The sequence below is a fragment of the Cololabis saira genome, chromosome 24, assembly GCF_033807715.1.
Source record: "Cololabis saira isolate AMF1-May2022 chromosome 24, fColSai1.1, whole genome shotgun sequence".
In the NCBI taxonomy this organism is placed as follows: Eukaryota; Metazoa; Chordata; class Actinopteri; order Beloniformes; family Belonidae; genus Cololabis; species Cololabis saira.
The window spans coordinates 9125823-9246536 of record NC_084610.1 but is presented as its reverse complement, the minus strand read 5'-3'; the positions used below and the strand labels follow the sequence as shown (position 1 = coordinate 9246536).

The window sequence follows — 120714 nt, the reverse complement described above, 5'->3', positions numbered from 1 at the left end:
TGTGCTTATGCTATGAGTTGCTACACAGAAGCATTATTCATGTCCTCTTCTCTATTGCTAATATTTTATTAGAATGATGTTATTACAGGTGAAATTAAGGAAAAGGAAACATATTTATGCTAACAATGTCAGTGGACCGGTGTTCTGCCAAACCTTACTACCTGCCGAGAAATGCTACTTTGTGGTTCTGCGCATGCGCACAGTGGATTTTCAAAGTTTGATTGCCACGCCAATCATTTCTTGCACCATGTAAAATTGATAATATGGGATGTTAAGTATTTGATCCTTCAAAATACACGACCCATGACATGAATTGCATTACACTTTGTGAAAATTATACGATAAAGAGAAAAAAAAACAATTCTATCGCTTTATTTGATATTCATTCAGTCATTCGCCTTTATTTAACCAGACAGGTCATTAAGAACACATTCTTATTTACAATGACGGCCTGGCAAGAGACAAGGACCACTTGGGGGGAAAAGGAAGTGGGCTAGGGAGTAAAATACAGTAAAATTGTAGCTCTACAAAGGTAGAAAACCATTAGGTAGCATTTTTTGGCAAAGCAGCAGAAATTGGCAGAACACGGGCTGCATATTTATTACTAATTAATATTATAGTAGTTACAACAGCTAAACAGCTCTTGCTGACTCCTTCTTTCTTTTTACTCAACCATGATGCTCCAGACAATTTTTTGGACACGGACACCAAATCTCTGTTGATAATTCTTTTGTTCCTGGTTAAAAAATGTATCTTGCTGCGGTGGTCGACTCCCCAGGTCCCTACAGTCGACATGTGGATGTCACAGATTTCTGCTCTTATTCCTCTCGAGAAGTTGACTCATGACCTTAATCACAAATCGGACAAGTTTTGGAGGATCTGGGAACCATTGCACTCCTTCTTACAGAAGCCTTAACTCAGCTTCTGCCCCTGAAGGATGAGCACTGCCTATTCTTTCTTTCACTTATCCCATGTATGTGCTCTTCGTTTACCTGTCTCTTAATTGACCTATTTTACTTATTCATTTTATGCATACGTACTGCGCAGCGCTTACTGTTGGTTTGGGGTGGGGTTTTTTTTTTCTTTAAATTTTATTTTTATGTTTTGTTGTATCTGATTTTGTTCTGTTCTGATGTTTGTACCCAGAAAATTGAAAAACCAATAAAAAGAGTATTTAAAAAAAAAAAAAAAAAAAAAAAAAAAAAAAAAAAAATATATATATATATATATATATATATATATATATATATATACACAGTATTTTCTGGACTATAAGCCGCACCTGCATATAAGCCGCACCCGCTCTGTTTTAAAAAAAATAATTTAAAAAAGATATACAAGCCGCATCCGCTCTATTAAAAAAAAAAGATATGCAGGCCGCAGATATTTATGTTGTTAGATTAGATATTTACTACATGTACAGAAGGATTTTGAACTGTAAATGATGTACATGTTTGTACCTAAATAGATCCTTTCCTAACAGTGTCTTTTAACATGGCAGCAACTTTGCTGATTAAAACGGGACAGAACCAAGAGAAAATAACCAGTATTTATTTATCTATTTATCTGTTTGAAATCTGCTTCTACCTACTTCTATCTGCCAAAGAAGAAATAGCGTATTCTTCTTTGCATTTATTTTGTCTTAGTTTTGATTCTAATTCCGGTTAGAGCGCCCCGAGCGATGGAAGAAAAATCCACAACATATATATATATGTATGTATATATGTATGTATATATATATATGTATGTATATATATATATATATATATATATATATATATATATATATATATATATATATATATATATATATATAGTAGTAATTTTCACGGAAATGTAATGGAGCATAATTGAAAACGTATTCCAAGCCTTATTTCAGCCCATTTGTTCATTAGTACTATAGTAGGACTATTCTAGGGTTTATTTTGTGTTTAGTTTTGTGAAAGACATTTACACCAGAGCCCTGGAGGTTTGTGGGCGTGGCCTCGGTGACATCGGGGGCGGGGTTAGTTGAATATTCATTGGCGCGTGTCTGAGACACACGCGAGTGCAGCAGCGGAGTCTGAACAGCAACGACTCTTCCACAGTGAGGAGAAGGATGTGTAACTCCACAATTATAACCATTTGACACTGACAACAACAAAAAAAAAAAAGAAAAGAAAAAGAAACAGCACCAGCTGGACTCAGCCAGTCTCGCCGGGTTTTACACACAGGAGGTGTCGTTTGAAAACAAACCGGCTCATTTTAATGAACTGATTTTAGGACTTGGTCCAGAAAGCTGCTGTCCGTCTGTCTCAACACCCAGAGACAGTCATGATGGACTCTATCTTAGACAGTTTGACGGCAGAGAAACTCTATCCATCCGGGGGGACCAACCTGTTGGACCTTGAGGAACTCAGCGACGGAGATTTCCTCACTAACGTGGTGAGTCCGTGTCATTAACTTTTAATTATTGCCGCATTTAAATAATCCCGAGCTGTCCTCTCTGTTGGAAAACAAGCTGTCCTCGTGTTTAATTAAACGTACCCCCAACTCAGCTGTTCCGCCCGGAGCCGGACCTCAGGAGGGCGGTGCAGTCATTAGATCCTGACACACATCCGGGCCTTTCTGTGTGTGTGTGTGTGTGTGTGTGTGTGTGTGTGTGTGTGTGTGTGTGTGTGTGTTTTATTGTGTAAACTAATGCATGAGCATGGAAACACTGACACTAATCTGACAGGTTACTGGTTAACATTCGTGTTCACATGCCAGGTGTTACAGTGCTCAGCAACACACCTGGCTGGTAACACACTGTTATTGTCTCATCAGATGTCACATTCTCAGTTATTAAACCATTTTTTATGAATGGAAGGCCAATTATTTTTTAACATGCTGCCACCAGTGGCATCTAAAATAACTTAAAGTTCAAGTTCAGGATGTGATCATGCTAAATCATGTTTGTTAATCAATATGGTAATCAAATCCTGGTTAAGGAAGCAAAAGTGGTCAAAGGGAAAGCTCCATACCATAAAACAAAAACAAAAACCCATTATATGTTATTGATTATATATTAAAATGCATATATATGCTTTAGGTTTTTACCATACTTGGTATGAACCATTAATATATATGCAGACAAAAAAAAAGGAAAGCTCCAAACCAGTCCGTAAACAGTGATGGAAAAATACAGTTTTTTGGTAATAATGACATATATTGCAGCTGCAATCAACTTGATTGATCAAAGCACCTGGAGGATGACAGTTCAGTTGACAGCGTGCTCGGAGGATCCAGTTCAGCTCACAAGGTGCATGCCATGCTTGACTGAGCTTTGCAACCTTAATTAATAGCAACAAGCTGGAAAGACTGTGCTGCACACTGAGAGGTTAATTTATGCAGGAATGGCTCTAGTTGTCTCAGTTTTCTTTTCTCCGGCTCTCTCTTTCTCCACTTTTAGTTGTCTCGTCTTTCTTTCTTTCTTTTTTTCCCCTTTTTTAAAGGATGCAAGCTTTTTTAAGCAGACCTCTATTCTCGTCAGTGAGTCAGCCGGGTAGTCTGCTTGTGGTTGAAACCTCCCCTGTCTGTTCTAAATAAAGTAGTCCACTCTGCTGTGAAGCGGCTAGGCTGGGCCGTACCACTGAGGACATGGGAAAAGATGACTGATTATTAGTATTGCAGGATGTCAGAGTTTAAGTACAGTGAATCAGCCAATTTTTTATCTCATAGAACACAATTTTACACCGGATATCATGTAATAACTATGAATCTGTCTCTATATCTAGCTAAAAATGAAGTAATATTCATAAATCTATCATAGAAGTTTGGGCAGTGTCGGATACTTTGACCATTTCTATGTTTATTGGCATCCAGCTGTGCATCAACTTGAATTTCCATGAGACGGACCAGACAAGGACATTTAACTAGAGTATTGCACAGCTTTCTTTTAAAAACACTGACATTTACATGCAGTTTGCTTGAGCTACAGCTATAGCTCCATTGCACCGTTTAACTAGACTATTTTCTTTGTTGCAATATACTTGCAAACAAATGTAATCAATTTATTAATCAGGGTATGTCAAACTCCATCACAATAGGTGGCGATAGCACCCAATTTCAGCTGGTTAGTATGGGTCATATTTGGTTTTGCTGCCATAGCAAGTAAGAACAACGGGGAACATTGAACTTGACAGTTCTGTACATTTTGTAATTCTTCTACACTTAATTTTTGTCTTTGTATTAGCTTCTCCCAGTACTTCAGAGTCAGAAGCTAGAACGTAAACTGTGACCAGGTAGACCAGTTTCAGTCCAGTTGATTGTTTTCATGCAGCAATTAGCCCAACTTCTCAACCACGTTACTGTATGTTAGTTGGACGATGAAAAGTTTGGTTTAGTTCAATTTTAGATGCACTAAGATGTTTACATGCATTTTAAAGTTTGGTTGCACTGGAATAATGCAATAATATACTTTTTTTTTAAATACTCAAGCAACTATGCAGGCAATATTTTGAATGAAGTAGGATGATTGAAATATAACAGTTCTGAGAATAGTTGTGATGTGCCAAAATAAAATTGTGTAATGACAATGCTGCAAGCGGTTTTGTTTCTGTTGACAGTGAATAAAGTGCTTTTGGTTCTTTATTTTTTATCAGTTCTTTTAGTCTCTAGTCATTTCTCTTATTAGATTGTTGGTTGCAGACCCTCTTTGCACCGTCCTACGCACATTTTGAATTCAAATTATTTACCATAAAAGCGAAAAAAGCTCATAGATTAAAAATCTTTGACATATCATTCATAGATTTTGTTATTGTGACTTCTTTCAATGTTTTTGGGTACAATCTACAGTAAATTACATAATCTACATAAATTAAAACAAAAAAGTGAATTCTCAAAAGGTAAAGTGCTAGATATCATAAATTTAAATGGCATTCAGCCAGTGTTTTGCAAACTGTCAGTGGTTTTGTCTTGCAGATGTGACCTGCAATGAAGTTTCATAATGCATAATGCTGCATAGAAGTGGTTGACCTGGGTTAAGATCAAAATCTGCGATCTTTTTCGCAATCCTTCCAATGAATTTAACTGAAGTCGTGTTGACCTCCACGTTGAAGTCATCTATACCCATAACTGTGCATGTGGCTGACTCTATACTTTACTACGGAGCTCCTGGTTGGAGGATGTGCACAGATGGATTCTGGGTATAGTTTCCCTAGCTTCCTGTAGTTAATTTTATTGGTGTACAGCAGAATGGTTGACTCAGATCCTATGGCTGTAAAACAAGCCTGGATCGTCATCCCTCCACCACTGTGCTGGACAGTAGGCATGAGGTATTTGTACCGACATGTGTTTGGTTTTCACTAAATGTGGCGTTGAGCGTTATGGCCAGACATCTCTACTTTATACTCATCTGTCCAGAGAACATTGTTCCAGAAGTCTTGTGGTTTGTTCAGAGACAAATTGGCCAACGCTGCCATTCTGCCATGTTCTTTTTAGAGAAGGAGCTGTCTTTTGGCAGCCTCATCAAACAGGTCATAGTTGTCAAGCCTTTTTCCAGTCGTACTGCCACAAACTTTAAAATTTAACATGCTCAATGAGGCCTGTCGAGTCTGAGATGTAGCTCTTGGGTCTTTTTCTTTTGCATTGCACCATCTGACCTTAGGATGAACTTGCTGAGACATCCTCTCCTGGAATGATTAGAAATTCTGCTGAACTTTTTCCACTTTCTTACTGTATGATGATTAAGTACATTTTGGGGAAATAATAAGCCCTCTCTGATTAATGGGCAACTATAATTGCTTCTCTTATTGTGTGTACACGCACACTTAAATTCCCCACTCCTCAGCGCTGCAAAATATTTGTTAAATAAATATTGCAACAGTGAAACATGCATGTTCCGAGTCAGATTTTCAATATTGAATACCCAAAAGCTTCAAGCATATTGTTGACTTTGTTGAAATGAAATGTTAAAATTGAAATTGGTACCTCTTCCAGTACAGAGCATGCCCTCTTGATACCCAGAGGGAATAAAACTGAGCTAATTAAGGCACGTTTACAGATGGTTATTGATGAGAGAGTTGACTACAGATCGTACCTCACAAAAGGAACCAGCACTTCTTCTTGATTTCAAGGAAATAACATCGACCCAGTTCTGTAAAGGCTTTCAGAGATCCACAGCATCTCTGAATATGTGTCAGGAATCTGTCTAAAAGTTCAGCAAAAACAAAAAAAGGTTCCCCTAAGGCACATGTCAGCTTTGCTACATAAACTTCCGTTTTGAGTGAATCACATTATCAACACTAAAAACCTTTTGCGTGTGTGTGTGTGTGTGTGTGTGTGTGTGTGTGTGTGTGTGTGTGTGTGTGTGTGTGTGTGTGTGTGTGTGTGTGTGTGTGTGTGTGTGTGTGCGCATTTTGATTAGCAATTCAAATGTAAGCTTGCCTTGGCTTAAGTTAAATCTGAACAGATGCTTTGACTCCAATCGGTGAGGATTTGCACAGCTGCTGGACTGTTGAATGAATATATCATAGATTGATAGTAAAGTTTATCACCTACCGGGAGCTCATTGCATGCTGGAGCAAGCCGTGCCCTAAAGCCAGAAGGAAGTCACACTGGGACAGCTACAAGTGATTGCTTTTTTTTTTTTTTTTAAATAATGAAGTAAAATCCTGTTAACCTAGTCTATTATTCATTCAGTCTACTATAAAGCCCACCATTGAACAGATTAAATTAATGTTTGCAGCTGCAGTCAATGTAACCATGGTAACAGCAGTTTTATCTATTAACATCTCAAAATCTAGCAGCTGAAGGGGGCCAAAATCAACCATGTCTAATATGAAAAATATGGGTAAAAATGCACATTTAAAATGCTGTGCTCCATGGAAAACAGTCAGACCCCTTTCACCAGGGAAGAAAAGGTGCAACATTTGTGAAATCTTGTGAAATCTGTGTTATTTGACTAATATCTTCAGAAACTAGAGGTGTTCATAATACACTCTCTGTTCTGGAGGAAAGCAGAAGATTCTCAAAATGATAAAAGCTGGCACCTGAGAATGCTTGCTTACATTTTAACTAAAAAAATCATATGGTTCTGTGTCACTATATATCAGTTTTAAATCAGCGTCTCCTTCTTTCCTCATCTATAATCTGTTCTGTTCTATTTTATCCAGTTCTACTCTCCATTCAGACCCTGTACTCCAGTTGCGAAAGGCCACACCCATCTCATTTGCATGCCGGCCACTGATTGGCTCCACAGCTGCCAGAAAGAATGTGTGCAGGCATGCCGCAGTGTGTGTGAGAAGGAAAAATACTCTTCTGCTGTTTTATTGGGAACTATAACTCAGTTAACTTCTGTCTCCATGTCTCTCACACACAGAAACCACCTCAGCTCTCTGCTCTCAATCTAAATGCAGCTGAAGTAAAGGCAAATCCATCCAACCCACTGCACCCATATGGGGGTATATTATCCTCTTTTCTTGTGAGCAGTGTACTGCTTTGATTTGAAAGTAAACTTAGATATTGCACTGCAGTCTGTCAGATCTTTGGATGTGCACATTTTATGATTGTTGGTCATCCGGGTTGAGTAAGACATTTTCCAACATGGATCACCCAGACCACTTAATTAAGTCCACGTGTCATCATTATGGTGCTGTTTGGAACCTAAGCTGTAGTTTCAATTTGTTTTGGACTCGCTGACCACTTTCAGCTTTGATTGCGGTGTTCATTTACTGGAACATCTTTTGATAAGCTTATGCAAAGTCATAACATTCCCATCACTTGTTGCAATGATTTTCCACCAGGATCTTGTGTTGATGATGAGAGAGTCGGACCATTGCGTGAAGTCTTCTAAGAGATTCTCAGGGTGGGGTTGTGGTCTGAACTCCGCGGTGGCCAAGCCATGTGTGACAATGATGTCTCATTCTCCATGAAACACTCTTTTATCATTTAGACCTGATGAATCCTGGTATCATCAGTGCGGAAAAGTTCCATCTCATTGTGGAAGAAATTAATGTACTGATGGGAAAAACCTGGTTATTTGGTTTATTGAAGTAATCAGCTGGCCTAACCTTTTTTGTGGGGGCTACTTCGTGTTAAATCTAGCCCCAAAGCAACCCAATATTATAATCCTGCCCCACAGGTTTGCATGATAGGGACTAGCCATGAAGGTGCATCCTTTCATCCACTACTCCTCTTACCCCTCTTACACTCTGGAACATAGTAAATCTGGATTTAATAGACCACGTGACCTTTTTCCATCACTTCAGAGTTCAATCTTTATGCTCCCTGTTTACAGAAAGTACCAGTTAAGTGGAACTAATATAAAACCTAAAGAACATTAAGAACCAAATGTCCATCCGATATGTGTTTGTGTGTAATAAAAGGGCTTAAAAACAGCCTCCGTGTGGATTCATCCACAGGTTTCATATGTCCCACAGTTAATTTTCAACACCGGTTATACTTGGGTACTTGACTACTGGGTGATTTTGAGTTAACTACATGGGAGAAACGCATGTGGGCTGCCTGTGTGATGGATAACTATCAAACCAAGGAGGGTTTATGAGCAGCTAATGGCAGGTCAGTATGGAACCCATGAGCAATCTTGCACGGAGACAGTTTTTATGCTTGTTTTTATGCGTGTGTTGTCCAGAAAATGGCAAGAAAAACAAAGCTGTTGTGAAAACCACAGTAATGATGCAGCAGAACATTATCTCTGTGACAAAGCAGTCTAATACTGAAAGAAGCTCCTTCTAACATTGTTATGTAAAAATGCTGCAGGTCTTAATTCTGGGATTAATTATAAGAGCCTTTTTTGAGAGGATGATAAAAAGTTATTTTCTTTTCAGCAATCAAACCAATAATATTGACAGCAGCATAAATCTGCCGTCAACATTTGTTTGATTAATTCTAAAAGATTGCCAGTGACTGTTATAAAGGCAAAATGTGAGATTTTATTCATCTTCATTCATTAATTACATGCAGTTGGGACCATGGTCTTTGGAATCCATTTTTATTTTATCTATTTGCTTGTTCTTAAGAGAAAATGAATATTCTCCACGTCTATGACAACATGATTAATTACTGTATGGTTGTTCCCTTGCAGGAGGTGGTCCCTCTTCTTTATGAGCTGCTACCACTTACTGGTGGATAAGAACCTTTTATAATCCTGATGATCCTCATGACACCAACCGTGTCTCATCTTTTCTGCCTGTTTCACCTGAACCGGTAAAAAGGAATCCAACTGAAAGAAGAGAAGAGAGATGTGTTAAAGCTCAACACGGCTGATTACAGGCATAACACAGTCACTCTCTGCATTTCTAATTACCCCTTGCATGCATCTTTCCCAGCTCTCTTTGTGTGGTTTACATCTCAGATCCGTCCCCCATAATGACACACCAGCACAGAAATAAGCTAGAAAAACTGTCAACTGCCTTTTAACACAGTTTTTCTGCACTAATGTGAGTCCTTTCCCAGCAGAAAGGGAAGGGTTTCGTTTGATTGCAGGTCCAATTCTCACTCCTGCAGCGGTGCGCAGCATCGACCAGCCTCAAACCTCCTCGTCCTGATGTTGACAGTGCAGGCTTTTATTCTCCCTCAAACCTGCTCTACGTAATATGTAGCCAGCTAGATAACTAAACAATTACAAGGAAGACATTTAGGAGAAAATACAATCTTCCTGTAACATTTACCAGCAGTGAATGTCAGGTAGTGCAGGTGTGATGCAGATTAGCATCAGCATTGCATTCAGTCACAGAAAATAAGCTACAGAATGGTGACCTTTCGTCTGAGTAACGGTGTGGTGGGACACAAAAACATCAAATTATGTTGTCTGCATACATAATTAGTGTATTCCTGATGAATCAACTCCACATAATCTAAAGCAACTCTTAATAAGGAGTTGATAGGCTTAATAGTTTGCACAATCATTGATTTTTTAGTAGTTTAACATCAAAAGATGACCTTGTTTTTTTTTATTGTATTGAAAAAAGGCTCATCTCTGAAAATAAGAAAATAAAACTATGGTTCGGGCCATGTCACTGCACGAGTTGCACATCCAGTTACAAACGACTTCACAGAGGGACTTTGCTGCTGCTGGGCTAATTATAAGAGGCAAGGAATGTTGTGAGTCTCTGATCATTTTAATGATTGCTTTACAGCAGTGTGACCGTGCATGGTCTGGCCTCCCACAGCACAAACCGTAATGACATTTATTACCAACTCAATGCGAGATGGACTCTATTCAAGGATGTCCAAAGCAACTTCTTTTGCTTTGCTCACCACAGCAGACCATTGTCCTTCACATTTGAATGTGCCATGGGTTTAATGTTAAATGCCCTTCTTCAAACTTTGCTCCCTATTTTTCCAATCTTTAGACTACCACTATCCGTGGGTGGGGCAATGGGGGCAATGGGGGGTTCAGAGTCCTGCCTCGGGGTACTTTAGCACGTGACAGGGCTGGAGATGGATCTGGCAACCTTCCAGCTGCAGGGTAGTCGACTGGACTCAATGCACTTGAAATCCACTCCCATGTTTTAGCCAAAGCGATAAGTTATTGCAAAGTTTGGCTGCAGGTTTCTGTTTGGTTAATAATCTAAAGTAGAAATATACTTACTCCACTGAAATCTGGCACGTCAAGGCCACTGCTGCAGCTGAAAGGTCCATTTCAGGAAGATTTAAGTGGTGTGTGTATATTATTCTAACGTTAATACTGCAACTAGAGCAACACATGAGCTAATACTGGTGCAGTGTCGCGGCCTTTGAAGATAATTTCATATCCTACATAATGTGTTTCCGTTATTTCTTTGTCTATTTCCATTCCTCCCATTATGACACCAATTAGGAAATTTCTTTCACTGTGTATTTTTGAGCAGGCCAGTTTAAATATGACCTATATTCACACAGTTAAAGCGGCAGTGTCGAGGTTAGATATTGTTTGACGTTTAGTGCAGCAGGAGAACAAGGCTGCTCTGTCAGGATAAATGGACTATTCCTGCATGTGGGTGTTCTTTATAAATAAGTGAGCATTGCCTGCAGAGTGACTGAGGTTTTTTGGTGAGCCAGTTAATAGGTTTTCCAGTTTTCCAGAGTCTCATGTCTCTCTCTACAGGTGGATGCAAAAGATGGATTTCAACTCGCACTAATGTCCTGGATGTTTAGGAAAATAAAAATTCCTGCTATTTGAACTGAAAATGCACCTCGATAGACATCTAATCCCAAAACTTCCTCTTGGCTCACATGCATCATTTGCTCAGTGGTCTTTATTTGTGGTGATTTTTTTGCTTATTTTGCCAAGCATCTGCACTTATTCCCCGTGTTTGTGTGTGTGTGTTCGCGTGTGTATGTGTGTGTGTGTTCCACATGTTTCATTTCAGGCAGCTGCATGCTTCCCTGAGTTTCACCACAAACAAAATTGACCTCTCGCACTTCACTCGCAAATATGGAGGTGCACACGCTGATACGATACATGTGTGAATTCAAGTGGACTTGCCTGAACCTACACACACACCACCGGCCATTTCCATGACTCACACAGAACATATGGTCTTTTAAAATCTTAAATCTAGCCTTAGTGTGCCGTCTTTCACCAAACCTTCATCTACAGTCACTGATGCTGCTAGAAGCTCTGTTGATTTAATCCACACTAACATTAAAACGCCAAGAAAATAAAAGTCTAAAGTGGCTGTTATCATTTTTTGCATTTCAAAATAAAAGCATACGCTGAAACTTTTAAAGATTATACAGATTTACTGGCTTATATAAGGTTCGTGATGTGGGGTTGGTTAGTCAGGTCTGCTCCTGCTTTCTTGTGGAATTGAAATCCAAAATAATGAGCTAAAAGAGGCGAAAATGCAGCACAGAAGATAACTGCAGAGCTGGCTGAGAGCGCTCTATGACTTGCATGCATTCACTCCACGCGTGATTTATTGTCGATATTTTAAAAAGTGTGAATACGCTTGTATTTATTATCTCAGTCATCTTGCTTCACAACTGTCTTCTGACATTTCTGGGGTTTTCTGTGAGAAAAGTTGAAGCTAACTCCACGAGTAAATCATCTAAATTGATGAATGTACTTGTTACTAATACGATCAAGACATTTCTGTCACTGTGTTTATTCGAGGAGCCTCCAAACGAGTAGATTTGGGTTCCAACCAACTTGTCTGTGTGTGTCTGTGTGTGTGTCTGTGTCTGTGTGTGTTTTTGTTCTGCTTTCTGCATGTTTGTTGAAGAACAGAGTGACTCATATTTTTGTGTGTGTGTATGTTTATGTGTGTGTAAACCAGAGCACCGTGCTGTCCCAGGCTTCCAGAACATCGTCTCTCAGCTCTGTGACTCATTCACTGAGGCTGAGGATTAATATGTTGATTCTGTTTCCCATTGATTGACTCTTCATGCCATCAACAGACTTTAGATTGTCTAGTTTCTGGCACTGGGAGATAATTTCTAGTAGAGCTGAGACAATAGCTTGATTTTTGATACCTCCATCATTTTTTTTCTTGTCTGTTCATTTGGGTTTTTGACTTTTGGTTTGATAAAACCCAAACATTTTAGGATAATGTTATTTTATATCGCAGTTACAGCTGTCAAATACTTAAAACCCTATTTTTCAGGATCTAATGTGTAATAGGATCAAACTAGAGTTTTTGCCTGCGGTTGGTTTCAGGCATTTGTTTGTGGCTCTGTCTATTTTTAGCTTCGTCCTTATAATATGAGATCATCTGAGTTGAGGGAGATGAGATGATTGATTTAGCCATCAGTTCATCCATCCATTTAATACTGCTTATCTGAGGCTGGGGTTTGAGGTCCAGGAGCCTAAGCAGGAAAGGTTTGAGGATGTGGATATAATATCTCCAGCATATCTTGGGTCTGCCCCAGGGCCTCCTCTTGATAGGACATGCCCCAAATACCTGCCCCATCCTGGAGCAGGATGCCCGGCCCCGAACCACCTCAGCTGGCTCCTCTCCATGCTCTCCATGCTCTTTAATGACATAACTTCTCACCTTTTTTTCCCCCGGGAGAGTCCAACTCATTTCAGCTGTTTGTACCCATGATCTTGTTCTTTTGGTCACTCCAGTTCATGACCAGAGTCTTATATTTTGATGCACAGATCCACATTTTATTTAACAGTCTACATTTGGCTCATTATGTGCACCATTTGATCATTTTTGCTACATTTGGAGGATTTTTACAGAGCAGCATATCTCTGTACGCCTCAGATATCAGCCGGCTATTTTTATCAATAAATATTTGTGCCTTTTCAAGCCGTCGCCATTCTGCTTTCTTCCCTTCATCTTAGATCAGGTCCATCTTTCTTTTATCTCTCTAAAAAAAGACAGATTTAGATCTAAGCTGGTTTTCTAAGGCAAGGTCTGATTGATCTTTCTTTTTCTTGTGGTTTGGTAATGGTTTGTTGTGATGTCTCAGCATTTGTTCTTGTAAAATTTTCTCTTTACGACAAACATGGATAATGATCTACAAATGGACTGGAAATGGTTTTATTCTACCATGGTAATGATCCTGCTGTCTTCTCCAGACATCCAAGAGCCTCAACATATCTGAGGTTCCTTTAGGTGATATTATTTAACTAACCCTCACAATCACAGCACTTGATATTAACTTAATAAGCCAGGTATAGGTATGTGCATCTGCACGTAAAATAGCCTGTGTGTGTGTGTCAAATAACCAATCACAATCATGGATCTGAAGCTGCATATTTTTAACAAAAAATAAATAAAAAAGCTTGTTTTTAACTATGAAAAAAACTCACACTGAAAGACGGCTGAAAAAAAGAGTGCAGGGAAAGTGAACGTCTAAGCTGATAAGCTTATCAATATCACAGCCGCATCCTTAAAGCACTAGTAGTTATTATGATTTGCAGATGAAGCCTGGTCTTGTTTCCTTCTCCCATCAGATGAAACACTAATTTACATTCTTTCTATATTTGTAAAAACAATAAAAATGTATGAGTAGGATCAGTTCATTTGTCATCCAAGCTTTCAGGAGCTAAATAAAAAAGGTTTTCTTTGTCCGGAGATATTTGTTTCAAATAGAAGAACGTGGATATGAATATGACTGTACAAGGAACAAGGAAATCTCTACCTTTTTATTAAATAATTAACATTAGTGAAACATTTTTTATAAGTCAATAGAAACTGGAAGCAATTGGCTTTGCTTTAGACTCCATGAGCATTCCTTCTAGTTGAGATAACCTCTCATAAAGATGCTTTTCAGTAAAAGACAAACAGTGGAGGCTCTAAGAATGAAAGCTGGGGAGACTTTCCCACCATCTAAGTTTAGTGTCTTTTTTTTGTTCTTGGAGATAATTAATTGATATGAAAACAATACTTTTACAAGTGCTGATATGTTATCTTGAAACTCGACCCGCTCCAGGGCAATTCACGTTTCCAGCAGGAGTTGCTATGGCGATACACACCACTGAGAGTAAGCAGTGTTGTGACACTGAAACCCCAGAGCTGAACTTGAAGCTACATCACTAACTATTACTGTTTGGCTTCTTCCTCTTATCTTTCCAAATGTGATGGATTTCAGCTGCTTGTCGTGTCTTTTTTTTTTTTTTTAATGTGAGTATCACAGATGCTGAATCTTTATCCGTCCTTGAACGCTGAAAAGTAATGAAACTGTAATTCTGAGCACGTTGATCAATTTGTTTTCAAGTGGAAATACAATACAAGCGATAAGTGACATAATGCAAATAATTCTTACTATCTCCATTTCTTTTTGGTGTCCCAGCCTTTTTCAGGTGACCAGATGGACGATTTCAGCAGTGAGTTATTCAACAGTTTCTTTGACGACCATCTATTAGAGCGACCCCTCATGGCAGACCGGCCTGCGCTCCTACACCTCGACATGGACAGCAGCCCAGGTGGGTTCAGCTTCATCGGGAGGAGGTTATGCATGCCACACTCCACACGGCTCCTCATGAAACTGGAATATCATTTTAATACAAAGCAAATCCACCAGGGGCAGGATCATAACTCCCAGAGTTTTCCCTCACTGCATCTCATTTTTCTGTTGAAACATCGTATTTGTTTCTCTGGATAATCATCGACAGTGCTGCAGCCAGTCAGCTTTTCACTTCCAAATCCCCAATCGAAGCCCAGTGACCAACTATTACCTCTCACCGAGATCCACTCTGGCTTCTTCCACACCAGAGAGGTCAGATAATGTGATATGAGAGGCAGCCTCTTTTGCCAAGTTTATAACTTGCAAACCTTGAAATCCGAGGGGAAGGATAATTATTCCTACTCGTTTTTGGATCCGGTTGTATCTGCTCTGAAGGCTCACTCAACCTGTTCATGCTGTCGTCATCTAGCTGCACTGTGTGCCAGACTCATCACTTCAAATCAGTGTCCCTGTCAGGCGTTGCCATGGCCACAAAGACATCAAAATGACTGGAGAAAGGGATGAAAACTGTATGTTTTGCTATTATCATACACCTGAGTCACTTTTTACGTCTGAAAAGTCCTCTCGCTGGGTTGGTTGAAGTCATTTTTCCAGAACAATTGCACTTCAATGCACTGACACGAAGGCCATAGCAGGCAAGGTCAAATATGCACGGGTGGAATTTAAATGTGCATCAATTTTACCCCGTGCATATCTAAAATGATCAGCTGGATGGATGCATTTATGAATATCAAGGAACAATACTTTGTTAGCAGCTGTGTGAGTCTTAGCGAGATGAAACCATGACAGTGTCAGGTTATATTTGCTGTGCACCTGCATGAATATGTTTGGCTTTTACCAGCGATTCCAGTGAGCCAATATAAGCACAACTCCAGAGCTATGCCTGAATTAAATCTTCATTATTGCAGACAGGTGAAGCCGCCCGGCACTGTTACATTTTCCATCCTTCTGAGAAGGGCTTTTTAATCTCACAGATATTCAAGCAGAGCACAGCTACTCTTTAAGTGAAGACTCCGCCCCCGGGAGCCCAGCCCTGTCAATCAAAATGGACGAAGAGTCTGGTGGGTCACTCACTTTGATATTTTTTTCTTGGTTTTTTACCATTTTTTGGGAAAAAAAAATCTCCGGAGCCAGGTAAAACTCTGCTGCTGCTGCTGCTGCTGCTGCTATCTGTCCACTGGTTATCTGGTTGGCTCATTCTTCTCTTGGGCATAACTCTTTCTGGCTGGATCTACTTCTGTCATATCACCTGTGTGATGATAAGCTTCATCTGTTGTCTGTAATATTCCAATGCACATGCAGAAAGCGGCTCCGTTTATGAAAGCAAATCTCTGAAAAATAGACAATGGCTCATCTTTGCCTGTCTTTCTCTCTCTTTTATGACTCATCGGCCTCATTGCCTCCTGCTATCCAATCAGTCTCTGTCTCTACCCACATGTCTATCTCCCTGTCTGTCTACTTCTCCGTTTGTCCTGGGGATCCTGCTGTCTGAGCAGCAGGATCACGGTCTGAGCAGCTCTCCTCCAGCTAAGCCCTGCCCACCTAACACACACACCCTCAGATTCGCACACAGACCCACACAATGCTGTGACAAGCATATGGTTTTAAGTCTGCAGCTTTAGCCAAAGCCAGCGGAAACTCTTTCTCTCCTCTGTCAGGTTATCTCTCTCTCTGTTTCTCACTCTCTCTGTGTCTCTCCCTCTCGCTCTTCTGTTTCCTATCGCTTTGCCTCTCGGTGTCCCTTAATCACACTAAATCCACTTTATTGATGCAAGTATCAAATTCATGCTTTTCCTTAATACCCTGCTAAGCAAAAAAGTCTAGCTCTCATTGAAAAATAACGGTCTAACTTAATTATTTTTGTTGTGTGCACACTTGTCAGTACAAAACCGTGAGCTAGAATATTTACGAGATGATATTAGAATGAATAAAATTCATATGTCCTCACAAGCAGGATAGGATGAAAAATAAAATGACATTTTTAATCACCATGCATCATCACTACATATACGTAATTTAAAATAAAACTCTTTGACGTCAAAGTTGTTAATTTTATTTTTGTGTATTTTTCTTGTTCATTGCCTCAACTCTCAAATAATATATAGATGTGATTCATTTCCCTTTTTCTTTTCTTTTTTTTTAATTTAACAGCTGGCTTTGTAAAATATGCCTAAAAATTCAATATGATTTTTGTTAGTAATGGCATTTTTCAGTAGTGGTGAGGGGGAAAAAAAGGAAAAAAAACAATGGAATCATAAACCACAAAAGTTGGAAAATCCCAGTTGGTTCTCTGTTACTCTCCTCTAGCTCGTATAACAACTTTAAATCTTTGATGCATCGCTTCACGAATGAAAAAGTCTTTATCAATCAGGTTTCCACTTTTATATCTTTGTATATGTCATTGCTGTAGGCGGATTAACTTGAAGGGTTGAGATTAGTCATAGACAGTCGTTTTAAATCAGATTTAAGTTTGGTAACCTGGCCAGGCATATCCGTTCACCCTACAAAACTTCTGCTGTCGTTTGAAATGGGTCTGGTACCTCTCCCATCCACAGCCCTTTCCACAGAGTGCAGAACGTACCGGATCAATCACAACAGAGCGTGCTTTATGGATTAACTCATACAGGAGGATCCGAAGGATACTATTCAAAACAACTAAGACAACTGCAGAATTACTAACACCACCTCGGCTCAACGAGTACTTACTACAAAATAGTCAAATAAACCAGAGTTTGTTCCCCATCAGATCCTGTTTTAGATTTTTTTTTTTTTTGTTGATTCTTGTTGTTGCTCTGCCTACGTCACACGCTTAATTTCTCTGATTGGTTTTATCCCCGTCCAATGGTGTCCATGGGCAGTTTCTTCTAGAAATTAAAGTCAAATTCAGAGAAACCAAAGTAATTCTTTGTGTCAAAGAGGAAAAAATAATAGGAAAAGTGACTAAGCTAGAAATCTGGACTGTTTCCAGCAGAGATGTCTTTCCTGCAGAAAGTTTACCTAAACACTGCTTCATGATCACCAGATCTAGGTTCACTTGATGAAATGAGAGCCATGTCCAGATTTTCAGTGTAGGTGTGCAGAGATGATGATTGCCATGACGTACAGCCCCACATCATCATTGCTGTGGAAATGCTGGTTTTCTGACATCTTAATATCGTTTAATGGGCCTGAACCAAACAAATGTTCCAGCATTCAATTCCTTTCCCAATGCTGTGTTTTGCTTTGATATTCATCACTAAAATTCACTTACTCTCATCATCCATAGTCCACGATCGCCTTGCTGTAACCTTGTGTTCTTTGATTTAGGGGTTAGTGATGGTTTACATTTGATTTTCATCCCATTTCCTTCACCGATTTCTCACGCTGTGATCACAAACATTGATTCCCGTTTCTGCCCTTTTGCTTTTCATTTTATTTTCTTGTGCATTTCTAGTTTCAAGACATTTGTATTTGAGTGATCAATCCTGATGGTTTGACATTTCTCTTGATCAGCCCCCCCCACTTTCTTTTTGCATGTTTTCATAATTTTAGAAAAAGTTTTAGATGAGGCAATATCTTTTCCCACACCGCCTTAAATTAACACTTCCTATCAATCAGCCAGGTACAACAACAAATTATTCTTTAATTTACTGTACCTGCAGATGAATTTTCACATTTAGATTGATGCAGGAATTTGATAGAAATGCAAATAAATCCATATTTTTTCCATTAACTATAGCAATTTAATAGCCTCTTTCTGAAGAGTGTTTAACAAACCCAGAATGATCCCAAACAAAACAACTCATAACTGTGATTTTATTCCCCTGCAGAATTAAACGGCTGAATGAACATCAGTCCAGAGTATTGATACGTTTCCAAGGAGATGTTTATACTTGAATCATTTACACATGGTTGATATTGCAGATGAAATTAAATCAGAAACGTCTTTTTGTTTTCACCAGTTTTACATCGTGCACAGCCCGACCGTTCAGTTAAGGCTGTCGGTAATGCAGTAATGCATGGTTGGATGGACTTTAATCCCATATTGGTAAATTTAAGCATATGCAGACAGAATATTCTTTTAACTTTGACATGGTTATTTATTATTTGGTAATTATTTGTTTAGGAAAAACAGTTTTTCATGCAGCGACTGTCAGATTTGGTGCCAGTATCCAGGAGCATTAAATGTTAGTTGCAAGATTTGGGTCTTCTGCGCTCCCTCTTCCACCTCGTGAATGCAGCTTAGTGGTCTGTTGAACAGATGAACTATTTATCTGATGAAGCCATTTGCTGCATAGTTTTCATTTTCAGACTTCGGAAAATATCTGCCGTTTTGGCATCAAGCGCATGTTGCATCTGAAACGTCGTGCAGTCATACAGTATCACTGTATTAATAGCATTTCAGGGATGGTTCCATAGTTGTGTTCAGTCTTCGAAAACATACAGCATACGGTACCCAGGCTACAAGAAGTGATGCTAAAAGTCAGGAATCTCAAACATTTTGTATACAACGGATGATAAAGTAAATTCAGGTGTCTCAGTGTGTGGTTTTGTCCTCTTTGGATCTCCGGGAGGCTCGTTGCAAACCTGAGAGCAGTCAATGATCCTGGCGCATGCTGCCTTTTCACAGACCCTCTCAGCATCCAGTGATGATATAAAAGAAGGAACAGATGCTTGTTTGTCATGATAAGTCAGGGTAATTAGACACCTACAGATGTCGAGAGTTCTTGACCTTTTAGAAACCCAGACTGCTCGGAGTGAAGGGATTTGTGAATCTCATTATCTGTATTTGGACAAGAATACTCACAGCAGCTTGCGTGTGCATCAAGGATTAGTTATATATATTTATAAACATGGAAAATATTCACTAATTTTGAATTCGATGATGGCGAACAGGTAGCATCCTCTCTTCTTCTAACATCTGGGAAGTGAGGGACCAGTTGCTGGAGCTTTTGAGAGGAATTTTGTCCCATTCTTGCCTGATGCAGGATTCTAGCTGCTCAACAGTTCTGGGTCTTTGTTGCCACATTTGTTTTGTAGTTTCATGATGCTCCAAATGTTTTCTATTGGTGAAAGATCTGGACTGCAGGCAGGCCAGTTTAGCACTCACTCTTCTCCTGTGAAGCCATGCAGAGTGGTTTACTGAAGATATGCAAGGTCTTCCCCGAAAGAGGCACCGTCGGGATGGAAGCAGATGTCGATATAAAACATCGATGGTGCCTTTCCAGATGTGTAAGCTGCCCATACCGAAGACACTACTACAACCCCATACCATCAGAGATCAAAGTAGAAGTAAGCCCTGGACAAGCTGGATTGTTCCTCTCATCTGTAGTCCATGGTTTCAGGGTCAAATTTCAAATTTTGAATAATCTGATCACAGAACAGTTTTCCATTTTGGTTTAGACCAATTTAAATGAGCTTTGGCCAGGAAAAGACTGGCATTTCCAGTTTGCATGATAGCGGGATCTCTGGAGGTTTTCCTGAGTCTATACAGATTTCCATTTAAAAAACCTCCACTTTTGACCTTTGGCCTTATTCCCTGTACACAATTTTCTCCTGACTCCCTGAATCTTCACAGAGATTAGCGAACGTCTGTCCATCTCTACAGCTGAGAGGCTCTGCCTCTCGGAAAGGCTCCCTTTATATCCACTCCTGTTAATGTCTTGTTGCCAATTAACCTAATTATGTGTCAAATTCTCCTCCAGTTGTTTTTTTTCTTTGTGCCAATTACTTTTCCAGCCTGTTGTTGCCCCTGGTTCAACTCTTTGATACGTATTGCTCCTACCATATTCAAAATGAGCCAACATTCTTTTTTTAAAGGCATATTTGTTTCATTTCCAACATCTGATATGTTGTTTATGTCCTATTGAGAATACATTAAGGCTTTATGAGATTTGCTAATCATTGCATTCTGTTTTTTTTTGTTTTTTTTTACATTTTGTACAGCGTCCCCCGCTGTTTTGAATTTTCATCAAACACAACTGATACACACACACAAAGGTTCAAATTTATTACAATTTATAAGCTACTATGATAACCAAGAGTAGTAATCTGATCAAACAAGGCTTTATTTAGAGAAATGCACCAACATATAGAAAGGAACAATGGAGGAACAGGTCATAAAAGATTCGGATGGCTTGATATTTTGTATTTTTCTTTGTGAAGGGGAATGAACAAGTCATTTACACACCCTGTAGCTTTTTGTTTGTATTTTTTTTGGTTCCTGGAAGTCCTGACTACTAGTGCTTGCTCTGTTTCCTGCTGGACTTGTTCAGAATCTTTAGCCATGAAAAGTAAACACATACTGCAAAAAGCGTCATTAGTCATAGAGCTGACAGGACCACATGAAGTTTTCCAGGAGTATACAGATAATTAAGGGTTTAGATAATAACTGATGTTGTATGCGTTGTGGTCCTGTTGATATATCCTATTCTCAATAGGTGTTTGTATTTTTTTCTTAGCCTCTAATCTTCATTGTAGTTGTTCGTATCCAGTGAAAGAGAAGCTTTGTGTTGTACAGTGCTGATTCATCTAATGTTTTAATGTTTCTGCTGGCCAGCTGAGATCAAACACAGTCGCCACCTCTCCTCCATTAGCCCCCTGTGATGACGGCCTGGAGCTTTGCTCATTAACATACGTTTTCCTACCTGCGCTTGCAGCATTTTACCCACACAGGAAGACTGGTTTTTATGACCAACATCCAGCTAAATCCCATAAACTAAGAGGAAAGTGCATCAGGCTTTACTTTTATCACTCTCATTCACTTCACCTGTAACACCGGATTATGGAAATGCAGTTCAAGACACTCAGAATTAGCACATATTATGGTTTAGTGAAACTTCTCCACAACACTGGTGACACTGCTACTGTTTTGGTGAAAATGCGAGAGCGACGATGCCTCACGTGACAGGTCTCCTCTGCATCGGCTAACAGCTGAGAGCTCCTGGTATTCATTAAAAATGCTGGTGGAGGGTTTTCCAATCAGGGTCGGGCTTAACGAGAGCAGGAGCAGCAGGACTGACCTCATTAGGAGGCCTGCTCTCTGCTGGCTACATGTTGCAGCCATAGCAAAACCACATTTCTATAGTTTTCTTTCATATAAGCATTCATTTCAATTGATTATAATATCTTTTTTTCATTTACTGATTCGTCTAAAAGATTTCAGGCGTGCTGCACCAGTGACATTAGTGATGAATTAGCTGCTGAAGGGTTCAACAACGTGTGTCCATCTACGCTGTCATGATAGCGTACAGTGATAATGATGAAAAGCTAATTCTTATCATTGGCCCTTCTTTTTCTTTCAAAGATGAGTATTCTTTTGTTTCATTTTTCAAAGCCCAGCTATCACTGTGACAGTCTGTACAGTGCATTTATTGCTCTTTTCTGTGATGGGACTGCCGTTCAAGACGATGCGGTCAAGCCATTTAATTTGCAGCCTTGAAGGATGTGCAGAGAAGTGAATACATCGTATACAAATCGGCCACAACATCAAAACCACAAGCCAGTACAGACCATTTATTATGTCGAGGCAGTCACAATGGCATGTGTTGGAGGCAGGAGGAATGTGCACGCACAAGCATCAGAGCAACTTAAAGGGCAAGGTCATCCGTGTTGGAGCAGATTCTCAACGGCGTGGGGTCACCGGGGGCACCGAGGTGTCTGACGTGGATGGAGGGGAAGCTGGTCCTCGTATCCCACCGAGTGGTCACTGTAGCCACTTAAAACATCAGAAACTCTGCAGAATAAGCTTGAACTACATGACAAAGAGTTTAAAATGTTGGCCTCCAAATTCCCCAGATCCCATTCCAAAGAGCCATCTGTAGGAAGTACAGCAACAAAAAAAAAAAACAGAAAAAAACAGGGCTGGTCTGTTGCGCACCTCAGAAATTACAGGACTTAGAGGATCTGCTGCTAACATCTCAGTGCCTCATAGCACAGGAAACTATTAGAGTCCGCGCCTCTGTGGCTTGGAGCTGTTCTGGCAGCATAAGAAAGGACCGGTACAATACCGGGCAGGTGGTTTTAATGTTGTAGATGATTGGTTTATAGTAATATACTTCTTATTGATTTGGAACTTGGCTAAAATACGCATCATAGAGCAATGAATTTGGCAGCTCACGACCTGTCACATTCATGTCCGCTCGGCTCTAACTGTTGGGCCCAAAATGTACAACAGATGTGGAATTAATTGCAGCTGATAATAATAAACGGCTCAATTGACTCCAGGGCTCATCTTGCAAAATCACGTTATTTTTTTGGCACGTCCAGAGATGGTGTTTGTTTCCTGATACTGGCACCGCGCGGTGCAGCGCTCCAGAGTGCAACTATTGACTCCGAGCAGCAGAAAGGAGCCACGGGGACTTGTTTTTGAGATGGATTCGCGCCGCGCTGATCCCCGCTGTAGTGATGGACTGAATAACGAGACAATCTTCTCGCTGTCTCATGATTTTGAACCCGGCACACACACACACACGGCTTGTAAACCTACCAGCACGATGTTGCTAGGAAACCAGGATGTGATTAATATGACGTTCACTCCAAACACACACAAACGGCAATTGCTTTCTGTCGATGCACCTTGGGACCCTTTTGCTTGTGTGTGTGTGTGTGTCTTTGTGTGTGCACGAGACTAACATCAAAGTGCTTGACTTAATTAAACATACTTACTCCTTCCTCTCTACCTGGAGTTACCTTGTGCATCCTTTTTAACTTTTCAAAAGTTACGCTGCAGTTTCACTTTTAAAGGTGAACTTGAAAAGGTTTTATGTACACTGGTTTTTTGTAATGAGGTTCCTTTGGAGCAGCTCCCTTTTAAAGGCTCCTTAACTCGGAGCAGCTGCCGTTTGCCCTCAATGCTGGGAGACACATTTATTTGTCTGTCATAATAAGGAAAACGGGATGTTGTTTTGTGAATACTTAAATAATAATAATAACCATCCCATTGATCCAATTCATTCAGTCTTAAATCTGACTAAAGGACTATTCATAGGCTGAGTAATAACTTTATGTAAGCTGAAGTTTAAAAATAGATGACAAACTTAATGAGAACCTAATAGAAAGTTTAAACATCAGAGCTTAGCTGTTAAAAGAAAGCCCCCCAAGGTGTTTAACTTTGGATTATTTAACACTTTTGATTATAGCACTGATTCTCAAAAGGAGTTTAGTGCCCATGGATGGGGACACAACCAAATATGGAGCGTTTCTGTGCTGGCTAGGCATGGGACGATATGAAAATTTCATATCACGATATTAGTGGACAAAAATATCACGATTACGATATTATCACGATATTAGCGTGTCGCTTATAAAATTCTTAAAATGCAAGGAAAAAGACTAACCGTGGATCCACTGGTTCCTTCAGAACATTTATTCTCAAATCATTCTCAACACAGTGACACTTGAGGTAGAGAACAAATAGTGTACTGTAAATGTTATGCATTACAAAGTGTAAACTATAGTACCGGTACCGGTACTTCCCTGAGAGTCGAAAGAAATAAGTGACAAATAGAAATAAAGTGACAAAGTAGAGCCAAATGCACACTGATTGTATTACTCTCTGAAACTTTAACAGTGGCTGGCTGCCTGCTACTTAGTACGGCTCTCTGGAAAAATAATAAAATAAAGGCACTGCTCTGTAGTATACAAAACAAAAGCTGCTTGGCCAACACAAAGATTGAGTGAAAATAAAGTGCCACAGTAGTCAAATGCACACGGATTGTACTACTCTCTGAAAAAATATTAAATAAATAATAATAATAAATAATATTAATAACATACATGAAAAAAATAACACTGGCTTCTACCTGGCTGGTAGCCTTGTGTGACCAAAAAAAAAAGTGCTGGCCATCTTCTTTCTCTTGTAATAGCAGAGTGATTTCCTTCATTGTCAGAGTTGTGTTTGCATGATGCTCTCGCTTTGGTTAGTGTGCATTTCAGAAGAGTTTTGGTATCTCTGAAGTGTCAACAAGCCTTTCTGTATCCTCGCAGGTACACTTAAAAGCCTAAAAATACCTCCCGAAGTTCATAGTAGACTAAACAATGAAGTATCTATGAGATGCTCTCGGCATTATATCCACATTGTGTTTAGGAAGTCCTCCTTTGAACTGCTCCTCAACCTCATTGTGGGGTCACTTGATTATGCATATTTTCTACAGTGTTTAAAGGCGGCGACCGTTTTCTTTTTCTCAGGAAGGATAATGAAGACAAGTAGCTGGTTCAGCCCATCTTTTATTTCAGGATCTATACACGCTCACTCAAGACAAATTATGCACCACAGTTGCCAAAGCGATGTTGTCCAGCAGTCTGTAATAACCAGCCTAGTCAGGAAGTGCTCAAATATTCTGGGGAAGCTCTTTCAAAGTGGGATTTATAAGCTACAGGTTTTTTTTTTTTTTCTCTCATTGGCAGACCTACAGCAAAGCCTCCCTGGGAAGAACTGGGGTGGGTTTACTTAGGTTGCTCAGTGGATTGGTGGTTCTTTACACTTTTTTTGGTGAGGGCAGGAAGCTTTTCTGGGCTCAAATAGAGGTTTATGTTTTTCAGTGACTGTAGTTTTATACTTTCTTTTTTCCCATGAAGTAGCTTTACAAGTATATCTTGTAATTTTGAATAGTGATGTATAGGGCTGTCCGATTAATCGATTTTAAATCGTAATCGCGATTATGTAATTAGAACGATGTTAAAACATGAAAATCGTAAAATCGATTTTTCACTTTTTTTTTAATGTTTTTTTTTTTTTTTTCAACCTTGTCTGCACACATATTAATGATTGATGGAAATACCTCTCAATACCTGCGACAAGTGCCCCATTACACACCTCTACCTCCTTCATGGGTTGCATTATTATTTAGCATGCAAAGACCCAGTTTAGTTTAATTAGAAAATGTCTTGTTTTATTTAATTGGAAATATAACTTACTGTATGTTTGCAAGTGCTGATTTGCTGATTTTTTTTTTCAGAGATAAAACTTTATATTTTATTAATTTTTTAAAACTTTTTTTCAACTTATTTTACAGAGTTTTGCACTTTATTCATTCATTTTTGGTTTAATGAGAGCAACGTTTGCACTTAAAGCCCAATGGGGCAAATGTTCAATAAAAAAACAGCATATTTGAAATAATTTCTTTGCCTTTTGTCAATTCACAAAATAATCGTAATCGTAATCGAAAATCGGATTTTGAGAGAAAAAAATCGAGATTTTATTTTTGGGCAAAATCGAACAGCCCTAGTGATGTAACACAGTTGGAAGAAAAACTCACTTTAAGTCCTTTTAAATACTGTAAAATAAGATATTTATTGTGCTCTCTTTCTTCTTCTTCTTTAGAGTTTGAATGGAACTTCAGTCAGGACCTGTCAGCCATCCTGGTGAAACAGGAGGAGCCCGACGTTGGTCAGAGGTTAGATCCTCAGCCAATGGAAGGCCCGCCGCTCATATTAAGCCCTGCACCTCCACACAGAGGATCACCATGGAAACACACAGTAAGCATCCATCCGCCCATGTCTCACCAGCTAAATACTACAAAAGATGTTATTGATGTGACGCTGATGTCACTGTTCATGCGTATCTGTCTGTAGGAACGCAGCAGCGACGATGTGAAGCCAGTGGCCATAAAGGACGAGCCCAGAGAGATGGGCCAGTTCCTCAGCCTCCCCAGCGGTACAGACACAAACACACCCACACAATATACCCTCACCCAATTTCATTTAGCAATTCAGCTTGTACAGTTTCACAGTTTTCCTAAAATAATCAATTATTTCAAGGGCAAATCAAATCAAATCCAACACAATTCTCAAGGATAGTTGTATTTTTTAAATATAAGGGTGGTTAACCCCTGAGGAAAGGTTTATGTCCAGATCAGGAACAACTCTATGCACTATTTCTGATCCAGATTTTCTTATTAAAAGTCGGTGTGCTCTGAGGTTTTGTTCCATAAAAGACCAAACACAGGTCATGGTAAACGCCCAACTTCCTTGGCAGCTTCTGCTCGCGTGTCTGTCTTCTATCATCTTTTTGTTTTTTTTAATCTTTCCTCATAAAAAAATCTTATGTGATTCAACATTTTTAAGCAATTCACAGTTTTTTCTGTGTTTTTAGATGATGCTCTCCAGCTCCCGCCCACCCCTCCCAGCAGTAACCACGGTGACAGTGACGGCTCACTTCCACCCTCGTCCCCACATCTCCCTCTGCCACCGTCTTCCCCTCAACCACACCAGAGGCCAGGAGGTCGTGCCTCGTCCGCCTCGTCCTCCTCAGCCATCTCCTCCTCACCTCTCCTCACTGCACCACATGTGAGTTCAACACATCTGCCACATCTGCCGTCATCTCCTCGCTGACTCTCTGACTGACAAATTTCACTCAGACTCCCAAAATAAATGTACTACTTACCCCTCTTCTCATGACTGAGCAGTGCTTTCTGCACACACCTGATGATGCTGCACAGTAGGAATGGGCGATATTTTACTGTTCACGATAAACCGTCAAAAAAATTCCCCACGGTAAGAATTTGTCATCTCACGGTAAAAATGATAAATTCCCGTTGATGACGTTTTGTGTAAAGATGATTTATGGTTCTGTGTTAAATCCACGCACAACGTGAAGGAAGGAAGGAAGGAAGGAAGGAAGGAAGGAAGGAAGGAAGAAAGAAAGAAAGAAAGAAAGAAAGAAAGAAAGAAAGAAAGAAAGAAAGAAAGAAAGAAAGAAAGAAAGAAAGAAAGGAAGGAAGGAAGGAAGGAAGGAAGGAAGGAAGGAAGGAAGGAAGGAAGGAAGGAAGGAAGGAAGGAAGGAAGGAAGGAAGGAAAGAAAGAAAGAAAGAAAGAAAGAAAGAAAGAAAGAAAGAAAGAAAGAAAGAAAGGAAGGAAGGAAGGAAGGAAGGAAGGAAGGAAGGAAGGAAGGAAGGAAGGGAGGAAGGAAGGAAGGAAGGGAGGAAGGAAGAGAGGAAGGGAGGAAGAGAGGAAGGAAGAGAGGAAGGGAGGAAGAGAGGAAGGAAGGAAGGAAGAGAGGAAGGGAGGAAGAGAGGAAGAAAGAAAGAAAGAAAGAAAGAAAGAAAGAAAGAAAGAAAGAAAGAAAGAAAGAAAGAAAGAAAGAAAGAAAGAAAGAAAGAAAGAAAGAAAGAAAGAAAGAAAGAAAGAGGTGATAGATTTATCGTTAAAAAGGTGGAGTTGAATTTTTTTTTTTTTTTTAATCGTCATTTTTATCGTTATCGGGATAAATGTCAGAAATTATTGTGATAATTTTTTTAGTCCATACCGCCCATCCCTACTGCACAGAAACCCGTTTACAGCCAAGTACATTTTATGGAAGTGTGCAATTTTTTTTATTTTTTTTAAATATTATTTGTTAAAATTGCACAACAATTGCACCAATCACCACAACAAATTCCTTGTGTGTGTTAAACTACTTGGCAATAAACTTCTTTCTGATTCTGATTCTGATTAAGATATGGTGTTTGTTGCAAACTCTCTGCTGTTTTTGTGGCTTTCATCTGTCCTTGAGTTTGCTGCTGGAGCCTGCTCATTGCCGTCATATCAATTCATATCTTTTTCTGTCCGAGTGAAAACATATTTGCACTAAACCAGTGTCAGAAGTATTGTTGACTTGGTAATGACGCATCCGGACCACTAATCTGCTGAAAAGTATTGCAATCTTTCCAGGATGTAACAGAATCCTGCCTTGCCTCTGTTTTTTTTTCCTCCAATGGTAAAAGGACTATTAATCGAAGGAGAAATTCAGTTTTGAAGTTTGCATGTGCTGTCAACACGTGTGAAAACAAGCCTGTGTGGAAAAAAGAAAAGAATAGAATATAATATGATTGGAATAACAATGATTGGTACTCATTGGTGAAATGCTTTGGTTCATTGTGCAGAAGCTGCAGGGTTCAGGACCCCTCATGCTGACAGAGGAAGAGAAGAGGACTTTGGTTGCCGAGGGTTACCCCGTACCTAACAAGCTCCCCCTCACTAAGAGTGAGGAAAAGGCACTGAAGAGAGTCAGACGAAAGATTAAAAATAAGGTGCGCCTTTTACATTGTTTCTGCTGGCAGTAACTAAAGGTCAAACGGGTTGCTTTTTGGTGACAAATGGTCCAAAAACTCATAATGGTGTTTGTGCTTTTGTCCAGATCTCAGCTCAGGAGAGCCGAAGGAAGAAGAAAGAATATGTGGAATGTCTGGAGAAGAAGTAAGGCTTGGCAAAAATCTTTATCTTTCCATTCCTTTCTCACTTCTTTCTGTTTGTAGGTCACCTCTATTCTACTTTTCTTTTCTCTTTTCGGCTTTTAGTTCTCTCACTTGTAAATCCGCAGTCATTATTGTTGCAAAGACTCGATGCAGAGCTGCAAAATCGGGATTTCTGTCCATTCACACCTACAGTAACTCTATCAAAACTGAGAGCTGTTTCATGACGGTCCAGCTGCTGGAAATGCTTTTACAGCCAGTGACATATCAGCGAAACGAATACACAAGTTTTCCTCCACTGTATTTAAGAGTGTTGACTTTGGTCCAAGAAGGCAGCCTTTTTAGAGACTGAGGTTTTCCCTTAGTTGACTCTGACCAAAGGCTTTTTTTAACGTACAACTCTGTGCTTGCTTTTGACGAGGAGAGAAAAAAATCCAACTGACCAAAGAAAGATAGAGTTGTGTAATGTTGAAGTGAATTTGGCAGTAGCTGTTCAGTCAGGAGCCAGTTTTTGTATTTAGAGGTTTTCCCAACTGCCGTGGAGCTGTGTGAGGCAAAAGAGTTCTGCCGGGTATTAAACCGGAGGCAAACCCAGGTCCTCGTGGGGTCAGAAATGTCAAAAATACCCACAGGATGAAGATTTCATCCGCAGTCATCGTCTCCATGCTTCTTCTGATTCATCAAAGAACAGCAAATGTTAACAGAAACATTTTTCCTCTCCTCTTTCCTTAAACTCTGGCTGCTTTTTCTTTTCTTTTTTTTTTCTTTTTCTTGAAATGGCAGCATTCCAGTAACCTGCTGAACACATGGACCAGATTCACTGACTCTCCTGTTGTGGACAGCGAGAGACTGATGAAAGTCAGGGTTTGCTTCGACATTCCTTTCATCACAACAAGAAACAATAATCATAACCCAGAAAGGGTCATATACATGGTCACAAAATGTACCGTTAATCGCGTCAAGTGCAGCTTCTTATGACAGAATCAACATTAAGAGAAATGAAGAGTGGAAGGGGGAAAAAACAGATCTATCCCTCCATTATCCGCTTTATATTTTTGCTTCTTTTTTTAGACACAAAAGCAGGATTGATGGAAGATTCCCCAGAAAGAAAACAGCAGGAAAACTGGCAGGAATCAACGTGCATGAATGAGCCATATTCAAACCACACAGAGGAGATCAGGGGGATTAACGGCTAAAAGAACGAGAGATCAGAAAAATCTTGGGGTTATAATAGAGATCAATAAGATTAGTAGGTTACAGACAAAAGGATAAACCGATTAAAAAATAATACAAAAAAAGGATGAAGTTCATCTTTCAGCCTATATCTTTTATTTTACTCTTCAACTAGCTCCAATGCTGTGTATTTTGTTCATCATTTATCTAAAAATAAAAAAATAAAACTCCCGCACACCTTCTTCTCACTGTACTCGTGTTTATTAGGCCAACTTTTCGGTCATAGACCTTTTTCAAGGCATCCTGTACATCCAAGGGATGCCTTGAAAAAGATCTATGACCGAAACGTTGGCCTAATAAACACGAGTAGGGTGAGAGGAAGGTGTGCGGGAGTTTTATTTTTATATTTGGCTGCAGCTTTCCTCCTCCGACGCACCTTTCTGCATATCCGGTGTGCTAAAGGTTTTCTACTTCGGTTCATCATTTATCTAAAAAACATTTCAAAATGCCTGAAAACTTAGAAAGTTCTCAAATATTTCGGTTTTTAAAGGCATTAGACATTATAAAGTAAAATAAAAAGACTGGATTTCAGGATGAAGGCAGCTGTTTTTGTTTTTCTTGAGAGATGGTAACATGATGGATGCTTGATAAATAACTTCTTGTACTAACTTAAAGTCATAAATCTTGCATCAGCATCCAAGAAGCTTGTGAAAATATCCAGCTGTTGAACATCTTAGATTAACAGCAAATCAAGTTTATTTACAAACCATCTGTAAACACAGTAAAAGTGTTGAAGGCAAAAATCAAGAACCAAATGAAGCCGATCAAATTCACAAGATATGCCAAAAGAATTAAAAACAAGTCAAAACAAAAAAAAAAAACTGGCAAATCACTAGAATAATAATGTGATTATGCTTTTTGATCATCAAAAGGGGGATAATCATATAAACAAAAGACATAAAAGGGAATTAGATGGAGAAGTGTACGAGTTAGCCGGATGCTAAACTGAGTAGATGGAGCTGCGTCTGGAAAGGTGAAATACTTCCCCGGTCACCAGTAAACACCGTCCTCACTGAATCCTTGAGCTGTGGTTATTTGCCAGTCAGCATGTGGACCACATCTGGATTAAAAATGGTCTCTAGGACAGAGTAGAGGGGAAAGGCACGGCGGATAAAGTAGCTTCAGTAAAGTCGGCCCCTCCACCTAAAAAGCAGGTAGATCCCACTCAGAGTCCATGTGCGTCTGCACGGGTGGATCCACCACCGGACCTGAGGACAAACCCTTGTGGGAATCGTTTTGAAGAACATTTTTAGCTCACCAAGATACCCCGAAACCAGGATGTTAGACTAATCCTTTGCAGTAAACAAACATACATGCAGTGATAACATCCCCAATGTTGTGTGTGTCCATCAGGGTGGAGAGCTACACGTCAGAAAACAGCGACCTGTGGAGAAAAGTAGAAAACCTGGAGACTGCAAACAGGTGGGTGTTCCCCTCCCTCCCTCCCTCTCACACACGCTCACCACCTGCTGATCACACTCAAGCCTTGCTTGAGTTTGCTGGCTCAGATATTGTTAACACGGGACACCTTTCGCAAGGCATTGTTTTGATTATCACCACTGAAGGCTGCAATATGTTTGGAGAAAAATGCAGCCTGATAAAGTCAAAGCGGATCAGTTGCAGGAAGTAGATCTTAATACTCTTGGTCTCTTTTGCAAGCATCGTAAAGCATGTCCACACTGCATATTATGTGTGACTTTAGTGTTTATATTGTGTACCTAAACCCCCCTCGTCACAGCGTACCATATACTTTCTATCCAGAGTTTGACGGGGAGAGATTTATAGGATTGTAAAGTGAAATTGATCCGCTCCCTGCACGGCGCAGCCTCACCAAGCGGGCTGTCGTCTCCTCTGTTATTATAACAATATGAAACCAATCTGCTATTATCTTGGAGTGGGTTGGTTAGATGGGTGGCTGGGTGTGGAGTGGTAGAGGGTCTGTCTCTGTCTGTCTGTGGCCCCAGCCTGTCATTAAAGCGCTGGGTTAACGGTAGCTTTCATCATGGAAGGCAGCCCCCCCCCTCCCTCGCCTGCACACGCTGATGAATATGTTAAACCACCATGCTGAGGAACAATGAGTTGGCACAACGCGGGGAAACATGAGTCAGCAACGCAGCTCGTTCACTCTCATTAAAATCCAGAAAAGGTTTTAAATTAGCTAACTAAATTTAAGCTTGGAGTTCCTTAAAAAAACGCTCAAAAACGCAGTTATCAGGGGTCATTTTCTTCAGCTTTTCTCGCCACGCTTTATTAGTCGCCTCCTATTTAACATAGCTTAGATTTGGATCAAGCAGGTTTATTTTTTGCCTGCCTGCAGTTGTTAATAAAATCATTTTGGGCTGTCCAGGTGAAAAAAAAAAAAGAAAACTGGATGCAGGTTTAGTTTGGCTTTGTGTAGAAACCTGAAACAGAGGGACATTGTTATTATAGCCCAGAAAAAGGTAAATGCATGTAAATTTGAGATGATAATCCCAAGTTTACACACTTGTGTCTCTGGGAACTAGTGTTACAGTTTAGAGTTTTTTGTGTATTTTAAGCAGCAGTAACTTCAGCTATAAATCCTTGTGGTAAGACTTCAAAGGCTCGGTGGAGTGATGCTGGTCAGTATTATCCCATGTGAGTTTATTACAGTTGGCAGTTCCTCCGCTCCGTCCTGGAAGATGCCACAAACTTCGGCACGGAAATTTGAAACATTATATGAAGCAGCAACAAAGACTATATTGTTTTAGTTTGCCACCTGAGAATCTGGTGGAGCGCTGCACCACCAGATTAAAGTCCTGGTGGAGTTTGTGGGGTTTGCAGGGCGCGTTTGTGCAGAAAGCGGTTCTCTGTCTCCACTTAGTGGTTCCGTTGAGTCCTCGCAGCCGGAGAAGGCTCATACCATCAGAGCCCTGCTCTCCAGGTCGCAGTGGAGCGCTCCTTTCCAGCGGTTTCTGCTCTGCTCTCTCCTTGCCTTTGGCTGACGGGTGAAGCAGCAATAAATCAGGTGGTTGAAGTGTATTTTGACATACGGTAAACCCAATAATGAAAGCCGTGCTCTGCGGGGGCGTTTAGGTGAAACAGAGTGTAAGCATGACTTTTATTGTGGCCTGGTGGGTGGAGAGTGGAGCCATGTGTTTCCACAGCATGGGCACAAAGATATTCATTAAAGAAAATGGAATACCTGAATGCTCCTTTTCCACTCCTTCTCCAAAACAAAATCCTCCTGAAGTCAAGCACATTAAAACGAATTCCTCTCTATCTTTATCTCTCCAGGTCTCTCCTACAGCAGCTGCAGAAGCTTCAGTCGCTGATTTCAGGGAAAGTCATCCCTCGTTCTTGTAAAATAGCCTCGACTCAAACAGGAACATGCCTCATGGTAAAAAGCTACTGTTGATTTTTAACTCTTTATGCACACAAGCGGCTTTATTGTTGTGTTTTGTACAACTTGCATTCATCTATTCAGTTCTTCACTAAGGCTTTCAGATGTTTACAGTTTAAATAGGTGTTTAAATGTTGAATTCTGGTCTGAACTATTGTACAAAGATGCACAAAATATATATTTTCTTGTTGTGCCTACACATAAAAAAACAGTTTCAAGGCTTCATCATGAAGCTCATTCCACTTCAGCAGAAATCAGCAAATGAGAGACATCTCTCGAGTAGTGGGTTAATGTGGATTTTTTATTTTTTCTGCTCCTCCTGTGTAGATGATGGCCTTGTGTTTCGTCCTGGTGTTGGGCTCCTTCTCTCCCTGCATCTCTTCTCTCTCCTTGCTCTCTCACAGCTCCTCTTCCTCTCTGTCCTCCCCTTCCTCCCATCCTTCCCCGTCAGCGGACCTCTACACGACCAGTCAGGGTGAGTATGCGGATAAACATCCTTTCAGTTAAGAGAGGTGTCACATTTTTTAGAAAAAGAAGCGTCAAAATATCAAATCTAAGCTGGGAAGTGGACACAACCTTTGACTGTCATTCCTCACTCCATTCTGCTTCCCTATAAATTCACTTCCTCTGACCTCTCAGTCCTGGGAAACCCCTGCTGAAAGCAGGGCGACAGGCTGCCATCGTGCAAAATACCACTCCCTTCTGCCAACGGTCATCATCTCAGTGGCGAGGGGAAAGACTTGAGTGACTGCAACCATTTAAATTTGACCATACTGCCCTGCGACTGTCTGGGAAGTAAAAACAAGCTAGACTCTTAAGTTATTTATAGTCTAAAGTCTTGTGGCGTCCAGAGACCACAACCTAACAACAAACCTTCACATGAAAGGAACTTAAAATAGGACATTTTTTAAGGCAAAGGTACAAGAAACTCATAAGATGATGAAAAACTAAAAAAAGGGGAGTATAAATGCAGGAAATTAAATGTGCAGATGAATGAAAACCTGTGTTTTATGTGTTGCAGTCCGCTCCCGCAGCCTGCTCTTCTATGATGAACAGGCTCCGCGTGAGGAGAGTTTGGGGCCATCAGAAGGGGAGAGGCTACAGTCAGAGGGCCACTCTCACATCCAAACGCGTCGGCATACAGTCGACGGCCACAGCAACCAGACAAGCGAGCCAAAGCTAGACCAAAGGTACAGACGAGCCCCACTCGGCCGTCTTCACACTGATGGATGTCAAACGCTAACCAGCTGTGTCTTTCTACCTCTCCTCAGAGAAGCCAAACCAGCCACAGACTCGTAATTTCTCACCTCTGACCCACTGAAACGCCCCAGAACGCTCCAGTTTGATCATCTGGTTCCGAACCATCACCCAGCTGGACCCAAACATGTGTGTCTGTGTGTAGTCTATCACCCCCTTCAGCGAGCTTTGAACCAGGCTTCAGATGCTGCAGTCCTCCCAACCTCCACATCTGGCATCCGGCAGTTCTCTTGACAGATTCTGTTCAACTTGTGTTGATTTGTAGATGCACGAATTGACTTTTTTTTTTCTTCTTTTTTACTGATCATCTTGAAAATTGGAGTGAAAATATTTCAAAAGCGAACATCTTTTGAGACAGTTGACGGGAAAATAAGTAGAGTCAGGTGCAAAACTTAGTTCCCCTTCTCTTAATCCGATGCTTGCATGTGTGCAAGTGTTTAAAAACATGATAAATATCATCTATTAGGCGGATAGAACCTCTTGACGATAAGTTTTTCAACTGCGCCATTACTTTTTGTTGCTCATCTAGTTTTTTCAATTCTAAGGCCCGCTACAGATCCTCATTTTGTTTTGACATGAAGAATAACAAAGATTAAAAGAGCGGGGTCTGACTTTTTGCACATGACTATATATGACAGTGAAGTTGAAGTTTTCAGCAGTAGTTTTCAATTTCAGTCTTCAGTTTCTCCTCACAGCAAATCCATAGAGTGTTTTAGGAAATTACCTGAATATGAATTCATATTTCTGGGAACTTAACAGACCGTCACTGTGGGATTCTGGTTTTTGTTTCGGTGCTCTTAATTGAATCAGAACTTAACTTTTTAAACAGTTACATCAACCAGTAACAAAGGGCTGCTCCTCAGATTATTTTCCAGAATCATACTTTTTTTTTCAGACACAAATCAATAGAAAGTAATGAAAAGGGCCACAAATATGTTCTCAATTACAGCAAATACTGAATAACTCAAATTTTTGTTGTTTTGAGATTACAAATAAAACAGAAACATAAAAAATTCCACTATGCGAGGGGTAAAACAAAACATTTTAACAATATTCATGTGTTAAAATTGCGGATGCTGGGCCACTTTCAAAGTGCCTTCCAGATACTTGGATACTGACTTGGCCCCACACCTACTACTTCATATATTTCTGAATTATTGACCAAGTTGCACTTTTTTTTTTTAGGACCTTTGGTTCTTTCTGTCATCAGGACTTATTTTAGATGCCTTTTAATGTATTTGGGAGCTCAGCAGTAACAAGTTTTGTTGCAAACTTGGTGATTCCAGACACATATTTCTTAATATTTTCTGTCTTTCAATCCATCTCTGTTTGAAACTTTGCTTTTCTACTTTTTTCTTTAGTTACACCATATTTTCATGGGATGGGACCACAAGGAGCGTGGGAAAAGGGGCATAAAATTATTTTTATGGAAATAAAAATTGTATATGTAATATATTTTGCAGCATCAAAAAAGAGCATATTTAATTTATGCAACAAAAAAAAAATGCTGAACTTTTTTAAAGTTTATCATATTGTTTCAGTTTTTTAAAATAATGTTTGAAAAAAAACTACAAAAATATAACTTTTAATATATTCTGAGCATCAAAAAAAGAGCATATTTATTTTATGCAAAAAAAAAAGGAAACACGAGTTCTTTTAGCGTTTAAGATGATGTGAAGTTTTACATGATGGTGTGCAGTTGGGTAAAAGTAAAGCTTCAATATGATCTGTTTGTGTGTTTTAACTGTAATACAGTGTTGATGTTTCACTGCTGCCACATGAAAAACTAGACTTAACTAAACTACTCTTTATCTGATCCGTTGTGATTTGAATTCTTTTTTTTGTACAATTAAACCACAAAAAAAAACACATTTTTTCTCTAAACTTGCTCCAAAAGACCAGGAACAAAAAGAAAACCAATCACTGAATAATGACACTTATCCTGTTTTTCTTATTTAATGTGGAAATCAACATCAACACTGATACTAAATGTGCTCATGTGACAGCAGTGTGTGTTGTATTTATTCCTTATCTGTAGAAAGTTTGTATATATTGATGACGCCTATCAGGGGACTGGTACATTCCAGGAAGTATAACACCACTACTTATAGCTCGATTGAACACTATAACATTTATAAGTCTTGATTGTATCACCACTATTCTGATTAACATGATAAACCTGATGTTCCCCCTGGAAATCAAAAAACTGAAATGTCATAGTATTCCTTAAAAATAAAAGCTCAGTTGGAAGACTTTTAGGAAAGCATTCAAACACACAAGTTTACAGTTATCATAGCTCTTCTACTTTGCTTACTCATGTTTGTATTCTGTTCACTTTTCTTCCGATTTTTTTATCATACCAAATGTACACGACAACATCCTGTGACTGCAGCCCATCACACCAACACCAAACCATTCTCTCCCATAAGTCTTAACGCACCGGTGTACATAAATGATGACAACTTCATGTGCAATTGTTGTAAATAAGGGCCTTGTGTTTTTTTGGGGGGGGTTTTGTATTGTGACATAATCCAAGATTTTAACCTGTGAAATATCATGTGGGATGGGTAAAAAAATAAATAAAAACACAGTGGATTTTGTTTTATTTTTTTGGGAGGGGGGGCTAAAAAAAGGAAAGTGGATGACCAGGAGGAGCTTGATTATTAATGTTTAGATTTTATTTGAATGTCCCGAGAGAATAATCAAGCACTTCCCAGTGAGCTCAGTTGTCTGAATTGTGTTTGGACGTGTTGTTGTCTTGGTCTGTTGTATATTGTCCTGCATGTTCCTCCATATACAAGTATGTTATCTTAGTATAGTCAGTAGAGTAGAAACAAGCAAAATATTAAAAATCTGCATCAGCAACACGGTGTCCTGGACTTTTCTTGCTTTCAGTGGAACACCTGCGGTGTTTATTGTAAAAAGGAGAAGTTGTTTGGCCTCAGTCTTCACTGACATGACTTAAGCTGAAGTGTTTAAGTATGAGCTGTTTGCGGAGTTCCTCTGCCTGGTTGTCACGGTCCTCGGGCTTCTGATTAAGATTCCTGTGCTGTTCCAGAGGCTCCGTCCTCTCTAGAGTCCAGGCGTCCAGTCCTGACTGCAGGGAGGCGTTGTGGAGAACGCAGCAGGCCAGAAGAATGGACGAGCTCCTCTCTGGAGAATACTGCACCATGGGAGAAAAGAGGAGACAACACAGGCCTTAATTCATATACTGTTGCATTTTCCACAACGCCTACTGACAGAGATGAGTGTGTTGATATTTACAAGGAAATCTTATGTATTAGATGCTCAAAGTACCTGTAGGTATCCTTTGGTACCATCTAAACATCTGAATCTGGTCTGGATGGCTCTGAAGGTTCTGTCTACTATCTCGTGTGTAGCCGTGTGGGCTAGATTATATTGAAACTCTGCAGGAGATTCAGGACTCTCAAGTGGTGTTATCAGCCACTTCTTTAAAGGGTAACGACCATCACCTAGGGACCAACAGACATTATTTTCTGCCCTCTACATCACAAATATTTGCCTGGCAGTCACGCCACATCTCACCCAGCAGCCACCCTTCCTCGTAGCCCTGCATCTGTACGTAGAGGGCCGATCTTTCTAGAACAGCCGTGTCTTGAAGTCCACCGGGCCAGTTTGTCTCTGCGCTGAGCAACAACCCTCTGGCATCACAAACCAGCTGACAGGCCACAGAGTGAAACCCCTTCTTGTTCACATACGAGGAGTCTTCACTGTTTGGAGCTTTGATGGCAACCTGGGGAGACAAAAATTGATCACTTATCTCCTGTGGACACTCGTTCTGTAAGGAAAAGTGCACATATAAGTATTGATATCATTTAAACGTACTTGAACACAATCCAGCACCCCGAGAACTCCAGGAATTCCTGCCACTCTTTGAAAGTCCTGGAAGGACTGCTCTGTGGTGGAGGGATCTCTGTTTGGACAACATGCTTTTAACTATAGTGACAAACACCTGAGTTCTCCACTGGCTATATTTTCACCATTAATGCATGACAAAAAAAGTTTAAAAAAAAAAGGGAAAAGTCATCCGTGAGATCCTAGACAGCAGCAGGGCATACCTAGTGAAGGAGATGAACTGGGGAGCTTTCTCCACCAAAGCTTTGGTCACATTGGACACGCATCTTGACATGGACGCCTGGCTGATCCCTATCATATCACCCATGGAGGTCTGGAATGAACCAGAGGTGTAGAAGCCCAACGCAGCCAAGACTTGCACCTCAGGACTGATGGCTCTGGACCTCTGGGTTCGTCTGCACAAAGACTGACACAAAGAAGTAATGAGAGAAAGAGGAATACCATAAAGTTATACATGCAGTTCTCAACAGCTCATTAGAAATGGCATATGAGCACATGCATACCTCTCCGAGTAATTCCACTAGATACAGGATGAAGTCTCTGGGGAAGCCGAAATGGGAGAGGAGGAAGTCATCTGAGACTGAATGAAGGTCAAAGCGGTCCAGAGTCTTGTGACCTCGACCGTGTAAGAGAAGATCACAGTCTAAGATGGCAATAGAGATGGCCATACTGGAGTTAGGAAAACATCCACTTCAATATAGTATGGATGTTATTTATTCCAGAGTTCCATGGGTCCAATACTGAAGAGGCTTCTGAGGACACGTCCAGGGCCAAAGGAGGCCCCTGGTTTTACCTACAGATACAATATAATGCAAGAATTAGATAATTACTGAAATAAACATGCAAAACAACTAAAACATTGCACAGAACACTCACATTTTACAACCAAACCAACAAAATGAGCCAGATAAGACATCTGAGAAATATGAAACAAAACAGTTACTAGTTTAATTCAAAAATGAACATGTACAAAACAGAGTAATAAAATAATCACACATTAATATTAAACCACTTAAACCACTGCATCTCTGCTTAAAACTATACATAAAACTAAATTTATATTTTGTAAACAAAGACTTAGCAGTTCAAACCATAAAGCTAACTGACTACCTTCCTGACAAAACTCAGTCTAACTCCAGTTTTGGCTGCTCAATGCAATGCTGTTGGAACATGAGGCAGCACAGCTGTAAATTCAACAGTAACTGTTTTATTTTGCATAATTACGGATCATTTCTTACCTTAGGAAAAGAAATGCAGCATGATCTTTCATCCAAAACAAGTCACGTCATGTTAACTTGATGTGGTCGTTCGCAGATTCGTTACAAAAGAGTGGCCTTTTCCATTTGCGGATATTTAATCGGCTTTAAAATTGTTTTTTTTTTTTTCTATAAACAACTCTAAGTGTTTTTAAGAAAGTCTGTTTCAGGCCTCTGTTGAGACTAAATGTATCCGACCTTTAGAAAACATTTGAAGGAAAGTGCGGCGGCAAACCCGCTTCCACATAAACACGTCGACATGGGGAAAATAAACAGAAAAGTCGCTGTTGACGTGTTTCAAAACCTGAAAATTGACGTGTAAATGTTGGCGGGGCGCGACGCGGGGTGTCATATTTATTAACCTAATTTGTGTGATATTGGATGGTCATCGTTTAGAAGACAGCTAATGTAAGTTTGACCGTTTTTTGTTGTGTATAAGCGTTTAAGTTACGTTGTGCAGCTAACATTAGCCACATGCTAACGCTAGATGACCAGTCACAATCCTACTCATTAATCTAATTATCCTGGACAAATGCGTTACTGTCTCCTCACAATGTGCATGTAATAATTCAAGAGAGACATTTAAAGTGGTTGTCCTGGTGTTTTTATATCGCTTCCACATTTAATTGTGAGTCTTTATATCAACGCGGAGGCCCCAGTGATAATAACACGTGTTTTTGTTATTAATATTAAATAAATCATCCTTATTATGTTTTTAATATGTGCCGGGTTGGAAACTTAAATCGCTCAGCCAAATAAGACATTCCGTGAAAAATTGTTTATCTGGGTCAATCATGTTTTATTTACAAGTTCATAATTTAACATTATAATATACTATAAATAAGTCACATTTAACTGGATATGCATGAATTCATTAATATCCTGGATTTGTTTATCCTTCTTGGGATAAATAAGAAGGTTTCTGATTTGATTGCAGGTTTGTGAGAACATGGAGAGTGACCTGAGTCCACAGGATAAAAAAGACTTGGACAAGTTCATTAAATTCTTTGCTTTGAAGGTATGAAGCTGCTAAAATGGTCAAGTCTGTGTTAATATTGTCACCGTGTTTCTGAAAGGACCATTAGAAGCAGGTGTCCTGCTGTGTCAGCTCTTCCAAGAACATCATTTAATACCCCAAACTGTCATTGTCACTGTGTTGTAGGGCTGGGCGATATGGACCAAAAGTCATATCTCGATATTTTCTGGCTGAATGGCGATACTTGATATATATCGATATTTTTTCCGTGATGTTATTGGGGTTTCCCCAAAGCATTATAGCATAGCATCTCTGTTAGCTTAATTTTTTTCCAAGGAAAACCCTTAAAAAAAACTGTTTTAATACAAAGCCACGTGCCAAATGTCACACAGGTACCTTTTATTAACAGAGGTCTGCACAATATCAAAATGTATAAAAAAAAATAAATGAAAATAAACTGCCTGCATATATAGAATAAACATGCTTCTTGAATAAAATCAAACAAATCATATCCCTTTCCTGCATAACAATGAATTTAAAATACACTGTGCAATTAATGCAATGTAGACAGTAACAGGCAGACTTTTCCACTGAGGTTGACAGTTGTGCAAATAACAAAACATTTGTGCGAATCTCAAATAAAACATGTAAACAGATATTGCATCTCTTTGAGCAAATATCAAATAACTACAACAAGCCAACTACCGTACATTTTACAGATTTTGTGCCAAGAAAACTAACCTGTCGACATTGTCAGGTTTCAGTGATGCCCTGTGGGAAGTTACAATGTTCCCACTGCAACTGAAAACCCTCTCAGAAGGTGAGCCGGCGGCACACAGAGGTACTTTTTTGCCAGTGAGAAGGGAAGGCGTTGATGTACAGTCAATTTGTCGCAAAATAAGCTATATCGATATAAACGATATTGTCTCGTGCCATATCGTGTTTGGAAATATATCGATATATATTAAAATCTGGATATATTGCCCAGCCCTGCTGTGTTGGGTAGCCTTAATGCCGCTCTTCCTAAAGTATCTAATATGTCATAAAGTATGTGTGTTTGGGTGTCTGAGATTTATTGATATAATGTAATGTAGTATGAATACATACCAGTCTCACAACAAAACTGGACTTTTGGAAGATTTGACACAGTGACATATGGCGTTTGTGGAAGTTTAGGAATATGATTATACATCCCGACACAGCGGCACACACTAGTACACATAAAGATGCAGGTCTTATGTCAGTTTTGGGTCCCTTTTGTTCTAGATAGGCATGTTAACAGGTTTGATATGTCTGTTACTGTGTGATCTGTCCATTATTGCTGGTTTAACCCATTTTGTGTGTATAAAGACTGTCCAGGTGATAGTACAAGCTCGCCTCGGGGAAAAAATATGCACCCGCTCTTCGTCATCGCCCACTGGCTCTGACTGGGTAAAGTAACATTTATACTGGGTATAAATAAACCTACAGAAATGTAATGCTTGTTTTCTGTAAAACTTAAACTACCTGTATTGTTCTTTTTCAAGCAAAGATTATATATATTTTTCTTTATATTCATTCTAGTTTAACTTGGCCATCAAAGACATACCAGAGGTCACCCATGAAGCCAAAAAGGCTCTGGCTGGACAGCTTCCAGGCATCGGGCGCTCCATGTGTGTTGAGATCTCCCTTAAGACATCAGAGGTAAAAACCACTCTGTCATTTTCTTTTTTTGTAAATTGACCTCTGGCTCAGAAAAAAACAATGCTTTGGGTGTTGCTCAGTTTTGTTGACCACAAAATAAAATGCTAAGTGATGGGGGGAAAAACCCCACAGAGACTAAAAATAATAATCATTTTACTTCAATATCTTTCATACTTAAATGCAGATATTTTACTGTTCACTTTAATATAACTATATAGATTTTTTTTTTTTGTCTGTTTTCATCATCAAGGGGGACTCAATGGAGTTAGAGACTTGGTGCTTGGAGATGAATGAAAAGTGAGTAGTTTCAAGTTTTTTTTTTGTTTTTTTTTTCCTACCAGCAATATTCTTCAGGAATAAAATGCATCCCCTCCTATCTGCAAAATGATGAAATAAATGGAAGGGAAAATGGTCTAATCTCCACTTTTTAACTAATTTATACCTAGCCAGTAGTCTTGTTAACACATAGTATAAGGTATGTTTTTATTGTCATTGTCACTTTTACAAGCTGCAATGAAATTGAAAGGTGCTGTTGACTCAGTGTTAGGCATGAGAAAATAAAATAACTTTCGCCCCTTGACGAGGAGCTTTTCTGCACCTCTGTGAGGCTGCGCAGCCTGCACAGAATTAGCCTGGAACATGACAGGTCATTTCTCTGTGGTAAATGAATCAGCTGCATCATCTCTCTGCTCTGTCGGTTGCTTTGTCATGACCTGCAGTGACATTTAGTATTAAGATCTTTCTGTACTATATACTGTTATAATACTAATACTGTTGACTTGCTGTATTGTAGTTTGTTATAGTAATTTCTCTCTGTCTTTGCAGGTGCGATAAGGACATCAAGGTGTCTTACACGGTGTATAATCGCCTGTCTGTCCTTCTGAAGTCTCTGATGGCCATCACCAGAGTAACACCTGCCTACAAACTGTCCAGAAAGCAGGGACATGACTACGTCATATTGTACAGGTCACTTGTCTCCTGCATCCAGTTAACGTTCAGTCCTGCTATCGAAATCTAAACATTTTATTGAACGATGCCTCTCTTCTCTTTAGGATCTACTTCGGAGAGGTCCAGCTGAGTGGATTAGGAGAAGGTAACATCACCTCTGCTCTGTGACTGACATGTCTGGAGACTTTTAAACCTCAGTGCATGCTGTCTGCTCCTGTTAGATTAGTTTACCTTAGAGTTTTAATCAAGACAAAACTTGAGTATTAGAGCATATTCTTTTATTTTTTTTAATTGACCAATCGTTGTTCTGTCTTTGAAGGTTTCCAGACGGTGCGCGTCGGCGTTGTCGGCACTCCTGTTGGCACGGTCACCCTCTCTTGTGCCTACCGCACCAACCTGGCATTCATGTCCAACAGGTGACCAGCGCACATTTAAACAGGATACTTTCATAATCTGCTTACTTGCTCAGAAGTAAAATTAGCACAACATCTCACCTGGCATCGCGTTTCACTCCACAGACAGTTTGAAAGGTCCGCTCCCATCATGGGAATCATTGTGGATCACTTTGTGGACCCCCCCTGCGGCAGCGGGCGTCCAGCAAACATGGGACACCCCTGCAACTACAGGTGCTTTCAAAATCCCTGGAGATAAAAGCTGAGCTTCATCGTAAAATGAAAAAGTGAAACATTAGATGTGCTTCTACGTTCATCGGGACTGCTTGCTGCTTTCAATCTAGCAAGAAACAACTTGAACTCTAGCGTTTGTGTGTGCACGCAGAGCCCCAGGTGACGAGGACGGCGGGGCATTTGCAGGAGTCCAGGACTCCCAGGAGGTCTGCACCACCTCCTTCTCCACCTCTCCCCCCTCTCAGGTAATAGCTCCCTCTCCTTCTCTTATCCCGTTCTTATCCTGTGACAACCCTCCATTTTTCTCATCTGTTTATTATTTCACGCTCTCTCTTTTCTCTCTTTGTCCGTTTTTATTTTATTTCGTTTTTTTATCTGTTTGTGCGCGTGTTTGCATGGTCTCAGTGCGTATGCACGCTGAGTCCATCTCCTTCTAAACTGTCCAAGCCCCTCCCTTTGGACAGTCTGCAGCTCCCATTGGCTCCTGGACTTGTCACTCACAATGTGAGTCTATACTGGCCATGGATGGAGTGTGACTGTGTGTTAGACACCCTTAAATGTCACCGATCCCATTTCACCATCTGCTTTTGGGTGTGCTCTCATCAGGATTGTATTTCTAGGCTTCCAGCACTTAGTTTCTGTAGATCCAGTGTGCTGCTGTTTGCTAGTAGGCCTCCATCGTCACCGCCGGTTTTACCCCCCCCCCCCTCCCTCACTTGTAGCAGAGTAGTAAATGCTGTTAATGGTTGACCCACCTCTTATAACCGCCTCACGTCACCTTGTTTGTTCAGTGGTTAATATTTCCTCTGGTTTCCTGCTCTGCAGCTGTACGCCTCCAGGTTATCCTACCAGCCTGACTTCTGTCACCCTGCGGCGCACACAACCCAGGTGATACACCCGTCTTAGTCATTTTAGGCCTTGAATGATGATCTGTATTGTTTTTCTTTCAGCTCTAATGTAGCAGCATATACAGGACTGTCTCAGAAAATTAGAATATTGTTATAAAGTTCTTTATTTTCTGTAATGAAATTAAAAAAACAAAAATGTCATACATTCTGGATTAATTACAAATCAACTGAAATATTGCAAGTCTTTTATTATTTTAATATTGCTGATTATGGCTTACAGTTTAAGATTAAGATTCCCAGAATATTCAAATTTTTTGAGATAGGATATTTGAGTTTTCTTAAGCTGTAAGCCATGATCAGCAATATTAAAATAATAAAAGGCTTGCAATATTTCAGTTGATTTGTAATTCATCCAGAATGTATGACATTTTTGTTTTTGTAATTGCATTACAGAAAACCACAATATTCTAATTTTCTGAGACAGTCCTGTACGCACTGATGGGAAAGTGTGACGTGTAAAACATGTCTTTAATGCATATCTTCCTCATGCTCAGATCATTTGTTTTTTCCAGTTTTATTACTTGTGTGAAAAATCTGCAAATCTTTAATACTGTGACCCTAAATATTTAGGAAGTTTTGTTTCTGAATGATGATAAATTACCAAAGGAGCCTATATTTAACTGTCTCAGCTCAAATTGAATGATCTAATGTTTCAGGTACTGCATGTTGGAAAAGAAGGTGGGGCTGTGCCGGCTCATTCTCAGGCTCTTCAGGGAGCGGATGTGCATCTGACAGTAGAGCATGCCCCCAACACACCAAGCAGCAGGTAGTGTAATCCCAACATTCCTGCATACTTAGAAACCAGAAAGTGTGTATATTTAATGAGCTCATTCTTGCGTTGCTCTGTTTTACTCGTGATCTCTCCTCCCAGTGGCGATGATGAAGGTCTGTCACCGAGTGGCGAGGAGAGGAGGAGCGTGTCTCCCAACGACCCCGTCGAGTCTCTCAATGCATTCACCAGGAAAGTGGGAGCTTTTGTAAACAAACCCAGCAATCAGGTGAACACAACTCACTTTTTGAGCTTGTTTTCGAGGTCTTGTTATTGTTTTATTCATCATATCGAATGTTCCTGTGTGTAGATAACAGCAGCAAATCTGGACCTGCCGTTCGCTGCATTCGCCCCTCGAGGCCTGGAGTCGGAGGAGAACGATCCCATGGTAACTGCAGTCAGAATCGGTATTTGATCATCAAATGGGTGTTTTAGGCTGCAGTGGAGGTCATTTGTGTGTTTTGGGTTCAGGTGCAGCCTCCAGACTCCCCCCCCTCCCAGTCCCCCCTGCAGGCCAGCCTTCACTCTCAGGGCTCGGAGGGATCAGGCCAGCAGGACGACTTTGTCATGGTCGACTTTGTAAGTGCCTATGGTTGCGTTGTCATTATGACGTGTTGTATTTCGGTTAGGGCTGTGCGATTAATCGATTTTAAATCTGAATCGGATTTATTAATCAAGACGATGTTAAAAATAAGGAAAATCGATTTTCCTTTTTTGCAGCTGGCTGCATTAGACAGAGCTCGTCTAGTCATCCTTGTTTGGTCAAGAAAATTGTAAATGTCACTAAACTCAAGGAGGATTTACAGTATCTTTCAATTGCACTTCATTCCCAATAGGGAAATTTGTTTGCTATTTATTCCATTGTCTTCTGTAGTTTTACCAAAAAAATCGAAATTGAAAATCGGGTTTTCAGAGGGGGAAAAAAAAAAAAACAAATCGGGATTTTATTTTTGTCCAAAATCGCCCAGCCCTAATTTCAGTTAAAAAAAAAAAAGTCAATATATCCGTTTTTCTGCGCGCAGCGTCCAGCTTTCTCCAAAGACGACTTGTTGCCAATGGATCTGGGAACCTTCTACCGAGAGTTTCAGAACCCGCCGCAGTTGGCCAGCCTGTCACTTCACATCAGCTCCCAGTCCATGGCCGACGACCTGGTAACTTTACAACCATCAACATTTCATTATTGCAACAATAAACCTCTCACTCAGAGTAATGAATATTGTCTGCAGGATTCGCTGCCAGAAAAACTGCGCGTCTACGAGAAAAACATAGATGAGTTTGACGCTTTTGTGGAAACGCTTCAGTAGGACGGAAGGAGAAAAGGACTACGGGTGACAAAAGACTCAAGTGATGATCACAGAAGAATGAATGAAGGAATGAAAGTATCAAACTGGAGGCTCTCTGGTCGTTTGTCCCACGAGAATAACTCATGGTTTATTGTGAAGCTCAATGTGACTCAAGATTTCCTCTTCTTCCTCTTACCAGCTCAGTCTTCACTGTAAATACTGTATCTTCAACACTGGCACTCACACCTGTCTCTGATCTGGTAATCAAACTGACAACCTAGATTTTGTGACTACAGACAGCCATGCAAATGCTACCGTAGACCACCATAGCACGTAGTGACTCGTTTCTCCCCATCTGCTGAACGCTAGATTTGAAGGTTTCTTTTGCATCATGGTGAAAGCTCGGCCATGTTCTTTAGAAGTGAAATCCTTGAAAAGCTGGTCTTGAAAGTTGCACATAGCCTAAGAGGATACTCTCCCTACATTCAAATGTCCTGCTCGGTGGAGCGGGGATAGAAAATAAAAATCATTGTTCCCAGCTGGTCTGGGAATGCAAGTGTTGGCAAATCTAAATGAAGTTTAACTGCATCCCCTTCGTTTACAGTTGAGATAAAAGCTAAAAAAAAAAGTTACTGCAGTATGTTAGAAAGCTAAAACATCCCTGCAATAAAAACACTGAGATGATGCTCTTGAGGCCAAACAGATCACGTAGTTAAGCTATATCAAAAATATATCCAACTGTCATTAATTTGTTCCAGGCAGTTTTAGTTAGATTGTGTTCAACATCCTTATGTGCATTTGAGGATTAGAAAAAAAAAAAAAAAAAGTCTTGCTGTTTCACAGGAGGTATTCATGGCCATTTGCATTTTAAGCTTTAATTTAAAGAATCAGTCCATTGATGTAGATGTCCCAATAAAAGCATGGCTGCTCAGTTTACTGCCTGGTGTTGTCTTTGGTGTAAAAGCACTTTTGTGGAGAAACCACACTAATAAATGTATAAATAACATATTCCACTACTGGTGTAATATGTGTGTTTTGAAATAAAAATACTAATGTGAACAAAGCCTCGCTCAGGTAACTGAAGGCATCACCACCCATCAGCTGACGACTGAAGTTTAGAGAAGCTGCTGTATGGGTTTGAAAAAACAAAACAAAAAGTGCTGGTGGGTAAATTAAAGCTTTGAATTAAGGAAAGTTCCCCTGTTCATCATTTCTGTATTTGCAGGAACTTAACTTCAAGTTCTTGCCTCCAGCTGCATATTCAACACATCACAAGTGACTGATCAATGAAAGTGACAGTTCCTGCTTAAAAATCAATCTCCAATTTATCAGAATTCGCAAATGTAATTTTATTGTTAGTTTCTGGAATTTTGTTTCATACCTGCAGAACTGCAAAGAGTCAAAACTGTGGAGTTGTAAGGTAGCACTCCTTGTACAGATTTTCTACATTTCATGTTCCAACTTGTACGCGTTGAGGCTGTAACAAACTACAGATTATTGCGCTTCTTTTCAGAGAACCCCTTTTCCTGAAGCTGCTACCTAGAAAAGGGGCCGTGAACCGTTCAGTAACATGTCATTTCCTGTGATCAGCTGTCTGGAAGGCTATGGAGTAAAAGCTGTTTAGATCAATGTCAAACTCTCCCAGACAATGATGCCATGTCCTAACTGAATGTTTTTCTAAAGTTAGCCACAACAAACATGCTGTTACTTCTGAAACGCGTCCTCTGGGCTGTGGCAGGCAGAGGCCGTTTCTCCCGGGTAATACCGGGAACATGGAACAATTAAAAAAAAAAAAAAAAGAAAGAAATTCACAGAAACAGGCAGTGGTTGCCCAGTGTGCACGTTCACATCTTTTAGCAGCTCAGTCCACCAGAAAGTCCTGTCCCTCATTACGGCCACCCTGAGCCTGACGTCCAATGAGCTGGGCGACTTTGAATGAATCCATCTGGGCACGGCAAGACAAGTCCAACATTGGGGAACGGTTGGAAACAAAAAACGTCCAGATAGTAGACATGTAACACTGATCAAACAGGGATGACTGTTAGACTCGCTCTTATTCCCATTTCCTTGATACATGGTGAGTCTTGAAGTTGGATGGCCAATGTCCTCCATGTTCATTAATATCCATCCTGCTCTCCCAAAAATCAGCTGATGTAGGTGGACTTCTATAATAGTGGGGCGGGGGTGGTGATGGAGTCAAGCTGGCGTCCATACACACTACAGAGCAGGAGGAAGGAGTGTTTGGAGGAGGTCCAGGAGCTTGACTTTTCTTCATGGGATTTTTAGAGAGCGGGAAGGCGATGGGGCGGGGGGTTCAGGTTCAGGCAGTGTTCAGTAGGTCCTGTATGGCTTTCTGCTGCGTCTCGTTCAGCGTTGATACACACTGCGTCCATAATCCTGCAGACACCTGGAGGGAGGAGAGACATGTATTGAGATCTTTATCCACCTCATTTCTTCAACATTTTTGTTAGCTAGAAAGCCAGAGAACATGACACGTTTCATAATTTGTCATCAGTGACTGCGTTTACATGCACTCCATTACCCTTTTAAAACCCGAATATTGGCAATAACCCGAATTTGCACGGCCATGTAAACACCAATAACTTCTTTGAATAACCCGAATTTGCTCATATTCCAGTTTTTAAAAACCTGAATATGAGCCCTGGGTTACTCCTTTTAAAACCCGAATATTCGGTCATGTAAACGCCAAACGGGATATCCCCATCAAACAGAACAGGAATTTGTTTCCTGCGCATGCTCTGTTCACAAGGAATCCTGGTCTTTTGAGTCCAGGAAGTTCTTATAAACACGGAGAAACGCAAGACTACGTCAAACTTTTGGAGTGAGGAGACTAATCATTTTATAAATGTAATGAAGGATATGAACATTTCTGCATTTGTAGACGGTAGAAAGTACCAGAATAGCGAGATTTACAAGAAGGTGAGTGAAAAGTCGCGCGAAGCAGCATTTGTTTTGAATTTGGATACAGAAAGAGGAAGCGGAAATGACGCTAATTGCGTCATCATGTTCTCCACGCGTCGCTGGTTTGATCGGGATATCCCAAATGATTAATCACCATGTATACAGGGATAACCCTGTTTGCTCAGCTCAAACTGAATATTTCGAATGTCTCAGTAACCGGAATATTAGTAATAACCCGAATTTTGACTGCATGTAAACGTAGTCATTGAGTGGTTTTGTGATTAGTCTCCAAATACAGCCATGAAAAGTGACAGCGACAGCTCACCTGTACTTGACGGATGACATTTGCAAGCCGTTTGCTGCATGCGTCTTCACTCTTGATAGATTCGTTTGCAACCCCGTCGGCTATGATGAAGAAAACTTTAGGAAGGTTGGAATTGTCTGGTCCGAGAACGATGGGGTTGTTGCTGCAGAGGGGAAAACAGAGCCCAGGATTTACTCTTGTCAAATTATTTCAGTGCATCCAGAAGCTTGTGGAATCGGACAGTGACATCTTACCTCTCAATGAGGTCACACAAGAAGTCAAACGTGTGGACGGCTTCTTCTTTGTCCTCTTTGAGCGGCAGCCAGCCGAGCCAGTGAGGGAGGACCTCATTAACGTTGACGCACTCGGGCCGAAACCTCATCAGCTTTCCAACGGCAGAGATGCAGTTCTCTGTGGCGTTGACATTCTCTTTTGAGCGTGAATCATTAGCCTGGACGACACCGACCAGCAGGGGGAGGGCCTCTGCGACAAGGAGGAAGAGAAAACTCCATCATGCAACCTTGAACTAAAACCAGAGCAAGTACAGCGCTTCTACAGAGTTTAAGATGTGCAATTAGTGTCATACCTGTGCAAAATGGCCGATAGTTCTCTCCACCATACTGACCCATGACACCGACACCGTAAGCGGCCGCCTGGCGGACCTCCGGGCTCGAGTCACACAGTGACTGCAACATTGGTCGCAGAAAATACTCTGCATATTTGAAGGAAGAGGGGCTGCAGTGCTCCACCACGTCGTCAAAAATACACAACCCCCACTGCCGGTCGGCCCAGGGCCTGTTGGGACACTGAACCAGATACACTTACGTTACTCAAACTGGCTTGCTGACGCAAAAATACAAAGCACACTGATCTCGAAATAAACAAAATACCAGAAACACTGCCAGCAAAGTAGACAATGGTTTTACACAGTACATATAAATGTGACTAACATGCAGCAGTTTACCAATAAGATGTTACAAAAAGGGAACGTATTCATCCAGAACCCAAACACTTACGATGAGCTGAACGATGAGCTGCAGCAGCTGCTCAAACCAAGGAAGCACCTTCTCTTTGTAACTGCTGAACACCGAGTGCAGGATGTCTGACACTTTTGTCAGGATGTACACATCGTTCTCATCCTGGCAAAAACAGGGGAAGAAAAACACCATGAGGATTGGACTCTGACAGATTTTAGCTCTTCAGATGTCAACATTCCTGTAATAATGACACTTTTTTTTTTAAAGTACCTCATCCTGTAGCGATTCTTCGACCTGCTCATCGTAATCTTCATCCTGCCTTTTGGCTGTCAAAGCACAGTTAAATAAAAAAAGGTTAGTCAGGGTTTGATATTTTAAGTTTGTGTGCCAAGTGCATTTAATTACATATAAAGGGAAATTTTTTATTGAGGTTTCACCTTGTCTGAGCTCCTGGTTCTTAAAATGCTCTTCCAACTTTCCTTTTAGGATCCCTCCCAGCTCCTCAAAATGTTCGTTGTTCAGACAGCCATCTCCCATCAGCTCGATGCACTTTAAAATAATAGTAAAAAAAAAAATCCAGCCAGCTGTTTTGTTGTTTTAATCCGATGCAGCTGTAATTCTTAGCTGTTCTAAGATGATTTTACACACTTTTTTTTTCTTTTTAAGTACCAGAAGGAGAAGTTAAATCCTCTGAACTAAGTGTCAAGAGAGTTAATCACCTTGGCAAAAGAATGCATGATTTCTGAGAGGACGTCCGAGTCTGGCTCGGTGCCGATGGCCTTGATAAGGGCGTCGCACATGAACAGCCACATCTGGGTGAGGTACTCCGGGCCTCGGACCCGAGCACACTCCAGAAGCAGGGGCATCGATTCTGCAGCCGCCACTCGCACGCCGTCGTGAAAGTAGAACTTCAGCAGAGGAACCATCAGCTTCACCACCTGCTCGGTGTAATCTACAAAGCCCTCCTTTAGCTCTTTGGCATAGCACACCTAAAAATGAGCAAAAGACTGTCTTACAAAACAGGACAGAGCACGAACGACAGTCACTCATTGCAGATGCTGTTTTTCTGCTCACCAGCATCTGACAGGCGGTGGCCTTCTCCTCCAGGCCAGCAGTCTTGATGCCAAAGCTCTGCTGGTCTCCCAAGTTGACAAACTCCCATCCATCATCCTCCGATATGTTCTCCATGTCCTGGGCTATAAGAGCAGATACTCAGTCCCACTTCCTTTCACATTACTAAAATGATTTACTCAACTTTTAAGGCCACCATGGGATCTGGGGTCATTTTTTGAAGTGTATTAAAAAAAACAAAGTAGACGACACATTGACAGCGACAATAATTCAGAAAAACTAACTTTGCAGAAGAGACTTGGAAAAGAATGAATCACGTTAGATGGTTTGTGATGGAAATTTAGCCTTGGCCAGTCGATTAACAAAATCTACTGACGGGAACATTAGCCTTGGCCTGGATAAAGAGTGTGCAAACTGATATTTTGTTTCTAAGATATTAGATCTGATGACCCATTTATAGGAATCATAAAGATTAGTCATCATTTGTGGCTTTTAAAATCATTGTGCATCCATTGTTCTGGGTCATTTCCTGCATCAAGATATGTTTGTTCTGACCCACTTCCATGCAACTGCTTAACTAAATCTACTGAAAAGGTCTTATTCCTGGTCATCTAAACACATTCAGTTTCAGTCCAGATAGTCACCGAATGGTTTACACATTATACAGAGGTGTCAAGTTTTTTTACAACATGGTTCATTAGCTACACCCATCATCAACATAACCTCTCCAGCTAGTTTAAAGGCGTCTACATCGTTTTGTTGAAGATTTTAAATGCTTACTGTCGAGCAGGGCCACTTCAGGCTTGATGGAGGCCGTCTTCATCAGGGGGCCCATAACTACCGGCAGGTATTGCTGAAACTCCTTCCCAAGGATCTTGCACATCCTGGCCCAGGCTGATATCATGTACGAGATCTAAACCACAAAAACATGGAAGGTTAACTGGAATGTAACTATAATGGACCGACTGGTTTTAGGTCATGTTCCACATCTACCTGAGGGTCGTCATCTTCCAGGTCATTGAAGTCTGTCTGGGTCTTGAGGAGCAGCTGCATGACGGCAGAGGCGTCTGGCATGAACTAGAAGAGGAGAGGAGACGATGACTCCCCACATTCAGTTTTCAGGTAAACAGTTGCCCGTCTGCTGAATCCCATGTTCAAACAAACAAACAAACAAACCTTCTCCTTGCCGACGGCCAGGCCGATGAGGCTGATACACTCGATGGTCTTGCCACGGAGAAGCCGGAGCTCCTTTTGCACTGCGTTTTCAACTATGTGTTTGAGCGAGGGCATGAACAGGTCATAATATGGCACAAACTTCTCCTCGGCAGTGTCAGCAACAGATGCAATGGACGTCACCACCTGCTCCAGGACCAGCTTGGTGCCCTTCTGGATCAGCTGGCAGGGAGAAGGGAAGAACAAAACACACTTGTAAATTTAAAACGGCTGATTTGTAGGAGAAGCTGAATGGTGTTGACATGTTTTCTTTTTTCCAATACCTCCTGCAGTTTGGCAACCATGATGACATGAAGGTGTTGCACCAGGCTGTCCAGATAAGGGACGAGCAGGGACTTGGGACAGTCCTCAGTGAAATTGATAAGGGCCGCAGCAGCATGGGCCTGCACCCTGGGGTTGTCCTGATCCTTCATAGTCTGAAGCAAAGCTGAGATAACCTGAAAGAAATTAACAGAGTTTGCAACAAACAGCCAAGCCAGTGTGAAACCTTTCCAGCCCAAAACACATGCAATATAGCCGTTTAATTAAACAGAACAGTCATCAAATTTCCATTTCTGGTACCTTATCATGGAATTTCTTTTGAAAAGTTGGTGCAAAGTCTGTGGCCATCTGTCCAATTGCGTTGCAGGCAGCATAGCGGACCCTCGGGTGCTAACAGGAAAGAAGGAAGCCAAACTTAATCATACAAGATGGCACCTGCTTTGCACACACTTAACAACCAAGTCACTGAGAAACATGAAAATGCCATAATTTTATTGAAGTAAAGGGGCTCTAATCAGAGCTCAGATAAATTCATCCAATACATTTCTATAGATGCTTGATTTCTTACAGGGTCGGCGCAGAACAGGAGGACAAAGCTGACGATCTCTTGGAGGATGGCCTCCATCTGCTGATGGCAGCCCTCGCCGATCGCAGACAGCGCCATCAGTCCAGCATGGCGGTACTTCCAGTCGGCTAGAAGCACACAGGGATGACTAAAGTTTACACTATATAAAGCAACCATCACACTGAAACTTTGTGAAGCAAGAGGAGCCAAAAAAACAAAACCACCAAATAAAATAAGTTTAGGCTTGTTTACAATCTCATAAATAGTTACATAATTAGTTTTCTTAAGTTTAGATCAGTAAAAATGGCTGTATACTTACAGTTCTGCAGCATCTGCATGATGTGCTGTTTGATCATGGGCAAAATTATCTTTCCACCAAGACCACAGGCAATTCTATCAAGAGCACTCTCTCCAGCCACAGCGTTGCTAGAAAAGGTACAACACAAATCAGAAACTTAGTAAATAACATTTCTGGGGAGGGAACATCTTTGGATGTGACCTGATGTTTATATTAAACAAACCTGTCAAAGTCATCGTCCTCTAGCTCATCGGCCATGGCCCACTCGTCGTCATCCTCGAGGTCCACCATCATCGCCAGCATCTGGGGCACTGAGAAGACATGCGACAAGTTAAAAACACCTCACATTATGATTACCATTCCCTCTACAAGACCATGAACCAAATCCTTACCGCTCTGAGCTACAAGAGCCGTGTGTTTTCTTAGCATGGCGGCTGCGGTCTCCGATAACGTTACGACGACTTCCAACGCCAACTGCCTCTGCATGTTTGTCAGATTAGTGTCGGCGCACAACTGAGGAGACAGGACACTTTGTGTTAGCCAACTGTTCAACAAGTGCATCACTTTAATCTATTAATGAAACATCAGGATATTCAGACGTACCTTCAGGCAGAGCTGCAGCGTGGCCTCCAGGTTGGGTCTCAGGTACTTGGGTGCCGTGTCCGCAATTTCCACCAACGATTTGAGTACTGAATCATCTGCCTGATAGCACGACTCGTTCACCGCCTGATCAAACACAGTTATGTATATGGTAAAAATATATCTGATTATATACACCACTGCCAAAATCAGACTGTCTCCATGTTCACAAGTCAAAAAAATAAAACTGCAATGGTAGGAAGGATTACAGAATTAAAAGTATTCTGTAAGACAAGGTAACATGGAAGGTCATCATTAAACCTATTTGCTATACATTACTCAAGAAACATCTAATTTTCTTTTTGCAGTGTTCATAATTTAAAAAGCATTTACTGTTGGGAGAGTTGATATTGCATAGAAAAAAAACACAAGTGGATGCTGGATCTGACCTGCAGGATTCCTGGTAGCAGATCAGAAAAGTGCTTCAGCAGAGCCGTGTTGCCTTCATTGGACAGAACAAAGGACGCTGCAGCCCGAGCTGCCAGGGTACGAATCTGGGGGAATTGCACATTTAGTGAACCAGTCACAGCGAATCCAAGGAAAACAGGAAAGATTGGGGTATGATATGATACCACTGATCAAACCATTTGTGGTTTTGTTAGTCATCTTTGACTTACCTGTGGGTTTGCCTGGTCCTGCATGCACTGGACAAGCATACGCTTGATCACCTCCAGATAATGCTGCTGCTGGTTTCCAAAGATTCCTGGGAAGTTCCTGCAGAACAGGCAAGACACCACTGCTTAGCTAACGGTGCACTTGTCTGAGTAGATGAGCAGCTGTGTCGTTCATGCAAGTGGACCTCACCAGAATATGTGCAGAGCGGCTTCTCGCAGGCCAACATTGTCCGAGTTAACAGAGTCAAACAGAAACTTGAGCACCTCCGGCCACTGGTTATTTCCGTCGTCATCTAGGATTCAAATGAAAGATTTAAAGTAGTTACTAAAAACAATATCCCACAGGAGAAGGATAATCAGCACTTCATGAGTTTTACTTCATGTTTATATAGCAACATATGTTCACTCACGCATGAAATATTGTACACATTTTAAAGCTAAAAAACTGTATAAAAAAAAAAAAAAAGGGAACCGTTCAAATTTACCAATGAGGTTGCGGGAGAGCTCAGCTGCAATGTCACAGACTTTCTTTCGGATATTTGGCAAGGACTCCTCCTGGATGCTGGTCAGCAGCTCTGTTTTGACGGCCGTCTGCATCTCCAGGGTCAATCCCGGATAGATTTCCTCAAACGATGATGACAGCAGCCTCCGCAATAGGACTGCGGCCATCTGTCTGACCTGTAGAGAAAAAAAACAAAAATTTTCAAAAAAAAAAACAAAAAAAAACACCCCAAACCTTTTCTTTTTTTGTGATAAGGCAAATATGCCTTTGTACCATCTTTATATGCACTGATTTCTGAACTGTCACTGTGAATCCAATTATCAATATTTCTGCTGGAAAATAACAAAACAAGAATGTTGCCGAACAGTCTGCAGCATTATAGAAAATGCAGTCTCTCTGTGGACCACGTACCTCTCTGCTTGCTCTCATTTTCGAGACTCTAAAAATATCAGGCTTGAGGTAGAGATAAAGGGGAGGAAGATGGGTCGCCAAGCAGCTGGTGGACTCTCAGTAAACTTAACAGACCAAATAGTCATGACTGGGCTGTAGTGTTGAGCTGTGACTCGTGACAAGCAGATTCTTAAAATGCCAGCAGTTTAACTTTTCAAAACAAGTCCGCAATATAAACTTAGTTACAGCTTATCATGAACTTGACACTAAGTGACCAAGATTTGAAGTTTCTATTCTTCAGATTAAAAGAATTTAACATTGTCATGGCAAAGATATGTACAAACCTCCACTGCAGCAGACGCATCTCTGACGGCCTGCAGCAGGAATGTGATCTTGTTCTGGCCTGGGATAGTGTCATAGGTCTCCTGCAAAACAAACAATCCAATCAATCAGTCTCCTGTTTGGGAACACTTCGGTTTCCCGGTGAAAAACCACAACGGACAAAGACAGGTAGATAAGACGAGAGCAGTGGACTGGCAAGGAGCAGCGAGTCGACGTTCAACAGCAATCAGGCTTGTTTCTGGCTACACGTCAAACGCCATAAAACATTTGAAACAGCAGCACGCGAAGGTGAATGTCATGAGGAAAGAAACAAGTACTGTGTCAATGCAGCTACATTTGGCATTTAAACAGGCTTTTGCCAAAAATGCAGATCGGGCTGAAGCTATAACTAATGCCACTGGTGTTTTTAGAGCGGCGGATCTGCGAACAATCAGTTGTTGAGAACACGGATTTTAAAAACATGTTTTATATTTTGCTAAATTTGAAAATATTTCATTTGCTGAGAACTTTGAAATAGTTTGTTTTTCAGCTATATCAATAAAGTATTCCATCTATCTAGATTTAAGCAGTATTCTATTTAAAAAAAAAAAGAGAAATAGAAAACTTATAAATCGTTGTTTGCAAGTTTAAAATTAAAACAAAAGACGTTTTCTATGATTTGTGTTTTATTCCCCTTACTGTACCGAAAATTAACTGAACCGTGACCTCAAAACCGAGGTACGTATTGAACTGTGATTTGTGTGTACTGTTACACCTCTAGTGGAGAAGTAGTCTGAATCTAGATCGACGTTCCAGGATTCAAAAATAAGACACTAAAATGACATGCATTTCACTATAACATAAAATATTTGCATTACTTCTCAAATAAGTATCATATGAAAAATATGTATATTTAAACAAAAACATCTAATCCATTTTCTTAGATGTCTCTAAACTGGCCCATCAAACCGGGGATACAGCAGCCTCTTGGGTGTGTCCCGATGGCAAATAAATACTCAGGTCTAGGCTTTGTAAATGGTAAACAAAGTGATATCATGTGAGGATCGGTGATTTAAAATAAGACCAGGTAGATTTCAGTAGGACAAGCAATTACATGACAACGGCCCCTTCATCTTACTTCTGGGCTTTGTAAGGTAAAGATTTTTGCATTACAATAGTAAAGTGGGGAAGAGCATCAGCGTGGCAACACTGTGCTGTTGTATAATTAGATTACTCGCAAACAGGTAGCATTTGAATGACAAGGTATTCACTCTGAGTAGCTGATACAATTCATCTAAATAAAATGGGGGAAACTCCTGCAGAAACCAAATCAGTGGTAGGTTACCAAAGGACAGTGCTGGTTTAGATAACAGGATGACAATTTAAAAGAAACTGCACCAGACCATGGCTGCATTATCTCATCACACTGTAGTCTATGTAAACAAGTCCAGATCCATAATTTTTTTTTTTTTAATTTTATTAAATTAGTCTGAGGAAAAAAAATCTACATTAAATGAACCACAACAGGAAAGGAAACAGAAAGGAGTCATAAGCCCCATTTTTCATGTGCTGTCAGTTAACCAACTTTCTTCTAAAGTACCTTTGAAATCCCCCTCCAATAAAAAAAGGGAGGCACTATCAGTGAATTGTATCTAATTACCTCTTTGCATAAATAAGATTTAGGATTACTTTCAGTTTGGTCTCTCTACACAGCTTCAAGATTTGATCTGGGCTTCATATCTTACTAGTCACACAATCTGCAGAGTGTTCACATATGCCACTCTTGATCTGCTACAAGTCTGGATTTGGGTCCTTTTAACAAATGGATCAATTCCTATTGTGTGCAAGGCATCAAATTGGGGGGTGGGGGGGTCAGGGATGAATTCCAGCGAGCTTAGCATCCCGGCAGACAGTCTGTGGTTTATAAAAGGAAAACGCTGACTACCGGGGGCGTGTGTGTGATAAGATTCAACCACCTCATCCAAAGTTGAGAGCTGGAGAGGGAAACTGGTGACAATCCTCTGCCGCCGCAAGAGTCTAATCGGCGTGTGTGTGTGTGTGTGTATAAAGGCCAGATAGACAAATCCTCGGATAAATTAATCCCTGTTAGGGAGAACCGGTGTAATGACACAGACGATTAGCTCCATGACTTGGAAACAGGGAAATCTGTTCAACCACATGAAGGCCACGACACGTGACTCGCCTTTACGAGCAGATGGTTAAAAACACTGAGGTCATTTTGTGAATTATGACACTAACACTTCTTCGCCATTAAAGTCCGGAGTTTGATCCGTAGGGGGGATTAAATTAACGTGTACTACGACGTCACCAAGTTAGCAGCAGTGGCTACTTAAGGCTTTAGCTACTTCCTGTCTGCCACTAGCTCCAGGATCAGCTGTGGCTTCCAGACCAGACAACTGCAAAGTCCCACTTTAATCAGCGGTCCTGAACGCCGCACGGACACGCCAGCCCGCGCCGTGTCACGACTCGGCCGGCGTGTGCTGCGGTTCCTGCCCCGCATGTTTCCCCGCAGCGCCGGGCTGGTTAGTTAGCAGACCCGGGTAAACACGTGGGCTCTGCGCGCCTGCTGGCGCGGGAGCGCGCCGTGCGCGGGCACGGCCGCTAGCCTGGGCGGCTTCAACGGCTAACCAGCCAACGTTTCTTCTTCAGGCCGGGCTAAAGGGGCCGGGCCGCGGGGAGCTGGGGCCGCGCTTACCTCGGACTGCTTTCTGACGCTGTTGTCAGAGCTCATGAGGGTCTCCAGCAGGAGGTAGAACTGCTGCTGCTCCGCCATTGTGGTGAGGTGAAGAAAGACCAGCCGGGTGGAGAAGCGGCGAGATGAACCCGGCAGAGCCTGCTTCGGTCACACAGCGCTGCTGCGCTCCCATTGGCTGGATAAATCAGCCCTCCTCCACGCTGATTGGTCCGCACGGTGGCGGCAGGTGGACGTCATTAGTTGATGACGGTTCTCTTCTCTGATTGGAGGGAATTGAGGCAGGAAAGTGAATTCCGTGTTCCTATTGGCTACTGGTGAATTACTAAAACGCGGGATTTTATGACATCGTTCATAGAAAAAAAAGCTAATGGTGAAGACATTTTATTTCAAATACTCCACTCAGTCCAATGTTGATATATTTGTATTACAAAATTTGAAGATAAATAAGTGAAATATAAATAAAAAGGAATTCTGAAGGCAGTTAAAATGACAAGTAGGACCGCATTATAATCAGTGGAAAAACTCTATAAGCATGCTTTGAAAACATTGGATAAAAAGTCTAATTTTTATCATCATTGTAATATTTTAACTAAATATGTTTTTTTAAACTGGGGAAATATGATTAAGTTTGCAGACATTTTACTTGTTTATAAAATCCTTCATGGTCTGGCCCCCCTTCCACTCAATGAGTTTTTTAAGCAAAATCAAAACTCATCTACCTGACCTGCCACCAGAGGAGATTGTAAAACTGCACATAGAAAAAGTGCCTTTGGGCCGTCAGCCTTTTCCTATCGAGCAGCTCATACCTGGAACACTATACCCGTACAACTAAGGAACATCACATCTCTTCATTCATTCTCTAAAAACATAAAACAGTGGTTACTGGATAATCAAACATGCTGTCATAATCTGGTATAGGGCTCAGTTTATTGTTTTTATACCTGTTTGTGTTCATGTGTTTGTGTGCTATAATTCTTCTATGTTGTTTGTCATTATTCGGAGTGTCATGGTTTTACTAATTGTCTACTCTTTGTTTTAGGGTTTTAGTGTGTGTTTTTAAATTTTTTTTACATATGCCATCAACCTGCCAGGGACTGCAGATGTAAATTAGCCTGTATGGCTAAATCTGGCACATTTACATGATGGACTCAAGTGCTCATGTCAATCAATGTGCTTTGTCCCTTTTTAAATAAAAAAAAAAAAAAAAAAAAAATGCAATTAAAAAAGGTATAGAATATTGAAATAAAACCCAACATTTAATTTAAACCAAAGCCAGAGGCAGGACTCTTTAGTTATTCACAAAACTAAAAGGGATTATCTATTCAATTCAATTTCATTTATATAGCGTCTATTACAACAGAAGTGGTCTCTATTACATGCTCAGTTTGGTTTTGTTTTTGTTGTTTTTTTTTGTTTGTGTTTTTTACTACTAGCTGTAAAACCAAAGTCTTCTTTGGAATAATAAATATTTTCTCTAAAAGAAAAAAAAAGAAAAAATCAGTACTTTTGATTTTATGGGAGTACATTGGCATGCCAACTTTAGTGATGGCACCATTAATTCATATACTGTCCTCAACCAAACATTCTTTGTGCAATATTACACGACACTTTATCTACCCATATCATTATTTTTATGGCACTGCTCATTTTATTTTTACCTTTTATTTCTATTTTTATTTTTGTATTTTCTTATATTTATATGGGGGTTTGGCTTGTGGTTGATTTGTAAATGACAGTGCTGAGTGTGTGAGATGGACATGTCAATTTCCCCAAGGGAACCTACCAAAGGGATTATAAAGTCATCTGAATCTGAATTGTTTCAGCAAAGCATTGCCTAACCAAATTCATGCAGAATTTGGTTAGGCAATGTTTTGCTGAAATAATTCAGATCTGAAAATCACTGATATTACAGCATCATGGCTCAGTGTCTGCTTCAGTCCAGACCTGTTATAAAACAACAACAATAAAAGTGAGACCACAATTTTTGCACAAAGAGTAAATAAAACATGCGTAAACCCTTAAGAAACACACCAAACAGAAAACCTTAACATAAAAAGTTAAGAAAAACACTTGATAGGGATAATAGCACATACAATGATTTTTTCACTAGTATCTTTATTTCTTGGTTCTGTTTTTCCCCTGAATACAGATGTCTAATTAGCTAGCTATTAGCTTGAATATTGATGTATGTTTTTTTTAAATGAAATAATTTTTTTTTTCTGAATGTGCTTTGTATATTTTATAAATTTGCCTCTGAAGCGACAAGTCTGTGGATCCTAATTACTGCAGGATGTACTTTCTGCCACTAGATGGCAGCAAAATCTTTAAACGGATTTGTTTTGAGCTTTGCTCTGCTAGTGAACGATTGGATGTCAGAAATTAATTTGTTTGAATCTGCCATAAATTGTACTTTTATACAATAAGCAGAGTAGCAGAAAGATGCCATTGTACATGAAATTGGTAGGTTGCAAGTCACACTACAAACTTTTTCCCATTTATTTTTTTAATACACTTTAAGATGTTTTTTGTTTTTCCCAATAGATTCCAAGTACATGTCATAGTGACTCTAAAGATAAATCACACTGCATTATTACAAGAAGGAACACTTTTTTGCATTTGACATTTAAGGGCTTTTTTTTCTTTGACAACTTTCCATAACCTGAAACAAGTGTAAATGTTGTGTCTTGCAGTAGTTAAGAACAGGGAGTAATAAAAAAATAATGAAAACAAAGCAAATCAGTGATTTTTTAAATGCTTATCAATTCCTTGAATGTGACAACCAGGTTTTGATTTAGAAATGATGTAGAATCACTGAAATATAAAACAGCAGCAGCCCTTAAATGTAATAAAAAGAGGCGTGTCTTATTTGTCTTGTACTATTTTATTTGGGTTGGGTTCAGAGATACTGGATCATGTGGCTTGGGAGCTGTTGAAAAATGAATGTAAAGATATTTGCTGTTTTCAAAACGACATACAAGTATCGGCTGGAAGCCATGGCTAACTTTCATTGACATGAGGTGGGCATGTTCCAGCGTGTTGACAGACCTGTTCGCCACGCCCCTTTGCAACAAAACAGCACAAAGTAGGAAAAAAGAGGCTTCAAAAACCATTCTCCAGAAAAACCTGTGAATAACATCACAGAAGGTATGTCCAGTCATTTGTACACTCTATTTTACACACTGGAAATTAGTAGCAAGCCATCCAGGTATATTTTTCCTGCAAAGTGCATACTATGTACCATATACTAGCTTGAAATTTGTCAAAAACAGTGCACACTAGTCATATTGTATTTTGAAGATGATCCTGAGAGAATGCCAGATGATTATGAACCTAAACTATCTGCAACAGTGTTTGTTTTGGAGGCTACTGCTAGTGAGTGGGTGTCACCTGTCCTCACCTGAGTACGGACGGTGCCCCCTGCTGGTCGGAGCAGGAACTGCTCCACCCGCAGGTCTGCAGCTGTTACAGCTGCGAGTCGCTCCAGCCGCCTCAGACCTCAGATCTGCGGGAATCCCGGGGTGACTCAAAGGTGAAAGGTAAGCTCCACATTTGTTTTAAATAACCACATTGTACACGAAGGCTACTAACTTTATTTAAAGGTTAAGTTTATGTATTTCCTCGCGAACCTCGTCGCTTTTTGTTGCGTTTACGGACAGTGTTGTAGGAATTAACGACTGCTTTCAAAAATGACACTTTCATTGATCATATCTTTATTAAAAACTGACCTATATCTTTAAACAAAACTTGTAGTTAGGTTCCGGAGTCTGATTTGGCGATACGGAAAAGCTTTCCACTGAACTCGTATATTGAAAATCTAATGTTAGAACAACACAAGTATAAATTAAATTGCAAAGTGACGCATCTCCAACCCTCTAACAAGGCGAGGTTCTTCATAGTCCACAATTCATTTCAATTCATTACAGTCTGGCTGTAACAACAGAAACAGAAATCACGGAAACTTTAACACTAACACTGGAAAACACTGATCCCATTCAAAACGCATTAAACAAATATAATACACAAATATATTGAAAATATTTAGCTATGCATACATTTTATTTTAAGGAATGTATAAGTAATTGTAGGGCTATGGAAACCAGTGGCTAAAAATGAAATGTGATCAAATTGAAGACATGCAGGACTGGGTACAGCTCCTAAGTTTTGTTTCATGCATATACTTTATATGTATATATCTATTAAGACTGGATTATGGTTTGGTGTGAAAGGTACATTCATGTTTCAACTTAATTTTGAAAATGCCAAGGTTTATTCCTTGTTTGATGCTGCAGCACCACTTTCAGTCTAGTGTACAGTTAATATCTGATAAAGGCTTCATTTCACCATTTTTGAAAATGCGTATCGTAGATTACTTACAATTGTGTTAATAGACCCTTCAGATTTGCGTAATATGTGTTGGACATCATTTGCCAGATTAGTGATGGGGAGTAGAAGACGTAAAAAATACCTCTCTGTGAAATTACATTAATTTATTGGGTTTCCTGGATATCATTGGGGGAAATACACAAGCTCCTTCCTTCAATAGCTATGAAAAGGTGTTCTCTTGATACCCATTTAATGATTTTTAGTTATGTGGGAGTTGGTGAGACCTGAAATGTTTGTAGGGACTGGAGGTCCTGTAGTCCTACATCTGTGGAGGCCACAAAGTATTTCCAAAATATACTCTGATCCATCAATATTATATTAAATGAAAATGAAACAACCAGAATTATTAAAGAATATTTAATTATACGTTGTTGTTTTTAAAAAAACCAAACAAAAATGCATCTCTCATGAAATTAAGGGTGGACTTCACATTTAAACCACGCGGGGGCGCAGCGAATGACTGAGCAAACTGAAATGACAAAAATGCATTTTTTTTCTTTCTGTTTTTCTTTTCTTTTTAAGCAAAATACTGAAGAATGAAGATGGGTTTCTGTTGTGAAGAAATGTTATAAGCATTTATGTCTTATGGATAACCTCATTCATTATACTGTCATTAAACACTTAACATCTTATATTGTCATCACTTATCTCTCAGATTTGTTTATGTCATTAAATGCAATAATATTTATCTTAGACAAACCAAAGAACACCATAGCAACTGGTTTTATTTCAAGGGGAAATTGATCACATGAATCCTATTTGCTTTTATTATGGTCAATTATATCATTATTCACATCATGATTATTTAAATTGAACTTTCCAATATGGTTCAAAAGGTTAAATGTACAACCTGTTCAGATTTGTTAATACGTTAGAGACATGTTTACTGATACTTAAAAAGGTGAGGTGGTTGCTATTCCTGTCTGCCAGTGTGCGAGGGCTGGCAGTGGTGGTGTGGGCTGTGGGCTCCCAGGGCTGGTGTTGGGGCTGGTATGGGGAGTCTGCAACTGTCTCGGTGCCTTGCTTGGCGTCGGTCCTGCACGGCCCCACCCAGTGGCCTGCCCTGGGGCCCGGCTGGGGGACCTAAGCCGGGGTACCTGAGCCGTGGTTGAAGGTGCATGTCGGCCCGCTCTGGGCCCTGGGACACTTGTTGCAGGGGTTCCTGGGGGTAGGGGGATGTGCTGGTGGCCGGGCTGCATGTGGTGGGGGTCTGCTGGGTTGGTGGGCCTCATGACACGGTGGCTTGAATGGGGGGCCCCAGTTGGGGTTACAGTCATGACCGTTGCTCTGGAGGGGCTGGGGCAGTCTGATATAATGAGGATGTTGGTGGTAGTAAACAATGACGATAAGAACCACCATTGTTACTCTAAGAATAACCAGTGGAATCATTGTTATTAGTATTCTTATAACTTTAGTTCTGTGTGTGTGATATATATATAAATAAATACATATTATATTTATATACATATATAAATAAACATATATATATATATACATATACATATATATACATATATATATATATATATATATATATATATATATATATATATATATATATATATATATATATATATATATATATATATATATATATATACATACAATTTTATACAATTTTAGCTAAACACCAAGGACCAAAAGCTGAAGACTGAAGCCTAAGCTTATGACGCCTACCCTTTTCACAAAAAAATGTTAGCTTTTATAAAGTAGTGCAATGTCATTAATAAATATCATTCCATACAGTATTTGTATAAGCAATAATACAATAGTACATACACATACCTACACATATACATAAATACATACACACACGCATACTGTGTATACATAAATATATATATAAATATATATGTGTACATACACACACACATACATACGCATATATACATACATGCATACATACATACACATGTCCATAGGTACATGCCTATGTGTATTATTCCTTTGTTTTAAATGTATTAATCATTTTGTATTTATAGGTGCTTTTGAATTATAATAACGTGCTACACATTTTCATTTCTGCAATTAAGCTGAGATGTATTGTTGTTTAACGTTGGTTCTTGCCTCTGTTTTCCTTAACATAAATGTTCCCCTGAGATCATATTGGCTAACTCTGCTTTGGAAAAGCTTCTGAATACTGTCAGGAAGTATTTTATTGTTTATTTTGAACATAAATTGCGCTGTTTTAAGGTCCACTAAATCTTTGAATTTAAGCACATTTGAATTTATGAATAATCTATTAGTTGGTTCTCGATAACCTGCTTTGTTTATAACTCTAATGGCTCTTTTTTGTAAGATAAAAATCAGGTCTGTGATTGTTTTGTATGTATTTCCCCAGATTTCCACACAATAAGTGATGAATGGGACAACGAAGCAACTGTATAACACATTCAGAGAGTCATGAGTGAGGATGTCCTTGGTTCTGTGCAATATTCTGATTGATTTAGATACCTTTGCCTTTAAAAGGTCAACATGTGGTTTTCAGCACAGTTTATGGTCAATAACAACACCCAAAAAATGTATGATTATAAATATATAAATACAATTGTTTATATATAATAAACACACACATGTGTGTATATATATATACACACACACACACACACACACACATATATATATATATATAAATGTGTATGTATGTATGTCTATACATGAACTGTGTGTGTATGTACTATATGTGTCAATATGTGGTTGAGTTGGACCCAGATGCAGGAGAGCGAGGCGAGTTCCAAAAAAGTGATTTATTCTACTAAAAAAAACCGACAAAGTGCTGCTGTGCAGGATTCACAACAAGGACAAGAGCCTAAACGTGACAAAAACAAAAGCCTGACATGACACATGGCGGGTAGCAACAGTACAGACCAGCAGGGAGCAAGGGGAAGACAAGACCAGATCTACACATTAGGCTTGACGAGACACAGGTGCAGACGATCAGGACTGATGGGAACAAGACAAAACCTAAACACAAGGACATAAGGTTTTAAAATAAAACAGGAACCCGAATACCAAAACTGTGACAGTATGGCTGCGTCCGAAATCGCATACTTCCACCCTAATGAGTATGCAAAATGAGTATGCAAGATTTTTTAGTGCGTCTGAAACATTAGAACGTACTCAATAGTATGCTCTATCCATACTCATTCCGGAGAATTTTTTTAGTGTGGATTGATGGACACTAGCTGAGCAGAAACTACCCACAATGCAATGCAGCGGCGTTTGGTTGCTAAGTGATACGTATATGTCATAAGTATAATATTAAGTATAATAATATTATTATATAATATTAATATTATAATATTCGTATATAATAATATTATATAATGTCATCTTGTTTCGGCCAGAATAAACGGGAAAGAGCGGAGCGGTGCTGATATTTACTCAAAAGTGTGCCGAACTTAAGTATACTTTTTAGTATATACTGTTTAGTACGGCATTTCGGACGCACTGTATGTGTGTGTCTGTGTGTATATATATGTGTATATATATATATATATATATATATATATATATATATATGAATTTAAGTATGTACAATCAGTTAAAGATACTTGTATGTATATTATGTCTATGTAATTTTTATAGCTTGTCGTTTTTTTCCTGCTCTTCCATGTCCTACTCTTTACTAGTCTTTCACGTCCCACCGACGAGGATCTCAGTCCTCTTTGGCAGAATCTTTTATCCTTTTTATTTTTTCTCAGGATCAATAAAATATGGCTAAACTGTCAAGAGGGCTGGTGAAGGAAACACACTCACACACACCTATGCACACACAAAAAAAACCCCTCTGTTGCAAGATTAAAATGCAGATATATGTGGCTTTTGGGTTTTACCAAACTTGGTATTAACTATTAATATATAGGCAGATAAAGGGGAAAAAAACAACAAAATTAGCTCAAACTTTAAATGTCTCCAAAACCACCATCTCTCAGTTTTGGATTTCTATTTCTACATGAGCAAATCAATAATATATGAAGTGTAAATAAGATATTCTGGAGCACTCAGACCAAACATTTTTGTCCCTCTTTGACGGCTTTATGCTAAGCTGGTCAGTCCTTGCTATTTTAGCACATTTCCCAGACTTTTCAGATCAGCCCATTCCTCAGACTGTTAAGCAGTTTAATTTACGATCCACCATCGGTGTCACTGAGCTGCTTCTCCAACCTCTAAACTGTGTAAACAACTTGTATGTGTGTGTCTGACACTTCTGTAAGCAGGTTTTTTATTGCCCCAGTGGAAAGGTGAACCCCAATGACTGCTGGGTTATTAAAAGATCAACACAGCCAGTCTTGAAAACGGAGCTAGCCGCATGTTTGAAGTATTAAAAGTCAATATTTCCCTGTCACACGTAGACCTGTTAACAGTGGAGCTCTATGTGCAGCACAAGGCATCCATTGAGGGCTGTGCCGTGGGGGTGGGGGGTGGGGATGCTGGTTTGGGGGGTTAAGAGTTGTTGGGTAACCACTGCAGACCTCCACTGCTGCCAGTCATGGATTTACCAGAGCCCACTGAGATTGACTGATGAGCTTCTTCAATTCATTGATAAAGGCATACGGCTTTTTCACAAAAATTGTCTCGACACAAAATAAATTAGTTAAGGAAATTCATTAAAGAGTTTTTAAAGAGCCAATTATGTTCATGTACCTGTTTGAACATTTTAATTTGTAGGCTACATGGATAGTGCTAAAATAATTTCAGTTTTTTAATCGCTGCATCGCTGTTCCATCTGCTCCCTGAATTGCTTCATTTGAGCTCCTGTCTCTTTAAGATAAAGTTAAAGGTAGCATTTCATTTTTATTTTTTGTGTGTCAAACTTTAAAAGCTAGACTGGCTGTATACGATAAGGTGATGTCATCAAGCAGAGGAAACATGGTTACAGGAAGTGTGGAGTCTGAATTGTCTTTGGGAAAGAAAACACCAATGAATGCTTACTACTATTTATGATAATGAAAAATGTGCAGTTTACCAATGCTAAACGTCATCCCAGCACTGATGCACGGTGGTGTGAGCATCATGATTTGAGTTTGTTTTGCTGCCTCACATCCTGGTTCTTGCATCGAAGGATAAATTAATTCCCAAGTTTATGATAACGTCAGGGTGAACTTCAGATGTCAGGTGATGCAGCAGGGCAGTGACTCCGCTCGTTGCAGTAAAACCCCCCACAGAGAAACAAAAAAATCTGTCCGGACGTTAACCTTAACAATGCGAGTCAAAGCAATTTGCTTCTATTTGAGTAGTTTTGCTCCCTGAAGAAAGTTTACATTACCTTCCAGTAATAGAGCCAGGGTTGATTGAACTCCAACATATTCCTTTAACTCCAAGGATGCTTTTACCCTCCTGCACACTGGATGTTTCATGGGTGTATTCAGATGAAGATCAGATCACATTTTATGGTCCTTCAATGCAGGAAACCAGTAAATTCATGCAACTTTTCTCCCAACTCTAAACTTCCTCTGTGATAAAAGGCCATACCTGAAATGTTTAATAATTGATATCATGCAATAAATCATATGATCAATCTTTTTGAACTTTAACCACGACTGAAGGTTACTTTCCTGAACGTAGGTGTGGTTCCACGGAGAAAGGGGAGGAGACGAGGAGAGAGCTGAGCTGGCAGCTTTGCAATAAACCCGTCACTTTGTCTGTTTCTTAACCTGAGTATGAAAACAACCACTGATCCAAATGTATTAAGATCCATGTGATCACTACAAGTGGATGCACTGAAAATAGATTTACTAAAGTTAAAAGACTGAAAAGACGCTGACACTTTAATGGCAATTACATGAATGAAGGAGGTCTAAAGCCTGAAAAGGTGTTATTGATGTTGCATATCCAGGTTGTTTAGCTGACAACTTATCAGCAGTATTTCAACCCCCGACTGAAGTCCACCGATCTTTATAAAGCTGACCATCTTTCACTGATCTTTTCTTGGCTTTTGCCCAAACACTCCCCTGCGTCTCACTGCGCCTGTAATCTCTCAGCGGCTGCGGTGACAGGAGAGCCGTAAAAATGGAGCTGGAGGAGGTCAACCTGAGCCATTCATCCTCTGAGGGGGACTCTGGTACTCTTCTGTGCTGAGACCAACGCAGAGAGAGATGAATATCCCGCGCTGGGAAAGTAGGGGGACGAGGCCGAGAAGTGTTATTTGTCTCGTATGGTCTGCTGGGCACATGGGAAGCTAAATGAGCCTGTCGTTTGTCAGTACATATGATTTATTGCTGCCATTAATTTGTGAATGGTAGGTCACCCCTGCAGCCTCTCAGATTGGCAGATCCAGGCGGGCCTGACTGTTGTCTCAGATGACAGCGTGAGGTACTCATATTTCCCAAGAGGATGAGAGAGTATGTCCACACCAAGACGCAGCACTGTTGATGTACAAAAGAAAAAGATGTGCATCCATTTAACCTTAATCAAACGTATCCAGTCAGGTCCAAAGATCTGATCCTGAATATTCAGACTGTGCTAGCAGCAAAATCACAACCTTTTTAATATACTTGTAGTTCTCGAGACCACTTTTTTGTGATCTTGGTCTTGTCTCGGCCTCCGGCCTCTCTGTCTCGCCATGTCTCGGACTCGGATAATTGAGATGCCGTTGCTCACCAAGGTGACAGAATCTTGTGATCACCATTTCTTCCTCTTGTTAATGTACGGTTTTGTAAACTATTTGTATTTTGCATTTCATTTAATGTTTTGGTGCATCTGCATGTGTGTCTGCATCTAATTACACTATTGTGTTTATAACAGCCTTGTTAGAATAAATATATGGCATCATTGGCCTTTGAATAATATTTGCATTGATTGATTAACCATTAGGTCCATTTCAGTGATGCTGATATACAGTGTAATCTGGCCACTATAATGGTAAAAGTTCAAGTCGATAATTGTGTGTATCTTTAATATTTAAAATTCACATTTCATCTACAAATTAAGTAGAATTTAAATCAGTGACATTTATTATTCATTAGACTTTACTGAGGTGGAGGGGGGTGTTGGAGGCTGGTTATTTGGTTAGATGGTCAATCCTCCAATAGTGTAGAAATAGCGGTAGTGCAGTCGCCACACAGATCTGATCTCAGCTGATTGATGAAAACATTTGTAGTGAGTTCAACATCATCATCCAATTCTCTGTGTTATTGTGCTGCAGTTGAATACAACCTCATATGGAAACTAAGCAGCTGAACCAGGATGGTGCTGATGTTCTACAACTCACACAAGATGAGGAAATAACTAGATTTGTTTTTGGTCTTGGTTTTGAGCTGAACTAGTCTTGGTCTTGATACTTGGTCTTGGTAGTGTCTTGGTCTCGGTTTAGGGGGTCTCGACTAAAAATCTACTTTTTAGAGATTACAGCAAACAAAGCTAGACTTTCAGATACAGTCACGTCTCTCACATTAACATGAATCTTAAACAAACGGATCTTTTTGATATATTCTCCTGGCCGTCATGTGCGTTTCTGGTTCTAACAACTTTGGTTTTTATGGAAAGACAAATATTTGACCGAAGTAATAAGTTTGAATGTCCTGATTCATTTACACGTTAATACCACTGCAGCACTAAATCTTATTTCTAAGTGTTTTAAAAGGACAAAAGGATTACCGGTGTCATTTCAATCAGTTTTTCAGGGACGTGAGCAGAAATAAGGAATCATTACTTTTCTTTTCCCTTTAGGGCTCACCACGGAGGATCATTGTGCTCTGCATATTGATTTGTGTGCAGTTTTTACGATGGATGCCACTCCTGCCACAGCAGTCCCTGTTCATCTGGGTTTGAGAGCAGCGCTACGAGAGCTCGGCCTTGTAAAACCTTCATCGATGGGTTTTGCAATGTGGAGTTCAATGTCTTTCCCGGGGATATGTCAATGTATAAAAGGCTTAGGGATCTTTCAAGGTGACATTACAGTTAAAGGGAAAGTTCGTTTTTTTACAACCTGGACCTTATTTCTGACATTTTTTATGGTCGTATACTCACCCAGAAAAGTTTGGTGTCATTTGGAGTCCTTCGGAAGATATTAGGAGTTTTGTGCGAGCCACTTCTCCATATAACGGTAGCGGATGGGGGCACAGCGGGGCACAGACGATGCAGCGTCTAAATAACACATTATTGCCGCGAAACTCGTTCATTTCTTCTATGAATCACTAGATCTGCTTCTGTGCATCTTCCAGGACCTGTTGTCTACATCCGGGGCTGTGTGTGTAACAAGGAAATCAGTTTGTAAACAAGACCCCTGAACTCATGACGTCATCTCTGTGCGCGCATCCCAGACACAGCTCTGTGAACAGCTGGAGTTCGCTACTGTTAGTTTACTGATAGTTATTTGAAACATGTCTGAATATTTGTCAAATTCTGAGGTTGTATACGTATACGTTAGCAAAGTCTAGCTGTACCTGTCCGGGATGCTTGCACAGAGATGACGTCATGCAGGTCAGACGGTCTTGTTTACAAACTGATTTATTTGTTACACACACAGCCCCGGATGTAGACAACAGGTCCTGGAAGATGCACAGAAGCAGATCTAGTGATTCATAGAAGAAATGAACGAGTTTCGCGGCAATAATGTGTTATTTAGACACTGCATCGTCTGTGTCCCGCTGTGCCCCCATTCGCTACCATTATATGGAGAAGCGGCTCGCAAAAAACTCCAAATGACACCAAACTTTTCTGGGTGAGTATATGACCATAAAAAATGCCAGAAATAAGGTCCAGGTTGTAAAAAACGGAACTTTCCCTTTAAAGGCTCAGGAGAAATATCTCTCTCATACTTGGCTCCTTCTGGTCTTTAAGACAGTGTTGCTTTGATATTATATAATATTACGATGCCTCTTCTCTGTATTATTTGTTCTAGGATGGTTTTCAGGGTGAAGTAAGTGACATAGAAAGGTATGCTTACAGTGTGACTACTTAGTGTCTTGTGTTTTTAGTTTGATGCTGCTGCTCCTCTGCGTTGAGAGGAGATAGGTGAAGTGCCTCGGGCATCTGGTGAGGATACCTCGTGGATGCCTCCTGCAGGCTTTTATGAGGTTTTCTGGGCACGTTCCACTGGAAGGAGACCCCGGGTAAGACCCAGGACACGCTGGAGGGACTATGTCTCTGGGAGTTGGATGAAATGGCCACGGAGAGGGAGGTCTGGGCTTCCCTGCTTAGGCTCAGGATCAGCGGTAGATTTTGAAGTTTCAAAGCAGTTGTCTGCAAACTAGTGGAAGCTGCATCTTTGAATATGCCCATCTCTTATATTTTGTATATTTTTCTATGTTTCTGGTCTCTTTGTTAAAGTTTTGACCTTTTGGGTATCCAGGTGTTTTGTTTTATTAAGTTTTTCGTGCCACATCTGTCTTTATGTGTCTGTTTTCATGATAAGTTCTGCTCCTGCCTTGCTCCACCCTGTGTTTTGGATTTCTGTTTTATGAATCCCAGCCACTGCAGCACTTTAGGTTTTAGTCTTGGTTTATTTAAGTCAAATCTGATTTGAGTCTTGTGAGCGGGTCTCCCTCTCCGAGCCCGCTTTGGCGTGTAGTGTGTGGTTTTCACACTACTGCGATTGTCTCTGCCACCACCTGTAGATCAGTGGAACAGTGTGGAGCATATTACACATGTGCATCCTGGGACATGTGGTCACCAAACAGTCAATCCTTTGCTCCATAACTCTTCTGGAAACTAAGAACGGAACATGTATAAGTAGAATTTGTGTTTACATTTGCTATAGGTGGCAGCTGTATGTGGTGAATTTGCTTGCCGTCAGCTTAAATGCTCTCACTCTCAAATAGGTGTTAGTTTACAGAGATAAGAGTGCAGAGAAAACTGCAGCGAAGTAAATGCACGGAGGAAACGGCACAGTGCTGACTGTGTGAGATCCAACAGGAACAAAACACGAGTGGTTCAAATGTTTCAGGCCGGTAACAACTTTAGTGTGACCTAATTTTGACTTAAAACGCGATCACAAACAGGGCAGAACATCCCTCTGCACTGAGAGAGTTAGCAGTTTGCTGTGTGTGCACCTCCCCTCAGTCTCCCCCGTTAAACCCCCCTCCACACACACACACACACACACACACACACACACACACACCCAGACCCACATGCACACCCCATCTCCCTGCACACACTCTGGTCAGTGTGCTGCTGTGTGTCGGTGTGTAACAAGTTCTCTCCCTCTTGTTTTTGCTGCCTCTCTCCTCTACTCCCGCCATGTGAAGCGCCAGGATCTCCTTGTTTTTACCGACTCCACTTGGGGGTGATGGTGAAGAAGTAAGTGACTTCCTTTTTTCTTCTTTCGTTAGTATAACTGTACTTTGCGTAAGCTTGGACATATCCTCTGCAGAGGCTGGTTTATGTATTCTCTTGGTGCCCTTTCAGCTTTTCTGGGTAACTTTCCCACCTCGTGTAGCTGTTTGTGCTCATTGGAGCATGCTCGTTTATTCCTTTCCTTTTCATTTCTTCTGTAATGATCTACAATATGATCCGTGTCCTTTTAGTTTAGCTTATTTTGTGTCTTCATCACTCTGTTTCTGACTCAGGAGACAGCATGTGGTATGGATAATCACTTGTCCACAGCTCAGGTAGTGGATCAGGCGGTGGATGAGAATAGTACGTGAGAGAGGTGAATCAGGGAGACTCCCAGTCCAAGAACAACATCCTCAGTTTGGATTTTAAACACGAGGTCTTTGCACCCTAGAGTTGAGTTGACCTATTGTTAGGGATGAGCCACGTGTTGCAGTGAGTCTAAGACACGTTGATGTCTCCTGAAAGACTCCTGAAAGAAGGGATTTATTTGGCATGCTGATATCTCTTGACCAGAACATTGGCATCACTTAGTGTCAAGTACTGATTTATTTATTTATTTTAACCTTGGAATACAATACTGTTAATGCAGTCTTCTGTATACAGTCCAACATGCCCATTTTCACTTATAGGTACTTTAAATATTCCCAAACATCTACAGTAGCTTACATATTTGTGTGTGTTTCCCCTGGGAATCCTTCTAGATGGAAACAACAGTCGTCATGCTCCTTCTGATCCATCGCGCAGATATTGCATGACCTGCACATGAAGGATCAGTCATGTGGTGCCAGGTTGTTTTAAATCGTTTGCTTTGTCTCTGAATGATGCCGATGCCTGCTGTTTGCTCTGCTCATGTTGGGTCAGTTTGTTGACGGGGGAGCAGAGGGTGGAGAGGTGTGAGTCAGGAAACATTTTGGCTGTAGCACATTGTGTGGTATCAAATATGCATGTGCCGGATGCGGCTTTCAGTAGAACAACTTGGACATGGTACCTCATTTCTAGATTATTTGTTTTCCTTGAAGGTAAAATACAAATGCTAACTTGTTGAAAAAAAAGCTGTCAAAATAAAAGTTATTACACTGGAAGCTCAACTAATTTGCATGATTGTTGTTATTTTAGCCTTGCTTAGCTCGTGCTAAGCTATGATGCTAACTAATATTAACTTACGTCCATTCTGACTGAATATGTGTATTAATGCTCATTTCTGATGTGAATATTGAAATGTGAAGCTGCCGTAGCTGTAATGGGTCCTACTAGAACTTTAACTAAACTGGATTCTAACTTAGTCCTGGAAGAGGTCCAGGCATCGGTGGTTGGTTGATTGTTGGTCTGGAAGGTTCAGATCACCTGGAGAAAACACTGATCTAGCTGATGAGTTACAAGCATCTCTTGGTTAGCCCAGGCGGAGACCACCAGCCGTGGGTGACTGTAGCTGCTCCCTGCTGGTTCGCTTGGAGTCTTTCAGGCAAACTCCAAGCATCAGTACAATTAAAAGCACAACAAGCTCTGTTATTTTTAAGATAAGAATGAATTTGCTTTATTTGGTCTTTTTTCTCTTAAAAATGTACCTCCCATACAGTCGTCATGGATGTGATCTCTAGTTATCGAGACATTTTTAATTTATTCGTTCATCCATTTATTTATTTATTTATTTTTAACCAGGCTGTAAGTATACTTATTTTTGTTGTAAATTTAGACATTTTAACATGTGTCAGTGATGATAAAGTCGCTTTTGGAAGCAGCAACTAGTGCTCATTCAAGGAACTGCACATCCCCGTTTGCCTCAAAGACAAAAACCCGATGTTGTTCTTTGGTCTCGACCGGTTTAATCTAGAAGTCATTTTAAACCCTTTTCTTTCACTGTCATGTACTGTTTGGTTGAGCTTAAACTTGTTTGGTGAGGTTCAATTATTTAGAAGGGCTAGGGTTAGGCATTTCAAACATCTGGGTTAGTGTTAGGTCAACATCCCAGCATGCATTAAAATAGATCACCTCTGTGCAGTTTCTCCATTTCCTACGGATGAAGCATCAAGATTTCCCTCAGGTGGTAATGATGGTATTACCAGGGACAGAATGTAGCATTTGCTCAAACATTGCGGTTGTATCATTGAGGACAGAGGGATGAGGGAGATCAGTGCAGCTGTGCGCCTCTTTAGGATTCCTGCTCTCTACCTCCTCTCGCCGGCGCCAAACCGGCATCATTAGGTTTGGCACAGCACCCGAGCAGCCATTGTCGGAGCAGCCATGGCACGTTAGTGTGTCTTTTTAACTGTGGCTAAACCCAGTCTATTCACTTGTAAAAGAGAGCAGGCATTGGCAGATAGTTGGCAGGGTGCACAGAGAGGCCTTTCACCCCGGTAGGAAGGAGCTTAGAACGCCGCCTCGGAAATGGTCCTCTCTGAATATTTTGAAGGGGAGACTTTGGGTGCCCTCTTCATGTCCAGGCTGTTTGCTCCAGCTCACAAATTTCCATGAACTGACTCCGTTGGTGATTAATATTACTACTCTTCTTAGATGGAGGCTCGCTCGCTGCCAAGTCGGAGCAGGACTCAAAAGGAAAATGTTAGGAATCTGCTTTTGGTGTTAAAAAAGTCTTTCCTTTTAATTTAGGGAGGAATCTGGTGTTTGGAACCTCATGTTCAGGGACGGAGGGAAGTGTACAGTATGTGTGTGTTGTTGGAGGGGGGGGGGGGTCACTCTTTCCTTTCATGATATTTGGATTGAGTCCAATTACTCGTACTAGTCGGGTGGAGAGAGTTTATACAAGAGGCTGATATGCAGGGGTCAGATGCTGGACCTCTCTTTTTATTCCTGATGCCGCTTGGAACAAATTACAGGCTTCTGAATGAACAAATAATTGCTTGTAATTAATTTCCCTGTCATACATCGTCCCATTAAAGTGGTTTTGTCTGAATTTTAATGAAGCACACTTAACGTGCAAGCTCATTTTGTACCGATGTAAAAATCCCTGGTATCTGCATATTATGCCGGTCACATATAGAAAGATCTACAATAGCTGTTTAGTAGGAAATGAGCAACGAGGCTGAACAGTTAAGCCTTAACTCATCCTGAAAGAGAAAGAAATAGCACTTTCTCAGTGCCTGTACATGTAGGTGTCCAGTTGATGTATTGGAGCTCTTCATCCTGCCACCAAAGAGGTTCATCCACACCTTACTCTCCTGCAATTCAATCAAGTCATTCCCAAACAGGCAGTGGGTTGATGATATTCAGACGGGACGCAGCGTGGGAGGCCCTCATAGTTTCTTCCTGAGTGAAACCATCTCTGCTTCGGTTTTTCTTTTCAAGACAAATCCAGGAGTGAAACAAAAGTTCTTGAGATAACCAAAAGGCAGTGGCACTGAACCAAAGTAAAAGTAAATACACAAGATTCACTGTGTTTAATGCTTTTTAATCAAAAATGTCTTCAAAATAGTTATGTTCCCTGACCATCTATCATCTATAAAAATACTACAAATCGTGAAAATAGTGACAATGATCACCAGCAAGAATAGTATCTATGAAATAGATACAAAAGCCTTCTTTTTTTTTCTTTTAAACACTTTTGTCACATTCAGGGACCATATATCATTTAATTGCTGCCCATCTTGTTGGTACACTGTAAAAAACAAAACCCAGTCTTCGTACACATCACTGACTCCGTAAGCTGTAAACAAAGAAAATGGAAACAGAGTGCCCCCCCAAACCATAACAAACATTGCTCCAGCCAATCACCAACAAGGGGAGGGTTCATACTTGTGAAGAGTGTGCTCACAGTAGAACTCACTGCAGAGGAAAGTAGAAGTTATCACCAGATGTGATGTTATCTAGAAAGGACTTACCCTATCTTTAATGACCCCATACAACAATAACAGCTAGAAAATGATCTCAAGCTATTAAAGCAATTGGTGACCACAAAATAGGAGAGGGCTATATGAAGACAGCAAAAAGGTTTTCTGGTTGCAATTTCCCCATATTTGAAAGTGATTAAGGAATTACTGTTGATGGCAATGGAAATGAAAGACAAGCGGAAATCTGAAAGGCCAACGAACCTGTCTGAGGATTTTATAGGACCACAAGAAATACTGGAATTTTTAGAAAAACACTATGACATTTGCCACTTTGAGCAAAGATGTGTATTCAGAACCTTCTCCTCCGTTGTTGAGCACGAGGGTGGACCGATCATAGTTTGGGCTAATGTTGCACCTAATAATGATCTGGTTCAATGATGATGATGATGATGATGATGATGATGATGATGATGATGATGATGATGATGATGATGCTGATGATGATGATGATGATGATGGATTGGGGTTCTAGTATTTAAAGGATAATGTTAATAATAGTTATTTACATGAGCAGCATTTCACCTATACGGAAGTTCTTTACCATGGTGCTGCGTTCATGTGTTCAACTAATCATCAAACACTAATGGCACTAAAGATTTGACTCATGCTGGGAAAGCACGTGACTTCAAAGTCAAAACTAACCCAAAGTCATACAAGGAACGTGCCATTTTTGCAGACATGCATGGGGTCACCTACAAGGATGACTATTTAACAATCCTTTACAACTCAAGTAGCAGCAATAAACAGCCAAGTAGAATAAAAGGGCAGGTGGACTGCCTATATATGGCCATGGGCTCTGAAAAACTGAAGCAAGCAGAGCAGTTTCTGTTAGGACTTGGTTTACATCTGAGGAGGTGATGGACCACAGACCCCTCACTCAAACTCAGAACAAGTTTATTTACTTTGTAAAGCTCTGCACATCCCATTGGGCAAGCTTGGTTTTAAACTTAATAATGCAATCAGTGCTTACAATAACATCATTCTCACTCTCCCAGAAAAATGTCAGGCAGGGTGGGTGTTGGGAGGAAGAGGTTAGCCCAAAGAGAACAACCAGACCATCAGAGCTGTGATGGATGCTGAAAGATGAACCTGTCTTCCATTAGTGTATCGAGAGGTTGACTTTTATGTGTTGTAGCTAATGGCAGCGGGCCTCTTGGTTAAAGTCTTGGCAGAGACCCTCCTGTGCGGAGGTCACGTGTTTGGTTCGTGTTCCCGGGTCTCTTTCTTCCCCCCTCAATCCAAAACCACACCAGTCACATGAATCAGAGACTCTGTATTTTCTAATCTGCTCACAAGTTGTCGTGGCTTTGGAGTGTTTTTCCAGCACGGGCAACTACATGAATGAATGAAAGCTCTGACAAGCTTGTGGCTGCAGGGAAACTGTGCTAATCTTGACTCTTTGCTTTTTTTTGCTTCCTACTTTTCAATCTATGCTGGTCTCCCACCAAACCAAGAGCACTCAAGTCTTGGCAGCAACATGTGGCCCATCCAAATAAACAGGAAAACATTTGACCAGTCAAGTCACACATAGGAGCACAGTAGGAGTGTCATTACGGACAATTCCTATGATAATTCTTCTTATATTTTAATTATTTATCATTAATTGAAATTTGAAACGTGATGAGTCATGCTCTTTTGTGTGATGATGCTTGTTCTTGTCACATTATAATGACTGGCAGATTCTGTTTTGTCATGTAGGCCAGCGATAAGGAGCATGCAGTCTTTACTATTCTTCCACAAAGTGAGCGTCTGCGTGCACACATTTCGATGCACCCCTGAAGAATCAGACAGACATCTGCTTCTTCTCACTGTCATTGCGTTGAATAGACGGATCCCAGGACATTAGGCCTCTCGCAGGCCGTCCTCTGCACAGTGACAGGCGCATAGCCCCATTATAAAAGTGAAGCCTGCGGTGTGGACTCTTCCTGTCGCTTCAGAAAGCACAAATGTAAGATCCAACAAGTCCTCAGATGGATCATCGCTTCGGAGCTCATATAGACTTTTAAACATTTTAACGTGAGTACTTAAAACTTCAGCTATGCGCTATGTTTGCCTTTTCTGTTTACTTAAACCTGATAAAACATATGTTTTTAAGAGATATGTGTCTCTAAGGACTAATCTACGACGGAGTATTAGGGCCAAACAAAAAAACAAAAAAAGGAAATTACGAGAATAAAGTCATAATGTAATGAGAATAAAGTCGTAAAATTACGAGAATAAAGTCATAATATTACGAGAATAAAGTCGTAAAATTACGAGAATAAAGTCATAATATTACGAGAATAAAGTCGTAAAATTACGAGAATAAAGTCATAATATTACGAGAATAAAGTCGTAATATATTATAAATATATAAATATAACTTCACAAGATGCTCAATATTCCTCATTTTAACACAGGGAGAAGAAGCTCTTCCTGTTAGAGTTCTCATGAATTATATTCTCATAATATTACGACTTTATTCTCGTAATGTTACGACTTTATTCTCGTAATTTTACGACTTTATTCTCGTAATATTACGACTTTATTCTCGTAATATTACGACTTTATTCTCATAATATTACGACTTTATTCTATTACGACTTTATTCTTGCAACATTACGACTTTATTCTCGTAATTTTACGACTTTATTCTCGTAATATTACGACTTTATTCTCATAATATTACGACTTTATTCTATTACGACTTTATTCTCGCAACATTACGACTTTATTCTCGTAATTTTACGACTTTATTCTCATTATATTATGACTTTATTCTCGTAATTTCCAATTTTTTTTGTCTTAGTTTGGCCCTAATACTCGGTCGTACTAATCAGTTAACATAACAGACCAACATAAAAACACATATTTATCGTGCAATATTTATTTCTCAAACACACACATTACATTTTAACATCACTTCCCTTTCAAACACTTCAGTGATGGCAGGATTAAATAGATGTCTTTTATTTATTATATTGAATACATTTTGTGGTGGATATGGCCTCGCTTTTTGTTCATAAAGCAATTTAACAACTACTCTCGATGTAATCAGTATGTCTGCTGTAATAGGCATGACTGATAAGCACGGGCTTATTTGAATGTAGACGAGACTATTTGCTTCAGAGTGACCTTTGTGCCAAAAGTCATCATCGCAGCATCATCCCTGAGCAGATTTGATCGGCGTAACTGGATTTTGATGCAGACACAAAGCCCTTCATGCGGCTCACAGTTCAGAGTTTGCGCCCTTTGTTTGGCTGCGAGCCCGGGCAAATCTCTGAATGGGCCCTCTCAGTCAGAGCGGCGATGTTGATGGTTTCAGAGTCGGCTTTAGAGAGCTGGGCGATTCAGGCCTTTTGAGGTGAATTAGCCATGACTGAGTGCGGCTGACAGTGAGGGGCCAGACACCCAGAGCAAGCAGGCAGAGCTACTGGGAATGCTGGGCTGCTGGACTGGCAAAGCTCATTTTGAGGGTGTGTGTGTGTGAATGAGTAGGTAGCTTGGTCCGAGCTTAAGTTACCGTTTAACAGAGGTGGATAGAGTAGCCAAAAATTGTACTCAAGTAAAAGTACTGTTACTTCAGAATAATATGACTCAAATAGAAGTAAAAAGTAGTCATCCAAATCATTACTTGAGTAAAAGTAAAAAAGTAGTTGGTGAAAAAACAACTCAAGTACTGGGTAACTGTTGAGTAACGTCTGATTTATTTTTTTAACACAACCATTCAAACAGACAAAAGTACAAAATAATCATCTTCAGGAAAATTAAATCAATAAAATAATAAAATAAATTAAAATTAATAAAAAATAAAAAAATAGCTTAAATTTAAATAATCTTAAAGTAAATTCAAGTACTTTAATAAATAATAAAATAACAGAATAAAAAAATAAATTAAGCACAAGTAGCACAAAATTTCAAGACATTGTACTTTTCTTTTTTAACCAGGCAGAACTAGAACAAACATGAACTCAGTTTGAGTCTGTGTAAATGTGACAAAACATGCAAAAACAAACTTCTTTCCCAAAGAGTCACCCAGTGATGTCATGAGATTGATGCGTACGCGGATAAAAGGGATAAAAGAAAAGTAACAGCTCAACGTAGCCTAATGTAGCGGAGTAAGAGTAACATTTTCTTCTTCACAAATCTACTCAAGTAAAAGTAAAAAGTATAGTGATTCAAAACTACTCCTAAAAGTACAACATTTCTCAAAACTTACTCAAGTAAATGTAACGGAGTAAATGTAACTCGTTACTACCCACCTCTGCCGTTTAACCATTAAGTGTCAATCTAACACAGATTTGTTCACAATGATGATGACAAGATTGATTTATCCATCCCTGACTCTGGCGGAGATGAGCTATCAGATTGACGGATGCCTCTGCTACTCTGACAGGTGTTACTTGAGGACCTGATCGACTGCATGTGGTTGTAACTATGGTTACGTCAGGGTCGGGGGCATGGGCCCTCTCCCTCTGTGGCTTTGTGCTGGTCATCTGTTGGTCCGTGAGTCTTTCCCAGGAGCAACACGTCAAACCTGCAGACTGCAGCAGAAAGGAACATCCTGTGGTCTCTTACCAAGGTGAGTGCATCAGCAGCGGTCTGGTTTACTTACTCCAAGCGTTTCATCATCAATAACAATGAACGTGCATTGACAATTTGCAGACTCACTATGTCTTCTACTTCTGCTTTAGACTCTTCAGCATGTATGTTTAACTCTGTGGTTACTGCTAGTTGCAGAGTGCAGTATTATAGGTCAGTGTCTCCCAACCTGGGGTCCGGGCCCCCCCTGGGAGATGCGCGAAACTTTGTCTGCTTTGAAATTATGCAGTTGTAAAAATTATATTTGCGAATGAGTCATTCATAAGACATTGTTAGGAATAATTTATGTTTTGAATGTTTTTTTATACTCTGGTGACAAACACAGGAAATGGTTTCATTCCTTATTATTATATCATTACTAAACATTTAATTTACTCCAACAGGTTGTTAAAGGAAAAATGTAAAAAAAATGTTGGTCTCATATTAAAAGAGACATTTTTCAGAAATATTTTTACGTCCTTTTATGTCCTTTTGTGCGTATTCTATACTTTGATGACATTGGAGAAAAACAAAGTCATATGTATACAGAGTAAACCAAAGACAAATGTATAAAAAAAAAACATAATTAATGTTAATTTTTTCAATTAAAAGACTATTTTGGTGCTATTACGTACGGGTCGGGGGGCCTGGCTGGTCTTAGACACAAGTAGGGGAGGCTGCAAGGAAAAAAGGTTGGGAACCACTGTTATAGGTAATTATCCATAGATGGAGCGATTCAGGAGATCCTTCGTCCCTACAGCAATAAGACTGTTTAACTCCTCCTGAACTCAGTCACACACACACTCACACACTCACCTCTGCCACAACTGGACTATATTTTAGTTTGCACTTTATATGCTATTTTTTAACCTTATGTTTATTTTAATATTAATGTGCTTTTATTGTCTGAGTGGAAGTGTGGTTGTTTTTTATGTTTTGATGAGCTGCTGGACAGTTGAATTTCCCTTCGGGGATGAATAAAGTTCTATCTATCTATATCTATGTATGGACTTGCATGCAGTTATTGAATATGGCATCTGGCGGCGCTCTGCTGGAGACACTGGATCTATCTGTTGGTACCCAGACCGCCGGCTGGCCAAGGCTGAATGCTGCTTTATACCTAAAAGTGCTAATTAGTCAAAGAGATAACAGCTTAACATCACAGACTGCAATGCAACTGTCAGTCAAAATAAATTAAAATAAAAGCTTAAATGCTTAAATTTGTGGCTTTACATAATTTTTACCTGCAGAACTCATGGCACAAGCAGCAATCTAAATGAAGCTGCCTGTATGTCCACACTCACCGTTTTATTGGGTGACCTGAGTGTATCTAATTAAGTTTCCAGTGAGTGTATAGGGTGGATGAGACTGCAATGCATCAGCACACTCATCTCATACATATGTAACGTTAAAGTGCTAGTCTAAATGTTTAATTCCATGTTGTTAGTGAAGAAGTCAAAGGCTGCAGTGTTAGAACAACTGAATTCTCCGTCTGAGCTGCAGGATTAGTGTTTAGAGCGCGAGCGCGCACATAGACCGTCTGCGTTTCACTGCTTTGCCACAGATCATTATGTACGCAGGCAAGTGCGCGAAAGCAATTTGTTTCCAGCGGCCCCCTGAACATCACTGTTGTTCGAGTGATGGCATTTATTCATGTCGTTCCGCTGCCCTCAATCTGAGTTTTTTATAGTCTGCTGAGGCCACACCAGCAGGATGCCTCACTGGTGTTTTCTCACTGACAGAGGGTTATTCATAACCTTTCAAAAATGCTCTTCCACAATTTGTATGAGATTAATGAGGAAAAACTTTTGCAAAACACAAAACTTGCAGCCTTTAAATCATTAATTTGCTAATTAATTAATGTGCATCTATATTTTTCCACAGCAAAACTAGCAATGAGACCCGTTCTTAAATACTATGCTATGAGGTACTTACAGAGGGTTGCAAAAGTATTCACCCCCCTTGAACTTTGTGACCTTTTGCCACATTTCAGGCTTCAAACATAAAGATATAAAACTGTAATTTTTTGTGAAGAATCAACATCAAGTGGGACACAATCATGAAGTGGAACAAAATGTATTGGATATTTCAAACTTTTTTAGCAAATAAAAAACTGAAAAATTGGGCGTGCAAAATTATTCATCCCCCTTAAGTTAATACTTTGTAGCACCACCTTTTGCTGCGATTACAGCTGTAAGTCTCTTGGAGTTTGTCTCTATCAATTTTGCACATCGAGAGACTGAATTTTTTGCCCATTCTTCCTTGCAAAACAGCTTGAGCTCAGTGAGGTTGGATGGAGAGCATTTGTGAACAGCAGTTTTCAGTTGTTTCCACAAATTGTCCATTGGATTCAGGTCTGGACTTTGACTTGGCCATTCTAACCCCTGGATATATTTTTTGTGAACCATTCCATTGCAGATTTTGCTTTATATTTTGGATCATTGTCTTATTGGAAGACAAATCTCCGTCCCAGTCTCAGGTCTTTTGCAGACTCCATCAGGTTTTCTTCCAGAATGGTCCTGTATTTGGCTCCATCCTTCTTCCCTGTCCCTGCTGAAGAAAAGCAGGCCCAAACCATGATGCTGCCACCACCATGTTTGACAGTGGGGATGGTGTGTTGAGGGGGATGAGCTGTGTTGCTTTTACGCCTAACATAACGTCTTGCATTGTTGCCAAAAAGTTTGATTTTGGTCTGATCTGACCAGAGCAGCTTCTTCCACATGTTTGGTGTCTCCCAGGTGGCTTGTGGCAAACTTTAAACAACACTTTATATGGATATCTTTAAGAAATGGCTTTCTTCTTGCCACTCTTCCATAAAGGCCAGAATTGTGCAGTACACGACTGATTGTTGTCGTATGGACAGAGTCTCCCACCTCAGCTGTAGATGACCTCTGACCTCTGACCTCTGCAGTTCATCCAGAGTGATCATGGGCCTCTTGGCTGCATCTCTGATCAGTCTTCTCCTTGTATAAGCTGAAAGTGTAGAGGGACGGCCAGGTCTTGGTAGATTTGCAGTGGTCTGTTACTCCTTCCATTTCAATATTATCACTTGAACAGTGCTCCTTGGGATGTTTAAAGCTTGGGAAATCTTTTTATATCCAAATCCAGCTTTAAACTTCTCCACAACAGTATCTGGGACCTGCCTGGTGTGTTCCTTGTTCTTCATGATGCTCTCTGCGCTTTAAACAGACCTCTGAGACGATCACAGTGCAGGTGCATTTATACGGAGACGTGATTACACACTGGTGGACTCCATTTATCATCATTAGTCATTTAGGTCAACACTGGATCATTCAGAATCCTGACTGAACTTCTGGACACAGTTTGCTGCACTGAAAGTAAAGGGGGTGAATAATTTTGCACGCCCACTTTTTCAGCTTTTTATTTGTTAAAAAAGTTTAAAATTTCCAATACATTTCGTTCCACTTCATGATTGTGTCCCATTTGATGTTGATTCTTCACAAAAAATTACAGTTTTATATCTTTATGTTTGAAGCCTGAAATGTGGCAAAAGGTCACAAAGTTCAAGGGGGGTGAATACTTTTGCAACCCTCTGTAAACTTTGCATCTTGGCTCAGAGGTCAATAGGAGGCTGCAAGGTTGTCAGACTGAGGGCTCAGGTGTTTTACCGAGGATGGAGCTGACAGCATTTGATGGAAGAGGATTGAAGCTTTTTTTTTCTCCATTGTCTCACACTTGTCCTTTAACTGCACTCCATCCTGATTTCCTCTCCACCCACTCTTCCTCCTCCTCCTGCCTCCTTGTGTTCTGATCTTCAGCGCTGAGGTCGTGGATGCCCGAGTTTTCCCGACCGGGAGTGAAGGACTTCTCGCAGCTGACCATTGACCTGGGCAGAAGCCAACTCTTTGTAGGAGCAAGGTGACAAAAATCTGCATTTATTTCAAAGAAGACACAACTCACACTGCATCTGGACGACATGTCTGAGGTTTCACCTCTAACAGAAGAACTTCTCTTACAGAAACTCCCTCTTTCGACTGAATTTAAGCAACCTCTCCCTCATACAGGTGAGGCTTGTTCATTTATAACACACAATTATATCTGTTTACTATTCTAAAACTGATACTTCAGTTGCAAAGACATATTTGTGAACAGATATTTGCTTTGCTAAAGTGGATGTTTTGTTTTGGTTTGAACTGATTGGTCTGGAGCTTCAAGCCTATAAGTCAGTTTGAACGGACGGATCCTTCTGGACGAAAGATGAAACATCTTAAAGAACCAAAATAAAGAGTTTCAGTTGACTTTGAGGATTACTATAATCTGAAAATCTACACTGACATTTTTTCATATTCAGTTTTGGCAACAAAAGTCTTGCGGGGTACAAAAACCTACTTTATGTGATTTTTGAGAAACGTACACCCTTATTCATCCCTTTCAGCTGGAAAAGCAGGACAGAAAGCTGGGATGGAGGGAAAGGTGAAAGAGTTCCAGTCCTGTTTGAACATACATGTTAAACAGTCTGTTTGAGTTTAGGCAACAAAAGTTTAGGTTATGTTGGTAAGATATCATATTTTGGATCAAGATCCTTTCTCAAAATGTGTGTATTTTGGAAGTCTTAGGTTAGACAGCTCTGTTACTAAAACACATGGCAGTGACCTTTTCCTGAACCTACCAGTCAAGGTGAACAGATCTCACATTTTGACTTTTCTGTCCTAAATCAAGCGTGTTTTCTCTTTTTCCTGCTTTGTGCTGCAACTTCAAACAAACTACTGTAAATATTATACCAAGACATCTTCTTTTATCGCTCAGGCAACAGGTTGGGCACCAGACGAAGATACAAAGCGTTCATGTCAAAGCAAGGGCAAATCTGAGGTAACGTGCTTTGTAACAAAAACATGACTAAAACCTCTTGGTTTATTTTTTCCAAGATATTGTTGGATGAGTTTTGTTTTAATTTCATCTACATGCATTTTCCTGCAGGATGAATGTCAAAACTATATCAGAGTTTTGCTGATAAGTGGGGGGATGCTCCTCACGTGTGGCACCAATGCTTTTACTCCTGTGTGCATGACCAGGCAGGTCGGTACAAAAGCTCATCATGACAGTCTTGCCTGTTAATTATAACTTTTGTGCTCATCTGAATGAGGTGTTCAAGACAGAAACAGCTTTCTCTGTTTTCCTTCTTCTTTCCGTCAGATTTCTAACACCAGTAAGGTGTTGGATATGGTGAACGGCGTGGCCCGATGTCCCTATGACCCGCGCCACAACTCCACTGCCATGGTGACAGAGAAGGGAGAGTTGTACGCTGCCACGGTGATCGATTTCTCCGGCCGTGACCCGGTCATCTACAGGAGTCTGGGGAACATGCCGCCTCTGCGCACCGCTCAGTACAACTCCAAGTGGCTCAACGGTTAACAAAGCACCACAAAGTTTCCACTTTCCTCATTCTTGTGTGGAAAACTGTCGTTGAATCTGATTTTTTTCCTCCTTTCTCCTCCAGAGCCTCATTTTGTCTCCGCCTACGAGATCGGCCGCTTTGCCTACTTCTTCCTGAGAGAAACGGCCGTGGAGAACGACTGTGGGAAGATGGTGTTCTCCCGGGTGGCGCGGGTGTGTAAGAACGACATGGGCGGACGATTTCTTCTGGAGGACACCTGGACCACCTTCATGAAGGCTCGACTCAACTGCTCGCGCTCCGGAGAAATCCCCTTCTACTACAGCGAGCTGCAGAGCACCTTCTACCTGCCCGAGCAGGACCTGATCTATGGCATCTTCACCACTAATGTGTGAGAACTGTTCGTGATCGGCATCTTCACAGGAGCATTTTTACTTTATACGTCAAAGTCAGATTACAAATCTTCTCTGGATTGAGCCATTTTAATAAGATAAGATAAGATAAGATAAGATAAGATAAGATAAGATAAGATAAGATAAGATAAGATAAGATAAGATAAGATAAGATAAGATAAGACAAGATAGTCCTTTATTGATCCCCAGAGGGGAAATTCGGGTGTTACATCAGCTCAAAGTTGGATACATGTTCAGGACAACATGAACTCAGACTAAATAAACGATAAAGATACATTATAAGTATGAAAAATAAAAAAAATACAGTAAAAAAGAAACTGAAACTGAACAAGTCTACTGTAAACTGAATAAATGTATTATAAACGTAAATACAATATAATAAATAGTGTGTTATACTAATATAGTATAAAGAAATAATGTGCAGTTACAGTCTTATATATCTATAACCTTGCTACTTAATCAATTTGAGCTGTGTATTTTTTGATGTTTGTGGAAATAAGATAAGATAAGATAATCCTTTATTTTCTCCCTCAGTGGGGAAACTTATTTTGTTGGCAGCAGTACACTTAGCACACACATGCAGGGGAGGGGTAAAAAGACTAAAAAGTAAAAAATAAAAAATGCATAAAAAGTACAAAAAATATATATAAAATATGTATAATTACAGAAATATGAGCAGTATGTACAGTAGATTGAAAGAAACAGTGCAAAAAAAGCAGGTAGAGTGTGTGTGAGGTAGACCGGCAGATAATGCACATATGATATTTATTGATATAAATCCTGAGTTAAGCTTGAAAGCTGTAAGCAGGGGTTGAAAAGACCTGAATATCTCCTCTTTTCTGTTTCCCCTCACATTAAACTGCTAAGATCTGACCATAATTAACCCCCCTCCATCCTGTCATCGTTTAGGAACAGCATATCAGCGTCTGCCGTGTGCGCCTTCAATCTGAGCTCCATCACTCTGGCCTTCAACGGGCCCTTCCGCTACCAGGAGAATCCCCGCACCGCTTGGCTCTCCACCCCAAACCCTATACCCAATTTTCAGGTAACTAACTGATTCACTTTTAAAAGACAGTACATTTCAGGGTTGGCTCCGACTGATTCCCTTCCCTCGGGCTGCTCAGTGTGGCACGCTTGAGGAGGACGGCCCCGGAGGAAACCTGACCGAGCGCAGCCTGCAGGACGCCCAGCGCCTCTTCCTCATGAGCGACGTGGTCCAACCGGTGACCGTCAACCCCCTGCTCACGCAGGACAACCTGCGCTTCTCCAAGCTGGTGGTGGACATCGTGCAGGGCCGCGAGGCCCTCTACCATGTCATGTACATCGGAACTGGTGAGCAACAGGGGACGGAGCTGGGACTGATGAGTTATAGCTCTGTTAACACTTTCAAACAAATGTATCTATCCCAGGGGTCGGCAACCCGCGGCTCCAGAGCCGCATGCGGCTCTTTAGCGCCGCCCTAGTGGCTCCCTGGAGCTTTTTCAAAAATGTTTGACCTTTTTTTCTTCTTTTTTTCCTTTTTTTTCTCTTTTTTTCTTTTTTCTTCTGTTTTTCCTTTTTTTCTCTTTTGTTCTTCCTTTTTCCTTTTGACTTTTTTCTCGCCTTTTTGATTTTTTTCTCTGCATTTTGACTTTTTTCTCAACATTTCGACTTTTTCTCAAGATTTCGACTTTTTTCTTGACATTTTTACTTTTTTCTTGACATTTCGACTTTTTCTATAAATTGTACTTCAACATTAATCTCGACATTTATGACTTTTTCTCGACGTTTCAACTTTTTTCTCGAAGTGCATAATGAATAAAAAATCTTCCTCCTCTAAAATATTATTTGGATTTTTCTCCTGCCTGGCCCTAATAGTACTCCTACTTCCATAGATTTGCGTAACAAAAAGAGTCATGTGGAAAGACATTAGAATGCTATATTTGCAGCCGATGACCCAGTTATAACTAATATAGAAACATGCAGCATGTGTTGCCTTCATTCTAAGGCTGATACAAGACTTTTCATTTTCTGTGGCTCCAGACATATTTGTTTTTTGTGTTTTTGGTCCAATATGGCTGTTTCAACATTTTGGGTTGCCGACCCCTGATCTATCCTAATTTGCTGCTGTTCATTCTTGCCCATCAGAATACGGCACCATCCTGAAGGCTCTAGCCACAACCAACAAAAGCCTCCACGGCTGCTACCTGGAAGAGCTCAGGATCCTCCCAGAGGGCCAGATGGGACCAATAAAGAGTCTGCAAATACTCCACAATGACAGATCATTATTTGTGGGGCTTGAAGACAGACTGGTGAAGATCCCATTAGAGCGCTGCTCCAGCCATCCAACCCAACGGTAGGCCAGATATAACCTATATATAGAGTACATAAGCCTGTCATCACATATTTAATGATATGAATATAATTATTTGACTAAATCTTGAAGAAAATGTCTTTCTTAACCCAAATCAGTCACTGCATGGAGGCGCGCGACCCGTACTGTGGCTGGGATCTCAAGCAGAAACGTTGCACCACCATTGAGGAGAGCTCCAACATGAACCAGTGGATCCAAAACATCACTGAATGTCCAGTAAGCTATAGATAATATACGGATATTTGGCTTGTGGAGGAATATGTCTAATCACCAGGGCCCTTCAAATCCTCTTCAAAAGGTGAGGAACCTGACGCAGGATGGTGGATTTGGTCCGTGGGCACCGTGGCATCCATGTAGCCATGACGACGGCGATGGCTCATTCAGCAGCTGCATGTGTCGGTCTCGCTCGTGTGACGGCCCGGTCGCCAGATGTGGAGGGGTTGAATGCAAAGGCCCAACTATCCAAGTGTCTAATTGTTCCAGGTACATATCTACACTGTAAGAAAAGCCCGTAGAAATTACTAACCCTAACCCTAAAAAACTGAAACAGCAACGGTGAAGGACCGTAAATGTTACAGATGAAAACTCATTTAATTAAGACATTACTCAAAGAATTCAATGATAGTATGTAGAGTAGTATGTAACCCTAACCCTAACCCTTTATTTCACAACAAAACACCGCTATTAATACTACAAAATATATTACACAACACACATTCACACTCTTTCAATAAAATAAGCGGAAAAATTCAGTCAAATTACTGTCTTATAATGAGGCTTTTACCGATTAATAATACCTTTATTTTGATGTTTTCCAGTGAAATCTAATGGGATTAGATGTAAAATAAGCAATGGCTGCACGTAAATTGTACAGGAGAAAAATGCTTTAATGAACGCATAGTCATGTTATATTGGCTGAAAATGGATGTTGAATTTACCAGTTTTGTACGTAAATTGTATAATGTTATTTTGTAAAGGATTACAGTTTAAACTTGTAAAATTTACAGGTTGTTCTGTAATGTGTTTTATAATCTGCTGTATCTTTTACAGTATTATTCTGGCAACCACAGCTGCCAGTTTTTTTCTGTAAAAACAGAGTTTTTTTTTCTTACAGTGTATAAAAGCCCATATTCAAAGTCTCAGTATTAAAGGTTTAAAATAAACCCCACAAAAATCTTGTTTAATCAAAAGGAAAAATTAGGCATAATTTACTCAAATAACCTTTACTCATAGAAATATACATTGAGGATTACATATTCAATCCTTAGCTGTGTAGAAGTTGCTTACGTATTCCTCACTTTTAAAGTAAATTAATGACATTTGATTTGTTGACTGCTGGATCTTGTTGTAAGAAAAATCTTCTAACTTGTAGATATTGGCGAGTCACAAGGCATTTAAACGTCTCATGTGGTGTCTCCCAGGAATGGCGGCTGGACTCCGTGGTCTTCCTGGGGCCAATGCAGCAGCAGTTGCGGCATTGGGTTCGAGGTGAGGCAGCGGTCCTGCAACAACCCGTCACCTCGGCACGGAGGGCGAATCTGCGTTGGCCAGGGTCGGGAAGAGAGGTGAGGGGGATGTGTCTGAGGAAAGAGGAAGAATAATCTATCCATCATATATTCATAAATTCGTGTTGCCGGGGAAACCACCTGAGCTAAGAGGCTCAGACCTCCTCCAGCTCAACGGGACACATCATTTCTTCGGTGTGTCCTGGGTCTTCCCCACAGCCTCGGTCCAATTGGACATGTCTGAAACACCCCCCCATGGAGGCATCATTAGGAGGGAGAATCGTTAGGAATTTAATTACCAGCAGTGACAGTAGTGTTTTGTTTCCAGGCTGTGCAAAGAAAAGAAGCCATGTCCCCTGCCTGTACTGTGGACGGCATGGAGCCCCTGGACCTACTGCAGCTCTGAGTGTGGAGGAGGGGTCCACTCCAGGACCAGAACCTGTGAGAATGGGAGCAGCTGTCCGGGATGTGCAATGGTACCAAATCACTTTCATGTGGCAAAATAAAAGATGCTTGCAAGCCTGGAGAAGGACGGTGGAAGAAAGGCTTGTTTGACACCATCTTTGTTATGATTAGTATTTCTACCACACAAGAACCTTTGTACCAGAAGTGCTCATTGTGCCTTTGGCATATTCTTGTGTCTGTAATGCCAACATTATTTTAAATTTTATATTTATATTTGCAACAATCTATCATAGGAGACAATCCTCTCTGTGCCTGGAAGAAGCATCCTCCTTTACATCGACGGCAGATGATTTATTAACTTTCCCTTAAGGAAAACCAAAAAAGTGTCTTGCCAACATGATTTAGAAGTTAATTTACAAAAGTAAATGTGCTGTAGGATAGTTGCGTGTGGATGCATGTGTCTGCATCCGTGTCTTTCTTTTGATTAATTAGTTTACGCCGAGACCGGTGTTTGTCCTGCCAAAATCATAAAAGCGTTTTTATGCAGGTATATGCTGTCCTTTCTCTTTTTTGCTGAATCTCATTCTGCTAAACCTGGCTGATGTAAAGTGTTATGTAAATATTGTAAAGTGTTTGCTTAAAATCTTTATTATCAATCCCATAAAAGACTGCGGTAGTTTGCAGGCCATGAAGCTGATGAGCTGTTTCTGCGCTGTTTTCCAGGAGTACAAGGCATGTAACCTGGAAGCGTGCCCTGAGGTCCGCCGCAACACCCCCTGGAGCCCCTGGATGCCGGTCAATGTGAGTCGAGACGGGTCACGGCAAGAGCAAAGGTTCAGGTACACCTGCAGGGCGCTGCTGCACGACCCTCAGCAGCTGCAGATGGGCAAGAAGAAGCTGGAGACACGCTTCTGCTCCCATGACGGGTCCGGAGCTTGTCAGACTGACTGTGAGTACCAGATACAGAGGTGTCAAAAGTATTCACATTCATTACTCAGCTAGAAGTATAGATACTAGAGTTTAAAAATACTCCTGTAGAAGTTGAAGTATCAACTCAAGTTTTTTACTCAAGTAAAAGTATAAAAGTACTGGTTTCAAAACTATTTAAAGTATAAAATTAAAAGTAATGTAAGGGGGAAAAAAGCCATTAAGGACAAAAGCCATTGAAAATGAATGTATCTTAGTATAATGCAAATATATTAAAGAACCATATATGTGTACTATTGAGCATTAACGTGTTTCAGAGAGCAGAAGATATGATGACTAGTTGTCTATAAGTACTGTAATGGTGCAAAAAGTCAAACTTCAGAGGCATGTTATCATTTATCCTAACCTTTATTGGAATGTACATCCAAGTTTAGTTGCAGGAATCTGAGGGAACGGATGTAAGAACAAAACTGGACAAGAACATCTGAAACAACCACAACCAAATTCACTCTATCCGGATGGAGCAATTTAACTGGATAGTTTTTTTTTAAAGGCCGAAATGAAATAGAGTAACGAGGCTGTTTTTAAAATGTAAGGAGTAAAAAGTACAGATAATTGTGTGAAAATGTAAGGAGTAAAAGTAAAAAGTCGTCTGAAAAATAATTACTCCAGTGAAGTATAGATAACCAAAATTTAACCAAAAAGTATTTGTACTTTGTTACTTGACACCTCTGACCAGATATGAGGAGTTGGGTATATTAAAAAATTGAGCCATGGTTTCTCTAATTACCAGCAGGCTCCCTTTATTGCACCCTAATCCCAGTAGATTGGTATCCAGGATGCAAAGACTCTAATTGATAATGATATGTTCTGCTCATTTAGTATCCAGATGTGTCCAGATCTCAGTTTAACGACAGGGGAAATAGCTGGAAATAACTATTTAAGGTTTAAATGTCTAATTTTAATATGTAACATACTGAAATTGGGAACCACTGTTGGTGCCGTAGCTCCCAATCAATAAACCCAGCCTGATTCACGACTGCGAACATCCTCCCCTGAACGTTGTTGAACCATTGGACAGAAGCAAATGTCTGCCTCTTTTATTCCAACGACATAGCAGGGCTTTTATTTTCTACTCGTGGAATCAAGGTTGTTTCACCGAAATGAAAACAGGATTTCGATTACAATGTGTCGTCAGGTCCTCCAAAAGATTATGGAACGGTTTGTCTGCAGTCGTGTGATTTGCCTTTAAACTGTCATCTGCAGAGGAGAAGGTCTGAATAAAATCTTCTTGAAAGCCCCGGGAAATGCTCCTGTTTTATATGTAAATAATTTGTGATTGTGTGTGGGTGCTCGGAGGTTTCAGTAGACTTTGGCAATAAAAAAAGACACAATTTCATGGCTGTAAATGGCTTCTCTGAAGCCATTTACAGGTTTAGGTTTTTGAGCGATTCACTTCTTCAGCAAAACATTGAATAAACTTTAATGCTTCCCTTGAAACAGTTAAGTGTCCTCTTATGCATTGCTCTTCAAGTGAAGAATGCTTATATATTATACAGGACTGTCTCAAAAAATTAGAATATTGTGATAAAGTTCTTTATTTTCTGTAATGCAATTAAAAAAACAAAAATGTCATACATTCTGGCTCCATTACAAATCAACTGAAATATTGCAAGCCTTTTATTATTTTAATATTGCTGATTATGGCTTACAGTTTAAGATTAAGATTCCCAGAATATTCAAATTTTTTGAGATAGGATATTTGAGTTTTCTTAAGATGTAAGCCATGATCAGCAATCACAATATAAAAATTTTCTGAGACAGTCCTGTGTTTATGTATATATATATATATATATATATATATATATATATATATATATATATATATATATATATATATATATATATATATATATATATATATATATATATATATATATATATATATACAGTATATATATATATATATGTATATGTATATATATATATATATGTATATTAAATTAAATTAAATAATATGTTTTCTCTGTATTTTCAGCTCTGGTTGATGACTTAGCGAGGAGTGGTGGCCGAACACAGACCCCAGGTGCCCGCTGGGCATCCTGGGAAATGTGGTCCAGCTGTTCCCAGCAGTGTTCCGGAGGCTTCCGAACCCGCAGACGCAGCTGCTCGACGGCCGAGGGCAGGACCAACCCCGCCACCTGCGTGGGATCCCCAGTGGAGTACCAGGACTGCAACACCCAGCCCTGCGCAGGTAACACACATGCACACATGCACACTTGCTCTGCTTCTCGGTTTAGCTGCAGCTGCTCAACAGGTTGACCTTTCGTTATGTTGACGCGCCGCAGTGGACGGAGCCTGGTCCTGCTGGTCCTCCTGGTCCCAGTGCTCGTCCAGCTGTGGAGGCGGACACTACCAGCGGACCCGGGCATGCAGCGGCCCGCCCCCTGCAAACGGAGGGGAGATCTGCATCGGCCTGCACACTGAGGAAGCGCTCTGTAACACATACCCATGTGAAGGTATGAAAGCACACGTCACGTTATTAAAGCATACCAGAAAGGATTCCTTTTCTCATAATTGGTCCATTTACATCCTTATTAAAATCTTTCTACTGAAATCTAAGCACTTTAAAAAAAAAAGTCTGTTAAGTTTTAGGACAATTTGTCATAACTGGAACACCATAAATAGACTGTACAGATTGTCTCTGCAGAATAAATAATGGTGTTTTCATGGAAATCGATAGGAAATCTCATCCACACAGCAAGTGTGCGGATCAATATTTGTATTGAAAAGGCAAACAATCTGGCTGTGGGAACCCAATCCAGCATTCACCGGCTGAAAGCTGGAAAATGATCAAATGGACAAAAAAAAGTAGAAGTCTGAAGTAGAAATAACTGTTATTATTATGGTTTTTAAAACAAATGGAGACACGGTGAATCAAACCGATGCCTTTAACTGTTTTTGTAGAATAAAGATGACCTTGCTGAATGCGGACGGAAGGCCATTGCTAAGTTTGCAATAGTTTCACACCTGTATTCATAGCACAAGGTGTTACAAGGTTTTTGTCTATACGGTAGCTATTTAAATTCAGAGGAATGCACTGCTTGAATCAGACAACATGCAAAATTCTCTCAGCGTAAAGTACTTTGTTGTAGTTCAAAGAATGGGTTTCAGTATATTTCTTGTTTTATAGTTCTTGTATCTTTTTTTTGTTGGTAAATAATAATTGTATCAGTGTCTCTCTGTCTTCTGTTGGCAGGTTGGGGAGAATGGGCCGACTGGGGGGATTGTGATGACGAGGGTCTGCAGCATCGCACCCGTCGCTGTGGCGACGACCAGGAGGCGGAGCTCAGCGTCTGCCAGGGCAACCTCACTCAGTCCAGGCCATGCCAGCCCCACGAGGTGCCAGGTAAACACATCCTTTCAAGTTTGTACTTTACAAATGGCTGCTCTTTTAAATCAGGAATAATTATAATAAAAGTAATTTTCAACACAACAGCGGACAGAGAAACCCTGACGATTTTGCATTTGTTGAAATTTACAGGTATCGTGTCTACCTTGAGAATAGGGACTAAAATTCACTTAGTTAGGTGTTTTATGTTGTTTTTTTGTCATTATATTGATTTTATTTTCCTCTGTCTATCCATATACAGTAATTTTACCCGGACAGGAGGACCAGAGCTGTGGAAGTAAGTGAAAACCAGTGATTCCTTTTTTCACATCTCCAAATAATTGTACATTGTCCCCAGTCTCTGAACACACAGCAACACCACCACTTACAGTACTGCGGCAGGATTACAAAATTATTCTTCCCGTGTGTATTCTCTCCACTCAGTTGGAACCGTATTGATTTTTGATTGCAACTTTGGCACCGTGTAGTGCAGGGCTGGTCAAAATGAGAAATCAATTTTGGTCTTTTGACAAAGTTTCAATGGAGCCAACTGGTGATATCAACTCTCGCTTTGATGGAGGCTCCTTCTTTCTTCTCCCTTCAGCAGCGGTGATGATAATTGTTTGGATATTCCCGGCGCTCCTGATTCAAACAATATGCACTTAAAAGAACAATCCAAAGTGCAGTGATCTTTACAGTTGATATGGTGGTACCCAGAGCGGCCTGGGTCCCGTCAAGTGGAGTCTGGCATCTTTGTTTGCTTTTTCACTTCTCATATGATGCTAAATGGACCATAGGAGTGAGGATGTGAGGGTGTTTGTCTATATGTGGCCCTGCGAGGGACTGGACCTGTCCAAGGTGTCCTCCTGCCTTTCCCCCAAGATAAACTGCAGCCCTGAATAGGAATAATGGTCACAGAAAATGTATGGAAGGGTATTCAGACATCAATATCAAGTGGTATATCATCAAAATATACAACAATTACACTTTTATAACACGAATAACCAGGTAGCTTATGGTTCCCAGAGGATGAACCCTCGCTGATTTTATAAATACATCTTAATTTCTTCTTCATTTACATCTAATTGTTTTATTTAGGATCCAGTTCCAGTTTAATGCCTTCAGTTTAGATGTGCTTGTTAGTATGATGTAAAAATCAGAAATGGTGATCACAGATCACCTGATTTACTCACTGGCAAAGACATATCACCATTTCTATCCTACCTTGGTTTTTTTATTTTTTTTTATTTTAAAACAGTCAGATCTAGACCTGTCATCAAACAAACACTTACAAAAAACAGCTTGAAAAATGTCTATAATATTTTATGGATCCACATTTGGGGGGAAAATTTGGAGTTAGTAGGAAGATGCTAATATAAGTTCAGTGTAGGAAAGAAAACAGAAAACGTGAACTGTCTTCAATGTGCACATTTTTATCTTTTACGCTAAACTTTATTCATACCCTTAAAGGCATCAACTGTCCAACATTTCCCGGTGTGGTTTGTTTAGGTTTCTGGTTCCTAACCTTCTCGCCCCTCATCTGTCGTTTCTAGCCTTTACTCTGTTCCAGCTGGTAGCCGTGGGCTCGGCCAGCTTCTTTGCTGCAGCTCTGCTGTCAGGACTGGCTTACTCGTACTGCCACCACCTGAACCGCCCCTCCCCGGAGTCGGCCGTCATCCACCCCAGCACTCCCAACCACCTCACATACAACAAGCAGGGCAACGCCACGCCAAAGAACGAGAAGTACATGCCCATGGAGTTTAAGGTGGGGCACTTTGGTTCTCTAACCTTGCTCATTTTGGACTTATTGTTATATTTGGTAGCTTTATTTGGTTGTTTGTGCATATCTCCACAATGCAGACTTTAAACAAGAACAATCTCCACGTGAACGACGAGACGTGCAACCACTTCTCCTCTCCGCTGCCCTCCAGCAACATGTTCTCCACCACCTACTACCCTCCCTGTGTGAGCAAGTACGACTTCAACCCAGACTCCCCCTGCAGGACCTACATTCACAGCTGAGGGGACGTCAGACTCCAACACGCCATCAAGTCCTCATCACCTGCAGGAAATACTATCATTCTTCATTCAACAAAAAGAGAAAAAGGTGTTATACAGCCTAAAAATGTAACATTTCCGCATTAGTTGTAATGAAATGATGACTTCTTATGCAGGTAGTTTTATTTGCAGATGCAACCTCTCATTTGAGTTTTTTATTCTGCATAATTCAAAGAGCTCTAAGAAAATTGTGTAGTAGGGACTATTTAGGTGGTAGAAAGTCTTTCCAGTTATGTGGACAAATTCAAAAGTGAAGTTTATTGTCACAATATGTGCACTGTTTCATAAAGAAACTGGTACGGCATGCAAAAAAACAAACACAGTTTCTACTATAATCTTTTGCTTTCAGAGAGGAGAAAAAGCTCCTGGGTCAAGTTTTCCACATTCACTGAGCCGAGAAGTGTATTCAAATTAAAGCAACAGCAAAAAGTTTTTCCATGGTAAAATAATCCGTTTTGATTTGAAGAAACGTTTGGTGATTCTTAGAAAGTGTCGTTAGCTCTTGCAGTCTCCCATATTTGCTATTGACAAAGCCCACCCAAAGAAAGACACGGGTTTCCTGGCAACAAACCCATCATCAACAAGGAGCCGCATACAATCAGTGCAACTCACCTGCATCTGAGCCGCAAAGACGATTGCAAAGCCTCACATGGACCGACTTAGGAGGACAACAGCCTTTAATGCTCCAGGGAGGACTTCATCTTATTTGTTTTCAGATAAAAACAGCATGTATGTGGTTTCCTTCTTCTTTCTTCACAACCTCTGAGGTGTTCTGCCTCTGCTCAGGCCAGTTTGGAAGCAGGACTCAAAGACATGGCTCAAAGACAAACAGCAGGCATGTGAATACCTGGATTCACTTCAATTTGAGAAGAACCATCCACTGGTTGAGAGGAACTCTACACTTTTGGCCAGTAAACCCACTGATCCTGTAGACTGTACTACAGAAAGCCGTTGACAACTTTTTATGATCCCCTAAATGGATTAAAGACCTTTAGATCTACGGCTTATTCGCTTTAATTTTCATTTTAAGCTCAAAATGGAAAAAGAGCACTGAAGAAGACAGTTTTTTTCACACAACTCACTATTGTTAAAGACATTTGGTGTTTTTCTATCAGCAGACTGAATAGATTTGAGGGGCGTTCACTGATGTCACTGTCTGTATGGCTGTTTCCTTCTGCGGAGACATATTTGAACTGTGTAAACATACGTGGCATTCGCACCTTGACTTTTGATTTTATTTTGTATATATGTTTAAATGTTTCTGTTCAAAAATCACCAAATTCAGTCTATATGCCTGAACTGTACATTTTAAGGAATTCACACTTCTAGTATTTAAAGGTAATTATGATATAACTAAACATTTTCAAAACATTTGTAATGGATTTAATTTGAATTATTATCCTGCCTGCAGCTGGAGCTTTTAACTGAGACACATTTAAAGGACAAATAATTTCCTGTTGTTTTCACAAACTTTTTGTGTCAAAATACCACAAAACCCCACATCATCCCTTTCAACTGTGAATTTCCTGCAGCTTTTTTATTGTAACTGGTTTTATATGCTTGAGGGATCCACTCCCCTCCCCCTCTCCTCCACACGATGTGTCTTATGTGAGATTTGTCCCACAGTTTTGAGCTATCATGCATATATTTTATTATGATTATTATTATTCAGTGGAAGCTATTTTTGTCTCAGTTGGTGTGCACTCCTTCACCTGCTGCTCCAAAACTATGCGATTTTCCCATAAATTACTATAAACCTGTTGTATTTCTAATTTATTCTCACATTTAAAACGTGTTTTAAAAGTATCTTCATAAAGTAAAAATAACAAACTCTATCACCCATCAATGTTGTAAACTCCGATAAAGACAAGCACCACTTATGTGTACTTCTTCTTACAGAACTTTTACATCTTGTTGGATTCCAGAATAGAGTTTGTTTGTACCTGCAAATAGTTTGGAAATCTTCATGAATGCAGAAAAAGATGTACGTTTTGTTTTGTGAACAGTTTGCACAGATATTTGTTCCACTTATGTTTCATAAATTAAGCCACGTCAGCCCCAGACCGTTGGATTTACGTGGCTAAACAGTGCGCCTCAGAAGGGAATGCTGAAGTAATGTAACAGCTAACTTTAAAAAGACCTCCGAATTTATAACTTCTTCCTGCTTTATAATTTCACAAATTTAGGAGACCAAAATTACTTGAAAAATATTGTGTTATGAGGAAATGTGGTAAGTCCCATCATTTTTGGGGCTAAATCATGAGAATTTCCTTGATCCAACTTTCTTGATCCAACCGGCTAACCGTCATGTTTCAGATGTGCTCCATGCGTTGTGACATGAAAAGGTTTTCGCTCAAATTTTTTTAACATCATAGAATATAAACTAAAAATGTATTTAAAAAAGAAAGAAAGAAGATAAAGGTCTACTCAAAGGCAAATGGGAAATCAAAATTCTGAACATTCAACTGGGCAAAAATATAAAGTATTTAATGTAGATGTTGGATTTTGTAGGATATAGGGGATTTGTTTTTAAGACCAAATGTGTTTTTGTATTTTTAATTAGGAAAATTCAGTTTCTCAAATATTCATGAGGAAATCAAGAAGTAAGATAAAACACTTGAGAATATGATTGAAAATCATATGAAAAAGCTTCGGATTCAACTGTATATTTGTGTTTTAGATTGAAGTTTAATTTAATTGACGTGATTGAAATATCATGCCATAATTCCGTTTTTTAGTTAGTTTTTTTTTCAGCATTATCAATTCTTCTTAAAATTATAGTCTTTTTAAAAGGCAGACATATTTTCATTCAGTTAAGTGACTGGAAACCGTGTGTTCACTGTGAAATTAATGAAATTGAAAAATTGTTGAACATGCTTCTTCTTGTTTCTATTTCTCCATATTTATGTTGTTATAAATACAGAAAGTGTTTTTGTATTTTGTTGAAATGAGTCCATAAAATATACCAAATTACAAGTTCTCCTGGAAAAAGTTCAATGATAATAGCTATTATGATTATTAATAAACCTGGACCATTTACACAACATAGACACAAGTTTGTTTGTTTGATTTATGGCATTGTGTTATATTGTACGCCAGTATTTAAATTCTGTGTATTGTGTTTCTCAATTGTAAATACCAAGAAATTAATTCAGGTTACACTAGTTCTCTAACTTGTAGTGTCAAAACAATCATGAATAAAACGGTGTGGGTTTACATTATACATACATTCCATACAAGTAACTACATGCACTGACACTCTTACATGAATATGTTTTTTCTAAATGTGCAAAAAGTCTGGAAGAATGCAAATATTCAAGAGAATAAACTGTGGAGCAGGAAACATTTTGTTGTGTATTAAAACGTGTTGTGAAATCTGCAACACATTTGCAACATATCCTTGTAATTGGTCCCTGAAAAAAATTATTTTGTCACCTCACTTAAAAAAACATTGTGTTGTGAATTTAACTAAATGCTGCCTTTTGGACGCTGTAAACTTTTGGGACTCTTTAATTTTTGATTTAATTTCACTGGTGAAAACCATTAACCCTTCTTGCTAAAATGATGTTATATCATTTTGAACATGCCGACCTTACCTCAGTTACCACCAGCTAGCTATTGAATATCTCCATTCACTCTGTTTTGGTAGAAAGATATTGACATATTGACCGTTTTCCCCAGAGCTTAGACGAGGACTGCTGGTCGTCCCCTGAGCTGCGGCCATCCATCCATCTTTGCATCAAGTATTGCTCACAAAATTACGCCAGAAATGAGGACAGACAACAGATTTGATCAAAAAAAAATCCAAAGTAACAATAGTTAGCAGCATAGTTTAGCATGAGTTCAACAAAACTACAAAGGACGTATTTGATCACCTTCACCCGAGTCCCAGAACCTGGTCGGCTCTTTTCACGCAATCAACAGAACAACAGCAGATTCTTGTATTCTAAAGATAATATGACACAAAATCTGTATTTTTTTAATGAGAACTAAATTTATTTTTGAAGTTTGCTGATGATGAACACTGTAATGGTTTTGATTTTGGTTAATTCCTGTCTTATTTTGTCTTTAGTTTGCTTCCACCTGTTTTACGTCCATTATCCAATCCTGCTTGATCGTGTGCACCTGTGTCTCCTCAACGCCTGTGATTTGTGTCTGTATATATTGGCTTGTCGTTCACTTCCTCCCTTCCAGCCCAGTCTGAGTGTTGCCCTGGTTTCTGTTCTGTTCATTTTCTGGTTACTTGGTTGTTGTTTTGTTTTCATTTCTGTTTTTGGACTCCCTGTGTCTTGCAGCATTTTTGGTTCATTAAAACCTGATTTTTTTTTTTCAAAGTCGTGCCTCCAGTCTCCTGCAATTGGGTTCTGTGTTTCTTGACCCAGGCAGCTTAGCAGCTGAAGTGATGACAGTTAGTTATCTGATGTAATAAACTACATCATTGTTGCCACTCAATAATACATGCCCCTAATTATGCATATGTTTCTTTACTATAGTTTAAACTGATGTGCATAAACATTACCCTTCCCATACAAGGGCGATGCAATGATACGGAGATAAAATATTCTATATGAGGCTGCATGTATTAAAAGTTTATTTCTATTGTGAAATTGGGCATTTTAACATTTTGACCGTGGCTTTTCTGTGCAGAGTCCGTCTGCACTTGCACGCATAAGCATGAGCATGCATGGTTTCCTGACTCTGTCTTCGACCCGTGTTGGACATGTGACCCATTCACAATGCTTCTCCTCAGTGGGATAAATTCAAACTCCCCAGCAAACCTTTTAGGATAACACGGCTAATGGATGGATGGATGGACAAGCAGGAAGATATGGGTCACAAGCTGCTTGTCTTTTAGTGACTTAACATCCTCCATCCTTTTTTTTTTTAATTAATATTGCAGGAGAAGTAAAAGACACACAGGTAGATTTTGGGGGGTCTTTTCTATTGCGGAGCTACATTGTGATAGTGTTTCTATTTTCTGTGACAGCAGGTTAAAAGTGCTTAACCGATAAATAATGGAAACCGTAGAAGCTCCTGAAAAGGGGAAAGCCTACCTCTGGATAAGTGAACCTAACTTGCAGCCCTTCCAAACGCACTCATACAGAGCATTACCATGCATTACAGATGCCCTGTTTCTGCAGAGGTGACCCAGTAATCTCCGAGTTCAGAGGATTTCAGGGCTTGGATCAGGTGTTCTGCTTGTCGACTGTTAATTTACTGTTGCTGATCCCTTCTGCTAGAATTATTTGCTTCCATGAAATAAAAAAAAAAAAAAAAAAAAGAGCAAGCAGTCGGAGTTCTTGGAAATTCTGGCTTTAATCCTGTTTTGTGTTTTTTCCACTTCTGGATGAGTGGTTGAGCAGTGCAGCGTGGTTATGGCAGTAAAAGCCAATCCACACTTCACTGCCTGAAAGTACAAGACACATTTTGGACACTGACATGCAGCATCTACAATTCCGTTCTGCACATATATATGTGCAAAGTCAATATATATTGTTTTGATGCTGTCAAGAACAGCAGATTGCATGTATCGGTGTACCTGTAAATGGTTCATTTCTCCCAATAATGCCTTGAACAGACGGCGCTGCAGTGTTTATTGTTCACAGTCCGGTGAGCAGCACTGCTCGTGCAATCCTACAGTTTAATCTCTGGTAAAACCACTGGCTCGCCAAAATACACAACCCTAGTTATTAATTTATTTATTCATGTGAACTTCATAGCAAAACACGGAGTCCATAAACCATAAAGAGAACACTGAAGATTCACTTCATTCACAAAGGTGGTTTCCTGCATCGGCCGCCTACTACTATGTGATGATTTTGAAGGTTTAAAAGAAACTCGCTGCACACTGTGATCCATTTGATAGCAACCCTAACCCTAGGAAGCTGACTAGTCCACTGGAGCAAAAGGACCTAATCCCTCCACTTTAAAGTTATATAATCCACCACATTCACTCATTAGATTTATATGATCAAAGTGTCTCTGAACATGTGCTGACACAAGTCTGTTTTCTTTTTTTTTTCCTTTTCTAATTTGTTCAACCAATAATATGAAAGTGCTCAGGCACATAGAGAGCCATTACCTTGACATATGTTGCTTGTGGGACACCACATATTACATGCTTCTTCTGCATGAGCCAAAAATAAAGAATTTGCTTTCTCTGTTTCTTTTCGTGCCAGCGGACCAGGAAGCTTGTATCCGTGGAGTTTTCTAAATGGATTCATGCAATGCTGAGCAACAAAGGTTATATGTGATTTGTTTCTCCTTGATTGCACGGCGGAGCATGCCGACTAAAATATTTTGAGGCTGCCCAGTTTACAGTAACTACATTATTTGTGAAGTTTAGTTGAAGCAGACACTCGGGACCTTTTTTTTTTTTTTTTTTTTTGCAGGGGAAAACTAAATCACATCCATCTCTTTATTGAACCATGAAACTGGTTAAAAGTGAAGGCCACGGCTGCAAATTGCTCCAGTTATAACGGAGGTTTTCTTAAAAGGTACAGCCTACCTCAGGTCCTGCAAGACCAAAGCGGAAATGTCGAGAATTTGAAGTCATAATTCATGTTTAAAATGTGTCATAGTAGCTGCAATACCATGCCATTAAACATAAAAAAGAAAACATTGACAACAAAAAGGGTAATGAGTCATCACAGAATCCAGGGGGACCTGCCAATCAGGGATCAACCTAACATTTCACTCACCAGTGAAAGCTCACCAGTGACACCTGTGCCAAGTAGTACTAACTGAAACCTTAGAGTGTGTAAAGAAAATTCCTGTGATGTCATTCATTGGTTTTCTGAAGAGAACACAGCCACCTTAACTCAGTTACTACTAGTTGTTATTTTCACTTGGCTTAGCTCATGCTAACACATTGCATTCATCCTGAGCAAATCTGTTCATCCATCTTTATTTCTGCTGTCGGTACTGAAACAAGCGTTGCCAGAGCTGAAACACGGACTGATGGAGCTCCAATGGAGCACCGCTAAGACCCTTGAGGAGCTGCCGCTCAGGTAATTGACAGCCAGTTTAGGCTTCTTGAAGATTTGTTGGAGCTGGGTCTGGGAAAAGTTAGTGAGTTCAAAACGGTCCAGTATAACCTGAACGGCGGCCCGGTTGGAAGAATTGTCTGTTGTAGGTGTTGCTGGGTGACAGCCTGTCTGTCTGACCCTTCCAGGTCAACCTGACTGATGGTACCATTGATAGCACAAGACAGTGGAGGGTCGTGGGTTTCCATTGAACTGTTTATCTTTTTATGAGCAAACTCTCGTAGTTCCTTCTTCGTATGTTGTCCTGCAAGACTTTTCTTCAAAAGAAAAATAAGATCTCGACTTTGAAGATGGATGAAAACATCTTTCGTTTTGGACAAATTATTGCAACAGCTGCCACCGCTGTTGTGTAGTCTACAGACAACAAAGGCAGCTAATGATGATTATTCAAAGGCAAAGCCCTTTTATATAATTAAGTAGCCTTATAGTATAACTACATCATATTAATGAGCCAAAAACAGCTGGAAAACTAGATTTTGATGACTTTAGAGACTGACGACTACGTTGCATCCAGTACTGCCAGAGACATGCAAATGCACAAGTGTTTCCATTACATTTTTGCTATAAACTGGACTATCGACATGTCTAAGAGCGTAAAAAGGTTTGTTTTTTCGAATTATAGATATTTTCTTTGCAATTTTTAGGTTTTGTGTGGCCCGTTGATATACAATCCTCAGAATGACATAAAGCAACATGGTTTGCACACCAGACACACAAGGGTTTCAAATCTGATTCGGGAGCACCGCAGCAGATAAAAACATACGGTGGAAGTGCATGGCACAGGTGGGATCACATCTGATGAAAGAAAAGGACAAAGGGCAAAATATAAGTTCAGCAACATTGCAGATATTCTGACTGGGCTTTTGTTTTTATTCTGTGCAAAGCCATCTGCTAAATCCTCCTGATTCAGCCTGCAGGTCCTTGTATTCTGCCCTTCACTCTTTTTGTCTCTTATGTAGCTCTCTTCTATAACTGACTCACTCTTGTTTTTGTACACCGTTGTTTTTAACCTTGTCTTTATCTGCTATGGAAATGTTGCTAACATATTTATGCATGTCTCTAATTATCATAACTAGATATTAAAATGTTCCCTTTTAACTTCATCCATCATTCTACATTAAAACTTGCATATATGAAATGGTGTTATGTTACTAGAAACACCATAGAATAAGGAGCTGAAAATCTGATTCCTCCTTTTTGAAGCTGAATCACTGTTCCAGCATGAAACAAGGCTAAACCAACATTTACTATGTCATATAATATGGATTAATGCATAAGCAGTTATATCCTTATGCATTTTCACTGCCAAACAAAGCAGAATATGACTAAGAATGATCTTTCTTATAAACCAGTAATTAATTAAATGAAAATGCCAAACTAACAAGCACCTGATGAATATTGTTACACTTTCTTTTTATTTTATTTTATCTTTTAACCTGTGATATAAAGGATGCGGTTTGAACATGATTGTGGCAGCAGTGAAAACACTTCACTCATGGCTCAAACTACTACTTTAATTTTGACAATGCTGCCATCTGCTGGGCGAATATTTGAACAACATAGAGCTACAAAATACACGAGATGCTAAGAGTCCTTGAATCCAATTTTCCTCCATTGCTACTTTCACTAAAATATACTAACTTTCCAGTGGAAATGTGGGATAAATACATAATGGTGTTGCATTGAAGTTGAAACTTTTTTTTCTATGAGCTCTGCACAAATTGGAAATGTCTGTAAACTCAGCATTTATAGAAAAGATGCCAAAAACCTTTGGAAGTACTGTCGATTGATGAGACAACAGTGGAAACAATTGGCCTGTCTCTGGGTAACTAGGGTTTGAAGTAGACTTTTAAATAAAAGAACCTCTTGGCAACCATTGAGCTTTGGGACGCGGCTAAACCCCGGTGCTGTACTTAGCCAACAACACAAAAATAACTGCAGGTAAGAGGCAGAATGAGCTATGGAAGACATAACAGTGAGGAAAGAAAAACAGCAGTCATTGTCCAACATACAGGACGACACACAACCACATCTTTAGATGCATCTCGATAGTAGGGGTCAACCCCTTTTTGAATCCAGAGTTGCCTTAATTCAACAAGGTTTAGGAAACATTCCTTAGAGATTTTGGTCCATATTGTCAGGAAAACATCATGCAGTTGCTGCAAATTTGTCGGTTGCAAATCCATCATTTGAATCTCATGTTCCACTGCATCTCAAAGGTGCTACAAGATTGAGGTCTGGTGACTGTGGAGGCCACTGGAGCACAATGAACTCATCCTATAGGTAACCAGTCTGAGTTGAATTGAGGTTTGTACCATGGTGCATTATCCTGCTGGAAGCAACAATCACAAGATGCCAAATCATAATCATAATCAGGTTTATTGGCCAAGTCAGGTCAAACAAGACAGGGTATTTGACTCGGTTATTTTCGCTCACTGTACAGTAAATATACAAATCATCTCATTGACATGTATACAATTTAAAAAAAAAAAAAAAAAAATTAAAGGTGCAGCAGTATGAGGTAGACATGGTTATTGAAAGGTGCATTGTTACAGCATATGATTGTGGTTATTATGGGCATGCCAAGTAGTGGCATGACCATATTGCAATCGTCCAGAATGGCCCAAAGGGCAATGTTGCTATCATTTTGCTAACAAGCTAAAGTCGAAAAAGTCCCACTGCGCACCAGCGGGTGTACAGCATGGCCCCGCTCTGATGTGGAAAAAAAAATCCCCAAAAAATAAAACACGGCCCGAAAAACCTGAAAAATGAAGGCGATATATTAGTATACAGAAAAGGTTTCCCTTTTCTTCCTTATTATGGGCATGCCAAGTAGTGGCATGACCATATTGCAATCGTCCAGAATGGCCCAAAGGGCAATGTTGCTAGCATTTTGCTAACAAGCTAAAGTCGCAAAAGTCCCACTGCGCACCAGCGGGTGTACAGCATGACCCCGCTCGGATGTGGAAAAAAAAAATCCCCAAAAACTAAAACACGGCCGGAAAAACGAGGAAAAACATGAAAATGAAGGCGATATATTAGTATCTAGAAAAGGTTTCCCTTTTCTTTTTATTATTATTCTTATTCCGCACTTTTTTTCGTCCGTTAATGCGGCTCGAACCGGAACGTGCACCCATGCATGGCATACATCGTTGGATGCGTCTCCATCATGCCTCGATGGGCATTACTTTTCTCCGTAATAGGGGTTACCGTGGCAACGCTAGTTGCCAAAAAGCAAAAAAAAAGGCGAAAGTTCACACGCTTATTGCTCGGCCGAACTTTATCGTAGAGACATCGTTCAAACTTTCAAATACTTGGCCCGATAGTCACTAAAGGACCATACAACTTCATCATGCTTGTTATTACAGTTTTTGTGATATTGACGTTTCATTTTTTTTTTTTTTTCCCGTTTGACTTTGGACGCTTGTTGCTAGGCAACAGGTTAATGTAGAGACATCGTACAAATGTTTCCCGACTCGGCACGCTGTGGACTTCAACATACTCAAATTTCATGAGGCTGGGATTTAAGGAAATTTTATGTCAAAATCCAGGCCCAATGGCCCCATTCATTCGGATGGAGTTTTTTACCATGGTGAAAAAAAAACCTATCCTTTAACATAGCCTGAACCGGAACATGCACCCATACATGGCATACATCGTTGGATGCGTCTCCATCGTTCCTCAATGGGCATTACTTTTCTCAGTAAAAAGTGTTACCGTGGCAACACTAGACGCCAAAAAGCAAAAAAAAAGGCGAAAATTCGGACGCTTATTGCTCGGCCGAACTTTATCGTAGAGACATCGTTGAAACTTTCAAACACTCGGCCCGATCGACACTAACGGACCCTACAACCTCATTATGCTAATTATTACAGTTTTTGCGATATTGGCCTTTCATTTTTTTTTTAATTTCTGTTTGAATTTGGACGCTTGTTGCTAGGCAACAGGTTATCGTAGAGACATCGTACAAATGTCCCCTGACTCAGCACGCTGTGGACTTCAAGATACTCAAATTTCATGAAGCTGGGATTTAAGGAAATTTTATGTCAAAATCCAGGCCAAATGGCCCCATTCATTCGGATGGGGTTTTGTACCACGGTGAAAAAAAAAAACCTATCTGTTAACGTAGCCTGAACCGGAACATGCACTCATGCATGGCATACATCGTTACATGCGTCTCCATCTTGCCTCGATGGGCATTACTATTCTCAGTCAAAAGCGTTACCGTGGCAACGCTAGATGCCAAAAAGAGCGCCCCATTAATAACTATTGGGAGCACAGGAATGAATGAAATACAAGCGTAAAAACACCTCAAACTGACATAGAGCCACCCCGAACACAACCACTACAGCCCCAAACCAAAGCGGCGAGAGGGGACGAATGGGCGGTAGGGCATGCCCATATCAAAATTTCCAGAAATTTTCTAGTTATTATTCTTATTCCGCACTTTTTTTCGTCCGTTAATGCGGCCCGAACCGGAACGTGCACCCATGCATGGCATACATCGTTGGATGCGTCTCCATCATGCCTCGATGGGCATTACTTTTCTCCGTAATAGGGGTTACCGTGGCAACGCCAGTTGCCAAAAAGCAAAGAAAAAGGCGAAAATTCAGACGCTTATTGCTCGGCCGAACTTTATCGTAGAGACATCGTTCAAACTTTCAAACACTCAGCCCGATTGTCCCTAACCGTCCGTACAACCTTATTATGCCAAGTATTACAGTTTTTGTGATATTGACCTTTCTTTTTTTTTTTTTTTCCGTTTGACTTTGGACGCTTGTTGCTAGGCAACAGGTTATCGTAGAGACATCGTACAAATGTTTCCCGACTCGGAACGCTGTGGACTTCAACATACTCAAATTTCATGAAGCTGGGATTTAAGGAAATTTTATGTCAAAATCCAGGCCACATGGCCCCATTCATTCGGATGGAGTTTTTTACCATGGTGAAAAAAAAACCTATCCGTTAACATAGCCTGAACCGGAACATGCACCCATACATAGCATACATCGTTGGATGCGTCTCCATCGTTCCTCGATGGGCATTACTTTTCTCAGTAAAAAGTGTTACCGTGGCAACGCTAGACGCCAAAAAGCAAAAAAAAAGGCGAAAATTCGGACGCTTATTGCTCGGCCGAACTTTATCGTAGAGACATTGTTGAAACTTTCAAACACTCGGCCCGATTGGCACTAACGGACCCTACAACCTCATTATGCTAATTATTACAGTTTTTGCGATATTGGCCTTTCATTTCTTTTTAAATTTCTGTTTGAATTTGGACGCTTGTTGCTAGGCAACAGGTTATCGTAGAGACATCGTACAAATGTCCCCTGACTCTGCACGCTGTGGACTTCAACATACTCAAATTTCATGAAGCTGGGATTTAAGGAAATTTTATGTCAAAATCCAGGCCAAATGGCCCCATTCATTCGGATGGGGTTTTGTACCATGGTGAAAAAAAAAGCTATCCGTTAACGTAGCCTGAACCGGAACATGCACCCATACATGGCATACATCGTTGAATGTGTCTCCATCGTTCCTCGATGGGCATTACTTTTCTCAGTAAAAAGTGTTACCGTGGCAACGCTAGATGCCAAAAAGCAAAAAAAAAGGCGAAAATTCGGACGCTTATTGCTCGGCCGAACTTTATCGTAGAGACATTGTTGAAACTTTCAAACACTCGGCCCGATTGGCAGTAACGGACCCTACAACCTCATTATGCTAATTATTACAGTTTTTGCGATATTGGCCTTTCATTTTTTTTTTATTTCTGTTTGAATTTGGACGCTTGTTGCTAGGCAACAGGTTATCGTAGAGACATCGTACAAATGTCCCCTGACTCGGCACGCTGTGGACTTCAACATACTCAAATTTCATGAAGCTGGGATTTAAGGAAATTTTATGTCAAAATCCAGGCCAAATGGCCCCATTCATTCGGATGGGGTTTTGTACCATGGTGAAAAAAAAAGCTATCCGTTAACGTAGCCTGAACCGGAACATGCACCCATGCATGGCATACATCGTTACATGCGTCTCCATCTTGCCTCGATGGGCATTACTATTCTCAGTCAAAAGCGTTACCGCTGCAACGCTAGATGCCAAAAAGCGCGCCCCATTAATAACTATTGGGAGCACAGGAATGAATGAAATACAAGCGTAAAAACACCTCAAACTGACATAGAACCACCCTGAACACAACCACTACAGCCCCAAACCAAAGCAGCGAGAGGGGACGAATGGGCGGTAGGGCATGCCCATATCAAAATTTCCAGAAATGTTCTAGTTATTATTATGGGCATGCCAAGTAGTGGCATGACCATATTGCAATCGTCCAGAATGGCCCAAAGGGCAATGTTGCTAGCATTTTGCTAACAAGCTAAAGTCGCAAAAGTCCCACTGCGCACCAGCGGGTGTACAGCATGACCCCGCTCGGATGTGGAAAAAAAAAATCCCCAAAAACTAAAACACGGTCGGAAAAACGAGGAAAAACATGAAAATGAAGGCGATATATTAGTATCTAGAAAAGGTTTCCCTTTTCTTATTATTCCGCACTTTTCTTCGTCCGTTAATGCGGCCCGAACCGGAACGTGCACCCATGCATGGCATACATCGTTGGATGCGTCTCCATCATGCCTCGATGGGCATTACTTTTCTCCGTAATAGGGGTTACCGTGGCAACGCTAGTTGCCAAAAAGCAAAAAAAAAGGCGAAAGTTCACACGCTTATTGCTCGGCCGAACTTTATCGTAGAGACATCGTTCAAACTTTCAAACACTCAGCCCGATTGTCCCTAACCGACCGTACAACCTTATTATGCCAAGTATTACAGTGTTTGTGATATTGACCTTTCATTTTTTTTTTTTTTTCCGTTTGACTTTGGACGCTTGTTGCTAGGCAACAGGTTATCGTAGAGACATCGTACAAATGTTTCCCGACTCGGCACGCTGTGGAATTCAACATATTCAAATTTCATGAAGCTGGGATTTAAGGAAATTTTATGTCAAAATCCAGGCCACATGGCCCCATTCATTCGGATGGAGTTTTTTACCATGGTGAAAAAAAAACCTATCCGTTAACATAGCCTGAACCGGAACATGCACCCATACATGGCATACATCGTTGGATGCGTCTCCATCGTTCCTCGATGGGCATTACTTTTCTCAGTAAAAAGTGTTACCGTGGCAACGCTAGACGCCAAAAAGCAAAAAAAAAGGCGAAAATTCGGACGCTTATTGCTCGGCCGAACTTTATCGTAGAGACATCGTTGAAACTTTCAAACACTCGGCCCGATTGGCACTAACGGACCCTACAACCTCATTATGCTAATTACTACAGTTTTCGCGATATTGACCTTTCATTTTTTTTTTTATTTCTGTTTGAATTTGGACGCTTGTTGCTAGGCAACAGGTTATTGTAGAGACATCGTACAAATGTCCCCTGACTCGGCACGCTGTGGACTTCAACATACTCAAATTTCATGAAGCTGGGATTTAAGGAAATTTTATGTCAAAATCCAGGCCAAATGGCCCCATTCATTCGGATGGGGTTTTGTACCATGGTGAAAAAAAAAACCTATCCGTTAACGTAGCCTGAACCGGAACGTGCACCCATGCACGGCATACATCGTTAGATGCGTCTCCATCTTGCCTCGATGGGCATTACTATTCTCAGTCAAAAGCGTTACCGTGGCAACGCTAGATGCCAAAAAGCGCGCCCCATTAATAACTATTGGGAGCACAGGAATGAATGAAATACAAGCGTAAAAACACCTCAAACTGACATAGACCCACCCCAAACACAACCACTACAGCCCCAAACCAAAGCAGCAAGAGGGGACGAATGGGCGGTAGGGCATGCCCATATCAAAATTTCCAGAAATTTTCTAGTTATTATTATTATTATTATTAGGGCCCGAGCACTGACAGTGCGAAGGCCCTATTGTATCTGTAGGAATTTTTCTCGTTTTTATTTTCCTTCTTCTGACGAAATGAGGGCCTTTTTGCCCCCCTAAACGTGGCCCAAAAGTCACCAAATTTTGCACGCAAGCCAGGCCTGGCGAAAAAATTTGATATTTAATGGTTTGCATTAATGGGCGTGGCAAAATGGCTCAACAGCGCCCCCAAGAAAACTTCGGTTTGACATAAAGACTCGTGGGTGGTGTCAACGGACTCGGTTTTGAGTCCTTGACATTAATTGGTGCAAATTAGCCCCGCCCCTTCTTCTGATTGGTCGATATTTGATAGTCCCTATTCTCTGCCATAACTTTTGAACGGGTTGTGATAAAGACTCGTGGTGGGTGGTGTCATTGGACTTGGTTTTGAGTCCTTGACCTTCATTGGCCTAAAATAGCCCCGCCCCTTCTTCTGATTGGTCGATATGTGATAGTTCCTATTTTCTGCCATAACCTTTGAATGGTTTGAAATAAAGAGTCATGAGTGGTGTCATCGGACTTCGTTTTGAGTCTTTGACCTTTATTGGTGAAAATTGCACGCGCAAGGGCCCCTTCATCGCTGCTTGCAGCTTTAATTATTATTATTATTATTGCACAGTGATTGATTCTCTGAGACTCTATGAGTGATGAGAGTTCACCAGAGCAAGTTCAAACAGACTGTGACCTGGGTGTGAGGGGTCTGCAGAGATGTTACCTGCCTGTTTCCTGGACAGGTGCAGGTCCTGGATAGATGAGAGGTTAGTCCCAATTATCCTCTCCGCAGACCTAATTGTCCGTTGCAGTCTGTGCCTGTCTAGTTTGGTGGCCGATCCGAACCAGACACTGATGGAAGTGCAGAGAACAGACTGTATAATGGCAGAGTAGAAGGTGATCAGCAGCTGCTGTGACAGGTTAAATGTACTTGGGTAGACTTTAAAATGTGTTTAAACAGCATTTAGTTAGTACTAAGAGATATTTACTTTTCTGAAAAAAAATCCCCTGACCATTACACTTCAACCCTAGACTAGAATACTGTTTCTAGTCTAGATTACTGTAATGTGTTATTAGCAGGATGTCCAAATAATTTGCTGAATAGGCTCCAGCTGATCCAAAATGAATCCAATTCAGAATCCAATTAAAAATGGTATTACTTGTGTATAAAGCCCAAACGGCTTAGCTCTGCAATATTTGCAAGACCTGATAGTGCCTTATGTTCCTGGCAGAGCTCTCCGTTCTCGGAGTGGAGGTTTACTCGTGCAAATGTAGATTTGGAGGGCGGGCATTCTGCTATCAGGCACCATTACTATGGAACCAACTTCCAATCTGGGTTAAGGAGGCTGACACCACTTCCACCTTTAAAACCAAACTTAAAACCTTTCTGTTTAGTAAAGCCTATAGTTAGTGTTTAGTAAGCCTCTAATTAGTGTAAACTCTAGTGTGTTAGGGTTAGTAGTCATAGCTGTAGCTATAGAACAAGACTATATTTAGTCTCAAACATAGCTTGGTGGTAGATATGCTGCTATAGGCCTATGCTGCAGGGGGACACCGACATGATCCACTGGGCAGTGCCTCTCACCCTTCTTCTCTTCTCTACCCTTCCTCTCTTCTCCTTTTCCATTTTTATTTATTATAAGTATCTCATAGCCATCATTTTTGTCCATCGTTCCTGTAGTTTCTTGTGCTGGCCCCCCTTTTTTCTTTTTTGTGCATGTTTGCAGGCCGGAGCTTCAGGAGCTGCTGGCCTGCGGTCTTGCTAAGGCCTGTAAAGATGCCATTGCAATAATCCAATCTACTGAAAATGAATGCATGAATAAGTTTTTCTATGTCTTGTTTAGACAGAATCCCCTTAATTTTAGCAATGTTTTTCAGGTGGTAATAGGCAGATTTAGTGATAGACTTTAGATGGCTGTTGAAGTTCAGGTCTGAGTCAATAATTACACCAAGATTTCTGGCCTGATTTGTAGCTGTCAATGACATGGAGCCAAGGTGAGCTCTGATCTTTTCCCTTTCATTTTTAGGGCCAAAAATGATCACCTGTCTTTTCTGCATTTAGCTGGAGAAAATTCTGGCACATCCACTCATTGATTTGATGAATATGTCACGGGTGGTGTTGTTGAGGACCCAAATGCAGGAGAGCGGGAGGCAGGAGTTCCAAAAACAGGGTTTATTTAACAAAAAAGCAAAAAAATGCTGCAGAGCAGGATTAACCAAAACACTAGAGCAAAAACCGAAAACCTGGCAGGACACATGGAGGAAGGAAACAGTACGGACCGACAGGGAGCAGGGAAAAACAAGACCAGATATACACAGGGGATAACGAGACACAGGTGCGAACAATCCGGGCAGATGGAAAACAGGCGGGGCAGAACAGAAAACACAAACTGGGGGAAATGTCAAACCCTGACAGAATAGAGTTACTCAATGAGAGTAGGGGACTGTAGTCACGTGATGACACTGAAATATAGATGCATTGAGTTGCTGCATTGTAACTGGCTTATAAGGTATTTGTGATAACAAGGAACTGAATATGTGTACTTAATTGTGTTGCACAAGTAATTCTTCTTCTTCTTCGTCTGTTGTCTGCTGTGCTATGGACCCTGTGTCCTTAATAAAGCTTATTATTATTATTATTATTATAATTCACTATGGTGAGGCTTTTGCTACTGACATGGGCTGACCCATATTACAATCATACCTGTCAAGTCTCCCGTCTTAGCCGGGAAACTACTGTATTTTACCCCTTGTTCCCACCATCTTCCCGTATTAGTAATTTCCTGTTTTATTATATAATAATTTTTAAACTGCAAACTGAATTGTCACTAGCCTCTCGAGAACTGCCCCTTGCTGTAGCCTTGGTGGCAGTTCTCACGAGGTTAGTGGTGACAACGGGAGCAAACTCGGAACAACAAATCAAGAGATGGATGGATGTAACGAGAGACAAGACATTTCTTCCAAAAAAGAAGACTTGGTGTAAATATCTCTAAAAATGGGATTACATTTACTTTCCTAAAGAGGAGGTACAGAAACACGCGTCTGTGTAATCAGAATGCCAGAGAGCCACATGAGTAAAAATTACAAATGAAAAGAAAATGTAAATGTTTCACTTGAATACAATCAATGTGTATATAAACAGAACATATTTACATGTGCTTTAATCCACTTTTGTGTTTTCATTTAGGCTCTATTATGAATTACATACATAGGAATGTCAGGAATGTCAGGGTCAACAAAGGTCGGCCTATCAGATTCTGAGCACATAATTGTAGTTTGTAAGTGGTTGACAAATAGATATTTTAGATTTGTTGTAAACCTGTCTTAAAATGTAAGATACTGGACCTCCGTTGGGCTAGTGGGACAGCGGGTGGCGGAACATTTCCCTTATTTTTAAATCCAAAACTCAGAGGTGGACAGAGTACTCGACCCCAGTACTTGAGTAAGAGTACAAATACTACTGGTCAAAATTTACTCCGTTACAAGTAAAAGTAGCTCAGTCAAAATATTACTCGAGTAAGAGTAGAAAAGTACTTGCTTTTAAAGGTACTTAAGTATCCAAAAGTAAATGCTTTTAAATTTACTTTAAGTAAGAGTAAGAGTAAATTTCTTATTTTCCACATCAGTAAATTACTATATTTTTTCTAAATTAATTTAAGGATCTTTTAACTCTTGTTTCTGAGAATTAACTCTTTGAAACCAGCTGCACTGATGTGCTGCTTTTAGAACCACAATGTTATATAAAACCTGCAGAAAACACCAAAAACAAATCAATCCTTTGACAAAAACAGCTTGTGTCCAATAGGATTTTAGGGAAGAAGAAAAAAGAGCAGACCTGAAACTAACGAGTACTTTTCAGCCTTCCTAGAAATTTACTCGAGTAAAAGTAAAAATATTTGTCTTGGAAATGTATTCAAGTAAGAGTAATAAGTACCAAAGAAATCTAATACTCAAGTAAAGTACAAATCCTCTGGATATGTACTTAAGTACAGTACTCAAGTAAATTTACTCCGTTACTGTCCACCACTGCCAAAACTTGTATGCATTCATCCCAAAGGTGGTTCGTCATTGGGTTGTTGGACTGAGCCTAAAATAACTCATTGCCATTTCTAAATTGGTCCCCTGGAGGGTCTCGGGGGGTAAAAGAGCCCCTCGTCAGTTTCCAGAATAGTTCCGTCCATCATCTGGTTTTGAGGGTTTTAGTGGCGCGAGCGGCTGCAGTTTGCTGACGTAGGTGCAGGCGGCCGGTGGAGAGGAAGCAGCAGCATCATCAGCATCATCACCTTCATCATCACCATCATCATCATCATCAGCAGCATCAGCGGCAGCAGCAGCGGCTCGAGAGCGCCCATGTTCCTCCGTGTGGTGTGAAGCTGGAGCACGCAGCCCGGAACCCGCCACCCCTGCGCTGGGCTGGACCGGAGCAGCCGGCCCTGTGGACCGATGTCCTGGCAGAAATGTCCCGACACATCTACATACGGAACAAGATCGGCGAGGGCATCCAGGCGCCCATCTTCCAGGTGGGTCGCTGCCGGCGAGCCGGGACCACCGGCTCCTGTCCGGCACACTTCAACACATCTGAAATAACTACCATTTAACAACAAACTGACAGAATTATTTATTGTAAACTCGCTACAAGTTAGACTGGTGTTTTTAAAGATACCCTTATCAATTGTGTGGTCTAGGGAACAAATTATGAGAATAGGTGACCAGGTCTCGATATATTTGTTTTTTTTTACTTCACCTTTTTAAAAACCAGTAGGCTACAACACTTATGTAGCCTACATTGCAGGTGCCACTGAAGCTTAGTTTCAGTTATACACATATTTTGACCTATTTTTCTCTTAGACGATGTTGCTTCCAGGGGATTTTCTTCACCTGAATATTAATTATTTGCTGTAAAAGTATTGTATGTGAAGTTAGTTTAATCCGTTTACATGCTTTTCACTAACCCATTTACTCCCCCACAAGTGCGTTGTTTTTTTTTACTTTTCTGTGTTTTGCAATTATGATTATTTATATATATATATATGAAAAGGACATGAAAGTTGAATATGACATATGAAGAATATGACATCCTCTTGAAGTCATTGTAACCTATATAATTTATTAACAAAATACCTTTACTTAAAATAATTATTATATATATATATATATATATATATATATATATATATATATATATATATATATATATATATATATATATATATAAATTATATAGGTTACAATGACAATGTATATGTGTGTATATATATAAATTCTATTGGATAATACAATTTATTTTATTTTCTATTATCTTGGTACATAGGTTCCAGAAATTAATGTATCAATTATGATATAGCTGGCATTTAAGGGTTGAAAGAAGAAAGTCAGTCATACAATGTTTTTATTTTCAATCTTTAAATATTTTATCTTACATATTCTCACGTAGCAGCTGAGCAACCAAAAGTACACTCCTCCTTGTGGTTGCGTTTTAAATATGCTTTTATATGTTAAAATTAGAGAAATAGTTTACCAGCTCATTAACTGATATTTTTCTTCAACTTAATTCATTTTTAGAGGCGTACATGTGTTAAGAGTGAGAGATTAAGAGACTTTATTCATCCTTTTGTCTGCTTGCTTGCTTGACTTGAGGGGCAGAAGAAAGATGGTGGCCCAGATTAATGGCCCTGTTTCACAAATTCAAGAAGTAGGTTCTGACTTTTTAACGGTGACATTGTCATTAACTCTGGAGACTTCAAAAGAAATGGGGCAAATCACTGGCAGATAATTAATTTATTTCCCTTGAGATGAGCTCTGCTGTTATATTTAGGTTTGAGATGGATAAAAAAAGTCCAGAGGTAAAGATAAGGGTAGCAAGACAAACATAATGCAGAAACTTATACTAAAAGTCTCATTTAATTGTGTTAGATATGTCAGTCCCTTTAAAATGCACGAGGAAGACAGCATTGTCTGATCTGGATGTCCATGAATGTCACTTTGCATTGTGTCACCCTGGTGTTTTTTTCCACTTAGGTGAACCGAGGGACTTATTCCAGGAGGAGCCGCCTCAAGAGATCTGATGGGAGCACCACGTCCACCAGCTTCATCCTCAGACAGGTACTGGGCTACACGGGAAGGCCCGGGGTGTAAAAATAGAAAGCTGTGGCTGTGATCTCTTTAGTTTGTTTTAGAGATGGGAAGAGCTTGAAGACTTCGAAAATAAATGGTATCTTTATTCAACTGAGTTTTTGCTCAATTGTCTCAGTT

The 120714-nt window shown here is 40.2% G+C and overlaps 6 protein-coding genes across 12 annotated transcripts in view; 4 read left to right on the top strand and 2 right to left on the bottom strand.

Annotated features, from left to right (window-relative positions):
* Nucleotides 1–2066: 2066 nt before the first annotated feature.
* Nucleotides 2067–37743, top strand: creb3l1 (cAMP responsive element binding protein 3-like 1). Of its 3 annotated transcripts, XM_061715551.1 has the most exons (13): nt 2067–2424; nt 14710–14842; nt 15858–15944; nt 26186–26340; nt 26437–26518; nt 26957–27150; nt 28725–28871; nt 28979–29037; nt 31620–31688; nt 33522–33624; nt 33955–34102; nt 34649–34817; nt 34899–37743. In XM_061715551.1, exons 1-13 carry the CDS (start codon nt 2314–2316, stop codon nt 34924–34926), a joined length of 1485 nt encoding a protein of 494 aa, XP_061571535.1. In that variant the 5' UTR covers nt 2067–2313; the 3' UTR covers nt 34927–37743. The 3 variants fall into 3 exon arrangements, with proteins under 3 accessions (XP_061571535.1, XP_061571536.1, XP_061571537.1); XM_061715552.1 differs by lacking the exon at nt 15858–15944; XM_061715553.1 differs by lacking the exon at nt 33955–34102.
* harbi1 (harbinger transposase derived 1) lies at nt 36755–40183 on the bottom strand. Of its 2 annotated transcripts, none has more exons than XM_061715554.1 (7): nt 39999–40183; nt 39264–39553; nt 38964–39166; nt 38731–38818; nt 38431–38638; nt 38182–38357; nt 36755–38047 (listed from the first exon to the last, which is right to left on the bottom strand). In XM_061715554.1, exons 2-7 carry the CDS (start codon nt 39426–39428, stop codon nt 37826–37828), a joined length of 1062 nt encoding a protein of 353 aa, XP_061571538.1. In that variant the 5' UTR covers nt 39429–39553; nt 39999–40183; the 3' UTR covers nt 36755–37825. The 2 variants fall into 2 exon arrangements, with proteins under 2 accessions (XP_061571538.1, XP_061571539.1); XM_061715555.1 differs by lacking the exon at nt 39999–40183 and adding an exon at nt 39637–39676.
* Nucleotides 40184–40276: 93 nt separating this feature from the next.
* atg13 (ATG13 autophagy related 13 homolog (S. cerevisiae)) lies at nt 40277–48379 on the top strand. Of its 2 annotated transcripts, XM_061715549.1 has the most exons (18): nt 40277–40424; nt 40954–41034; nt 42343–42423; nt 42556–42675; nt 42926–42972; nt 43501–43641; nt 43728–43768; nt 43943–44039; nt 44142–44249; nt 44401–44494; nt 44655–44753; nt 45075–45137; nt 45814–45923; nt 46029–46155; nt 46237–46314; nt 46398–46505; nt 46949–47077; nt 47153–48379. In XM_061715549.1, the coding sequence occupies exons 2-18, from the start codon at nt 40966–40968 to the stop codon at nt 47228–47230; spliced, it is 1590 nt and encodes a 529-aa protein (XP_061571533.1). In that variant the 5' UTR covers nt 40277–40424; nt 40954–40965; the 3' UTR covers nt 47231–48379. The 2 variants fall into 2 exon arrangements, with proteins under 2 accessions (XP_061571533.1, XP_061571534.1); XM_061715550.1 differs by lacking the exon at nt 44655–44753 and having other exon boundaries at nt 47153–48378.
* Nucleotides 48380–48533: 154 nt separating this feature from the next.
* Nucleotides 48534–60174, bottom strand: kpnb3 (karyopherin (importin) beta 3). Its single transcript, XM_061715548.1, has 25 exons — nt 60023–60174; nt 57330–57410; nt 56579–56771; nt 56284–56386; nt 56097–56193; nt 55869–55973; nt 55444–55566; nt 55233–55353; nt 55064–55151; nt 54862–54968; nt 54546–54670; nt 54278–54367; nt 53980–54153; nt 53660–53878; nt 53477–53560; nt 53264–53396; nt 52487–52608; nt 52132–52401; nt 51850–51961; nt 51683–51738; nt 51452–51574; nt 51022–51241; nt 50690–50918; nt 50457–50598; nt 48534–49616 (listed from the first exon to the last, which is right to left on the bottom strand). Exons 1-25 carry the CDS (start codon nt 60098–60100, stop codon nt 49530–49532), a joined length of 3282 nt encoding a protein of 1093 aa, XP_061571532.1. The 5' UTR covers nt 60101–60174; the 3' UTR covers nt 48534–49529.
* A 3331-nt stretch (nt 60175–63505) lies between these two features.
* On the top strand, nt 63506–103832 carry LOC133424873 (semaphorin-5B-like). Of its 2 annotated transcripts, none has more exons than XM_061715433.1 (23): nt 63506–63558; nt 74599–74650; nt 82907–83092; nt 86871–86970; nt 87071–87116; nt 87859–87921; nt 88030–88128; nt 88246–88459; nt 88550–88835; nt 89767–89902; nt 89982–90189; nt 90985–91192; nt 91309–91426; nt 91509–91693; nt 92632–92775; nt 93044–93191; nt 93844–94069; nt 96086–96301; nt 96396–96566; nt 97307–97456; nt 97701–97736; nt 98992–99203; nt 99299–103832. In XM_061715433.1, the coding sequence occupies exons 3-23, from the start codon at nt 82948–82950 to the stop codon at nt 99458–99460; spliced, it is 3273 nt and encodes a 1090-aa protein (XP_061571417.1). In that variant the 5' UTR covers nt 63506–63558; nt 74599–74650; nt 82907–82947; the 3' UTR covers nt 99461–103832. The 2 variants fall into 2 exon arrangements, with proteins under 2 accessions (XP_061571417.1, XP_061571418.1); XM_061715434.1 differs by having other exon boundaries at nt 63535–63551.
* Nucleotides 103833–118849: 15017 nt separating this feature from the next.
* LOC133425425 (voltage-dependent L-type calcium channel subunit beta-4-like) overlaps nt 118850–120714 on the top strand; it is a 24133-nt gene continuing 22268 nt past the window's right edge. For both annotated transcript variants that reach the window (XM_061716278.1, XM_061716277.1), the window contains exons 1-2: nt 118850–118982; nt 120481–120564. In XM_061716278.1, the coding sequence (XP_061572262.1) occupies nt 118920–118982; nt 120481–120564 (147 nt within the window). In that variant the 5' untranslated portion in view covers nt 118850–118919. The remainder of the gene's footprint in view (nt 118983–120480; nt 120565–120714) is intronic.

Coding starts and splice junctions, on each gene's coding strand:
- creb3l1 (XM_061715551.1), top strand. CDS start 2,314: ATGATGGACTCTATCTTAGACAGTTTGACGGCAGAGAAACTCTATCCA. Junction 2,425..14,709: donor GAGATTTCCTCACTAACGTG/GTGAGTCCGTGT, acceptor TTGGTGTCCCAG/CCTTTTTCAGGTGACCAGAT. Junction 14,843..15,857: donor CGACATGGACAGCAGCCCAG/GTGGGTTCAGCT, acceptor TTAATCTCACAG/ATATTCAAGCAGAGCACAGC.
- harbi1 (XM_061715554.1), bottom strand. CDS start 39,428: ATGGCCATCTCTATTGCCATCTTAGACTGTGATCTTCTCTTACACGGT. Junction 38,639..38,730: donor GGGTGCTGGATTGTGTTCAA/GTACGTTTAAAT, acceptor TTGTCTCCCCAG/GTTGCCATCAAAGCTCCAAA. Junction 38,048..38,181: donor GTACCAAAGGATACCTACAG/GTACTTTGAGCA, acceptor CCCATGGTGCAG/TATTCTCCAGAGAGGAGCTC.
- atg13 (XM_061715549.1), top strand. CDS start 40,966: ATGGAGAGTGACCTGAGTCCACAGGATAAAAAAGACTTGGACAAGTTC. Junction 42,676..42,925: donor TCTCCCTTAAGACATCAGAG/GTAAAAACCACT, acceptor TTCATCATCAAG/GGGGACTCAATGGAGTTAGA. Junction 45,924..46,028: donor CCCAACACACCAAGCAGCAG/GTAGTGTAATCC, acceptor CTCTCCTCCCAG/TGGCGATGATGAAGGTCTGT.
- kpnb3 (XM_061715548.1), bottom strand. CDS start 60,100: ATGGCGGAGCAGCAGCAGTTCTACCTCCTGCTGGAGACCCTCATGAGC. Junction 56,772..57,329: donor ATGCGTCTGCTGCAGTGGAG/GTTTGTACATAT, acceptor TTTTCTCTACAG/GTCAGACAGATGGCCGCAGT. Junction 51,962..52,131: donor TCATGCATTCTTTTGCCAAG/GTGATTAACTCT, acceptor ATTATTTTAAAG/TGCATCGAGCTGATGGGAGA.
- LOC133424873 (XM_061715433.1), top strand. CDS start 82,948: ATGGTTACGTCAGGGTCGGGGGCATGGGCCCTCTCCCTCTGTGGCTTT. Junction 87,117..87,858: donor GCAACCTCTCCCTCATACAG/GTGAGGCTTGTT, acceptor TTTATCGCTCAG/GCAACAGGTTGGGCACCAGA. Junction 90,190..90,984: donor TGTCATGTACATCGGAACTG/GTGAGCAACAGG, acceptor CTTGCCCATCAG/AATACGGCACCATCCTGAAG.